General features: G+C 38.6%; 3 protein-coding genes and 1 non-coding gene across 7 annotated transcripts; 1 reads left to right on the plus strand and 3 right to left on the minus strand.

The window, feature by feature from the left end:
* Positions 1-6,652: 6,652 nt before the first annotated feature.
* LOC145776415 (U6 spliceosomal RNA) lies at positions 6,653-6,754 on the minus strand. Its single transcript, XR_014290218.1, has one exon. It is a non-coding gene; the product is annotated as a U6 spliceosomal RNA (small nuclear RNA).
* A 22,224-nt stretch (positions 6,755-28,978) lies between these two features.
* On the minus strand, positions 28,979-31,981 carry LOC145776408 (uncharacterized). The gene is made up of 5 exons (XM_082587810.1): positions 31,290-31,981; positions 30,842-31,059; positions 30,474-30,654; positions 29,961-30,113; positions 28,979-29,112 (listed from the first exon to the last, which is right to left on the minus strand). Exons 1-3 carry the CDS (start codon positions 31,457-31,459, stop codon positions 30,623-30,625), a joined length of 420 nt encoding a protein of 139 aa, XP_082443936.1. The 5' UTR covers positions 31,460-31,981; the 3' UTR covers positions 28,979-29,112; positions 29,961-30,113; positions 30,474-30,622.
* A 10,494-nt stretch (positions 31,982-42,475) lies between these two features.
* Positions 42,476-82,612, plus strand: LOC145775213 (ciliated left-right organizer metallopeptidase-like). 4 transcript variants are annotated; one of them, XM_082586459.1, is made up of 16 exons: positions 42,476-43,306; positions 55,268-55,355; positions 55,560-55,614; positions 55,804-55,953; positions 56,495-56,617; positions 59,394-59,489; positions 59,835-60,014; positions 60,531-60,602; positions 61,570-61,745; positions 62,375-62,500; positions 65,362-65,452; positions 65,696-65,855; positions 66,239-66,310; positions 66,392-66,545; positions 80,171-80,350; positions 80,868-82,612. In XM_082586459.1, exons 1-16 carry the CDS (start codon positions 42,502-42,504, stop codon positions 81,196-81,198), a joined length of 2,859 nt encoding a protein of 952 aa, XP_082442585.1. In that variant the 5' UTR covers positions 42,476-42,501; the 3' UTR covers positions 81,199-82,612. The 4 variants fall into 4 exon arrangements, with proteins under 4 accessions (XP_082442585.1, XP_082442586.1, XP_082442587.1 ...); XM_082586460.1 differs by lacking the exon at positions 80,868-82,612 and adding an exon at positions 72,722-72,926 and having other exon boundaries at positions 80,171-80,258; XM_082586461.1 differs by lacking the exons at positions 80,171-80,350; positions 80,868-82,612 and adding an exon at positions 72,502-72,707.
* Positions 82,613-83,139: 527 nt separating this feature from the next.
* On the minus strand, positions 83,140-109,650 carry LOC145775214 (potassium channel subfamily K member 10-like). Its single transcript, XM_082586464.1, has 6 exons — positions 109,265-109,650; positions 102,549-102,666; positions 88,949-89,103; positions 87,989-88,169; positions 86,421-86,543; positions 83,140-84,694 (listed from the first exon to the last, which is right to left on the minus strand). Exons 1-6 carry the CDS (start codon positions 109,463-109,465, stop codon positions 84,564-84,566), a joined length of 909 nt encoding a protein of 302 aa, XP_082442590.1. The 5' UTR covers positions 109,466-109,650; the 3' UTR covers positions 83,140-84,563.
* Between the last annotated feature and the right edge of the window lie 5,367 nt (positions 109,651-115,017).

The raw sequence follows: 115,017 nt of genomic DNA on the forward strand, positions 1-115,017 counted from the left end.
TGCGCATGGTTTTATTCCACACCCTTAATACATTATCGGTGGTGCCCTTGCCGATGACTCCGCCTTTTCCTTTTAAAGAGTTCATGAGAATCAGTTCAGAATTCTTCCCATACAATTGTTTGTTAAAACGCCTGACGGTGTGATTTTCGTACATAAATTGCTGGTAGACATCTGGGGGACTTGTTTCCAATTCTGAAACTGTTTAAAGATACTGGCGACATGTCTTTGCACAATTGTTGTGACCTGTGGCAGCAAATAGCTTCAGCATGCTTTTTGACGCAGAAATGTGTAGTAACCAATTGCTTGTTCTGTCTGCTTGAATAAACTCCAGCACAACTGAAACGTAATTAACATAGCTCAACCACAGAGCTGATGTACGTGATTCTCGTGTGAACTGCTCCTTGTTATCGGTGAAAAATGCCATCATCTTATGCCCAATGTTATCATTATTATGATCAGAAGGACTGTCTGAGTCATACAATTTCTCCAAGGCACTCTGCTCTCCGGGCGTCAACTCACTCCAAAATTCTTCCAACATCAGGGACAGAATAGCTGTTGCGCATAACAAATGACCTTCAACAGCGCGGGAAACTGTCTTCCCACTAAACATGTGCCCTACCTACAGTTACAGGAGCGTATGCTGTCTCAAGAGCTCTTCTCAAGCCACTTCCTTCCATTAAAAGAACCAATTGATCCCAGAAAACTCATAAGCTTATGAAAGCCGCCCAATCGAACAAATACGCTCATGTTCTTTGATGATTCTATGTCGTATGCATTTATATGAAGCTGTTGGTCGAAGGTTACACATGCCATTTGGACATTCAGTTTTTGGCACTGTTCATTGTTCAACCACAAATGATAGAAACGAGTGTTAAGCTGTTAAATCTGTGGCGTGTAAGTCGATCACCGGTAACATGATTACAACAGACTTTGGCTTAGATTGCGATGTTGTTTTCGCACTCATGTACCCAGCTAGAAAGCTACGTATATTACACGTTGATTTTTGGTTGATTTTAGGTAGTATGGTATCTTAGGTAGAATTCAGGTGTTATTAAGGAGTTTGTGTACACCAACAAAAATTCACTTGTTTAAAAAACATTTTTTTAGAGACATATTTTAGCTATCATTTAGTATGACTAGTGCGTAAATATGATTCTAGAAGTTTTATCAGGGATTATTTTGTGAATATAACTCTTGCAAAAATAACACGTGTTTTCCACGTATATTACACGTGTTCAAAATCCAATGATTATTTGACTAATTTTTAAGGTATATAAGGTAAAATCACACCCAGAAGAGGGCATACAAAAGAGAAAAAATGTTTACCCGAGCAGAAGGATGTTTTACCGGAATTTTTTGTATGTTGATTATATGTTGTTTCCACGTGTATTGCACGTTTCCATCTGTTGAAAAGTAACACGTGTTTTCCACGTATATTAAACGTGTTGAAGTTCTTTCGTTCATTTGGGCAATTTTTAATCTGTGTTAGGTAAAACTACCTCCCAAGGACGGTATAAACAGAAAGAATTCTCCACTCAAGTGGATTGGTGTCAACCACACTCCTCCGCATTTTTTAGGATATAAGTTAGATTATGCGTTTTTGTAGGTGTCTTTACACGTTTTTATTACGTTATGTAAAAAGGAAACTTCATGACATTTTTTAGTCGCAAATTAATGTGATCTTTTAACGATAGTTTTTAGTGTAAATTTAAGTACGTGGTCTCGCTTACTGATATCAAACAATTACTTACTAAGGTTTGGTACGGTAGCCACTTTAACAAGTCGAAATTCTGCCACTAAAAATGACTAGAATGAAACCGCCAACCAATCATAAGCTCCGGTTTAAGTGACGTAAAAATGGCGAAAAGAAGATGATAGAAAGCAAATTAAGTGATGGATTTTTTGTCAGCTGGTTGGCTTAGGGGTTAAGGTTAGGGCTAGAAAGTAGTCATTTCATTGACGCGGGTTCGATTCCCACCACTGCTATTGCTCTTTTTCTTCTCTAATTCCAAATAAAGTTCAAAACAAGCATTAACTCTCCGAATGAGTGCTAGAAGGGTCACAATTGGACGGTAGCCTCTTATAACAATATGTGTTATACAAATGTGTTAAATAAATACAAATGTGTTAAATTGTTGATTTCAGATACGGTACGCGGAAATTAGGTAGAATGTCGGTGTAAAAACACGTAAAATCCACCACCAAATATACGTGTAATACATGTGAAATAGTGTCGACACGTGAAAATTAACGTATAATACACGACCCAAGGAACGTAGAATCTACGTGTCAGATATGAGAAAATTAGGTGTAATGCGGGTGTAAAACACGTAAAATCCACCACCAAATATACGTGTAATACACGTGAAATAGTGTCGACACATATGCGTGTATTCGATGTGAAAATTAACGTATAATACACGACCCAAGGTACATAGAATCTACGTGTCAGATACGAGGAAATTAGGTGTAATGCGGGCGTAAAACACGTAAAATCCACCACCAAATATACGTGTAATACACGTGAAATAATGTCGACACATATGCGTGTATTATACGTGAAAAGTAACGTATAATACACGACCCAAGGTACGTAGAATCTACGTGTAATACACGTGAAATTTCTAGCTGGGTATCCAGATCAAGTGGGGGGTGACTTCTTGAAGATGTAGATGCGCTCCAGAGAAGATCAATAAAGCGATTGTGAAGGTCCTCCTGGAAGTAAATATGAAAAACAATACGGTTTGTGTGGCATTCTGTAATCATATCATGATTCCAATCCTATACTGACAACGGTGTACAAGTCCATGTCATGTTCCATTTTTTTTTACATACAGTATTAAACAATGTCATTTTTTCAGTGGATGTTGGACGACCAGGTGTTGAATACCGAGCAGGATTTTCAAACCTTGTTATGCATGGCACATATGGTATCTGGCTTCAGCAAACACCAGGTCGTGTGCACTAAGCAGTCGTTTCTGAACAGTTTTAGCTAGTTCATCGTCTCTACTTTGGCATAAAGCAAGTGTTACGTAATATATTCCTGACGATTTTGTCTGCACCTTTTCAAATTTATTTCGATCAGGTTGCCGTTCATCAAACATAGAACTACTGTATATCCACAGTAAAAATACTGCTTTTTAAAGTCGAACGACTGTTGATCTGACCTGGTCGATACTGTCTTGCTACTGGATTGTTCATTGCTTGAGGCTGGACGTTTCTTGGATTTCGCATGGTTTCTCAAGAAATTACGGCATGATGTATGGATGTATGTAATATGGCCAGTTTCTCTATTTTTCTCCATTGCAACCAGCGTTTCACAATCTATTTTCAAAGCATGACCAATTATAGTGTCCAAAGGGTGTGTGGTAGGCTACTATCAGTCTCGCAGAAATAAACTCCAACATGACACAGTGAATCACCAGTCCGATAGACACTTAACACAAATTGCTGTTTCTTCTTGACTTGAATCTATCTGCAATGTATCACACTAACCGTAGTAAGTAAACTATAACATAATAAAGTTATAATGAACAACGACAGCTTTACTGGTGCCCTCCCCCCGTCTTGCTCACTCTTACCTCCTGAAACAGATGTAGCCTATATTTCTATTTTCATTTATACCTTTTGCATCTATATCCTGCTTTACTGTTGATAATTCATAAGTTTCAAACCTTTCGTTCACCTATTACAGGAAAGATAAGAAAACAAATATTCTTATGTTAATTTTTTTTTCCTAATTTCAATTTTTACCCTTCCGGTACGTTTTTGGTCGTAACTTTTTTTCTTCAAGATAAAAAAGTGACAAAACCCATCATTGAAAAGCTGATAAAATTATCTTTCCAACGATACGTCTTTATAAGAATTTTTTCTAGGTTGATCCATTTTTAGACCAAATTCCACAGGACTACAAGGATTTATAGAACTCTCTGTGGACCACGTTGAGAATCACTGGCCTACAGCGTTATTCAAATGTCATATCATTTTTGGAGTAATTGATCGATCGTAAGCTTGTGGCATCTTTAAAGTTAGAGCCCAGTCAGAGGGGGAATTCTAAAGAAGGCTGTCCTATTATCTTTGCAAAGAAAATTTACTTCGAGAGGGTAATGGCGCAGTTAAACCCAATGCTTTACATCAGTGATGAGCAACCTTTTTGTGACTACGTGGACCACAAATTTCTTTTAGAAATCTTTGTGGACCATAGCCTTTTTTGTATATCAGATATATAATTGTGGCTTAAGTTTAGAAAAACAACATATTTATAAGTAATAAATTTAACCAAATATTTTTAAGTAACAATTGACCAAATATCATAAAATTTTACGTCAGTGACCACCTTGTTCTTGATGTTTGTCACACATTAAGTCTTAATTAAGTTACAAGTAAAAGTTTGATTCAATCTTAATCTTACTGTACCACGCTTATTAATATCAAGTCGGTTTCTTTTTTTACAAAAAATGTCAATAATAACAGAAAACCCAGCCTCAACTAGCCATGTTGTTGGAAAGGATATGATGAAAGATTGTATAATTTCGTAAATCTGTGGATTGGAGTTCATTATTTCAGTATAACCAAAGACACCTTCCCTTTTTATTTTGTAATAGGCTAAGCTGAACATTTTCTTTCATGTCTAACAGCTCTTCACATATTTTTGGATGAATAATTTCATTTGGTTTAAAGTTTGAAAGATCAAGAACCCATTCTGGGATATATTTTTCCAGAATGTCTTTAAACCGTCTCTGACAGTCTTCATGGAGACCTTCCAAATGGTGGTAACAAGCGTTTATACAATTTTCTGAAGAATTACTGATTTCTAAATTCTTGAATAAAGACGTGTTTTTCTTTTGAAACAGATTTTTCCAATACATCAACTTATTCATGAAGTCCTTTGTTTTCTGGATGGTTTTCACTAAGTCAGATTTCCTTCCTTGTATTGTCAGATTAAGTTGATTGATATCTTCGAAAATATCACCAAGATAGAATATTTTTGACTTGATTTCTGTAATTTCAAGCTACTCCATAATGGTCTTTGCTTTTAATGCTTTCTTTTTTGAATAAGGTTCTTTACAATCAGATTTAAGCTTCAAAAAAGCCATCACTTGTTCCCATAACACTACAAGTCTTCCTAAGTTATTGCCTTTGGAGAGCCATCTCACTTCAGTATAAAGCAGCAATGTTTTAAATTCTTCATCCTCACAAAGTTGTTGAAAAAGTCTGTCATTGATGGAATTTGCTTTTATAAACTTAATAACTGAGACAGCAGCATTAAGAGCCTCTTCCATATCGCCGCCTAAGCTTTTAGCAGCCAATTGTTGTCTGTGAATTATGCAATGCACATGAGTGATATGAGGGATTGAGAGCCCACTACTTTCATTCTGGACACAAATCCTTTTCTAATACCAGTCATGGTACAATATGGAAATAACTTTACCGAAAGTGTGTGTGTCTTGAATTATTTTATCCGTGGACCACCGAAAATTCTCTGTGGACCACCTGGACCACGTTGCTCTTCACTGCTTTACATTTCCCTTTTGCAATTGAAACTCTAAAGACGTTACGGTACTTAAATGCATCAAGTTGGAACCAACAAGAGCTTGATCGGAAGCTGAATCAATGCCAAAGTAGCCTACAACTAGCAGTTTTATATTTCTGACTGCTTTGCATTATTAGTCCAGTCAAATTAGGTTTTGACCCAGAAAAAAATAGTACAAAGCTGAAATTTTGCCACAAGCATCAGTGCATGGTCTGAAACAAAATATCAAAAATCCACCTTGGGCAAAAAAAATTATGGCAATTTCGAAAAAACAGGAAAAATTATAAAAAAAATTATCAAAAATGACCGAATGGCAACATGACATATCCATTATTTTTTTACTGCTAATTTTGTTTTATTGATTCTAGGTTTCTCTTTCAATAAGATTGTTTTGAATAAGAGTAAGTTGAGTAATATTCTATTTGAGGTTTGATCTGTTAAATGTATACTGGAACTGCCAATATTACGTCGCTACAAGCTACAGCATCATCGTCTTGTCTTAGAATCACTGCAGTTACTGCTTCACTTGTCGCAACAAGGTACATCTTTAGACCAAAGCCACTTCACCTACAGCAGGGGTCACCAAATGGCGGCCCGCGGGCCGCATGCGGCCCGCCACGCTGTATCGCTGCGGCCCGCGGAAGGTATCAGCGTACAAGTATAACCAAAAATACTTTTCTTGAAGGAGTTAAAGAGCACGAAGGCAAAAAATACTTTCCTGGAAGCATATTTTCGCTTTGCATACGATTCCACCGATCGACCAATCAGATTATAGTTCTAGGTGGGGGTTGCTTAAAGTTATTCCAATGCGATGTCCAGCCACACTGTCCCAGTGGGTGATTAAAACGTCTGTTTTCGAATTTTGAAATTGTCTGTGAGCATAGGGTTGTTTACTTTAAGTTTGCAAATGTCATGTAAACACCAGTGCGAGTTTCACCGTTATTGTGTTTCACGAGCAGTGTTCTCTTTATGCAAGTTTTTGTTGACAAAATGGGTCGGTGTGCCAACTCAATTTATAATAAATTGGCAATATATTACATATAAATTTAGAGACTTTTTCTGATTATATTATGAAAATATTTAGCTTAGTAGGCCTACTGCAAAACTTTTTTTTTTTTAAGAAATATGAAACGCTTCACGATTTTGCGTGTCATCCTTGTGCAGGAGCCATGCTAATCTGTATCGTTCCAATTATAGTATATGTACTGCTGAAGCAAGTACTGCAAAATGTTGTTAATCAACAAATTCTTGCCACGCTGATGAGCACCGCAAGTGACAGTTGTCTATAATAAAAGAAAGACGGTTTTATAGATTCTCACAAAAAGGATGAAAAACCAACTCATTGCTTTTTTGAGGGAAGACTGTTCATAAATTACGACTTTTCGGTGATTTCCACAAGCGTTTGTTTCATGGCACCTGGTGTGATGATGTCTAGTTTAGCGTTGGTGGTGCCTTCAACATTTAGTTGCAGAATGGTCACTCCTTGACCTACAACAGCTGGTGCTGTTCGCCCTGACAAGGGCGCTGTGCTTGGTCTGGGGGTGCCATTCTGATGATTGTTCTTCCGCATAACTTTATAGCGACAGTTGTAGCAAGTTTAGTTTTCCAAAGTCGGTACTTGCGGGGCGGCCAGGTGGAGGTACTTGCTTTCTTCGGCAGAGAGTGCTGCTTGTGAGTGTGGTGAAATGCAGACGGCAGCCCACATTATCAAGGATTGCCGGCTATACAGACCTCCTCATGGTATGGAAGGCCTAGTTTCCATCGATGACGACACCAGGCAGTGGTTAGCCAACGGATGCCCTGACATATAGCGACAACACGAGAGAAGAGAAGATGGTACCTGGTTTCTTTTTCCCTGTTATTGGAGCCTATTTTTCCCTGATATGTTTGCAGGTCACTATTGTTGCCTGTATTGCGATGTGTCAAACATTTCCTTGTTTACTGAAACTGTTAATTGCAAGATATCTTTTGCGAAGCGAAGTAACAACACCACTCTTGCTTGGCGATTAATATTCTGATGAAACCGCTCGCCTCGCTATAAGTGCACAAAACAAGTGGCCTCTATTTATTAGGCATTGTTAAAAAAGTCAAAAGTGTTGTAAAAGGAGCTTGGCCTAGCAGTAGCGTTGTTCGATTAATTTTGTTGCTACGGTATTCTAACATAACTATGAACAACATGTAACGCTGGATACTGGGTACAAAATGCGTTTTTTTCTAGCATAAGAGTCAACCTACCTAACATTTTATTAGTGCGGCCCGCCACAGCTCTCCTTAGTGCCAAAGTGGCCCGCATGTAAAAAAGGTTGGTGACCCCTGACCTACAGTATAAAAAATTATTGTAAAGCACACGTCTTGAAATTGTGCTTGTGCTTTTAAAGGGGTATTAAAGGAAAAACCTGACTTGGCGATTTTCCACGTTCTTTGTGTTTAACATGCTACCATAAAACGATTTTCAATAAAATTTTGCCCCATTGCGGTCTGACCACCATTGTGCGCGTGCTTTTGTCAGAGCTTTCAAAACGAGATTGGCCTGAGCAACGAAGCGTGCGACTGTAAAGAACGTCATAAAGTCTAGCAATCAACCGATCACGCAATAATTGTTACTGCGGGCGATTTGACTGTAGGCTATGTATGTATGTACATCAAAACAGCACATTTCAACATCAAAACAGCAGACAGTTTGCTCAAAACATCAGATGTGGTAACGTGGCTTTTGTTATTGCTGGACTTTATGACGTATTCTTGAGCTGTGTTTGCACGTTTTGGTCATTTTGAAAAAAATGAAAATAAATGAAACACTGGACTTTGGGCCTTGCCAGCGCCATTGCTGGCGCCATTGCTTGCCAGCGCCAAAACAAATTTTTTTGGGTAATTGTTTTTGAAATGTATTCTTGAATGTTCAGTTTACTCATTTTAATGCTTAATTCCGGTTTGAAATTTTCCTTTAGTATGCCTTTAAACCAGTTAAAACTTGTAAGTAGGCCTATACCGTAATTTATAGAGAGTGCTCAAAAAATGTTATTATATAGGCCTAACTACACTAGTTGAAATCTGTTCTTTTTTGCAGACTGTGATATGGCAGGCGCAATAAAGCAGAATGAGAAATGCATCATCTGTTTTCAAGGGTTTGAGGAAGAGGGTCAAGAATATGGAAAACGGCAGCAAATTGGAGATAAGGGTAAAAGGACCATGTTACATTTCGCTCATCTCCGCTGTGATGACAGAATGGTCGAAGAATTAGAGGCAGAAACCGGTGTTCTTGTGCATGATAAATGCCGTCGAAACTACACTGACAGGAAAAGGATTAGAAGAATGACTGCATCTGATGAAGGAGGAACTTCCAAGAAATGGAGACGATCGCATACGTCTGGTTTTGGTTGGAAGCGTGATTGTTTCTTCTGTGGAAAAAGTGCTAACTACGATCGGAAGCATCCAGATCGTAAGACTCAAGTTCATGAGGTAACAACTATTCCTTTTCGAAAGAGAATCCTTGAAGCATGTGAAAAGCGATCTGACCCATCGGCAGCATAAGTTCAATTTCGCCTACATGATTGTTTAGATTAAGTGGAGCTTCAGATACCGTATGCACTGACAGGGAAAGTGATCTCTGAAGATATTTGGCACTCCATTGCTGTGTTCGATGATTTGTCCCCCAGAAGACCATGTTGGTCTGGATTCATGCAGAGTTTGTCAGCCGGTAGTGACTTTTATAAATCTGAACCACTCTTCCTACCTCTCATTGACCTTAAGTCAACCGATGAAACGTGTATATATTCCACATTATCATTTGTCGAGGATCAAGCAAAGAAGTTGAATATAATAACACCATGTATCACGTTTGACCAACCATTGTGGGTAAAGGCAGTTGAAATTGTTCTTTCGAAAAAAATGAATATAGTTTGCCGTCTTGGAGGTTTCCACACAGTAATGAGTTTTTTGGGTAGCGTTGGCAAACTGATGTCTGGATCAGGTTTGTCTGAACTTTTGGAAACATGCTACGGCAGTAATTCAGTCATTCAAATGATGAGTGGAAGAGCAGTTGCAAGAGCTCTTCGAGGGTACATAGGCTACTTGTTGAATCTGCTTTAACCCCCGAAAATGAAAAAGGCGAAAGCGCGTGTCAATTACGCTGTTGAGAAGTCGCCTTTTCTAGATATCTGTTGTATTTCTGTTTGATTAACTTAGATACACCACACTTTAATAGATTACACACAGACCACTTTATTGTACACGTATTACAAAACGATAGTGAAATATAACAATGGTTCTATGACGAAACACTGCAATATCTCTGCTGTGAAGCAAGTCTCGTGACCAAGGATGCCAGAGCTTGGTTTTTCCACCTAGATCTGGGTTTTTTTGACCACATCTGGGTTTTAAGTTTTTTTATTTCAAATTTAGGTAAATCTAGGTTTTTAACTTTGTACAGAGCTTGCACAGTATTAAAGCACTGGGATCTTAGATAAATGGTCCACACTGCAACACAAAAATGATAAGGTACACCGGTAATGTTTTTTTGCATCAGCTACTGCAGTCAGTGAGGTACAGGATGCTGAAAAAATGATCCAACTTTATGAAAATGTGGATGACTAAAAATTGGAGTAGGCCTAGTAGCCTACAACTATTTGTGTTACTGAGCATTTATTTATTGTAAATTTGAGTTATTCTTTTCAACAGTATGTTCAAATGAAAAAGGCAAAGCAGGGTTTGTTGCTAAGAACCAAGTTACCGACGTAGTTGTAGGCCTACACCAAACTGCAAGCAGTAAGCAGGCATGATGATTCTCCTCAGCCGCAGTCTACAACTCACACAGCAAAAAGTTTAGTTCAAAAGTCAAAACTAACCTTAATGGCTAGCCTATACACTCATACATCTAGTCAGTTTTAGAAATTTTGGTTAAACACAGACTAAACCTTGCTAGCTAGACGCTTTACCATAAAGGTAATTTTGAACCAAAATCTTTGCCGTGAGCCCATATAGGCCTTACCAAGCTCTTGTTTTTGTATATAGTTATATTACACATATATTAACTGGTCATATTGACTGATTGAATCTTTATCCTCGGACTGGGAAAGCTTCTTGCAGAGCTTAATCCTGGCAGTTTCGCATACTTGTGGAGGCTTTGAATCACAGACGCAGGCCCGGTCACCGAGATCGACAGAGTGGAGTTTCCGATTGTTGAAGTGTTGTTGCCAGGGAATTATTCCATCCAATAGATGCCGCTGAATGGAGAGCAGTCCTTAACGTGCGTTGCTCAAGCGCACACCCCGAGAGTCGAACCAGCGCCGCTATTAATCTTGAAGTTTCTTCGTTCCAGAAGTCACGCGCTAACCAATTGAGCTATTGTATACCGTCAATTATATAAACATGTTACTATTTGTAGCTTTCTGAGGCTTCTGTGTAATGCTTTAAAATGGTACTGAAAGCACACGCAGGTTTTTTTAACCGCTTTACTACATATTTTCTGGACCTGGGTTTTTTTTGCCTCATCTGGGTTTTTTTTAGCACACAATCTAAGTTTATTGGAAATTTGTCGCTGGCATCCCTGCTCGTGACTGTATGACAGAAAAAGAAATCCAGTCGTTGCTTTGCAGCTGTGTAAAGTAGAGAATCTAACGATGTAGGATGGAGTGATAGTTTCAGCGTTTTAGTACCAGTACACTGGCAGTTAAGATTCAGTTGGCTAGTTATATAGAACATAGTCAGTTAAGTTTAGTATTATTACAGACTTCGAAGAATATCGGTAGTTGGCGTTACTTTAAATGTACATTTTGTACTTTACACGATTGCTGGACTACTGTCAGTATGTTGATACATTTTAGTACGGCATCGGTTCTGGTAGGTCACAGTTTGAATTGAATAAACAAGAGGCAAGCTTGGAGACTGGAGTCAACATTTTAAACTGTAAAAAAGCGTTGTTAAAAGAGGTGTAAGATTTTAACGCTTAAATCTAAAATAGCTACAACAACTGCATGGGAATATTAGGCTATAGGTTCTCGTACGTCGTAGGCTACCTACTAGTCTGTAAATATTGTCGGATTTTATAATTTAGAAATGCTAAAAGTTTCTATAATCTGTCACAGTGTAAGTTGATTTCAAGTTAATTAAGTTATCTGCCAATTTATTCCGTTCATCGCTCATTTTTAAAATCTTGTCGCGATGGTGAACACGTGCTGTGTACCGGGATGTAGCAGTGGCTACAAGTCGAGCAAAGAAGACAAGCCCGCTTTATTTAAATTCTCTGCAGATCCTGATATTCGAAGAAAATGGGTTGCAGCTATTCCACGCAAAAACTGGACTTTAAGTAAAAATCATAGAGTTTGCGATAAGCATTTTCATGCTAATGACTTTCAAACAGTTTCCTTTGATAAAAAGAAAAGACGAAAAGTAAAACGAGAAACCACCGAATTAGTTTGAAAACGGCTAAAACCTACTGTAATTCCAAAAGTGTTTCCAGGACTTCCTAAATATTTATCATCAGTTCAAACTATCAAACGATCGTCTGCGTCCACTGCAGCCGAAAGAGCCGAGAAACAAAACGCAAAACTAGAAAAAGAAAATATGGAGTTTTTAGCAGTCGATGAAATCAAAGACTTTTTTGCACTTAAGAATGAACTTCAAAAAGTAACACTGCCTTTTGGATATGTTTTCAAAACTGAAGAAAACCAAATTTCTTTTCACCTGATTGACAATGCTAAGTTGAAAGAAGCCCCAAAATTGCTTGCTTCAGTGCTTGTATTTGACAACCTGACTGTTTCGGCCTTTTCGTCATCTTCCCGCTTGCCTCAAAGTACTTATCAACACTTGTTGCAAGGCATAAGCATAAGCAAATCAAAAGCTTTTCTGGTTTGAGCAATCTATTAGACAAAGCACAACACATGGCAGACTGGCAGACAAAGACAAACACATCTGGAACAGTTTAACGACAAGACAGAAACAATCATCCATGCAACATATAATAGGAACATTTGGTCTAATTATTCATCTGAGGCCGTCGATGCCTGGTTCAGGCAAGGCAATTGAAGAAGAAGATTAGCGCACTGCAAAGCTGTGGCTGATAAGAGCACTTCCACTAGTGCTGCTTTTATTGATGTAGCTGTTTGCGCATTACAAGACTACATCAGCGTCGTGGCTGAAAGAGGTGAAAATGTAGCAAATGCTGCATTATTGTATTTCATAATTGAACAATTGCAACTGCTGTTTAAACCAAAAGAAGGTCGGCGATATTCTGCTACAATAATAACAATGGCCTTTTTGTGGCAATTGACCAGTACATCGCTATATAAAAAATTGAAAACTGTTTTTCTTTTGCCATCCTTGAGCAGTTGAGCACGCTTCGCTCATATTCCAGTGGACGTACCGTTGAGTCTGGCCAACTAGACCTTCCATACTTGAAGCAACGGATTTCTGATTTGACTGAGCACGAAAAGTTTGTCACTCTCTTAACTGATGAAGTCTACACAGCACGCAGAGTCGAATACAGCAATGGAGTTTTGTAGGAATCACTGAAGATGGAGCTCCTGCTAAAACGGTTCTTACATTTATGATTCAATCTTCATGTTGAAAATTTCGTGATGTTGTATGTCTGATTCCTGTAAACAAGCTGGACACAAAACTACTGCACTTTTGGTTTAACAAAGTGATGGCGGCCCTTAATGATTTAGTATTTGTGGTTGCAGTTTCTACAGACAATCATGTTTGCAACAGGTAGGCTATGTTTTTTCTATTAAGTTACTGGTTGCAAGACTGTGTTTCATCATTTTCAGCATTCGTGAGTTATTGTAAACTAAAATTACTTAGTAGCAATAGGCTGTATTTTGGCATTCGCATGTGGTTTGTTTTAAACAAAATAACGTTTGTAAAATTAATACTTGTTTACAGTCCTTTTCCTCGGATTTTACAAGCGCCGCTGCTTGCACGCATAGTGCAATGTTGTAGCGTTGATAAATTGTTAGCAATTTTTATCAGATCTGAATTCCAGATCTGGCGCTCTGTATGAATATGTGTTATCACAGTTGTGTTCTTGCTCTTTCGGTCTACATCTTATAAGACTCAAATCTTGTTTTATGTTAGGTTGTTCTACTTCACCTACAGCAAGTTCCACTCTGTGTATCAAGGTTTATTTATAGTATCTTTGTTTTTATTTTTAGTAGTTTGCACGAAGTTAAATAGCCTACAACATTACCATGCACAAATACGAGAGTTTTAACAACTAATCATGTAGTTATTGTGGGAAAGAGCCAAGCAGGATCTTTTGGAAGTACTTATTCTTATGTATTTTCTTTGTTGTTATAGAAAGATGATGGTTGATTTGTGTGGAGGGGAACTCAAACCATTTATCGATCATCCTACAAGATCTGGCGAAAAACTTTTTCTTCTGTTTGATTTCACGCACAACTTCAAGAACATTTTCAATAATTTTATGTCTAAATGCTACATGACGATACCAAATGCAGGTTTTGAAAGTGTACTTGGGGAGTCATGCCATGCCAGCTTCAACCACATTAAACGTCTTTACGCAATTGAAGAACACAAATGTTTAAAAGTTGCCCACACCTTGAAGAAAGTTTCGCTAAATCCCAGCATTGTGTCACGAACATCTCCGCAACATACTTTGTGTAAGTCGCTTTTAAAACAGTTTTAATTTGCAATAGAATACCTAACGTACAGCATTCAATTCCGTTTAACTATTTGTTTTCCGTGGAGAAGATGGTGCATGTGTTTCATGAAACAGTAAAACATATGCTAATTTTCTATTGATTAGCCTAACTCTTATCGGTTACAACTACAAGTCACATGTAAGAAGTACCTGTATGCGTTTGTATACGATGACACCTGCTGCTGATCGCAGAGCTAGAATTTGTGCAACTTTTACTCACTGTAAATTTTATGTTTAGTCTTGTTTTAATTTAAAAATTATTACTTTTCAGGTGTATTCAGTGAGCCAACAATCACTGCCTTGGAGTATTATGCGAAAGACAATCCAGACTTTTTGGGGACTGCTCGATTTTTAAAATTTGTACTAGAGATTTGGAAAATATTGTCCTTGAAAACGCCGAGCAAATGTGAGTTTGAAAGTGACAGTACGGTTTTAGTTTTTGCTAGTACATATATCTTACGCTTGCAAAGTTCAATCTGCTAGCAGTAGAAATGGTTGATTACCGTAGTTAAAACGTCCACCTCATGTGCCCAAAGTTCAATTCTCAGACTAAAAGCTCTGTCATGACAGAAAACGTATCTGTGTTATGATTTTACATTATGTTGTGTGTCTGTTTGTTTGACCTCTGCAGTTATTGTTTCATGTAATGACCTGCACAATGTTAAGCACCACCGCTTCCACTAAATTTAGCTTAATTTTGAAGAATTATTTCAAAATGATAAAGTTTAACTGAAAACTATTAATTTATTGCAAACTCAAAGCCTCAATCATTTGTCTCTTTGTCCTCTTTTGACTTGTCTGTTTACGTGAAAAATATCAGGAGTAGTTCATTTTTGTTAATACTTATTATAAGTTGAGTTTCAAGACTTTTCATCATCATCATCATAATCCATCGTCGGTTTGTTCCCCACTAGTGGGGGTAGCCGATTGTTTCCGCGCAGCAATTTAGCTTTTGCTGCATTTAAACAATATTTTGGAGCATAATATTATTTATATTTAGCACATTTTATATTTATATATTGTGTAAACAATATTATGTTGCTGTTTTTGTATGCAGGCTACAGAAAAAGGGATGCCGCTTGCGAGCCTCTTCAACTGACGCAAAGCGAATCGGACAGCAGATTCACTTTTCTGAACACGGCTGCCAATATTTTGATATCTTGGAAGCAATCAGGCAAAGCAGGACTAACTAAAGAAACTTTCTTAGCATGCATTCAAAGTATTCAAGCAATGGTGTCTCTGGCTGAGCATTTAATATTCCACCACGACTTTATCTACGTTCTCCCTGGAAAGTTTTGCTCCGATCCGATTGAGGGAAGATTTGGGTGGTAACGCCAAGTTAATGGTGGCAATTTTTTCATGTCCATAAATCAACTTTTTCAAGCTGAGAAAAAAATCCGTTGCTTAAGCCTAATCGAAAAAGAGTCCATTTTCAAGAAATCTAACCTTGCTCTTCAAAGTGAAAATACACCGTTACATGAGGACTATGTTGAAATTACGGAAGACAATTGGCTTTTGAAATTTTTTAAAACTGCAACCATAGACGAAATTTCCGAAACAGATTCTTCCATCACATACTACGTGAGTGGATATATTGGCAGAAGTGTATCACGGACAAGGAAATGCACCCCGTGCAAAGATATGTTAGTTCAAGAAAACACTGATCCATCCATAACTGACGAATGCTTAAAAGTAATCCAAATGAACTACTTGCGATGGCAAATCGTGGCGGATTATCGGTACCAACAGAATACTGTTTTACTCTCTGTAGCTTTGCGAACCAGCTGTATGCCGCAGTAATAGCAGATGAGCTCATTCGGAAAAAGCTGCTTGCTACCAGCAATCAGCGAGGTTCATTTGTTGCAGCTGCTGCCAAATTTGCGAAGGACTCAGAGTCTTACAATGTTTTATTTTCGCAAACATGTACTTCAGGCCATAACAATTTCGATTTAATTTTAAGAGTCTCATTTAATTGCTTTGCAAAAAATGAACTGACACGGTTGAATCGTGTGGAAATTGAACCACCAGCAAAAATGTCTCGTACTATTCGCAAACTGAACTCCAAAAGTGCTAAATAAACTAAATGAAAATTACCCCCATTTTGTGTTTCAATTCAACGCTGTTTATCTATTTGCTGTTTAAATTAATATTCTTTTATATTTATGCACTTTTGCATTTGTAGCAATGTGTTTAACTCCTATCGATGTAATAAATTGTAGGAATATTCATCTAAATTGTGAATACCGTACTTAACATTCATTTCTCTGATGTTTAAATTGCTGAATTTAATGTTGTATACTGCTTTATTAATTTTGTTTTATCTGGTGTGAGACTTAAACCAATGCCATTCAATCATGATCTTGAAAAGCAAGCGTTAAACCAGCCAGTCACTAAATGCATGTTGAGGAACATTTATTCTTCCTTAAATGCACTGCAACATAGTCTGATGTAGTAACCCTCCTATTGTCCACTTCAAAACATAGTCAGCAATCCCGTTCTAGATATCCCTGGCTTTGTCAAAGCAATTACTGTAACAGTGTTGTTTTATAGACTAAGCCAATACGACATACATGGCCCAATCCACCTACCCCACCCCAGGTATGCCAATGTAGCATAGTGTTCTGTAAGCCTATTATAGTGATTGGTGAGAGAGAAATTGATAAAGTCTAAACTAAAACCATACTGGGATATCATGAAGACGTCTGGGATATCAATGGCCAGTAGCATAGCCAAGGGGGGGGGGGGGGGGGTTGGGCCTTGGGGGTTACAACCCCACCTTGGCACGCGTGTGACGTCACGATATTGAGAATGATGCTTTCAGTCTCTTTATGCTTACATCTCAGCTTACAATCTCAGCTTATGCTTACAATCTCAGCTTATGCTTACATCTCAGCTTACAATACCAAACATCTCAGCCAGGAATTAACAACAAGAAAACATAGAGACTTAGCTTTATTTCCGAAAAATGCCGAAGAAAACATGATCTTATCCTTTTGCTATGCCACCTGACAGCACCATTTTACAGGAATATTCATACCCACATTTTTGTTGAAAATGCTCTCAGAATGCGCCAAATTCAAAGTAATTTTTCAAAATTTTTTGGGGGAGGCCCCCCAGACCCCCCACCGCTGGGTGTCGTCTTAAGCGAAAACGCCGTCGGGCTTCGCCCGCCGGTCGTCAAAACCCCCCTTTCAAAATTCTTGGCTACGCTACTCTCAATGGCCCCCCCCCCCTTGAGAAAATCCTGCGTACGCCACTGACAGTGGCTACAAATGCCAGTATCAGAATGAAAAATTTTGAAAATTTATAAGAAACTAAACAAATTCGCTTTGAACGTAAGGGTGGTCAACGATATTGTGGAACGCGAGATTAAGCTATTCACTGATTTTATTGACAGGTGTTCTGACGAGAGCCACCGGCAAGCTCTCTTACTTGTTGTGCAAAGGCACAGAGAACAGTTATCAGATTACAAAAAGCTACGTTTGCCAAACTCAATTGTTAAAGAAATGCATCAAGAATTCAGTGAATTGAGTGTTTGCATAACTCTGGTAAGCTATTGTGTTGATGAAATACTGGAATTGAAAGCAATCAGGACTGAACCATAAGGAATAGCATGCAGAAGAAACAGGGATGGATCATGTCTGAGAGTGACTAACTCAATTTGTTTGTAAATAAATCGTGTTGTTATTTCAAAAGTTTGACAATAGTTCAGGATTATTCATTCTGGCGTGAGGTATTCTTGGTCAGGTTGTGTCCATGTCCAGGGGCGCCGGAACGATTTTTGACTGGGGGGGGCAAGATTACGAAAAAAGGGCATTTTTGTTTACTAAAAGGCCAAATTTTTTTTCAAGTTTTAAGATAAGATATAGCGATAATGCTAATCTATCAGCTCACTATTTATTGAGTAATGATAGCCTACAAGTGTCCGGTATACAAAGAAAGGCATCATGCTATGTTATAATGATATAACCTACTGTCAAGCCTTAAAGCAGCCTGCGGCCATGGCCGCTAAATAGTGCTTGAATGACCGCCGGTGCTACCTCCTCAATCGGCCAAGTTTGGCCGCCGGTCACTTCTAGCCAATTATTTAATTTCACAATAGAATGATCGTGGATTAACTGTCGAAAATATGTAGTATCAAAGAGTGACGCAAAATTAGGTCAGCGCGTCATAATCGCCACTGTTGCATTGTGCGGGAATATTTGTTATTGATGAAATATATCCATCTGCGATCACCAGCGCTGTAAGTCTTGTTTGTAATTCCCGACGTTTATTTTAACAAAGTCTTAATCTGAAATGCTAATTTACATCGGCTGGCAATATTGTCGTTTTTATGTCGATTCGATGTTGTCAGACATTGAATCGTTGTTAAAAAGGAGAACTGGGTTAGTTGACATTCTAAGGGAAAAACATTTTTTGATCATATTTTGCAAAAATTGTGCTTCTTTTAGTACGGTACCGGTAATGTCCTTCACATAATGGAAATACTTATTTTATTACCTTGCCGTCATCGTCAACACATGTCGAACGTTGTTTTTCGTTGCTAAAAACAATTCTAGGGGAGTGGCGAACTTCTTTAAAATCAGCCACATTGGAGACACTCGTGCGAGTGTCGTTTACGGTTAGATGATCCCGCAGTACTGGATTGCAATCCCGATAGAGCAGTTATTGCGTGATGCAACGATTCTATTGTAGGACGTCGCCCAGACCCAGACTTCAACAACGCTAAGTGATCATTTTAGCATTGTTGCAAGTGTATGTCTATTTACTTGTGCTATCGTTATTTTTATTTTGTATTTTGGCCTCCAAGCACGCAGATTTGGCCGCTGAGAAGAAGCTTCCGGTAGGCCACGATGGTTGCCGAAAAAAAAAAACGAGTTTTAAGACCTGTACTGTGTTGCAAAATTTTGTGCTGTAAATATTATTTTCAGGCAAAAATGAAAGATTATAATTAGGCTAAAAGCGAATAGCAGAAATTGTTATATTGCAAAATGTGCAGTAACTTACACGACTTTAAAAGGGCACCATTGCCCCCCTGCCCCTCCATCTGCAGAAAATTTGAGGGCAGGGGGGCATCCGCCCCCCTGCCCCTCCGCTTCCGGCGCCCCTGTCCATGTCTGTGAAATTTCACCATAAATTTCAAGGGGTAAAATTTCACTTTGCAAAATTGTTGTCGTAGAGCGTTTTTATTCGTGTTCTGTGACCCCAAAAACCCCGTAATCGATATATTACATGATCACATTGCGCCAGTTTAGGGCTGTAGATTTTCATGACATCTCATCCGGCCGCCATTTTTTTAAAATGGCGGCAGAATCACAGTTTTGGCGGCAAAATTCTGAAACTCCACCAAAATACGTTTTAACAAAAGTGGAATCCCGTAATACATAGCCACACTAATTTCTAAAAACTTGTTGAAAAATGGTACACCCTACTGACTACATGTTGTGCATCAATTCAGACGTCGCAAAATTTTATCATTTGATGCTGTGATCGGTAGCCTAACTTTGCATTGCAAAAAGTCCAGAAAGGGTTGAATTAAATCAGGGATGTCCAAAGTCCGGCCCGCGGGCCAACTCCGCCCCACGAAACGTTTTTGTATGGCTCGCGCCTGTTGTTGTACAATGTGTTATTTTTGGCCTGCAGACACACAAAAATCATATAAATTCAACTTGCAGTTTTTAGAAAAATTATTGTGGCTGTTGGCCCGCGAACACTTATTATCAAATCTGGCTCGCGTGGGAAAAAGTTTGGACACTCCTGAATTAAATGCTTTGTTGAACTATTTTCGTTGCCTGTAGGCCCATTGTGTGTTTACAAAGCTTACTAGAAAAAGTAGTTTGCCTCAATGGCATTTTTGCTGCAAGTGTAATCCAGTGATTATTATTGATGATTTTTACATTAAACGAAGTTCTTTTCATGTTGAGGAAAGTAGGCTAATTTCAGCTTAACACGAACATGCAACGCAAGATACAAATTAGTTGTAGCCTATATTTGCTAAAAAATATTATGGGGCCCATTTTTCGTATTGTTTCGCGACCAGTGCTGACTTCTCTCTGAGGCCCTGGCTATAGACGTCGAAATAGGGTGGGCGGCGCCCACCCTGTTGTGAAACGAGGGTGGCAAAATATGTTTCGCCCACCCTGTTTTCATGACACTTATGAAGTGTTCGTTACAATTATTTCCGTTTTTGTTAAACGCTGAATTATCCAACCAACTGAAGCGCAACTTCTTGTTTTACGCTATGTCTCTCGCTAGGTATTCGACAGAACAAAGCAATTCCGCAACAACGCTGCGTTGAAAAAAATGCTGTAGCAGCATTGTTGTTGCTACGGCAACTGCCACATGCTGGCAATTCCTGGTGGGAGAAAGCCACGTTTTATCTTTTCTCCAAATGGTCTCACTTTCGTTACGTCACAATCAAACTTCAGTTCCGTGTCAGCCAATGGCGTATTCTCCATGCATGCCTTACAATTCTGATGAAATCAGAAATCTTTCAAAAACAACGAATTTATGCGTAAAAATTGAAAATGTTTATAGCAGAACAACCTCGCTCTCTTAATTTCAGTATTCGAAACAACTGTTCTTTTTCAAATTTTGTAAACTTTGCTGACCCTGGCAACTCTGCATGCTGAGACGAGCTCAGCATGCCTTGATGATACAATTTGCCTATTCGCCTCTCTTTTACAACAGCGCGGGGCAAATGGAACCAAGGCATACAGATTTGAAATTGCATGCAAAACAGAAGTCACGATCTCGAGACAGGGTTGCCAGATTGGTCTTTTAAGGCCCAATTTCAGAAATTCGGGGTTTTTAAAAAGTGCTTGGCTGGACTATTTTTGTTTGGACGCAATGCAGATAAAGATAATAAATTAAGACATTGGATTCATGGTGCGTTCCAAACCTCATTTTTTGCAAAACAGCTCAAACAATTATCAGCTAAGTAAGGCTCAGATTGCAAGAAAAGCTATAAAACCTTAAGCAAATTTTCAAAATTTTTCTGGGGGGGCATGCCCCCAGACCCCCCTACACTGGCTATGACCCTCCTTCCATTGCATGCCTACGAAAATCAACCGGGATACGTCACTGGGGTCAGCGTAAGGGAATATGACATCATAATGAACATGACAACAAAATAACTGATACAAACTAAAAACGAACTGAAACAATCGCTTTTTACAAATCTTTCCTCACAAACTTGTTGCTGGATATAAATTGGGGCACCGCGCGATGTTGTCATTTTATTATTGAAAAGTTAATCATGAAGCAAAATCAAACATCTAGAAGCCACGTCCAGCACGAATGAACTTAAAGATGACATTGATGAAGAAAGCAGTGCTTCAAGGATGGACAGTGGTGAAGTCAATATCTCAGGCAATGCACCGGTAGTTGTAGAAGACAGCATGAGCCATGGATGTCTACTATGCTCCATTTGACGTTAGCATGCTGCCGAATCAGCAGCTTCCGGCTTGGGACGGTTCCGTCAGCAGTCACCTGTCCAAACATTTTGCGGCAACTCCGAAGGCGCCACTTCAAACAGGTCACGAGCTTTTTCGGTCGCAAAGGAAAACATCAATGAAGTTTGCTTAGTTTAGCAGCGCTCATAAGATCGCAAGGCGCAAGAAAGCAAACATCAAACCTATTACGCTACGGTAACTTAAAGCTTAATTGCTGCAGCGACGCTAAACGCAGTCCTTGTGAGAAAGACTAACCATTGCGAATATAGCCTACACATTCAATGAAATCTGTTTGAAAACTCTCGCTCACCCACTTTCTCTCTTCTAAGAAAAAATCGACACCTATGATTACAGCAACATATGATTTATTGATTAGGTTTGCCAACACTTCACAGCATAGCTGTGGATAGATCATGATATTTTACGATCAACACCCTTATCCTTAAGGTCTCAAACTTCCTTCCGTGCTGTTTCGTTTAGTTAGACTTATCCATGAAGGAACATTTATGGTTGGAGAAGCGTTTTTTTAAAAGCCGCTTCACAACAACCAATGTAATTTAGAACCTTTGGGCCGTTATCAGTGTTGTACGCGTCAATGAAATAAATTGACGGCGTCAGCGCGAATTGCCTAAACACTTTACGGCGTAAAGTACTGCGTAAGCTCTTAAAGAAATTGACGGCGTCAGCGCTAATTTCTAGCGCTATTTCAGCCAGGATCTCACAAAACGGAGGTATTGCAATCAAGTTTAGGCGAACAATGGCTATAAATAAAGAGCAGGTTTTATGTTTTGAGATTGCAGGGGTTATAGGTTTTTTATGCAGGGGTTCTCGGTTTTTATTGTTGATTTATAAGGTTTATAACCCCTGATAACAGCAGAACCGCTGCTGGCGTAACAAAGCTTCGATGGCACAAAGGTAACACGATGAGTCTCAGTTAATTTCCAGTAATATTAAGAGTCTCTGTTAAAATTGAATCTTATGAGTAAATCTTATATTATATTATGAGTCAAAATTGTTTTGTGCAGAGGTATATAAAGCACTTTCAGAAAAAGGAAAAAGAAACAGTTTCGTAATTTAAAATTGGCAAATTCCAACAATGTTTACGAACTAGGTTGAACCGTTGGTTGAACTCCTGCTAGTGAGATTCCATTGCAGAGGTGAATCGCGGATATACTGAATAAGCAATAAATGGCCATTTTAACAGACTCACTTGAGAAAGCTGCGGGTGGTAGGTTATTTGAGTAAAAAATGATCCATCAAAATTATCCCAGTGCACAACAAGTGAGTTTTCTTAAGAAACGCAACTAGCCTATTTATTCTCACTTTTGGGTTCAGTGAGTTTTTAAGAAACGTAAATGTTATGTGAGAATTACGTTTTGTAGAGAGCTAAAACAATGGAAATTCATACGGGTCCCTACAATCACTCCCTGCAAATTTTAAGACCGTGGGATCGAAGATCACACGTCTTAAAATTAACAAAAAGGTGAAAGTAAAACTAAAAAATAAACACGATAATTGATGCAATAATGTGGTTTTGCAGGTCATAAAAATCGGATTGAAAAGTCCTTTTAAAAAGCATGAAGAAATGGCGTTAAATGATAAGCAAACAAAGGCACAAAATTATAGAAGCATGTTAAAAATAATCGCAAGTTTCATGGGATAAAAGTCTGGCGCAAGCAAGCCTTGACCTGCTATGTTTTTTTATGTATATATTTTTTGTTTTAAAGAGAAATCATGCGAGCATGGCGTGTGTTCGTCTTTAAGTCTCTGGCTTGATTCGGATAATGTCTTTATACTTCAGAGTTCGATATGATTAGGCTTCTCGTTTCTCGCTTCATCAGAGTGTTTTGTTGCGTTTCGAGCTTTCCGAATCGAACCAGGCTTTGTGCGTCACTGCCAGTAAATATGCTCTGTTGATTTCTCCTGAAAGTAATACAAATACAGGGTGCAGAAATAATGTGTTGTAGCTAAAACAGTATATAAAAACGACATCAAAACAATGCAAAGCGAATTAATTCACGCAAGAGCAATTAACAATAACAGCAGCCACTCACTACTGGACTTCTTATTCCGAAAAAAAGCAAACAGTCTAATCATTGGTGGCGAATTAGAGATAATTTAGAAATACCGTCTGGGATGTAGAAAAAGGTAAAGAAACATAGAAAAGGTCGCAAGATAACGTTGAAAGAATGTAGAGGTAGAGTATTGAAACGAAGAGAGAAAAAAACCACACGCATTTGACTAACGCGATCGATTGACGAGAATCAAAATATCTGACCACAACTGACGGATGGCACTTGTGCAGAAGTTGAACTTCGTTTATGAAGTTGCAAAAAGCTTCGGCAAAAAATACAGCCAGCGATTTAGCTTGAGCTGCAAAAAAACCTGCTATAGTTGCAGTGTATCGCGATGCGATTGTAAAATGTATTTGAGGACCTAAACAATGTTGTTTTACAAATGAGAATAGACTGTGCTATTTCTCAGGCTATGTCAAAACATGCCCTTCAACATGCCAGGTTGACCTCGATAAAAGTAAAAAATAGCTATGTGGGGACCACATTTAGGTACCATTAGCCACATGCTTTGAAAGGGTACGTGGGGGCCAAGTTTGGGCTCCATTAGCCACGTTGCTCAGACAAGATTGCGTGGGGGCTTGATTGCTCCATTAGCCACGCTGCTCAGACAAGATTGCGTGGGGGCTTGATTGCTCCATTAGCCACGCTGCTCAGACAATAAACAAAAAGTTCAAGCGTAGTAGCTTGTAAAAATCAGTGCTATCAAAAAAGGCGTTATTACGTCAGAAATTTTGTCTCACGTCAACAAAATGCGCCAGCGCAAATTTGTATATATTTAGAAAAAATAGAGATTTATTTATACTGTAGTAAGAACTATGCCGAAATTTTGTAGAACAGGGAATAAAGATACATGAGAGAAAATAGGGGAAGTGAACGATAGGCTATGACATGTGTTAGTCTAAATAACGCTTTGGTCGCTTGATTAAACGACCGCGCCGATTGAAGTATTGATGCGAAGGTGCTTCGTCAATTTCCTCATTGAGGTTGAAGTTTGCGTCGACCTGACAAAATGGCAGTTCAGAGCTGGGCGTTGTGGTTGATGACGTAACAGGCTCGTGATTAGAGGCTGACGCAACCTCCTCTTCAAGTGTTGGTAGCCTAGCTGGCTTGAGGCGGTCTATTGACACCGTATCTGGTTTTCCTTTGATATCAAGCGTAAGGTTTTATTTATATTAAATGTTTATAACCCCTGTTGACAGCAGAACCGCTGCTGGCGTAACAAAGCTTCGATGGCGTAGAGATAACACAATGAGTCTCAAGTTCTTTTATTCGTGAGTTCGAGTTCTCTGTTAATTTTCAGTAATATTATGAGTCTCTGTCTGAGTCTTATACTATGAGTCTCAGTTAATTTCCAGTAATATTAAGAGTCTCTGTTAAAATTGAATCTTATGAGTAAATCTTATATTATATTATGAGTCAAAATTGTTTTGTGCAGAGGTATATAAAGCACTTTCAGAAAAAGGAAAAAGAAACAGTTTCGTAATTTAAAATTGGCAAATTCCAACAATGTTTACGAACTAGGTTGAACCGTTGGTTGAACTCCTGCTAGTGAGATTCCATTGCAGAGGTGAATCGCGGATATACTGAATAAGCAATAAATGGCCATTTTAACAGACTCACTTGAGAAAGCTGCGGGTGGTAGGTTATTTGAGTAAAAAATGATCCATCAAAATTATCCCAGTGCACAACAAGTGAGTTTTCTTAAGAAACGCAACTAGCCTATTTATTCTCACTTTTGGGTTCAGTGAGTTTTTAAGAAACGTAAATGTTATGTGAGAATTACGTTTTGTAGAGAGCTAAAACAATGGAAATTCATACGGGTCCCTACAAGATTGTAGGCTATTGTAATTAGCTGCTTAGCTTATTAGTTATTTACTTGTAGCCTATAAACACAAGCATTTCAAAACGTTTGTCTGACAGTCTGCTGCGTTTGGGACGCATAATGTCCTTTCCAAGTGAAAACATACGTTCCACAGTAGCGCTGAATGGTATTGGTGTGTTGTATTTCAAGAACAAGTCTTGAAAACGTTTACTGGGAAAGGTATCACTGTTCCAAGCGTGCTGTGATGGTTTAGCATATAGGCTATAAATCTTTTAACGAGGTCCACTGCACCAACATTGCTGTTTTCAAGGGTATAGAGCTCTTGAAATAATGTATCTTCAACCTCCGCGATGACATTCATTGATTTTCCTCTTTCTCTCTTTGATCCCTCGTTCTCGATACTGCTCACGATATGAGTGATCACCATTTCGCGAACTTCTTCCGCGTGTATATTCCAGGTAGCCATTCCAACCAACGCGAAAACGGGTAATTCGGATGAGTCGCGATAGCCAGAATACACCGTGAAACTCAGATTGTGAAACGAGATATTTCATGAAAACAAAAAATGACGCATAGCGCTTCACGCTTAAAATCGGCGAAATAGTTGACGGCGCTATCACTTCCATCAACTAAAAAATAAATTGACGGCGCTAGCCTCATTGTCAACAAAAAGTTGACGCTGTCAACGTAGGCCTACAACACTGGCCGTTATCAATGGTGGCTTTGTAAATAACGGCCTTCTGCAAGCATTGCCCATTCAAAAGACAACCTGGTTTCACCCTGCAATTGCAACCAGGCTGAGATGGTTCATTTGCAGCCTGCAATATTGATAATTTTTGTATGAATATGATGCTTGAACATTCGGAGAACGGTAACCTAGGCCTACAACGGTACCCGGTCATTTGGTCGACAGACATTTGGTCGAGAGTTATTTGGTCGACAGGACGTTAGGTCGACAGAACGATTCATTTTAGAACAAAGCCGAAGTCGCTGATCGGAGTTTCCGTTTTTCCGCAAACATTTTAAAATTTTCGGTAATGATCCTAAGAGTTTGTTGAAGTACTGATCGCAGTTTCAGCAAACAGTTTAAAAGGGTTAGAGTTTAGGGTTAGGAAAAGATCGAGAAGAAAAAATTACAAATAGCCGAAGTCGCTGATCGGAGTTTCGGCAAACAAACAAACTGAAAAAATCGAGAGAAAAAATAGAACAAAGTCGAAGTCGCTGGTTGCAATTTCCGTTTATCCGCAGTTTCTGCAAACATTTTAAAATTTCTGGTAATGATCCTCAGTTTCCGCAAACATTTAAAAAGGGGTTGGGGCCCCGGGTTGGGGTTAGGAAACAATCGAGAAAAAAAATTTAAAAAACGCCGAAGGCGCTGATCGGAGTTTTCGCAAACAGTGGCCGAGTGGTTAGCACGTTGGGCTCGCAGTCGAGAGCCTGCATGTTCGACTCCAGCCACCCGCACTTGCTGTTGTTTCTCTGGGCAAGAAACTTTACGATAATTGTCTCTACCCAGTGATCGATTTCGAGTAATGGGTAGTACCAAATTTAAGTCATAACTTAAGTAGAGTAGACAACCGGAAACAGACATTGCAGTCGGCTGCAGCGTGGGTCAGGTGTACGTCGGAAGGCGTACACCGATGCATAGCGCTCAAGTCCGCTTTCCCGCAATGCAGGATAAAGATAATAAAACAAATAAAAAAAAAATAAAAAAAAATAAAAACAACTGAAAAGATCAAGAGAAAAAATAGAACCGTTTTTCCGCAGTAGCCGCAAACATTTTAAAAGGGTTAGGGTTGATCGGAGTTTCCGCAAACATTTTCAAATTTCCGGTAATGATCCTAAGAGTTCTTGTTTGTTTGCGGAAACTGCGATCAGCGACTTCGGCTTTTTTGATTTTTTCTCTCGATCGTTTCTTAACCCCAACCCCTTTTAAAATGTTTGCGGAAACTGCTAACTACTAATATATAGCCTACAACATAATTTTTCATTCAGGCACGTTTTAAACCTTTCAAGGTTTTGCCACCTTTTCCCGTTCGTTAACGTGCTGGTAGGTTTATATCGATTTTGTGTGCTCCAATTGAATCGGTCGCCTTGGTCAATGACGTCATGAAAAAGTGTGACGTCATGCAAAAATGCAACTACTTTTGCGAAGGGTGCAAAAACACGAAATAGAAGTGAAAGCGGAATGGCTATCGATTTTTCAATAGCTTTCTCATTTCTTCTTAGATTTTAACAATTTTACCATCGTTGGAAAGCACGATGCTTCATCTACCCGAATGAATTAATTGCCAGTCTAAAATACCAAACCAACACAAATTAAAAGACGAATGGATGAATTGTCAGTCCAAAGTATCCAAAGTAGGCATTGTATGTCAGTCCAAAGTAGCCAAAGTAGGCATTGTATTTATGTAGTGCTAACTTAAACTTTACTATTTTTTCTCCAATTCAATCCCCGAATTCAATTTTTACATTAAAATACCAAACCAATACAAATTAAAAGAGTATACCTTGCTTTATTTACCTAAAAACTTTCACGTTTATATGTTATCTACAAGACGAGCAATCGTTGTTCAAACGTAACCGCACGACGAAAACAATGCAAACACAAAGCCATCAATTTCGAGTGTTCATTATAAGCCGCCCCCGTTTGCTCTGATCGGTGAATAGTGCCTCCACCAAATGTGCTGGAGCTTTTTCATTTCTGCTCGGATTCTAACAATTTTACTATCGTTGGATGGCATGATGCCTCATCTACCCGAATGGATTAATTTCCAGTCTAAACTATGCATTATATTTATGTAGCGCTAACTTAAACTTTACTATTTTGTACCAATTCTCAGCAATTCAATTTTTAAAATAAAAATACCAAATCAACACAAATTGAAAGAGTATGTCTTGATTTATTTACTTAAAGGGGCAGTAAACCCCAAACCATACTTTTCGATTTTTTTGTTTGTAAGTGCTCTAGACATGTATAATAAGTAGTTGTCGTTGAAATTTTCCCTTAATTTCATTGCGTTTCCTTTGTAGGGCCGTTTTAGTTAGCCCTTAGTTTCAGAGCGACGCGTGCTCACTGAACCGTGCGATAATCACGTGTGACGTCATAAGAGTACTAGCCGATCTTATGTTCGCGCAAGATGCATTGTAAGCAAGTGTTCGTAGTGTCGTTTCCAACAAATACAATGAACTACATGTATTTATGTCGATTGTAAGCGGCTTAGTAGTTGATAAAATGAACACTGAAAGTAACTACCTTTCGACAAGTACCATATTAGTTTGTAAAGAACTAGATTCTAGTATAGCTTACTGTACTGTCTGTACAAGTACATGTACAAAATTCACTCTCTCTGTGCACACGGAAAAGCTTTTTTCAAAGCAGATTTTGAATTCTGACTTTTTATTTCAAATCAGGATATTTAAATCCAACATATTCGCCGCTATCTTGATTTGAAAATTTCGACCTAATTGCAGAAACGACGCATGACGGCAGAGGCACACGGATTGAACGTCCAAGGTAACCCCAGATCCAGCGAACAAACTGTCTATAGGCAATGTGCCTATAACGTCTGTAAAAACAACTTTTGGTTACATTTACTCTTGTTACGGTAACTCCTTCAAATTCAAAACAACTTTTTAAACAAACAAACTTTTAAAACAACTTTTGTCTGTCTATGGTTTTTAAAAAGTACCTCTCTACCAAAGCTATACTTTTTAAATGGCCGCGAGTGTTGTAGCCTATGTGCCGATTTGGTGGGAGACGGCCATGGCCGTAAATTTTTCTTGACTTGGCAATGGGAAGCATGTACATTGTACACTGTACAGCCAAATACAACTTGTATTGTTTCAGTGAATTTGTTTCAGTGAAATTGTTTTCAGTGAAATAGCTTAGCATCAATAAATCATCATTACATTGTTGCTTTCTGGGAGAAGTTGGCCTGTTTACGAGCAGTTTTGAGAAAAGTACACATAATAGCAAATCAGTCGCTTTTTTACATTGGTTCAACGTCTGCAGACGTTGAATCAATGTAAAAAGCGACTGATTTGTTATCTGGGTATGTTCACACTGAAACGACCATTTATTAGGTTTAAATGAAGTAAGAGAGTAAAGAGACGAAGTACATCTGCAAAACACAAGCCAACAATATAAAACGAACCAATTAAATTAGTCTCACACGATCAGAACTTAAAGTAACAAAAGTCCCTTTTACTGAACACAGCAAGAAAAGCTCTTATGAAAATGGGCTTGCAGAGAAAACAATCAATGGAAAGCGCGCCGAGCAGAGAAACTATAACGTACAAACATACGTAAAATAAACGTAAATTTGTTATAAGACACACTGGCTTTTCAATGAGTCATGTAAAAGAAGCTGGATTTGCTAGCTAAAGTATAAAATGTACTGGCTGAAGTCCATACCTGAACAAGTTGCAAATCCACTATTTTATTCAATCTTGTGTCCATGATCGTGTATGTGCCGTGCTTCCCACAATGTCCAGGAGAATCTACCCTTCCATCTCCTGCTAACATGAGGTCAATACCATCACCTTCCAATTGTTGAAGTACAATGTTCTGCTCAATGACATATTAAAAATTCTTATCAATGACACTATTTTAAAGAAAAGATTGAGCACTTCCGTTTACAGTATGTGTGTGTTTCCATACATCAGGAAGCATTCATAAAATATCTATAACAGATATATCATTGTTTACAAACTTCTATTTGAATAAGTTTATACTGATGAAGCCACACTTGTGTGGCGAAAGCTCTGTATTTAAATAAACCGATTCTTCTGATTTGGTGTGATATTGTTTACTTTATTTAAAATGTTTTGTCACACCGTGCATCCCAGTGGATCATCACTTAAATTATAGGAAAATTTGATGAAAAGTTTAGGAACGAAGTTTTGTTTTGGAATTTTACAAACTTACCCCGGCTTTTCACTACGTTCATTGGTAGACACCTCCGAAAATGTATTTATTGAGAAATTTGGATAGTGCATTTCATTATCTTCAAAAGATATGTCTTGCAAAGCCATTCCTGCTTTTTTAGAAGTGGAAGTAAGGTAATCTGGTGGAATTCATTTTCTTTCTTGCAAGTTGCAGGTCACATCTACAGATTGTGTTAATACCAGGGCATTAGCCTGAGTTGCTGCACTGCTGCAATAAACATTTTTATTCCAAATCAAGCAAAGCAACTTTTACAGTATTATTTGGCATCACTTCTCTTTCCAAAGCTATTAAAATGTACACTACTGTTATTTCATAACATGTTATATTATAGAGTCAAAGTTTCTTACCTTTCGCCGCACTCATTGGCTTCAAGGCAGCTTGGCATCCTTTTGATGAACAAGCACGAAAATCTAATACGTCATATTGTGTTACAGCATCACAAGTAACCATTTCTGTTTGGCATGACTTCGGCTTTTTTTTAAAAATTTCTCTCGATCTTTTCAGTGTACGAATTGGGGGTAGGAATTGTTCAGGGTACGAATTTGGGTGCATTTCTAGCCAGTAACTGAAAAAGAAAACAACAATGTATATATGAAGGAACATTTTTTGTTAATGAACTTGGTGAATTATACATGGGACGTTCTAAAAATGCATGTAGCTGGGAATCACTATACCAGCAGGCAGCATACATATTGTAAACTTATGGAAAACAATTTCTCAAGGATGCTACTTCGCTACTTATGTGCGGTACTTTATAACAAACTTGTAGTAATATAATTGTTAGCTTAAAATTACCTCAAGAACTTGCCGCTTCCTAGCAGCCGGTCGCATGGATAAAGTGGAATTTTGTTGTGGAGTTGTCTCTCTACTGGACTTTGAATCCAACGGTTGCAAAGTTGTTGAAATGTTTTTGTTTGGAAAAATTGAAGGGCATGCATTAAAGTTTCAATTGAGACGTGTGGCATGACCCATGTCAAATTGAAAAAGATTTTAAAAATCTGTTTCCTTGAAATGGAGTCGCCATATTGTGCTGGACTCTGTTGATCCTGGCCACACTCTTGTGGTGTTTACAGACTTGTTCCATTTCTTTTTTATGGTACGATTTTATGGAGAATGGAACAAAGAAATTTTATCAGTAGCCTAGAACTGTCAGATAAACAGTTATATACGGTACAACACACCGATTTGGCATGATGAGTACCAAATTGTAACAGGTTTAGCTTAGTTTACTCACACAGCACTGGGGAAGAATGCATATTGAGACACCAGTATAGGCCTACATGTCTAGCCAATACACAATCACAAATTGAAATACATGAGTAAATACTAAGACTGGTAGGTAGGCCCATCGTGCATACAGCACAGGATGCAGCACTGACTAATCATGAAGTAAAAAATAAATGCAAATCTCTGCAACCTTTGACTGTCTGAACCTCTTGCTGTTAAATACCATCAAAACTATGCAAACACTGCAAGGTCTAGCCCAAAATGTTTAGGTTAAACGTCTAATAAAAAGTTTAGTGTAGTCAGTAAAATGATGTAAGCTAGCACCAAGGCTACAATAAACTAAATCTGAACTTCAATTGTAACTTGGAATAATCTTATCGACTGCTGCAAACGCATGCCACACCTCAAACAAGTAAAATATTTGTCCAGCAGTACTCTTATGACGACATTATGACTTATGAGAAAAAATTTTATTTCGACAACAGTTCGTGCAGTGTGTGTTCGAATTACAAAACCAAAACTTTGTTTTAAGATTGCGTGAGAACAAATGAGTATTTTTTCATAAAAACAAGTGCAACGTGTTTTTGAATATCCCCTTTATGTATTTCAACTCTCAATTTGCATTTGAAAATGGGGTTGTCTGCCCCTTTAACAACTTTTACGTTTATGTGTTATCTACAAAACGAACAATCGTTGTTCAAACGCAACCGCTCGACGAAGCTTTTTTCCAATGCATTCTTCAAGGCGATTCGATCATTGTTCATTATTATGAGCGCCTCCCGTTTGCTCTGATCGGTGAAAAGTGCCTCCACCAAATATGCTGGAGCTTTCTCATTTCTGCTCGGATTCTAACAATTTTACTATCGTTGGAAAGCATGATGCTTCATCTACCCGAATGGATTAATTGCCAGTCTAAAGTAGGCCTTATATTTATGTAGCGCTAACTTAAACTTTAGTATTTTGTATCAAATCCACAGACCAATAGAGTACGCGGACGAGAAAGCTTTTTCTATCGTAAGAGAGAAGTGACATTAGTAGTCTCGTTCCATCGCTCGTCTTTATCTAGCGCGCAATCGCAAGAAAAGCAAGTCTTTCGCAAGGTTCTTTACGTAGCGTTAGCTATGTTTTTGCTTTGGAATGAATATTGATTGGTTTTTGTCATTAGTTGACCTGTTTGATTTAGACAGGCTTAAGGCTTGGAAAGCGAGTTTTAAATAAGTCTTCAAAAGACCTTCGTTTTAAATCGCTAAACAAGTACAGTAGGATAGGCTACGGTATTTTGCAACGTAAAAAGTTTAGATAACATTGTGAAATAAAGACAGGCAAGACACAACAATACAGCAGGGTTGAGCATTATTGCAATATATTTTACATATTTACAAATAGTTTTAACAATCAAACTGTAAAATATATTGTTATAATATAGTGATAATGCTCAACCCTGTTGTATTGTTGTGTCTTGCCTGTCTTTGGTAGGCTACAAGAACGCAAACTCTCTCCCGAAACTGTATTGTGCCATAACGTGAACAAAAGACATTCAATTCAGTTGGTTTTGCTATAGAAGCATGGCAGCTAGCATGGTCTTCGGATAGGTTTTCTGTGTCTTAATGTTTTACCTGGAGTAGCCTGGTCAGGCAGTATTTATTGTATAAAGAGTTTCAGTTATTTTTAAGGTTGACTTGTTTCAGGGGGTGCAGCAGGTGCATTCTGGTGATTTTTTTGGCTAATACGATGGTAACAATGTGATTTGAAGTAGCCCGCCTGTCTACTGAACGGAAAGTTTGACTGTGGGCCTGGCCTATAGCTAGGGTAGGCATGCCCGAGTTATATGCCAGGAAAAATGTCACATGTTGAAGTAAAGAATTACTTTGAAACATTTTTTTTAAATATGCAGAGATTCTTATTAACCACTGCGCTTCGGCGTTTTCGCTAACCTACGCAGCGGCGTTTTTTTTGCGAAAATCTTTGCCGGCTTTTGGGCTGTACCAAGGTCTTGACTCTTGTAAACCGATATAAAACTACTTCAAATGGCAGATATTGTTCTTCAAGTAAATCAGCCTCTTTTACATAGATTCAACGTATTCAGGCCTTCAATCAACGTAAAATGACTTGTTTAAAACCAGTTGTGAACAAACAAGCTTTCTTCAATTTTGAGACTCCTCAAAAGCATGTGAACTCATGTGAAACGATTTCCGCTAGGTAATCTAGCCGGCGTGGAGTAATCAGCATTTTTTACATGGATTCAACGTGTCCAGGCCTTGAATCAATGTGAAAAGGCTCATTGAATGTGAATAGCCAGTTTGAACAGACTTTTCTCGAAACTGCTTGTAAGCAGACCTGCTTTTCGCTGAGAAAACAGAATCATAAGGATGATTTATTGAAGCCAAACTATTTCTGAAATAGATAACAGAAGCTTCAGGGAATTAACCAAATCATACAAGCTGTATACGACCAATAACGCTGTTCCAACGTTAAGCAACAAAATGTTGCGTCGTGCTTACCGTACTGAAAACGCGCCGCGTCGATCAGCGCTTGCGGGGGCAAAGTGGTTGATATAAGCATTGAAATGAAAGAGAAATAAATTGCCAGCGATAATGCTACGATACACATAGAAGCATACAAACTGGTATGGTAACCTAGTGGCAAGGGCGGACTGGAACTTCAAATTGGTCCTGCACTTAAAAGAAAAACCGGACCAAATAATTTTATCGGCCAACATTGCGAAAGCAACGGCCCACAATTGTGATTAAGCGGCACATTTTGGCCAATAAGCACCCATTTCAGTATTTTACTAATTGGATGTCATTTTACTCATTGGTGGCATCCAGTTTAGATTAGGTGCTCCGACACAACTGATAGGATTAAGTTTTTCTATGTGACTTTCAGGGTCTGAAAGACACATATGAACAATTTTACATATAATAATTAGTAGTATGTACATTTTATTTCTTTCAGGCTAATACTTTACTGCAAGTAAAATTTCATATTCTACTTTGAAAACAATACCTCCCTTCTGAGACTATGGGGTTCAAATGCAAAGATGCAGCATTACGAGAAAGTTGGGTTAAAGCTATTCCTCGTAAGGATTGGATTGTGTCAGATACACATAAAGTGTGTGCAAAACATTTTCACGAAGAGGATTTTATACAGGTTTCTTCAGATATTCGCAAGAATAGACGTCTTGCCAGAGACACGCAAGAGTTAAAGCGCTTACGCTACGCATAAAATCCACTGCTGTTCCAAAAGTATTTCCAGAATTGCCAGGATACCTTTCGAAACAATCTTCTTCAGCCCGTGCTACTTTTGCTAGTACTGCGTCAGCAAGGCGATATGTGGAAAATGAAAGAATCCAGCAGCAAAATCAGCGCTTGCTTCAGCAAGACGTTTTTGATAACTTTGCATCACTTACAGCCAAACTGAAAGATGCGCATCTTCATCTACCTTCTGGATTTGTAACTGTTTTTAAAGAAACCACAGTTGTCTTTCATTATGTAAAATATGCTGAGGATTTTGCAAGTGCCCCCCAGCTGCTTGGATCTGTTATAGTGACTGAGAGCTTGAAAGTTACTGCATTTGTTTCTTTGGCTGTATAGTGCCACCACATTTGTATAAGCATTTGCTGCAGTCTCAATCATTGAAAACTATCTCTGAATTGGCGAATATTCTAGCTTTCTGCAAATCTATTATGGATGAACAAGATTCTAAAAATACCAGCAATCGTATAAATTTTGTCAGCATTGCTGTATCTGCATTACAAAACTATCTATCAGCGGAGACACTGCCTGACTGCGGAGATGATGGCCATTCAGATGCATCACTAATTCTGTTTATATGTGAACAGCTTAACCTGCTTCTAGTTGCAAAACAAGGACGCCGTTACTCCAGCAACTTAATAACTGTGTCTTACTTGTGGCAGCTGACGAGCACTTCTTTGTACAAGATATTAAAGAAGTTTTTTATTTTGCCTTCTATAAGACGACTTCAACAGCTCTCTGTTTCAAACACTGTGAATGGTGGACAAATTGATGTGCAATACATAAAGCAGCGCACTGCTTCCCTACGGAACGAAGAGCGAATTGTCACTTTGATGATAGATGAGGTTTATACAGCGCAAAGAATAGAGTACAGTAATGGAGCCTTTGTTGGACTTACGGAAGATGGGACCCTGCAAAGACGGTTCTCACATTTATGGTGCAGTCAACATGTGGAAAATATAAGGATGTCATCTGCTTGATACCTGTCAACAAATTGGACACTCAGTTGCAGCGCTTCTGGTTCAACAAGATAATGGTGTTGGTGGCACTGCATGACATTTTGGTCGTGATAGCTGTATCTGTTGACAATCATGTTTGTAATAGGTATGTAAATTAATTAGGCCTACTGTATATATATAATAGTTAATTATATGATAGGTACATTAACTTTGTTGGTTGAACTACAATGCATGTGAAGTAGACTAGACCAGTGGACAACATTAAAATATTATCAAATATCCTCTATGGTATGAACTTTTGAACGGGTAATTCCATCTTTGATTTAGATTTTTTTTTTTAATTTGACATTAAATATGTGCCATAATTGTTTGATTTTTTGAACAAGGAAAAAAAATTAAGATTTCTATTGTATGGTTTTTGCGGATGCTAAATTGTTGCGGCAGTTTTATCTTTTCTACAACTTCCTCAATTGTTATGTACCGTATAGTAGCCTATAGTACCATTGTACCAATATAACCGTAATAGTTGTGCTTTGCTGCTATTCTATATTATTTGTTTGAACAATCTGTCATGGGTTGTATTAGACTGTCACAATTTACTAGTGCTGTTGATAAAGTACCGTTACTAAATGGAAAATGGTAGGAGGGTGCACATTTTAAAGATACATGTAATGTAACATCTAACCATCAATGGTTGGATGCATCCGTCGTCACATGGTGTATACCTTGACTGGTAAGAAACAGTGGTTGTGGAGCACTAATTGCAATTCATTTGTTTTAGGAAGATGTTGATGGACTTGTGTGGAGGCAAACTTTCACACAGTATTGTCCACCGGACGAACGCCTCTTTCTACTTTTTGATTTTACCCACAATTTCAAAAACATATTCAACAATTTTGTCAACAAAAATCGCATGCATATTCCTACTGCTGGTCATGAGAACATTCTTGGAGAAATCTGCACACCACTGTTTGATCACGTAAAAAGATTGTATTCTATAGAAGAGCACAAAACATTAAAGATTGCTCACACACTGAAAAAAGCATCTTTAAATCCAAGCAATCTTGCAAAGATGCGCCTGCCACACTGTCAAGTAACCGTAAAATTCGCAAATTGACTGGAAAAGGTTCTGTTAGAAAAGAATCTTTGTAATGCCTTTTGTTGTTTTCTGTTTTATTTTTGTATGTTGGAAGAATTTTTGGCTGTAGCGCCTGTTTTGAAAGTTATAAGCTTTCGATTTCTTGCAGTAAGTTGTCTACTGCTGGTCTACTTATGCTGTTTATTGACAAAAGGTTCAACCTCTGATGTTTCTACATACTTTGCTTTTGTCGTGTCTTACCCTTACCCGGTATTTTTTGAACATTTTTTTGTCTAAATGTTCCCCGATAAACTTCAAAAAAAAGTCAGAAGATATCAGCTTCTTGCATGAACCGTTTTTACGTGGTAAAACATTTATCGCAAAAGGAGGGCCAGTATGCGCGCCGGGTGGGTATGTATTAACCTCCGACGAACCTTTTATGTTTTACCAATTTACAACGTCCAGGTTGCTATTATTATGCGTTTAATATACTTTTGTGTTGCTTTGTGAAGCACCTTAGAACTACCATAAATGCTGTGTTTTCCACTGTGTAGATCTGGTTGCAATACTGCATGACATCATTGACTTAGGATCTATGCTATGATATCCATTTGTTTAGTCACAGTTATTGTCCTGTGCTGGCATGATTTACCTATACCAGTATCAAGTTATTCATGCCTTGTGTTTTTGGTGTATAAAACGTCTTAGTTTTTTGTTTACCATATTGTCACTTGTCAGGTTTGATAGTTTATCAAGCATGAATCTTGCTTTGTTGGGTTTAATGTTGTTAAAAAACTGATCTTTTTAAGATCTTCTTACGTAGATTTAACGTTTAGTGACATTGAATTGATGGGGAAATATGACGATTAGCTGTTAGGTTTGTATAGCGTACACTTCTGAAACATAGATCAAGCTTTACTGCAAGCTATACATGGATTTCATTGCACATATGAAATTTTACGTTGAAATTACGAAAATAAACGTTTAATTAACGTTGATATAAGTCTAATTTGTATTCACCTGGTGACCATTATGCTCAAAACCAGGTGTAGAAGAAAGAATTGCTTTGGTTTTACTCAAATACTATTTTGACTAAGTAGGACTACTAATGACAGGGCAAAAAAAGCTTTCGCGTCCGCGTACTCTATTTGTCTGTGATCAAATCTCAGCAATTCATTTTTTACATTAAAAATACCAAATCAATACAAATTAAAAGAGTATCTCTTGCTTTATTCACTTAACAACTTTCAGGTTTATATGTTATCTACAAGACGAGCAATTGTTGTTCAAACGTAACCGCTCGACGAAGCTTTTTTCCAATGCATTCTTCAACGCGATTCGATCATTGTCCATAAGCTGCCCCCGTTTGCTCTGATCGGTGAATAGTGCCTCCACCAAATATACTGTAGCTTTCTCATTTCTGCTCGGATTTGAACAATTTTACTATCGTTGGATGGCATGATGCTTCATCTACCCGAATGGATTAATTGCCAGTCTAAACTATGCATTATATTTATGCAGCGCTGACTTAAACTTTACTATATTGTGACAATTCTCAGCAATTCAATTTTTAAAATAAAAATACCAAACCGATACAAATTAAAAGAGTATGTCTTGGTTTATTCATCTGTTAACTTTCACATCTATATCTAATCCACAAAACGAGCAATTGTTGTCCAAACGTAACCGCTCGACGAAGCTTTTTACCAAAACAATGCAAACACAAAGCGATCAATTTCGAGTGTTCATTATTAGCCGCCCCCCATTTGCTGTGATCAGTGAATAGTGCCTCCACCAAATGTGCTGGAGCTTTCTTATTTTTGCTCGAATTTGAACAATTTTACTATCGTTGGATGGCATGATGCTTCATCTACCCGAATGGATTACTTTCCAGTCTAAAGTATGCATTATATTTATGTAGCGATGACTTAAACTTTACTATTTTGTAACAATTCTCAGCAATTCACGTTTTAAAATAAAAATACCAAACCAATACAAATTAAAAGAGCATGTCTTGGTTTATTCATCTGTTAACTTTCACATTTATATCTAATCCACAAAACGAGCAATTGTTGTTCAAACGTAACCGCTCGACGAAGCTTTTTACCAATCAAGATTAAATTTTTACTTCTTTGTTAGTATCCGAGCAGAAATGAGAAAGCTACAGCACATTTGGTGGAGGCAGCGGCGTAGCCAGAAAATTATTTTGAGGGGGGGGGGCAAATATTTGATGAATTGAAGAAAACGACAAAGTGTTTGATTTAAGCCATCGCCACCTGATGTGCAGTGGCGTATCCTGGTGGGGGTTTAGAGCGTGCCGAAGGCACGCGTATTCTGAGGGTTCCGGGGGCATGCCCCCCCGAAAATTTTTTGCAAAATTCCACTCAAATAATGGATTATAGCGCTTTCTGGAAACACTTTTAGGAAACACTGGACACACTGGAAACACTTTTACACTGGAAACACTTTTAACACTTTTACACTGGAAACACTTTTAGGAAACACTGAACCTTCTGGAAACACTGGACACACTTTTATTTGTATGAAATTTATTAGCAGATCCAGCTATTAACTTATTAAAGGTAGCTCCATGGCCACCTAAAGATGCGGCCTGATTTGTCACATTTTGCAGAAATTTCCAGGTTTTTCTAACTTTAGGCGAACGTTTAAATAAATTTTTCTAAAATTTAAATTTTTACGCTTTCTTTATTCTTTTCCCCAGATGACATAATAGGTTTTAACATCCTCAAATGTTGAAAAACAAAGAAAATTTGATTTCGAAGATTTTAGTCAGACTGTTAATTTTCAATAACAGTCTGATTTTGTGTTTTTCAACTTACTTTTTCTCATTTGCTACTGCTTCCCCAAGGCAACAAAAAAGTTTTATGTTATTAGGAAACCGCAAAAAGTAAAAACATCTCAAAAAATGTCAGTAAAGCACTGGCAGTAGCTGTAATCAAAATCTGCAAAATGTGACAAATCAGGCCGCATCTCCAGGTGGCCATGGTAGCTCTTACACACGAACGGGCAAAACCTGCGGCTAAATTAGAGAACACCAAAAAATCAGCTAAACAAAAACTCAATAACTACACAAAAACGTAACAGAGTAAGCCATTCTGAAATTGCTTCCACAAATTAGTTAAAAGAAACGTAAATTGCGTAAATTTTGCCCGATTTACGATTTGCAAAATTTATTGGTGTCTTTCTGTGTGTCTAAAACAAGTCCTTGGGGGTGTTAATAACCAGATGACTTGGAAAACGTTATAAATTTCTACAAATTTTATTATATTTTCAACAAAGGACTCAACTTCGGAATCCAAACTTTGAAAAATTTGGGGGGGGCCATGGCCCCTTTTGCCTCCCCTGGCTACGCCTATGGGTGGAGGCACTATTCACCGATCACAGCAAACGGGGGGACGGCTCATAATGAACAATGATCGAATCGCCTTGAAGAATGCATTGGAAAAAAGCTTCTTCGAGCGGTTGCGTTTGATCAACGATTGTTCGTCTTGTAGACCTGAAAGTTGTTAAGTAAATAAAGCAAGACATAGGCTACTCTTTCAATTTGTGTTGATTTAGTATTTTTATTTTAAAAATTGAATTGCTGAGAATTGGTACAAAATAGTAAAGTTTAAGTTAGCGCTACATAAATATAATGCCTACTTTAGCATCATTCGTCGTGCGGTTGCGTTTGAACAACGATTGCTCGTCTTGTAGATAACATATAAACGTGAAAGTTTTTAGGTAAATAAAGCAAGGTATACTCTTTTAATTTGTATTGGTTTGGTATTTTTAATGTAAAAATTGAATTGGAGAAAAAATAGTAAAGTTTAAGTTAGCACTACATAAATACAATGCCTACTTTGGCTACTTTGAACTGACATACAATGCCTACTTTGGATACTTTGGACTGACAATTCATCCATTTGTCTTTTAATTTGTGTTGGTTTGGTATTTTGGACTGGCAATTAATTCATTCGGGTAGACAAAGCATCGTGCTTTCCAACGATGGTAAAATTGTTAAAATCTAAGAAGAAATGAGAAAGCTATTGAAAAATCGATAGCCATTCCGCTTTCACTTCTATTTCGTATTTTTGCACCCTTCCCAAAAGTAGTTGCGTTTTTTGCATGACGTCACACTTTTTCATGACGTCATTGAACAAGGCGACCGATTCTATAGGGTAACGCCTAGAACATCACACAACTTAGGCGAAAGAGCCAAGTCCATTGAGTCCTGTCTTTGTCATGAATTACCAAGGGGGGTGGGGGGGGACTTATATACCAGTCCCAGGTATACAAGTTCTCTCATTTTCGCAAACCATCATTTTTTCCCGATTAGTTTTCTTTTTTCAATTTCTCTTTCGCCTGAGTTGTGTGATGTTCTAAGTTTTTCCATTCTATAGGAGCACCAATTTTTGTAGTTACCTGTTTGTACTGTAGTATCTTTTTCGTCCCGGACGCGTTAATAACGAAAATTAATTGATTGATTGATTTTTTCAAGGTAGCCAACGAACTGAGGGTACGAACTAGGTTGTGTCCTCTATTCCTCACCACATTTACAAGAAAAAGTCATTTCCCATTGTTTGATTCAGTGGAAAAACTAGACTTATTGCATGGGCTAATCAATCTTCCAGCTATTTTAGGCAAATTTATTTATAAATTATTAGTTTTCTGTGTCTTTTTTAATTGTGCTAGCAAGATATAACTGTTTGTTTCATTCAATCATGATAGCAAAATTTCTCACTTCTTTGACATCTTTTTGAGCTAAGTGAGAGGAACTATGCTTAATTGTTGTGTCAAACACACAATAGGCCTAGCCTATCAATTATATGATGTTGCATAGTGTAGTGAAGTTTGCTGAGCGAAAAACCACATGGCTGTTTTTTCTTCAGTAAGATTATGTGTTGCTAAGACACAGTCACATGTTTTTGGTTGGAGCTGACTCAATGTCTCAACGACCCTAACCCTGACCTGAGCTTTATCACTGTATGGCTACTTAGCTAATAGACTAGTCCACAGAGAAAGGTTTCTGTAGCATTTGTGCTCTTGCAGAGTGAACACAAGGTTTTGTGGAAGCAGGAACATAGTGAAGCACTGTCTAGGTTTGTACTGTAGATAGTAAAACACTTTCCCTCATCAAGATCTCTAGTGAGATTGATTGGATGAAATAGGTGACTTTTCAGAAATTGTGTGAAACTGTAGATTGTATGCTGTAGTTTGAAATTATATGTTTGTGTGAAACTGTATTGTGTGAAATGTACATATTGTGTGAAACTGTAGATCGTAGAAGTTCATGTGTTTAGTTACATCTAGCACATACTAACACATAATTTAAAAATCCGTTTCTTTTTCAGAAACCTTCAAAATGGATGATTAATAGTGTCACATTCATTAATGCTTATTTGATTACCTGTCGTCATGCGAAGATCATTGCATCGAAAGTTAATTTACAACATCAGTCATTGTTCTTTTTTTCTCTTGCCAATCAAATGATGAAAATATGCCTACAAATTGCATCATTATGTACAAAGCTCTGGCACTTGATACTACCATTTTATTATTTTGTTGTTTTTTCACTCATTTTGAATGCCACTATGTTACTGCCATTTACTGCAATTAATCACCGCATTGAAGCACGGTGTATTCATGACAAAGTAAGTTTTGCAATCAAAGGTCCAAGCCCTCAGTCATACAATGGGTGGATTGTAGTAAAAGAAGGAAGTCAACCAACCAATAAAGAAGTTGATCCACCTGTCACCAGTGATCCCAACCCTGTTTTATATATTCCTGATAATTACTATGATTATGGTGACCTCACCAAGGTGTCACAAGCTTCTTCCTCAGCTCATGATGTTTTTGAAGGGACTCGTGACTTGAGTTCTGACAGAATTCTACAAATTAGTAAGTTTTCTACATCATCATCTAAAAGAGTTTCATCAGCTACAGAATTATTGGAAACCAAAGAAGATCAGAAAATGTCTGAAGGCAAACTGCATACTGACACTGAATATCGCAATAGACGAGGAGCAACTGCTAAAAGTAATCCAGAAGAGTTTGATGAAATTGATTATCAGCAAGACAACTTATTGCATCCCCTTGAAAACCATGCTATTGTTGTTGAAGAATCCTATAATGAGACTTTTTCTTGGAGAAGCAATGTGACTTATAAACCAATTCGCTTGACACTATGGTACGACTTTGCAGAGATAATATTCAGGAATGACTCAGTTGAATTTGAAAGGTTAAAAGAAGGCTTAGATAGAGCTGTAGAAAAAGTAAAACAATTATTCTCAGGTAAGCACTTTTGCAAATCATACCAATTGGTAATTATTTTGTTTGAAATCATAGGCATTGCATGACCTGGATGAACACTCACATCCCAAAGTAAAATATTGAGAAAATGCATAAAATATATATACAGAAAACAATAAATAATATTGATGCTAAAAAAGTGCTCAATACCAAGCAAAAAAGCCAAGCAGAGCAAATTACTGCAAATATATATAGTTATTACTATCTAAAACTTCTACAGCCTGTTAAACAAATAAAATATATTCTATATATTTGAATAAGGACCTTCTGATGATTTCCCTTTTGGGGTTTAAAGAGCCACTAAAGGTTTTAGAAAGTAATGGAAATTATAATAGAAAGTAAAGAAAGTAATTTATTTAATGTAACCCATAAGACAGCACAACTTTTCCTGGGCTGACAACATTGCCCAATTTGTGATTTAATGTGTGATCACAATAGGATCTTCATGTTTTATTGGATTGTCTAATGTGTAATGGATAATACTGCTAAATATTATCCATTAGACTAATCCAATAAATCACGAAGACCATATTGTGGTCAGACTTTAACTCACAAATTTTGGGCAAAGTTGTGCTGTTTACGCCATAAAAATAGAAAGTCTATCGTTTCCTGTCTAATTAAGGTTGTAATTAAAACTGTTCTAATCGAATGCAATGTTTAACAATTTATTGAATGTATTTTAGGCTACTACCATCGAAGATTCATTTTAAAACCATAGGTTTATGTAAGTGGCTTTTAACCTGTCGATTCGGACTCGCATTCTTACAAATAGGACTAAAATGTTGCAGGTTATTACATTTTGTTGACTGTCATAAAAAGTTCAGTAGAATGTGGCTACTGTATAGTGATTTCTGCTATATAGTGGCATTTTTTGCAAAGTCCTGGTTTTTAAACTGCAGGTAAAATTCAGCTATGGTGTCATCAACTGTAGCGTCCTTCGGCTGTTGCCTAAGGCGAGTTCTAGTGCACTGACAAAACTGGACAAGTGTGTGGTCGATTTGTAAACTTTATAGCCTAATGTGTTTAATTGGTGTATGCTGTTATCTTAATAAAATTCTGTATGATATGTCTTATGGTTTGGGATGTGGCAATCATATGCGATGGTGGTTAAGAACTTCAGAAATAACTTATTCAAATAGAATAAGTTCTTTCTGACGATCCTATTAAGGTGAAACCCGCTGTTAAGGTTTTTAGTGAACTAGTATCTTACTAATTTTGATATACATTATAAATTATAGTTGATTAGATAGTCTCTGTGGCTAGCATGAAAGCTGCACTGTTATACCAAATCGCAATTGCTCACTGTTCTAGTGAATTCTCAGCCTTGTGCTGACAGCCAGTGAAGAACGCTTCTTTCTATACAAAGATACAGTAGGCTATAGCTTACGGTACACGACAACTGGGCGAGACAAACTGGGCGATACCCACTTGGGCGAGACCAGGTGGGCGACGAGTCAAGTGGGCGACGAGCCAAGTGGGCGACGGCCAAAGTGGGCGACGGTAGCTAAAGTTTAGCCGTTCGGAACGGTGGTGACATATATAATTTATCTCGGAATGGCCCGTTTGATGAGTCCGATTCGGTGAGTTCGATATCTTAACGGGGGATTTTTTCATTTTTTTTTTTAAAACATCGGGTACCGTAACCTAATTATCATTGCCGTTTTAGGGTTAGGGGTTTGGGGTTAGGGTTAGAGGATAGAAACTCACCGAATCGGACTCACCGAATAGTAGCAGACCCAATTTATCTAGTTGCTTTGCGGCGTCACGGTTTATCGTGAAGCTTAAGAAAAACCCTTCAGAAAATAGATAAACGATTGGCCAAGGAGTGGTTGAAGTCATCGAAGCTTGTCAGTCGTTGTAAAGTCATATTTTCTGTTTTAGATCATAAAATATTACTTTTAATATTTACTTTAAAATACAATGATTGATTTGTGGAAGGGAGGCAATGAAAGTTCTCAAGCTGAGTTTCACGAAACATTGGAAGCAACATTTTCATTATTTTTTGTATATAGTCTAGCAATAGTGTTAGCGCTTGCTGTTTGATGTTAATTTGCATTGTGACATCATCTTGACACATTATTTTGCAACACACAATCCAGTCTCTGAATATTATAAACGCTTGCCGTGGGTCACTAGATCAGCCAGTGCTTAGACCTTAACTACTACTATAAGTAGCTGGTTTGGTAGATACATGCATTAGACATTTGAATTTTTGTAGTGATTTTTAAGCGAAACAGAAGTTTTTTGTTAGTTGTTCGAGTGTGTTATTATTCAAAATACATGTAAAAACTTACATACGAATTATTAACTACGGAGAATAGCATAAATTTGATGCTCTAAAAATAAAGTCATATTTTTCAATTTTTAGGTCACAAACAAAATGGTCCTAGTAATGACTGTCAGTCACAACTCACAACATACGCGCCGACTTCCGGGGGGCGGCGCCCCTCGTAAATTTATGGTTGAGGGGCAACAAAAATGGTTATTACAAGTGGTGTTTCAAAGATAAAACACTCCGCGAAAGAGATTGAGATAATTTAAACGAACTGAAAGAATGCCGAAAGCAAAAAACAGCCTACATTGCTCTTGTCCGCAAAACCTCAGCTGATCGCATGGCTTTCTCATTCGGTATGGAAATTTCAAAGTAGATGGTAGAGTAACTTACGCTGCTGGAATGGTCACGTAACTATTCACGGCAATATTAAGCAAACCAGCTAAATTAGACGCGCTATTTTCAACGAGGTCTTCCCGCTGTGAGACAATTATGATTCAAAAGAACGCATTGTTTTCTTCGCAATGTGTGAGAATTAAATCGAAGACCGATAAAAGAAAAGGTGTTTAATGGTCTTGGTCGCAGATATTGCCTGCATTAACGACGTCTCTTACCGCTTTTATCACCTAGCTAACCTGACATCATTGTTTTATGCGACCGCTAAGGTTTGACATCGACTTTAACGATCATGGAATGTTACGTAATAATAAGAACGATTATATCCTACACGCAAAAATTAATAAAGTGATCTCTTAAAACAGCTCTTTCCGCTGTTTTGTCTCGTGAGCTTTGCATATTGCTCAACAAATGCATAAAGTTTAGAATTGACAAGAAATCATTAAATTTGAAAATTAAGTTTGAATCACTGCAAATAAACGTATTCAAAACTTTTACTTTGGCCGACGCGATTTCACTCCGTAATCTACGTCGGCATTCGGCAATGATTTTAAGTGCGTTCATTTTGAAAACTGCAGAGCTGGAGACAACAGCTTGTCCCGTGTTAGTTGAACTTGTCTTTTTGAGGTGAAAATCACTTGCGAACATCTCGACCTTTACTCGAGTATAGCCTACTGTATTCAATAAAAGACTATAAAGACTTTCGATAAAAAACAGAAGAGAAAACACTTCGCCCTTGTTAACACTTTGAAAGTAAGTAGCCTAATTAGTAAAACGAGCGAAACGAAACTGACAGCGGGTTTTCACTCTGCCTGAGATCATGGTTTTTTTGCGTTTTATTTCGATAACACTGTCTTGATCGTTGCTATTCACTCGCACGAAAAGGAAATGAATCGGCTTGTTTTCCAACTGTTCCAATTATGAGCTAACAATATCAAAATTTTTCGACTAGGCGTGGCCTACTGCATGCGTAAAACTAATCCTTTTAAGCAGCGGTTCTAATAAATTCGGTTTGCGACCTAGGTGTTAATATAAAAAAGACACTAAGCTTAATCAAAGACTGTTTTAATTGAGTAAAATAGCGTTACAGTTATGACGTCATCACCTTTCTCGCCCCCCAAGGTTTTTTGAAAAGTCGGCGCCTATGAGTCACAATGTGTTCTGTAAACTGCTGATGCGGCTACTCAGCAGAGCATTCGGATTTTAATATATCAGTTGACTTTAAGTGCCCAAGTTAAAATTATGACTTATGCCTCTTGAGAAGTCCCACATAGTCTGTGGTCGATCCTGTCCATTCAAGTTTTATTGGCACGGTACTTTCACATACAACATTGTAAATGTAAATTCAGAGCAAGTCTCTATGAGACATTGGATATTTTCCGCGCACATACGATTTATAGCATCTAGAACACTAATTGTGCGCTGTTTTTTTTTTTCGGTCATATGTCCGAAAAAAATATATAGTCAATTCGGCCGGGTGTTGCAAGGTTGAGTTTCGCTGATGAACGTTGAAGAAACGTTTGTATGTTCCAACTTTTCTCAGATAAAACACGACAACGTTTCTCAGCGAAACTTAATGTTGTAGCTAGTCAGGAAGTGCAAATTTTGGTTTGTATCAGCTACTTGAAAGGAAATATTTTCATCAGAAAAAATGACCGAAATAAATAAAAAATGACCGAATTTTTACAAGTCATTTCGGACAAATGACCGAAAAGTCTCAGCGAAAAAAAACAAACAGATGGCGCGTGCTATGTTGGTGGCTGTAGCGTTTTCATCAGCATTAATGTCGAGTTTTGCCGGTGTTGTTGTTACGATGGTTGTTCAAGAGTTTTTCCCGTGCCTTCCATATCCGTAAAATTTGTGCCTGTGCCACATCAAATTTTGCTGCAACAACTCTCTGCGGCGTTTTCCTCTTTAACTCTTTGATTACAATTACTCTTTTAGCTAAAGCCAGATCTTTTCGTTTTACAGATTTGCTTGACATGTTGACTTAACAAAGCAGATCACCAAATGATTTTTCAAAAGTTTTATTAGATTTATCATTGCAATATTTTACATAGATTCAACGTCTTCGTTTGCAGTAGGCCTACAACGTTTAGCACGTAAGATTATGGTCTGGGATTACAGACACTTGTCTTTGTTTTGGTCGCATGCGTCTGTCCCACCTTTACTTCATTTCTCCTATTGCGGACAATCATTCGATTGGTGACCTATATATATGTAGGTCACGACATTCATTCTGGAGAAGCGTGCTCACAAATTGAAATGACCTGAAGAATACTTGGTATAAAACATACAAGGCAAGCCGTAGTTGTTATCACAATCGAAAGCGTCTTTCGAACGATACTCAGCTACCGGTACTCTAACAAACAAGTCAGAAAAATACTTCGCTTCGAAATATGGTGACCTACCGCAAGTGTTTATAATATTCAGACTGGATTGTGTGTTGCAAAATAATGTGTCAAGATGATGTTACAATGCAAATTAACATCAAACAGCAAGCGCTATTACTAGACTCTCTTCCACAAATTATACAATTCAATCTTTGTATTTTAAAGTAAAAATAAAAAGTCATATTTTATGATCTAAAACAGAAAGTATGACTTTATAACTTCTTAAATTGACCCCGTAGCAACGTCGTTGTTTCACTGTTATCGGTTTGACAACTTTTTGCACCACAAAAAAAATATGACTTTAAAGACTTTTACTTACATCATCATCATCGGTATTGCGACTGACAAGTTTCGATTACGGTTAGGGAGTATTTTCGTCAATAACACACTCGAACAACTAACAAAAAACTTCTGTTTCGCTTGAAAATCACTACAAAAATTCAAATATCTAATGCATGTACCTACCAAACCAGCTACTTACAGTAGTAGTTAAGATCTAAGCACTGGCTGATCTAGTGACCCACGGCAAGCGTTTATAATATTCAGAGACTGGATTGTGTGTTGCAAAATAATGTGTCAAGATGATGTCACAATGCAAATTAACATCAAACAGCAAGCGCTAACACTAGACTACAAAAAGAATGAAAATGTTGCTTCCAATGCTTCGTGAAACTCAGCCTGAGAACTCATTGTATTTTAAAGTAAAAATTAAAAGTCATATTTTACGATCTAAAACAGAAAACATGACTTTATAACGACTGACAAGCTTCGATGACTTCAACCACTCCTTGGCCATTCGTTTATCTCTTTTCTGAAGGGTTTCTCTTAAGCTTCACGATAACCCGTGACGCCGCAAATTGCAAAATAATGTGTCAAGATGATGTCACAATTTAAATTAACATCAAACAGCAAGCGCTATTACTAGACTACAAAAATAATGAAAATGTTGCTTCCAATGCTTCGTGAAACTCAGCGTGAGAACTTTCATTGCCTCCATTCCACAAATCAATCATTGTATTTTAAAGTAAATATTAAAAGTCATATTTTACGATCTAAAACAGAAAACATGACTTTATAACGACTGACAAGCTTCGATGACTTCAACCACTCTTTGGCCATTCGTTTGTCTTTTTTCTGAGGGGTTTTTCTTAAGCTTCACGATAAACCGTGACGCCACAAAGCAACTAGATAAATTATATATGTCACCACCGTTCCGAACCGCTAAACTTTCGCTACCGTCGCCCACTTGGTCCGTCGCCTACTTGGCTCGTCGCCCACTTGACTCGTTGCCCACTTGGTCCGTCGCCCACTTGGTCTCGCCCAAGTGGGTATCGCCCAGTTGTCGTGTACCGATAGCCTATGCCCTATGGAATGGCATTTGATACAGTGTAATATAGCTTATCAATGTGACGAATGCTCAACAGGTTGATTATTTAAACACTATGTCCAGAGTTGTCGCTCATGTTCGGGTTAAGAAGTCATTTCACTTGGCTATGAAGGGCATTGTTGATGTTTTGTTTTTGGTGGGATATCGAAAGTAAACATTTATAGAATTAATTAGTGAATTGAAGTAATTAGTGAATTGAAGTATCTTGCATCCGGCTCGCTCGGATCATTCTACAGGAGGCCGGCATGACTGGTCCCAGATTTGGGCGTATGTCAGCTTGACTGACCCCCATTTTTGTTGTTAGAATTTAAATACTTCCCGGAATGCTTTTAATGTATTTTCTTTGAACATTGTATGATCCGATTACCTTCATAATTCACATAAAAATTGTCATTATTACTGCTCGTAGACTAATTTCGCAGACTAATTCGTTTCTTGGCAACCATATAACAATTTTGTTACTTTCTAAAAAGTGAACTGCTGCAAATTTTACTGTACCGTACTATGTTGTTTATGAAGTTGTACTGAAAAGGGTTTAATACCCGAAATCGCGATCTGCAACAAGATAATTTCAAGCTGGACCAGAAAAACTTTGAAAACAATTAATGCTGTAGTTGATCTAACATGGAAGTTTAGCAAATAAATTCTTGTTTCTCTTTGAATTGACTTGTACTCTACAAAGTGGACGTTAATGTGTTAAGGCATTGTACCTATTTTTTTCTTAAACATTTATAGACTTGTCAATTGTTGCTTCTGTGAGAGCACATTTATGTCATTATGTTCATTCTTATTTAATGGTATGTCAGTACCAAGCGTTAAGATGTTTTGAACTTGTTTCATCTGTGAGAGCTGTTCTACATTCTATCAAATACAGTCTACTTCGCTTAAGGCTTTTAAAAGCGAACCACATTCAGACCAAGCCAAACTGGTATGGTTAAGCGGGGAGAACAAATTTCACTATTTTTGTTATATCGTCTTCATTTTGCTGCCATTCCTCCGTCTGGTGCAGATTAAACTATTAATTCGTATTGCTCTGTGCTGTGTTGCTGAATCCACACATGGTAAAATAAACTAAAAAATAGACGAACAGAGTCAACAATCAAACCAAAACGCTTCAAAGAAGCGGTAATCATTGAAAATATGTATCCAGGTCTCCAAGATCAACTGTTTTTTGCCGTTATCAGCCGTTTTTCGGACCGTCTGCCACAAACATCCGAATGCTTGTGGAAGTCTTGTTCAAATCCTTGTTCCGTAATTTAATACCTTTGGAGCATTGCAACGCACTAAATTTCAAATTAAGTTTGATGAAATAAATGTCATTTCTAGCTAAAAATTTGTTATTGACTTCAATTTGTGCAAACTTTTTTTCACAAACTTGAGTCAACTGTTAGGTTGGCCTTGTTTGAACCCCTTATTAACTTGGATTAGGCTTCCTTTTAGAAGCAGTTGGGCTCAAAATATAAAAAAATTATCCTGCAACTTTGCCACTAATAGCTTTGCGAGAACATAGCACGATGGCCATTCGCCAACATCCACTCTTGAGTATAATCTCACAAAACACCTACAATACAAAAAGCAAAAATAAAACGTTAGCCATAAAACCTATTTTTGGTGGAAAGTGGTTGTTTGAGCGGGCTAGTGGTCCAGTAAAGTTAGAAAAATTCTACAGACAAATCGACATATTTTCACTTGTGCTCAACGAAAGACGGTCCGATTAATCGAGGTTGACTGTGTATAGCTTGCTTGAAGTTGTTGCAGGAAGCAATACTGGCTGTAGCCGCAATTAATCGGCCACTGGTTTGTTCATTGACGTTTGATGAAGCAGGTTGGTATGAATGAGGCAGCTAGATTGGAATAAAGGAGGATTACATCAAGTTGAATTACTATAATTTTCTGTCTCTTTGTACTTGAAAGTCAATAGCCAATTTGAACACTTCACTGTTAAACTGATTGAGCCGAGTCTTCTCTTTTGAGACGTTGACTGAACAATTCTGTACGTTGTAAAAACGTAGTGTTTTTCAACAACTCGCTAAACGTTTTGTTTTGAGAAGTCAGCGCTGCCATTGTTCTCAGAGACCTCAGGTGTTTTATTTGATGTAAGTTCAACGTAAAGGTACATTTTTAGTTTGCGGTTAGCAATGTTGCAAAGTTGGCACACTCCACAAATGAGTTGTTGAGTTACTTCACGGTGCTTGCTGTGGTTACTGCTACCAACACAGCATCATTATCCACACCTTTTGATGACTAATGTTTTGAAAACAATATTGTTGACCTAACACTTAACTTAGTAAAGCAATCTGTTGTACTTGATTCAACGCGTTCAGACCTTACATCAATAAAAAAACACTCTTGTGAAAGTTTTCCAAAAAAACTTCTTCTAAACTTTTTAGAAAATAAACTACTAAGGACTGACGTAATCGTGTTCATGATGATTCTATATTATTTTAGTTGAAATTGTGGTTTGTGTGAATGGTAAGTGACGAAAGTTTTGTATTTTCGATGACTGTGCTTTGTGGCGTTCATTGTTCAGTTTGTGATCACGGGTTTATGACATTGTAAAGTTCAATGTTCTGATGATAACTCACAAAAAGGAGAGAATAAAACAATTGTAATTGTAAAAACAATTGTATTATATTATACATCACGAGAAATCAAATCAAATTGACAAATATATTCTGACATTTCAAAAATTTCGAAATACTATCACAGATGCTTCCACAATTCCTGCAGCCGACTGCGACAGCGATCACAACCTATTGGTTGCCAAGTTTAGACTCAGACTACAAAAAGTTAAGAAACTTAAAAAGAAACAAAAAATTGATTGGAACTTCTGCAAGGATATTAGCCTAAGAAATGAATATCAACAAAAATTCGAAAATGAAATGATCAGCTCAAAAATCAACAACAAAAACGCAACATCAACAGAGGAAGACTTCAACGTGATTAAACATTCTCTAATCAAAGCAGCTGAAGTTTTTCCTACGGTTGAAGCTTCAAAGCATAAGAACTGGATGAAACCCGAAATTTTAGATATGATCAAAGAGAGAAGAAAATATAAGAACAAGAATGACTTAGAATATAAACGCTTAAACAACAAAATAAAGAAGGCTTGCAACGAATCAAAAGAAGACTTTCTCAATAACCAATGTGCTACTATTGAAAAAATCTACAATTTCACACCAGGTGAAGCACACCAAAAGATTAAAGCAATAACAAGAAAATTCCAATCAGTACACAAATCTGGGTGTTTAAAGTCTAAATCAGGTGAAATACTTTTGGAAGAAGATAAGATCCTTAACAGATGGAAAGAATACATTGAAGAGTTATATGGGGACCCAGAAAGAACAACAAAACCGTTTAAATTCTCTGAGCCACTTTCAGGACCAACCATCTTAAAAAGTGAAATAACATTTGTTTTAAGTAAAACAAAAACAAACAAAGCATTAGGCCCAGATGAAATAAGCACCGAAATGATAAAAGCACTAGATGACATTGGCATTGACGTACTCCACGCACTCTTCAACAAAATATATGACACCGGTGAAATTCCAACTGATATGACAAAATCTAGTTTCATTACAATTCCGAAGAAACCAGGCACAAGAGAATGCGAAGAACATCGCACAATTAGTCTGATATCCCATATAATTAAACTACTGCTGAGAGTCATCATGAACAGAGTTAGAAACAAATTACACCCAGAAATAAACGAATGCCAATATGGGTTTATGCCTGATAAAGGAACAAGGAATGCGGTCTTCTTTCTGAAAAACCTCTCTCAAAGATCAATCGAAATGCAAAAAGACCTGTACTTGTGCTTCATCGACTATAAAAAAGCTTTTGATAGAGTTCAACACAATGAAATGTTATGCATGCTCGATAGAATTGGAATAGACGACAAAGATCTAAGAATCATTCAAAATTTATATTACGAACAATCAGCTGCTATCAGGATAAATGATGACTGCAGTGACTACACGCCCATTCAGAAAGGAGTAAGACAAGGTTGTGTGCTATCACCTGACCTTTTCTTATTATACAGCGAAATAATTTTAAGACATATTGAAGATGAAAGAGGTATTAGTATTGGAGGAAACAACATTAACCACATACGATATGCTGACGACACCGTTTTGATAGCCGACTCGGACGTAAAACTGCAAAACATATTAGATATTGTGTGTACGAAAAGCAAGATATTTGGCATGGAATTAAATAAAAAGAAAACAGAAACAATGGTCATAACAAAGAAAAAAGCAACCGAAACTCCTATTTGTAATTTATCAGTTAATGGAACAATTCTTAAACAGGTCCAAAAATTCAAATACCTCGGTACTATGGTGAATTGGGATGCAAGAGACGAAACAGAGCTCAACATAAGAACAGCCCAAGCGAAAGCAAGCTTCCAACAAATGAAACCAATTCTTTGCAATAAAAATATCTCTTTCAAAACAAGATCTAGAGTTTTAAAATGCTATATTTATCCTGTTTTTCATTACAACTCTGAAACCTGGAATATTTCAACAAAAATGGCAGAAAAGATTAATGCTTTTGAAATGTGGTGTTTCCGTAGAATGCAACGCATTTCATGGCTGGCAAAGAAAACAAATAAAGAAATTCTACACCAAGTGAACCAAACCAGAACTCTGTTAAAAAGTATGAAAACCAGACAATATAAATTTCTCGGCCATGTAGTAAGAAAGCAAAAACTGGAGCATCTCTCTTTAACTGGTAAAATTTTTGGAAAGCGGGCACCTGGCAGACAAAGACAAACACATCTGGAACAATTTAACGACAAGACAGAAACAATCATCCATGCAACATATAATAGGAACATTTGGTCTAATTATTCATCTGAGGCCGTCGATGCCTGGTTCAGGCAAGGCAATTGAAGAAGAAGATTATATTATAATTGCATCCTAGTGTCTGGTGACACGATTACACTATTGTATGAACTGGGAAAAAAACGAGTTTTGTTTAAGATAAAAATGCACCTCACATTGCATCGCAAAAGAACGATGTTATGAATGTGAGGAAGATATGTTCTACTAAGAGGTAAACTACGTGCAGTTTTTGAAAGTCAATAGCATAGATACAAGAATAAATTTCTGATTATGTTTACGTATAAAACTGTTCGATGGTTATGTTCGGTTGTAAAATAATCTTTTTAACTGATGCTAAATTGCTAATGCATATATATCGTACCACTAGCTGTGGCAAGAATGAGCAAGATGCCATGCCTAGTGTCGGCGATCCGCCAAACTTGTCCACTTGAACTTGTTTGTCGCATTACGAACATTGTGGTGGGGGGGGGGGGGGTGTCACCGGTTTTAGAAATAATAGGCTTACAAGAAACAAATATATACATCCGTTGTGTTTTAGTTTCATTACTATGATGCAGTTCATTAATGGTAATATTTTGATTGTATTAACATCTGCAGTCTTACATTGCTTGCTTATATTTTCATTTTCAACCTGCATTTATACTGCTGCAGTTGTTCCTGTCCATGGCAACTTGTTCCTACAAAGACTCGGCGCCTGCAGTGGAATTTGGCCGGATTCGAATATTCCTAACTCTAGAAAGTGGGTGAAACGTGTTTTCAAAACTTTGTACGTTTGACTTATCACAAGCGCTGTTGATGCGTCTGCTTGCTGCACTTCTCCAACTTATTGTGCTTCGAGTCCTTTTAATCAGAATTTTTCCAACTACAATTTATGATGTTTTATTGAGTTTCCTCTGGGACTTAGATCTTAATTCTTTCAACGATTCATGTTGCATTCTTACAGGTGCGGGCGCATTCACCATGACTATGCAGGAGAGAAATGTCTCGATGATTTCACGGTAAGATAGTGGAGCAAAGCTTTTGGACTGGTATTTGTTTGTGGAGCAAAGTTTCAATATATACTTGTTTAGCCAACATGATCAAAGTGGCTCTGTTTGTTGATGAAACTAACGAGCCGTCTTTATGATGTTATTGTTGTCGCCTCTTTCCTCTTCACCAATATACTCACCCGTTGAATGTTTGGTTAGATTCCTGACGATCATTTGAGTGGCTTTGAAACTTACGAGCGCAACAACACGGAACCTAGCGTGGTGCACTTCCGCAATGGCACAGGGCTGCCAGATACTGACACTGTGATATACGTCCGCTCAATGGCGAGTCAACAATGCGCTGATGGGGTGAGTCCGAGTGGCGGTTGCCAGGTTGACTTGTGACATGTTTATTTCACAAATCAGTGATTCATTAACCAAAGCATTTTACTGTCGGCGTACTGTACTTCTTTATTGTTAGCTATTAGATCGTAAACGTATATATAATTCTTCTGTTTGGGCTGCCACGCATTTGTTATTGCCTTGTATACACCAACATTTGACTGGAGTCTACACGAGCGGCTTGCAACTCAGGCTACACTAATGACTTGAGTGTAGGGTAAACGCATTGAGTTTATGAAAAAGTACCAAAGTTAAGAACTCAAGTTGACACATTGAAAATTACTTTTGCAAAATCTTGGCTTACGGTTGCTCTTAAAATTGTATGTTGGAGACCTCTGGTCAATACTTTTCGATATAAATTGTCCCACTCAAAATATTGTAGACCCTGCTACCAAACCCTAAAAACCATTTTACTGATGACAGAGCTGAAGCATATCTTTCTATTCATAGACGCCCGGAAACTTTGATGTCAGTATTTTGCTGCTATGTATTAAATATCTTTGTCCAGAGCATCATCGCTTATGCAACCTCCTGTCAACTGGATCAGTTCAACCGACCGATTGCCGGCTATGCAAACTTCTGTCCCGACCATCTGTCGTCTCACTCTTATGATCCTGAAAAGTTTTATCTGGTGAGTATCCTGTAAATGGGATGTTTGAAGGCGGACGCCGGTTAGGGTGGATAGAAGTACTAGCCAATATATATTTTCAATGTTTGTTGGCTTCCATTTTGAGTTCCTGGTTCTTAAAACTCAAAATTCCGGTGGTCAAAGGTGGAATGTTTCCTCATTTCCCACATAATTTAACGGGGTCAGACACAAACACCGTGTTCCTATTCCAAGTTGTTACTGAGTTATGACCAAGTTTCAATATTTTTGAATTCAGCTCCTTTGGTCAACTTTGGGCGTCCCGTTGCCGGGTCTGCTACTATTCGGTGAGTCCGATTCGGTGAGTTTCTAACCTCTAACGCTAACCCCAAACCCCTAACCCTAAAACGGCAATGATAGTTAGGCTACGGTACCCGATAATTTAAAAAAAAAATTGAAAAAAATCCCCCGTTAAGGAATCAGACTCACCGAATCGGACTCACCGAAACGGGCCATTCCGCCCGTTGCCACCCCTAAAAAGCAATTCAGTTTTAAAATAGCCAAAATGTGTCAAGTTCTAGACAATAGATTTTGCGTATTACGTAAATGCATTATGTAATAACTGGCTGATTCCATCTTCAGTGTCCAGACTTTTTTAAATGTTTGTCCTTTTTCATTTTTTTGAAATTTAATTTTACACTTAAGTTGCAAGCGAAGTTGAAACGGTGAGTTTCACAAAAACTGGAAAGAACAGGCACTTTTATATTCTGGTAAAGGTTTAGAGAGCAATACAGAGAACAAGAAGCAATATTTAAAAAAAAAAGGATTACAAAAACTTCTTTGTTCATCGTTTTGCATCAAGTCGAAGTCGCTTTTTTTAACCACTCCAACTCCACAGCTCTTTTAAATCACTTTATTTGAGTCCGCAAATATTTACTTTGGGGTAAAAAAGTCCGCGGCCTGAAAACGTTAAGAACCGCTGCTAAAGCAGCTCGTGCCTCCATTGAAAGGCAGAAAAAAAAGATTTTTCTTCAGAAAATTTAGTCAAAATGTCACAATTCAGATCATATTTTGAGGCATTCGTGCTTGGACATTAGAGTTTCGTACAAGTTCTATGACGTCTGCTGTTGTCAGTCCCACCTAGGGGTGTTCAATTTCGATTCGATCAAGGTGATATTCGAAATTCGTTTTTCGTATCGGACATATTCGAAATTATAGCCGCCCTTTCGGCTGAACGCGGTTGAAAGTAACGCGAGTGGCGCGAAATCTGTCTTGTCGCATTTTGCAAGCGAAAAAAGACTTCGACGCATGCGCATCGTCGATCACGTGACTATCACACGCTCTCGCGGGTCCAACGGCCAGTCCTGCACCAGGGATGCCAGGTTGGCATTTTTAATGCCAAATTTCACAAATTTCTCTCAAGAATGAAGATAGCTAGGTTGTGCAATAGCAGAAAGTGTAGGCTGAGCTTTATCGCAGTTTTATCCATTTTTTACCGAATCCATAGGCGCCTAAGAGCCGTGGGGGCAGGGCCGTAGCCAGACCGCAGAGCAAGGGGTAGCCAGATTGCAGAGCAAGGGGGGGGGCACTTTTTTTAGGGAGGGCCGAAAAAATTTAAATGGGCAAAATCATTATAGTAGCTGTTGCCCGAGAATGTTGAGATTTTGCCAAGGGGGGGGGCGAGACCCCCCCGGCTGGCTACGGGCCTGCGCATATTTCTGTGTGGGGGCAACTTTTTATGCTGTATTGATAAATAAGACAATAGATAAACTAGCGATCGGCAGCAGGAAAACACTTTTTGAATGCAAACCGCAACAGCTTCGCGATATATAGTAATCAACTAATCACTAGAACGAGTTGCGATGCTACAATCCAACACCAGACAACAAAATCTGTCATTTTTACATTGATTTAATGTCTGCAGACGTTGAATCAATGTAAAAACGACTGATTTTGCTTCCTGGGACATAGCAAAAATCTACCATTTTGTGTCGATTCAATGTCATCAGATGTTGAATGCACCCAAAAACAACATAATTTGCTTACGTAGACGGAGCGTGCGTTTAGCTTTATGCGCTTGCAAACATACTCGATGTCGCTTTCTAGTCGAAACCTCTGCACTCTGCAGTGAAATGTCGCGGCAGTGAATCGCTCGCTGTGAAAATGAACTTGAAGTGTTTGGGATCCCAGCGACCTCGGCTTCAGCGGAGCGATCGTTTTCAAAAGCTGGCCTGACCGTCACGAATCAGAGATCTTGACTGACGGGTGACGATGTCGATCAGCTTGTGTTCATAAACACCAACAATCCAACATGGGCCTGGAGCTGTAGACGTTATTTTGTGTTCTTTTTTCGCAAATTTTTATGGCTTTTTTTCGCGTTTTCTAGCGAATTTTTATGTCGTTTCTTTCAATAAAATCACATTTTGCAGTTTGGTGAATAGTTGTGATATTCGAAATCGAAATTCGGAAATCGAAAATAAATTGAATTTCGAATATTCAAATAATCGAAATTGAACACCCCTAGACTCCCACCACTGACTTCGTGCATTGTGTCGGCAAAATTGTTGTTTGCTTGTATCATTTGCAAAACAAATGAAACCATATGCGATTTCGATCGGGACATTCCATTAAAATGTCGCTTGGTTTATCTCCGGCGGAGGATTGCAGCCGTTGCATGTCTACGTAGTAATTCTACTAAGGCCTCCCTGTCTTTCATTGTTTGATATTAACATTTAAGCGCTTTAGCTCTGGAATTGTTTACATAATTTCACTTTTCCGGTGTCAAGCGAACTACTTTTCAACCTGGATCATTTATTTTCAGACTGTTTTGCACGAATTCTTTCATGTACTTGGATTTTCTCAAAAGCTTTTTAAGAAATTTCAAACTTGCACTCCAAGGTCCAGTCTTCCAGCCCAGGTTGGTCGGCTCGTGCTTGTTTCAATGTTGTTTCACTTTACAGCTTTCAAGGCGGTGTCCAAGTTAAACTTTGTCTATGAGGTCTTTGTGAGTGTAACTGATGTTCGTGTCTTGTTTAATGTTCAGTCGTATTTTTAAATGATTAGAGTGTTTTGTTTTTCCACCTGGTAAAGTGGAAACTCAATAAATCGCTTAAGTTCAGTTAGAATTCATTAATACGTCGCCCAGTAATCTCTATCATCGACCCAGTACGCGAATTAACTGTGGTCTGGTGTTGGTGCCACGTTGTGCAACGTGATAACCTGGCACTGCAATTGGGTGTTCATTTCATTCACTCCCCTGCAGGCGGGGGGAAACCTACCTGGGGGGTTCATCGAAGGATCGTTGGTGTGCGAGGATCGGAAAGATGTCGTTGATTTCGTGGACCAATGGTACCGCATCTTGACTCCTTCAGTTTCCAGGGAGGCAGGGAAGCATTTCAATTGCAGCAATATAGGTGGACCACTGGAGGGCAGTGTTGATCAGGTGGGTCTGTGTGTTGTGATAGTACCAGCCAATAGTTTCTTGTTATTCCTACAACTAAACTGTTTATTGCGAGTCTCACGACATTGTGGCGACTTTTCTTGCCAAGATATTTTTGCTCCTATAACTTTTGCCAACCTCATCGATGTTGATGGTGCATTTGGTGCATGCATCGCCTTTATTAACTTGTTTTGTGATGATTGTGAAACTTTATTTGATTCTATTTCGCTTCGTGCCAAAAACGTCAAATTCCACCATGTCAGGCATCAACTCACTCATCTGAAGTGATATCCGTCTTCAAGAATATGAATAACAAACCAGCAAATTTTTCAACTAAATTTTCTTTTGTTTCATTTGAATCGTCCAAACAAAGTTTGATGCTATGAGTTGGTGGCCAAGTACGATAGAGTTTGAATGAAGTGTCGTTTACCTCGCCTCTTCTTTCGTGGCTGTAGTTTCTGACTACAATAACCAGCTAGTGGTGGCGCACACTCTGTTGCAATGTTGTTCCTCTCACAGCGGCCGCATGAGACATCGCACTGGGAATCGAGGTTCATCCAGCCATCGTTGATGACATCAACAATCGGCCTGGTAAGCATCGGTTGTCGTCTAGTTGGTGACGCTAATTGTGCTCTCGTATGACTTCGACAAATCATGTCATTGCAGCCTAGATATATGTTTCAGTAAATTTCTGTAGCAGTGTTGCGAATAAACAGTGTTGTAAATAAATAAACAAGCTTGTCTTTATCGTGGAAATGTATCATGTACTGTATAATTTAACATAACATACACGTCATATATGGTTAGCAAGCATGCTCGTTGCTGGTGGTTGTGTTGCTATGAACGGTTGTTCTCCCTCTATCGGACGCGTATTTGTAATCTGTTGGTCGCTGCCACAGATGGGGTGTTTTGACCGGCAGACGCTTCATAAGACAAATTATGAACCAGCTAATTGCAGCATTGTGTCCCTTCTAGCACTCAGCCAGAGAGTTAATTCTTACTTTAAACTTTGTTTGATAATTCTTCTTTTATTGTCGCACTTGAGTCCAAGCATTGACTGCCTCTTGCACGAAGAGTTTCCAAGATTCTCTGTTGTTTGCGGTATGTATTAGGTGTATATTGGTTTTGGCAGCTTGATACTTACAAAAAAAAGGTAATGGCAGGGGTGGGAATCGAACTCACGCAATCGAAATTACTATTCCCTAGCCCTAACCTTTCTACGCCACTCTGGGGACAGGTTTGAAACGACGAAAACGCTAGAAAGTGAATTAAATCAACGTTTTTGCCGTTTAAACCTGTCACCAGCATGGCGTAGAAGGTGAGGCCTAGGGGATAGTAGTTTCAATGGCGTGAGTTCGATTCTCACCCCTGCCATTGCTCTTTTTTCTTCTGTAATTACCAAATAAAGTTTAATGCAAGAATCAATTCTCTGGCTGAAAGCTGGAATGGTCACAATGCTGCAGTCAGCTGGTTTATATGGAAAATTGTCGTATCTTGTGTCTGCCGGTCAAAACACGTATCTTGATTGGGAAAATATTCAACACCTTTCTTTTCCCAGCCCCACCTTACTGTCCTGGACCCGATCACATTGGCAGTGTTCAACGATACGGGGTGGTACAAAGTCAACACCTCACTGGCCTCCGAACTACTGTGGGGGCGCAATGCGGGATGCGGGTTCGCCAGCAAGGAATATTGTCAGGCCGGGAACGATTCATTCTTCTGCACTGGGTCTAGGTACGTTCGTGGTCTCCGATTGTTAGTGTCTGTATGATGTCATAAAGGGTATGTTGAGGTGTTCTGTTGTTTGACGATAACTCGCTACGGCTGCAACTACGTCGGTGAGCTCTATCTTCAGTGTTCTGAGACTCCTTGAAAACCGCTCATTGTGTATACTATTGTGTCAACGTCAACCTACGAGGCCACCAAGGATCGAACTGGAGCCTTGCAATCTCCCCGGCCGCTTCCTTCCCCCCCGGCCGCTTCCTTCATCGCACAGGCGGAAATAGAATAAAAAAAAATCGGTGTCCGACGTTTTTTTTGTAAACAGTTGTTCGTAAAACAATTGTTCGTAAACAATTGTTCGTAAAACAATTGTTCGTAAAATTAATTCTTCGTAAAACAATTCTTCATAAAGCATTTCTTCGTGCATGCAATTGAGAATTGGTGTATACCAAGAAATGATTGACGAAGAATTGTTTTAGGGATTTAATTTTACGAACAACTGCTTACGAACAATTGTTTTACGAACAACTGTTTACGAACAATTGTTTACGAACAATTTGCCTATAACCAAAAAAATCAAATTGATCGTTGGTTTGTGTGTGTTGCTACGCAACCAGAGTAAACACGTGGTTGCAACGCAGGTTGGCGTCAGGCTGCCACTATCTACATTTGGACAAGGGAGTTTGCAAAACCAACGAATTTTTGGATTCCTGTCGAGTTTACAAAGTGGAGAAAGGCGACGAATGTTGGGACCCTCGGAATGCGAGGTACGCTGCTGTGTATAGAAGAAGTACAAAGCATTAATGGAAGCCCAAACATACGACGAGTAGACGGCACCGAAGTAATGCTTGAATGTGATCCCAGCCCAGCATTTGTCAAAGGGATTCTTCAGTGAGGATGAATGTGAAGTTAATTTCAGTTGCTCTTTATAATTGCCGTGTCTGTAAGATTATCTTCGAAGTCACGCTTAAAACTAGAGATGTACCGATACCAATATTTTGGCCGATACCGATATCACTTTTTTAGGCCGATACCGATACTGATATTTTGGCCGATACTTTGGTGTTACAAAAAGAAGCAATTTTGGTATTTGCAAGGAAATATATCAAATGCTAAGTGTTACCTTATTTGCATAAAACTATTAAAGAAAGCTTTGAATTGGCATAATTTATTAAAGATTCAAGAATCCAATCTCAACCGCATTGTTGTGTCATAATAGTAGGTTTTAGTAATGAAAGGCCACCGTAATTGAGGATTGGGGTATAAGAAAATAAATCAATAGCTTTTTTTCCTTGGTCTGAACCTTAAAACATTTGACCAGGCTAACACACACAATAGTATTTCAATAAGATAAATTTATGTTATGGAACCGGTTTTCTTCCATTAGGAATCGTCAGCATAACTGAGTCGAAATAAAAATTAGCCTACATCAATAGATGTCAGCACAACTGAGTCGAAATAAGAATTAGCCTACAATATCAATAGATGTCAGCATAAATGGACCAAAAACAAACGAAAAATTACAAATTAATTAAATAATTAAAACTGTTCATGACCTCCAATCCTTCATATTCATTTCTTTATTTCTGCCTTTTCTTCTCTTCATAGTTTAAGCAAAACGCAACTATCGAATATTGTAATTTCAATTTGACTTAGCTTGAGCAAGTATAATGGCAAACACTTGAAAATTCAAATAAAATTTACTAAGCAGAGGATTATAGAAATACTATGTCGGTGTGATTTATAAATGTCGGTGTGATTATAAATTGAATGTCGGTGTATTATAAATTGAATGTCGGTGTGAATATGTGTCGGTGTGATTATAAATTGAAATTACAATATTCGATAGTTGCGTTTTGCTTAAACTATGAAGAGAAGAAAAGGCAGAAATAAAGAAATGAATATGAAGGATTGGAGGTCATGAACAGTTTTAATTATTTAATTAATTTGTAATTTTTCGTTTGTTTTTGGTCCATTTATGCTGACATCTATTGATATTGTAGGCTAATTCTTATTTCGACTCAGTTGTGCTGACATCTATTGATGTAGGCTAATTTTTATTTCGACTCAGTTATGCTGACGATTCCTAATGGAAGAAAACCGGTTCCATAACATAAATTTATCTTATTGAAATACTATTGTGTGTGTTAGCCTGGTCAAATGTTTTAAGGTTCAGACCAAGGAAAAAAAGCTATTGATTTATTTTCTTAGTGATATTGCTTTCTGTATTAGGTAGATCGCCCATTTGAGGAAGTGTCATAGTACCAGATCACCTTTTTCAGTTGGTTTTTCCCATTTTTGATTGGGGTATAAGGGAAGAAACATTACATCATAATTGAGGTTTCTGAAAATTTAATAAAGTGTTTGCGCAAACTCTCCAAATAGGCTATCATAATTGATAATAAGATGTAAAATGTAAACCAAGTGATTTGTGTAGTCGAACAAAAACTATTCGACAAGTAATGTGCAACCTAAGGGCGCTTGTCGTTTGGTTGAAAGAAAGCAATGGGACCACGAATCCTCACCAAACTATTCAAAATGGTCCTGTTGCGCCCAAGATGACAACCTCATTGCGAAGAAAGGAGTGCCCCCCTCGGCCACCAGCACAAGGCTGAGCAGTGAGCACTCACCAGCACAGCGAGCTGCCGCGACCCGCTAACCACACCGGTGCAGCTTCCACACTAGTCATTTCAATTCTTGTCGATGTCAATTCTTACTACAAAACGGCTGCCGAGAAACATATAGTTGATTGGATGGTCTAAATGGCTAGCGTGGAAGCTACACCGTTATGGCCAGTGAATTGCAACAGCCCGCCGCACCAGTGAGCGCCTAGCCCCTGTGCCGACAGCAAAGAAGGACACTTTCCCCCCCCAATGAGGCCGCCATCCCAGGCGCAACAAGACCACTTATTGATTAGTTGAGTGAGGATTCGCAGTCCCACCGCCCCCACCCCAAGCCCTCCCAATCCGCCACGACATTGTTCAAGCCTGATGAGTACACCACAACGAAAGGCGGAAACCAAATCACAAACTGACAGAACCAGCCCACCAAAAGTAACCAAGCCACACGGGTCCTTCAAACGTCCAGCAACGCAAAAACGATGCAAAACTACACATTCCCGCCACCTGGGTAGTCTTGGCCTGGTTTTATCTTCTGCTGAGAGTAAAAAGGAAACACAAATGATAAATATTGGAGAAATTGAGTCGCCTTCACAACTTAAGAAACGAACAACGCAAAACTGCTGAAACAAAACGTTTTGTTTGAGTGAAAGAATCACTGTAAGCAAACAATGCCAAAAGGTGTGCCCATGAAGTCATGGGAGTGTGAGGTATCAAAAATTTGAACAGGTTGTTATTTTTCTACCTCAATGTGACGCTAGTTACTACTTTAAAAAATCTATATCTTTGCTTCTGCAGAAAATCCGCAGCAAACACCTTTTTTACATGTTTAGTATCGGCCAAATTTTGCCGATACCGATACTCAAAAAATGGCCGATATCACCGATACCGATATATCGGTACATCTCTACTTAAAACTGACGCAATACTTCATGAAATGCGCCCATGAAGGTTCTCCAGGCGACTTTCTCCATGAATGCTCCAGGCGACTTATGTATCTTGCTTTGCAGAAACGATGACCAACTGTGGAAGGGCGAGACTTTCAACATAAACAGTCGGTGCTTTATATCAAACCTGTCCAGTCGGTTTGCCGGCCACGAGGTGAGCGATCTCTGGTCTCCGCGGCACTGTCTTTCAAAGTCGGTGGCGCTATGAGCAACTGATTCAATAGTTTGTTTTCATGTCACCTTGTTCTATGAAGACAACAGTTTGTTTCAATAAGATGACTCTTTATTTCGATTTTCTGTGACGTTTGCAAACAAGAACTTGATGATTCAAGCGCGAATGCTGAACAATCGTTGTTTGTTGGTGACCTGCGCGGCCTTCACCGTGCACTGCATGCAGGAACCTCAAGCAAGAAGACGACGAAGTGCTGACGAGACTAACACTGAAGCGAGATGCTACGAACACAGATGTAATGATTCTAAAACGTTGGAAATACGTGTGCGTGGATCCGACTGGGTGCAGTGTCTTACCACACACACAAAAGTACCTGGCTACAGAGGTAAGTTGAAATCACTAACTTATAATAACTGACTTACGGAAGCAATTTCACTGATGTTAGGAGTGGCAACTCGCACCTATGCCACGCAATGACATTATTGATGTGTTTCACAACGGACATGAAACAGTGAAAGCATATAGTAGTCAGTACCCAGCACGGTAAACAAACCACTCTTTTGTTTTGTGGTATTGATACTAGCAAGTTTTGGTGTCCGCCAGCGGACGACTCGTGCTATTTATCACCTTTCGAACACAACCGAGTAATACTCAAGTTGGGGATTGAACCCGCAACCCCCTGTTCATCGGTCAGACGCCTCTACCACTCAGCCAGTCAACAATGTGATTGCTTCCATATCCTGACTAATGAGCTCACTGTGCTTGCAGGTCACGTGGTCTGTCCCAACCCAACATCAATGTGCGACGCGCAGGCTTCCAAACGGGCCATGTCACTCACAGGTGAGATCCGACACTCAGAACACAGTGTTGCAATAGTATAGAATCGGCCTTCCACCAACTGTTGACATGGCATCTCTGCAGGTTCTTTTGTGTGTGTAAAAGTTCGTCTGATATTTCCCGGTCTCTATCGGTACGCGGTCAGTGGAAAAGCGAGCAATGAGACGAGGAATGCGAGATACGATGATTTCATGGACAAACTGGTGACCGCCGTCAATAACCTGGTCAGCGGAAACGGGTGAGTTCTCTCCTTTGTGCAACGAATGACGATATTTCACCATTGGGGCAAAATATCATAGGCTATGGCAGTACTTTCTTTACCTCCTCAATACAAGATATGACGTAATTTGGTGCTCGGACAGGTGTAGTGATCACACTGCTTTTTTAATGAAGAATTCCCCACTAGAGGAGAATTTTGCAATTTTCAGGGGGGAGCTTAGTTTTAGAATTGTAAACCTTTTTTAACCTAGTATGTTGGCCTAGACTAGAGCGTTAAAGAGGAAATTATTGTTAGATTAACTCCCGGTAATTTAAGCAACTGTGCACTGACATGGATGCAAACCATCACGTAGGCCTACTTCTTTTTCATGCAAATACTCGATGGTTTTCAACAGTTCAATGGTTTTCAACGTAACCAAGCGAGTGTTTGAGATCAGAGACAAGCTTAAATTATTTTTTGACCTTTAAATAAAATTGGAGTTTGTTTCATTTCTGAATGATGACAGATGGATCATTCAATCACACAATCCATTGGCTGCTGCGCCTGGATGTAACAACGTGATTTGCGGCGGCCTCAAACGCAAGATGAAGACGATTAGCTTCCTTGCTTATTTGGTTGCTATGTTTGGTCCATTGATCAAACTAAATCTGAAAATGCAAGGGAAAAACACCGATAGCCTATATCGTATATATTCAATCTCCATCTCCGTTTAAAGCAGATTGCGCATTAACATGGGTAATGTGTATCTGTGAGCCATTGACATATTCATACCATGTGATTTTATCCATGTAGTTAAGCAGATAACTTTAGATTTCTCGTAAAATACTTCATTTGGTGACACAAACATGAAAATTGGCACATATGTACCTTAGACCATGTAGATTACAAAAGTTTAGTTAACCAAACGAAAATTCAAAGCGGTGGCCCGTGACGTCAAAATTCAAAATGGCCGCCATTCCGGTCCTGGACTGACGTAGGAAAGTTGTTTTATGAGAGCAATTTAGGTGTTTTTCATCTCTTACTATCTTGAAAATGTTTTTTGTGACATTTTTAGCTAGTGTTTATGATTTCAGATTGTACCTCTCCTTAAAAATCTTCACAAAAACGGGGAAAAAAACGTTTTTTAGTGTTTTTAGCGAAAAAAGGGTGGTCATATGTTAATTAAAAAATGATAGCCTCAGCAAAATCCCTCGTTACTGTTCACCCTCAAATTCAGTGCATTTAAAAAGAGACAGAAGTAGGGGTCCAACTCGAAAGTCACCAGAGTAAATTTTTCGAGCAAACAGAGATGGTATTTGTAGTAAAATCTGATTGTTGGTTTGTCAATTATTACAAATAATTATGTTTCGCGGGCGTCAGAAATGAAGTTTTGTGCGTAACTATTGGTTAGCTACCAAGAGTAACGCACAAAATTTCCTTTCTGACGCTGCCGAAACGACAATGTTAACCTTGACTAATAGCAACGCACAATCACGTATATATATATTGACATATTTTATTTACTGAATAAGATTATCATAACAAAGGCTTTATAAAACATAGCTAAACATAAACATAAGTTAAGCACTTAAACTCTTTACAACCCTCACAACACAGCTGAACTAAAAAGTAGACATTGAGAAACGTGAACAAGAGCTTCACGAATCAAGCCAGAAGCCAACACGTCGACTGTGCACAGAGCACGCAAGATCAATTAAACACAACCAATCAGAAGAGAGAATCAACAGTTTTACAACATTTATCAGACTCCCGCGAAACGTAATTTTTTCTCTTTGCTAGACGATGAGATAAACAGACATGATTCCATGATGGCCAGCCTAGGGAAAACTGCAGTATCCACCAACTGGGAGAAATGCCGTCTCTGTCAAGAAGTGAAGCGTGAAAAATTAAGTAAGCCAAGAAATGTTGCCAGGAGAGGAGAAAGCGGTTATTCCATGCTTGCTAGAAATATCCCAAAACTTAATGAACTGAAGCAGCTTCCTTTTCCAATGAATATCAAGAGACTTGATGATGGTTCTGGTATAGAAAATACGCTGAAGAATCACTCTGCGAAATACCACGTGACTAAGTGTTACTGTTGATTCAGCAATGACAAAGTTGATAGAGCGGAGAAATCAATTAACACCAACAAACGCAAAAGCCAGTAAGTACTGTACATACACTTCAGTCAAATTTAAAGTCAATGCCTGTATTGCTCTGTATTAAGAATATTATTTACGAATTATAGTATTAGTTTCTGCTATTAAATATATACCGTACGGTACGGAAACTATTATATTTGAATAATTGATTGATGGTACAAAATGTGAATAAAGCTTAAAGAAGGTACGGAATCATGACTGTTTCTCATAGAGTAGCCTAGAAAAAGGCTTTTCATCAGCAACCAGTCATGCAAGGAATTATTAATCAACATTGCTGGTTGGTACCGATATATTTGGTATGGGCCGTTTATAGATCAAGTCCAGCAAACTATGTCGTATCTTAATCCGTCTCAAACACCAGTCATTACAGCTGACCAAACTCTTTTTGCACTATCTAAACAAGTGCAATGGTATTAGCCTGATGAATACGGCAACTTGGTCATCATCATGGGTGGTCTTCACATTGAAATGGCTGCATTAAAACTATTAGGTACATTTCTGAAAGGTAGTGGCAGGACAACTGCTCTTGAAGAAGCCAAGGTAGCATCATCAGGTACAGCAGAATATTTCATTTCTGCATCCAATGTAGCAAAGACTAGACGTATCCACCAGGTCACAGCGTGTAGTTTGTATGCATTGATTCATTCTGCGAAAGAAGTGGAGACACCAGGCTGGATTTACAATGAGGTGGAATTCAAAGAATGGTGCGCCAGGAAAGCGGATGATTTTCAAATGTTCAACTACTGGTACTCTGCATTCAATCTGGAAGTCGCATTGCTGGGTTTTGTGGGCACTCTTCGGGAAAGAAATTTTCCAGGATACAAGGAGGCTCTGGCAATACTCCTTCCAAAATTCTTTAGTGGTGACAGAACTCACTACTCAAGGTGGCTGACCAATGACCATACACCTACTTGACATGTTGTCATTGAAAGATAAATTTCCTGATGTTTATGAGCAGTTCATGAAAGGGAAGTTTGTGATTCAGAAGACCAACAGAAAATATTCTGCGATTGCCATTGACCAAGCCCATGAACAGAATAATGCTATTATGAAAGGAGATGAAAGGATAATTGGAATCACAGAACACGAATCAGCCTTCTCTCGATTGTCATATCCGACAATCTAGCAGCCACTTATACTCAACATCAATGTTACTTCTGTGGGAGTAAGCGTTCTCATAACCGCAAGAACTGTGTAGCGCGTTCATCAGTTTGTTTTAAGTGCAACAAGAAAGAACATTGGGCAATAGTCTGTCGAAAGAACGGGAACAGCTCTGGCCATCAAGCAAATAACACGGCGGCAGCATCGATTGATATTCAATGTCCAGCGACCAGTACCAGTACGCCCTCTCAAGGTAATGTCTGTTCAGCAAAAACTGTGAACAATGACTTGAAACAGTCAACAATTTTTATAAACATTGCTGGTCATGAACTGTCCGCTCTAATTGACACCGGAAGTTCTAAGAGTTTTATCAACGAACGATCAGTTAAAGACTTAAACCTCAAAGTTTTTCCGGCAAGGCTCGAAGTGACGATGGCTCAAATGTCAGCCAAAAGTCGAGTTCTCGGTAAATGTGTAGTAAACCTAAACATGCTTGATCGCACGTATAACAATGTTGAACTTTATATTCTAAAGAACTTATGCTCTGATATAATTCTTGGTTTAGATTTTCAAAGCAAGCATAAGCGTTTAGTTTTCGAATTGGTTGGTCCTGAAAATGACCTCATCATTTCACATAATATGTCTGGGACATGTGCCGTAGCCGCCGCCCAAGTAGAGTGTCCATCATTATTTTCAAGTGTGAAAGATAATTGCAAACCCGTAGCGACTAAATCTCGGAGGTACAGTCACAATGACTTAAAATTTATCGATTCAGAAGTTAACAATTGGCTTGCTGAAGGAATCGTTCAGCCGAGTAATTCGCCATGGCGTGCTCAAGTAGTCGTAGTAACAAATCCTGAGTCTGGACGTAAAAGACTTTGCGTCGATTACTCGCAAACAATTAATCTATTTACTGAACTCGACGCTTATCCCATCCCCCGCATCGAGGATATCGTGAACAGTCTTGCACAGTACAATAGTTTTGCGACTTATGATCTTAAATCAGCATACCACCAGATTCCTTTGCTTGACCAAGATAAACCTTATACTGCCTTTCAAGCTGGTGGAAGATTATTTGAATTTAATCGCATGCCATTTGGTGTTAAAAATGGTGGCCCAGTATTCCAACGCATAATGGACGACGTTGTTGCTTCGGACAAACTCGAAAACACGTACGTGTACTTTGACAACGTCATCATTGGCGGTCGTAATTCTGAAGAACTAGAGAAGACCGCTGCAAAATTTCTACAATCCATGAAACGACGTAATATGACGCTCAATAATAACAAAACCGTCTATGGTGTGGAGAACATTAACATCCTGGGTTACTGCGTAGGAAATAGACAAAGTAAGCCCGATCCTGAGCGTTTAAAAGCTCTTTGGGATTTACCACCACCCACTTCTAAAAAATCGCTGCAGAGAACAATTGGGTTGTTTGCCTATTACGCTAAGTGGGTTCCGGGCTTCTCTGACAAAATACAAAGGCTAAAGGGAGTTGATGCCTTTCCTTTAAGCACGTTACAAATAAACGACTTTCAATTCCTCAAAGAAGTTATTGCTAACGCATCCCTTCAAGCAATTGGTGAGAACTCACCGTTTACTGTAGAATGTGACGCATCAGATGTAGCAATATCGGCTACTCTAAATCAAAGTGGGCTACCGGTAGCATTTATGTCTCGGTCATTACAAGGGAGCGAGTTACACTACCCTGCCATGGAAAAGGAGGCTACGAGTATTATTGAAGCCGTAAGAAAATGGTCCCATTTTCTGATTCGAAGGCATTTTACATTAATTACAGACCAAAAATCACTAGCTTTCATGTTTGACAGCAAGAAGCGGACCAAAGTCAAAAACAATAAAGTGCTATGTTGGCGCCTCGAACTGGCATCCTTTTCTTATACTATTCGTTACCGTCCCGGCAAAGACAATACAGCACCCGACGCTTTATCGAGAGCATTTTGCGCAACGGTACCTGCTCGAAACATTAAATGTTTGATGGATATTCATAAAGAATTGTGTTGCCCGGGTTTAACTCGCTTGTTGCATTATGTGGGTTCGAAAAATTTGCCTTACTCGACAACTGATGTTAAAAGAATATGTGAATCATGCAATGTATGCGCTGAAGTTAAGCCACGTTTCTTTAAACCCGTCCAGAGTAATTTAATCAAAGCGACTCAGCCCATGGAGAGGCTAAACTTAGATTTTAAGGGCCCCTTACCATCATGTTCTCGTAATATATATTATTATATATTGTGTGTCATTGATGAGTATTCACGATTTCCGTTTTGTTTTCCCTGTGTTGATACGTCGTCTGGCACAGTAATCAAGTGCCTTTCTCAACTGTTTGCAATGTTCGGTACTTGTAGTTTTATTCACACTGATCGAGCCCAAAGTTTCATGTCTAGGGATGTTAAACAATTCTTGTTGGAAAGGGGTGTAGCTGTGAGCCACTCAACACCCTATCACCCGCAAGGCAATTCGCAAGTTGAACGTTACAACGGAGTAATATGGAAGGCGGTACAATGTAACTTCAAGTCATTCGGCCTGCCTGTAAGCAAATGGGAAAATGTCCTTCCGAACGCCTTACACGCATTGAGATCGCTACTGTGTACATCAACAAACTCTACCCCGCATGAGCGATTCTTCAACTTCTCTAGACGGTCGTCACACGGAAAGTCCCTTCCTGATTGGTTAAGCACTCCTGGCCCAATCTTACTGAGAAAATTTAACAGGTCTAGCAAACACGACGATCAAGTCACGAAAGTGTTCTTAACCGAAGCCAACCCATTATACGCTCGGATCAAATACAGCGACGGCCGAGAGTCTAACGTGTCTCTAAGAGACTTAGCCCCACATCCTGCTAATAATACCTCTTACGGGGATATTGTGGATTCTCCTCAATCATCGGACAGAGGAAAAGTCATTCACACGGAGTGATACGTTGCCTTGCAGTGGCGCTTCACCGGGAAATAATTTCGATCAAGTCGAAGAAGTTGTTCGCGACCAAGCGATCGACTGCGATCCAGCAATCAATCCGCAATCAACAACGACTGGTGACCTAACCCGATCAAGCCTTCCCAATGAAAATCCAAGAAGATCGTCTAGGTCCACCAAAGGGGTTCCTCCCGTTAGATATGGGGATCCCATTACCTTTTAGGTGGGTAAATGTTATAATATATTGTTTTACGTTATTTCTACGTACTTTGTTTCTGTACTGCTCTTTGTTCTAATGATTACTTCGTTGGCGTGTTTTGTCCTTCTGGCTGTTCTCTATTTTGTGTTGCTTGTTGTTGTGAGCTACCTGCCTTCATTCTTGGTATGTTTTGAGTTGGGGTGGCCGCATTTTAAGTTGGTTAAAACCTTATGAATAAAATCATCTTTAGTTTCATGACAGCAACGATGGACGGTAGCTGGCCCTGAAGTCTGTAGAATTATACAGGAATATTAATGTGTTTCTAAAAGTCGAGAGAAAGTATCCCTAAATCATCATGAAGCAAAACCATCAGCACAGAAAGCATTTCTCAAAGACGTCATTTCTCTCACCCGAATCATTGAAGAGATGGGCAATAGGGTGGAGTGAATTTCACTTAATGTTTTGGATTTTGATTTAAGGTGTTGTAATGTTGTCTTTGGGCCTAAAAAACAACCCCGAACATAATTTTGGTTCTCCTACCCCTAAATTGACCCTCCTACCTGAGGTCAAAGGTCACGCAAGGTCAAAATTGCTCTATCTCCACTTCTACTGGTGCTAGAAGTCTGTTTAATGGCTTAAAAGATTCAGAAGACCCATATTTCTATCTGTTCTAAGAGAACTTTTTCTTCTATTGCTAGTAGAATTTGATTAAACAGCAAAAATATAGTTTTGTGGTATTTTTGCTTATACAACATTATAGTTAACGAACTTCAACAGCCAAAATAGTAAATTTCAGCAATTGGTTGGATTGTTGTTTGAGAATCACAAAGCACTGGAAAATACCGACCTGCAGAACAATTTGTGAATTATAGACTTAGATGGAACCGCAATTATGACAGGTAAACACCATTGCAGCATTGCCACATTAGAAGAGTTGGTGCAAAGACCTTCGCAATAGGTCATCTGTGTCCTGCATACCAACGAACTACCTCTCAGGCATGTCTTTAAGCACTAATTGGATGGAGTCTCTTTAAACTCCGACTCGTTTTCAGGCCCAATTGGCAAAGAGCTAAATGGTTTAATGTCTGATTGGCATGGGGTTGTTTAAGCCATTATCTTCTATTGAATTTCCTCAAACGCCAAAAGAAGTTATGGAAAGTTTGAATTCCGATCAATTTTATGCATACCAAATTTGTTTCGCTGTCATATCTGGAAAACTTGAGAATGACTTAGCACAGTTTGAAGTAGGTGGCTTGTCACATGCAAGATGGTTGACACTTGCATGTCGTCTTTTGAGATACTACACTTCCCAAACAAAGCCGAGCCAAAATTTTAGAATTCTGGTAGAATTTGTTTAAAAGTCTACTTCCTAAATTGGTTTGATGTCAATAGCCTAACTCTAAATAAATAAAGTAGCTGTCAACTATTTTCGCATGCTCAAACGAATCAACCAATTTCCTTAGAAGCAAGCAAGAGACATTGCATCAAAAACTTTGATACGTAATGGCTTCTCAGCTCACCCCAAAAACATTCTTCTTTCGAAGATGGCTGACGCCTGACGATGATGATACAATTCGATCGCAAGTTGTCAATATTGTGCTATCGCTACGCAGAAGCAAAGATGTTGAAATGACCCCAGATGGTGAAAGGGCAAAGGCAAATTCTTTTGCAGAGAGGACAGTAACTGTTCGAAAATTCATCATACCGGAGATCAATATCAACGCTGAGTTCTACCACAACATGGTAAATTTTGATGAAATTCATGTCACAGAACCTACTGCAACCAAAGTCATGAATGATGATGCAATACAAAATTTCAAAACAAACAAGCTTGAACTTGATCACCCATGCCACAATCAAGCTGTAGAGCGTCATGTGAAGCTTGTAACAGAAGCTTCCATGCATGTGGCTAGGTTCGAAAGATGCCTGGGATGGTGTGATCCGCAAAAAGATCAAATCCCGGAAGTTGATGTCCTCTTTCAACACCAAAAAGCAATTTTACTGCTGAATACGATTGCATAATAACCACTTGTTTTTTCGTTATAGTTACCAGGGGCATAGCCGGAACCTAAATATGAGGGAGGTAAAATGTTTTGTGGCATTTTTTGAGTGTTTAAAAGTGCAACTGGATTTTCATTTCCAAGCAATGGGATTTTCATTAAGTGCTGCTTGACTTGAAGACCTGTCGATGGTCCCTTCGCAGCCTTCCCGTTGTTGCTGGTTAGTTCATGCTCAATTTAAATTTTGATTGTGTAATAATTATTATTGTACGTAGTGTGACTTGACAAAAATGTATCTCTCTCTCAATAATTTTCATGCCTTTCAACCATTGAAATGACATCTTAAATGCATCAAAACATTAATTTCATACTTAGTTCAAACTTCAGTTCCTCATCAATGCTGCAGATAACAATATTTCGATGTTCAATACACTTATTCTCAAACAACAATCCAACCAATTGCTGAAATTTACTATTTTGGCTGTTCAAGTTCGTTAACTATAATGTTGTATAAGCAAAAATACCACAAAAACTATATTTTTGCTGTTTAGTCAAATTCTACTAGCAATAGAAGAAAAAGTTCTCTTAGAACAGATAGAAATATGGGTCTTCTGAATCTTTTAAGCCATTAAACAGATTTCTAGCACCAGTAGAAGTGGAGATAGAGCAATTTTGACCTTGCGTGACCTTTGACCTCAGGTAGGAGGGCCAATTTAGGGGTAGGAGAACCAAAATTATGTTCGGGGTTGTTTTTTAGGCCCAAAGACAACATTACAACACCTTAAATCAAAATCCAAAACATTAAGTGAAATTCACTCCACCCTAATGGGCAATCCCTATCTTGAGGAGTCAATTTCAGATCTGCTTACTCTTAATAGGAAAAATGTCATGGAGCAAAAGGTAACAGATATGCTAAAAGACTATGATACAAAAGGTAAAAATCAGTTGGAAAACTTCATATCAGAATTAGACAAATTCTACTCACCAATTGCTCGGAACAAATTCACACTGTTTACTCAAAAAAGACAACACGAAAAGGGAATCAGAGCACATTGAAGGGTGACTGCAGGCTTTTTTCAAAGCTCTTTATTTCATGCCAGATCCGACAAATTGATATGCCTGAATTTTTTAGCCATGAAAACCAACGATTCCCAGCAGCTTTAAGTTCAGGAGGTGATCTTTACCAAACACAGAAAGCAGATTTAATGGGTTGCCTAGAGAATGTGGTACCTGCACAACCTGCTTTACTGGACGATGTAGAACAGGGCTTCCCGATTCGTTTATCACCCCACACCCCATGAGATTGATGAAGCCAATCTCGCACCCCCTGTTTTGAAGCGGAGTGGTTCTGAGAAAAAAATTCAAAAGACGTACAAAAACAACGCAGAAAAACAGCTTACGGCCTTTATATGGCTAACGAATAGGAAAAAGTGCAGCCTTCAACAACGCAATCACACAAAATGCAAAACAAATAAATAAAGAAATAACACAAACTGAGAACATAATGGCGTTAATCAAGATCTTTGACTTTTCTCCTGACTCTTCTTTGCAATTATCTGTTCGAAATGTGGAACCTTGTGGGACAATGCAATGCGCAGATCATTTTCGGGGTCCAGGGCGTTGCGGTATTTATTCTTCATGTAAAGTAGAGATGAAAATTCCGATTCACGCAGCCAAGTGGTAGCAAATGGAACCAAAACTTGCAATGCTTTCTTAATCAGAATTGGATGCCCAGTTTGAACGCTGCACCAGAAAGTTTTGAGTGAACTGGACCCATAAACCAGCTTTGTCGATTGGCATACTTGCATATCTATCAGATGTTCCTTATCTTCATACTTATCTTCCATCTTCTATAAATTGAAGGCAAAGGGGTTGATGATCCAAGTTTCCGGTTCTTCCAGATCTCCTGGGGAGAAATATCCGTCAAATGACTCTCTCAGGCTTTCCAAGTGCTGACTGATCTCTGCCTTGACATAGGCTATTAACGCATTATCCCGCCACCAATCACGTGACGTTCGAACCACAGCCTTTCTGTTATCAGCAACTTGTCGGGTGGTATTTTCTTGTTGTGCATTGTGCTGTATGGGCCAACATAGAATGATCTGAGAGATAATCACCACCTCCCTCGTTAAAGAAAATCCATCTCTATATACGGTATGGCTCTTCTTCATCTGTGAATTCTCGCACCCCTAGCTACAGCTACTCGCACCCCCAGGGGGTGCGAGCACCCCCAATCGGGAAGCCCTGATGTAGAATGATGGTGATAGATGGAGCATGTTTAGTACACTCTACTACACCAAAACATCGTACGTTTAGTGAATATGCCCAGAAGGACTTCGTGGAGAAAATTAAGCCATATGCCAGAAAGCACAAACGAACGGATGTTGTGTTTGACACTTACAAGGACGGAAGCATCAAATCTCATACTCGTATAAAGAGGGGTAATGGTAGCAGGCGGAGAGTTACTCGAGATGGGAGAGTCCCAAAGAACTGGCCAAACTTTTTACAAAATACAGACTATAAAAAAGAACTTTATCCATTCTTAGCTGATTCCATCCAAGAATTCATGCCACCGGATGATATCGTTTACGCTTCCAAGAATGATAAAGCTGTTACTAATAATGACAATCCCGCTTTACTCAATTTGAGCTCAAACCAAGAAGAAGCCGATACCAAAATGTTTGTTCATCTTCATCATGGTCTCAAGTATGAAACTATACAAAAAGCAGCCATCCTGGCTAATGACATTGATGTGGTCGTTATTGGAATTGGCTTGTTTGAAAACTTGAACAAGGATGGACTTCACGAACTTTGGATATCTTTCGGGAGAGGAAACAAAAGAAGATGGATTCCTATTCATCAGATATTTTCTGTCCTGGGTCCACAGAAATGCAAAGGGCTGTTGTTCTTTCATGCCTTTAGTGGCTGTGACTCTTGTTCGGGCATGAAAGGAAAGGGGAAGAAGTCGTTCTTTGCAACGTGATCAGTGTATCCAGATGTGACGCCAACATTTCAGAAGCTCTGTCAGTGTCCAGAGGAAATAAATGCAGAAGATTTTGCGATCCTTCAAAAATTCACGGTATATCTTTATGATAAAAGTAGCGCTGATGATAAGGTAGACACCGCAAGAATGACTTTGTTTACACTTAAAAATAAACAATATAATAATATTCCACCAACAGAAGATGCGCTGAAATTGCATGCACTTCGGGCAGCATATCGGGCCGGACACATTTGGGGACGAGCTCTTGAAAGGAGTCCAAAATTGCCATCTCCAAGTAACTGGGGGTGGAAATCTGGAGATGGGGGAACATGGGACATTATGTGGACAAGAAAAGACCCCGTAGCCGAAGCATGTAAAGAACTAAGACGATGCAATTGTAAAAAAGAATGCAAAAGCTGTAAATGTAAAAATGCAAATTTACCATGCACTTCACTATGTTCCTGTCCTTGTGACCATGAATAGATATTATTTACATGTGAATCATTGTCATGAACATGATTTACGTACTCAGTAGTAATAACTGATAACAGAAATGTTGACTGTACATGAATTGTCTTTTTAAGAAAGTATTTTAAGTCTGTTTGGGTGGAAGTATCAAAGTTTAGACTTTAGACTATTCTGCACACCTGACTGTCAAATTTGTGAAACCCTTTCTCTGTCCATAGTACGTTACACACTTGTTTTTGTTGAATACCATCTTAAATCATTCATACTGTCTTAAAAATAACATTTTCAAGGTAGTAAGAAATGAGACACACCTACATTGCTTTCATAAAGCAACTTTCCTGCGTCAGTCCAGGACCTGCATGGCGGCCATTTTAAATTTTGACGTCACGGGCCGCCATTTTGAATTTTCGTTTGGTTAATTAAACTTTTGAAATCTACATGGTCCAAAGTACACGTGTGCCAATTTTCATGCTTGTGTCACGAAATGAAGTATTTTCAGGGTTATCTATCTCACTAATGCTGACTCAAGGCAGGTTGGGAAGAGAGTGTGATTGATTTATGTTACTGTCATTAGGAGATTGTGTTAAGGTACAAGAAGGCTCTGCTCTCCTGGTTGCGGGGGGACTACGTTTTGTCTGGCCTCTACCTTTCGACCAGCCTGGCTTGGGTGGCCCTTCCAGGAGCAGATGCCAGTGTCACTCAGCATTTAAAGATGCTTTGGAAGCTTTCACCAGCAAGCTTGATAATTGAAAGAGAAAAGTTACAATGAACAATTGAACATGTTACCATGTTTAAAGAGTTATCATCGGTGCTGGTGGTTGACGGCAAAGAACAAGCTCTTCCAGAGTAGGAAAAAGAATTGATTTTGCAACATTTCACAGCATTAAAACTGGATTTCATTTGATATTTTTTTGAAAGTTATGACGATGAGCTTGATTTAAATATGAAATTCATCCATATTGTTGATGGAAAAACTTCCCGCTAAATTACAGGATGATTTTTAAAACTCAAAACGGATTCTTGCACTAGAAAATTATTCAGAGAAATCACTGGATTTTGGCCATTAATGTGTAATTCCTATCCCAAAGTGGCAGAGAAATTTATTCGAAGTATCCTCCCGTTTGCTTTCACTTGTCTGTGCGAATCAGGTTTTTCAACTCTTGCAAATGAAAACAAAACAGAGAAACACATTAGACGTGGAGAATGATACTCGTCGTGCTCTTTCCAATACTCTTCCACCACTCATGAGTTGTCGAAACATAAAAATTACAAGCTTCACAAAGACTGTTAAATGCATTAACTCTTATAAATGCAGGTCTATTCTTTGAATAAAGTACTTTTCAGCAACGTTCTTCATTAATTAAATTATTTTAGTATGAAAAGGAACATTACAGGCTAAAAAGCTTATTACCAGTGAAAGTTCAGCTTATCTTCCAAGGCTTAGATTAAAATATCAATGTAAACGAGTTTTTAACAAACTAAATTTATAGGGGGTGAATTTAGATTTGAATATTGACTGAAAGGGTGTACCGGATAAAAAAGGTTGGGAACCACTGACCTAAATGGATCATCAGAAGGTTCTTATTCAAATAGAATCTATTTATATTTTATTTGAAGAATTTATGTTCTATTTAAATAAGAACCTTCTGATGATCCATTTAGGTGAAATAGGCTGTCAAGGGTTTAGATAGTAATAACTATATTTGATTGTATTAATACTGTATGTATATTGTATACTAATTAACATTACCAACCAATTGGCTGGTATGACCAATGGCTACTTTGTTGAGGTGGCAATGGCAACATATTGTTCCCAGGACCTCTGTTCAAGGGAAGCCTGAGGAGCATCAGGACGCGGTGGATTTCGACATGAAAAGCGAGAGGTTGACGACGCGATCGTGCACGGAGGCGGTGCGTAGACTCAAAGTGATGATCTACAACAAGATATTGTCTGTGCGCGTGGACGGGAAGGAGTTCATGGCAACCCGGTTCTCATAGTGAGTGACCTTATGCAATTCGGAAACTAGTACTTCGTTCTGTCAGGCGGGCCACCGCATTGTTAGCTGGATGCTAAAATGGACGTCGGTCTATTACTTATCACCTGATTATGTCTTGGAGACGGTCATGTCTGATGGTGGTCGCGAAGATCGCCTTCTCGTTCTGTTGATCTAAATTTTTAACCACCGAGCATAATCATGGATGCAAAAACAATCCACTATCAATCCTACCTACCCATCACCACTTCTATGACTAGCGGCCGCATATCAACATGGTGACATAACGGCACGAACTTTCTTGTTCTGCTTCGGTGTTGTCACGGCTTACGTCATTTTGATTCCATTCCAACTTCCGAGAATTTATGATCGCATGGATTTCCAGCCAATTGTGATTTGACTCGAGTAAAAATGTAAATTAGCAAATCGACCTCTAGTCAAAATTCAAGCTCGCACATTGGCATGGCCTGTGTATGTCCGTCGCTATGGTTTGAAGCTATCAGTTACTTTTGTATTTCAGCACATATAGCTTGCAACCATGCCAGCCAGAAAAGGTCTTAAATTCAACGTCGGTCAATGAAAGCCCATCCAAAGTTGATCACTTTGAAGAAGACCATCGTCCACCACCCAGCGGCCGTTCACAGTCAGGGATCATAGCCGCTTCAGTAATCGGAGCGCTGTGTTGCACAGCATTTATGACAGTTGGCGCCATATTGTATTTCAAAAGCATCGTTCCCAACGCCATCGGTCCTTCTGCTGGTCAAAACCCTGAGGCCTCGTACCAGCACACTTCTCAAAGCTCCCCCACATCAGAGAGTGGCAGCGTGGGACAGATTACTTTCTCCGTGTGAACGCATTCACCGGCACTCCGCCTAATGCCTTCACGTTGTCATAGCGAATTTCGTTCGATCGACCTCTCATCAATCAAGAAACAGCGAGTTTACCGATGAAATGTGCCTGTAACTCAAACACTGCCAGTTTGACTGGACCTATCAGCCCTAAACGATTCACTAACTGTTCATGTTCGTTTTGAATCTGCATTTGAATCTTGTGCCACATTCCTCGCAGCCCTATCACTGCCGAGTTTTCCACTAAAATCATTCTTCTGCTACTGCGCCCATCAAATCATGAAGTCTTATTTGTTCTAACTTCAACATACAGTAGAATTCGCCTATAACGGCTTCGTTTATAATGTCAATTCGCCTATTACGTCACATTTCGCTCGGTCCCGGCAGAATTCCTATCTTTTACGTGCATTGTAGTTCGGCTATAACAGCATCGCCTATAACGTCAATTCGCATGTAACAGCACCCTTTATTGGTCCCCAGACGTCTTTTGTTCGCTTATAACGTGACTTTAAGCCATCACTTTCACCACGAACGGTCAGTCTTTTAATCCAGTTAGCGCTGCTGCTTGCAAAATGTCTTCCCTTTATTTTGCTACGTCGTTCGCAGCAGGGACTTTAACTTTTTCCCGCGTGAAAAACTATCACGTGTAAAAAGCAGCAGGCTCTACAGCTGACGATCCCGTAGAAGCCGTTTTAACCCCAGTAGAAGCCTTGAAGTCAATCAGACAACTAGACCGATACATCCGAAGTCACGACGATAGCGAGCAAATCCTACATTATTTAGAAAAAGCTGAACGCTATGTGGTAGAGGAATCCGTGTAAAAACCTAAACAGCTGAAGATCAATGCCTTTTTTGCTAATAAACGATGAACTTCTCTACTACTGTATGTAACGAGCTGTAGCCTATTGCTCAAATTTCCTGTATCTTTCGCTGTAGGTTAGTTTTTTAAACAAGTTCTTTGTTTACTGTATTTTCTGCGTGACTTTTGTCAGTTTGGTGGTACACAGTAAACCTGACTGGATTATACACCTCTTTCTTTAATGAAAAGACAGTTTAGGAATCGTTTGCGGTAGTTTGTCTATAACGTCAATTCGGCTATAACGTCAGTTTTTGCAATCCCCTAGAGGTGCCGTTATAGGCGAATTCTACTGTATACCGTATGTGTCATCGGTGTCGCCTTTGTCAGTCATGAACTTTGCACTGTTAGTGACCCCCCAATATGCACCTACCCCAAAGATATCATGCCTAAGGTTGGGACTCCCCCAAATGTCAACGCATTTTTTTAACTAACTCCCCCCGTGTCAACACTCAACGTCAACATGTCCGCTAGGGTGTTCTTTTTATATATTTGCTAAAGCTTTAACATCGTTATGTCGCAAGTCTAACATTATTTTAACGTTTACAGAGTTGATAGCACTCCATCGTCATTGTCGCATTCTATGCTCGTGCATTGTCACTACAAGTGCCTTGTATTTGAAAACTATCGATATGAAATAAACGCCAGACAGCGAGATGATGAATATGCAATGGAACGTCACAGCTTGCGGCGCTGTTCGAATTATTTACTTTCTAAATGTCATTGAAGGGTGAAGTCCCGAGCAGTGACATCCACACTTCCTCAGCCAACGATCAAAACAACATGTTAGTAAACCATCCTGCAATTTCACTGTTTATGAAACAACCCAACTATCCTGCTGTGTGTTGTGGACAACCGCTGCTCGGGGGGACATGAACAAAACATACGAAAAGAACGCAAACGTACATAAAGCAGCTTCCGTGTCACTTCACATGAAGCTCCACAAGTTGCCAGGGAATCTCACAAAGAAAATATCGCGATGAGGCAAGAAACACAATGCGTAGTAACACTGGCTAGGCAGCACGAGTGGGAAAATGTGTATATAGCGTAAAGGCACAATATTACAACACTATTAAGTTGGCTGAAGTTAAAAAAGACGGTATAGAACGCAATCACTGCAATGGTAGAGTTAATTCAAAACTAAACATTAGAGACGAAATCAACATACAATACTTACAGTTTGGTGATACATCGCAAATAAGTACAATCTTTTGAAATTTTTGACTTTGAAACACAAGACACAACTTGAACGGCGATTTGACTTGACCAGTATGGATTGGTTTATGTGTCACAACCATGATCTTCCACGACCCTGACAAACATACGATCGTACCATGGCCGGTGTGGTCATATTCTGGGGAAACTGTCAGCCATGATTTCTTGTGAATAAACAATTTATCCGGCGAATCCTTGGGTTGGTGTCATCTTGTGTATTGTTTCGACGCTGGGCCAGCCAGATGCTTTTGCCCGGTTTCAATTAAGACTAAAGTAGCCTACAACAAAATTAGACATTGTTTTGTTGAATTCAACTTAAATACTTCTGATAACAAACAACCAAGTGGAGAACGGCAATGTGCGCTAGCCGGCCAAGGCAGGGAATGAGATCTTATGGTGCAAATGAAACAAGATGGTTTCAAATACAGCGGCGTTTTAAATTTGTTCAGCTCACAGCCCACTTTGCTGATAGGCTTGACGGGCAATTTGAGATATTGCAGGAAGTGGCAAGAAAAGTATCACGGCGTAGTGTGATTCAAAAGTATAACTCTGTTTGAAGGAGGAGAGTTTAGTTGAGTCCAGGAAAACTGCAATAGCTCGAAAAGCTTCGTCGTGCACGTCTGGGAAGCGATGTCTTTAACATTCCCGCTTCACTGGTAAGGTTCGATTCATTGTAAGAGCGTTTTGTTTGACAAACTATGTAACATTTTAATTCTAAAAACGTTTGTATTCTACAATGCAAAATGATTGTCAAATAATTATACCCATTATTAAATTGGCTTTAAGGTCTATTTGGATGTCGTTCATTCGCGAGCAGGTATCACTGTCTTCTTTAAACGAAAATGCGCTGATTTCAATAGGCTACAATCAATTTGAAAGCAAGAGACCATTTTGTTCTTACGTCCATTTAACAATCAGCCCAAGGGTGAAAACAAAATTCAAATTGTTTGTTATGCAGCTCTACATCTTCCTTGGCAAGGAAGCGAACCTTTACCTACCAAGGTTGAAAACATCACCCCGTTCATGGATTCGATTTGGAAGACAACGGTCGTAAGATGTTCATAATTGGAAGCGAGTGATATGATGTGAAGACATGATCATTGATCAATCAAGTTAAACCAGTTACCGCCGTCAGATAACCTTGTTTAAACAAACATTGCCGCGTTTCTTTTTGAATAAGTTACTCCAAGATACAGGAAATACGTCACCATCAACACGGGGGATGGTTTGGAGACATATTGTCAAGATAAGGTGCTATTTTAATTTTGAATAGAGTGAGTCAGCATGCCCGCCAGGTTCACGTTCCCTTTACTTCCGTCAGTTCAGCAGTTTCATTCTTGTGAAGATTGTCTTTTGTTGCATCTGGTAGGTCGTCGGCTATCGGCGTCTCCCTGCTCGACCCCTGGTTCCCATCCGATATACTCTTTCCTGCAGGAAAAAGCATGAGGTTAGCCGAAGTGAAATGCCTGGTATACCGCGTAGAATCACAATGGAGACAAATCCGATCAACTATGTAGTCTATGAGCCAAGGTTTCAGACGACCCACCACACTGTAGGACAGTGTTCGTCAAACTATGTGCGGTTAGAGATTTTCAAGTGTGGTGTCAAGGTATTTAAGTGAAATTTGGTTGCGCACTGTCCATCCGACAACTGATAATATTGTGTTAGTCGTGGCGCTGTGGCAAGGTTAACCAATCAGGCTACAACTGTCTTCAAGCGACTAAAGCCATCAGAAAGCATAATAACAGCTGCAATAACCATTAAACGAAACGTTGAAGTTGTAGAAAACCAAACTATCAAAGGAAATCTTTGATTCGCGTGGAAACTTTAACAAAAACACACTTTTCCTGAAATCGTGTTCACATTGTCTGGGCCACAGCTGTTGCTGCAAAACTGGCTGGCAACTTCAGATGGGTGATTAATCCATTTGGTGATTAATCGATAACCTTTCTACCGAAGATCTGCATTATGATTTCAGCAACGGCATGCGGACGTGCCTGCCTTAGAAACGATACAATCTCGTTTCTATATAAAGTACAATGGAGCTTTTTTAAAAACTGCCCTTCAAAACAACGACAAATATTAGAAATAAGACGGTATGGTAACTTTGGTTATAATTCGAGAGACGAGGCAAATTAGCTTCCTAGCTGCACAATTTCAATAAATTTTTTCATGCGCTTGTCTGCGTTTTTTTCATGCATTTTTTCATGATCATGTCTCTTGAACGTACAACATACAAGTAGAACTCGGTTAATCCGGATCTTCGCCTAATCCGGATGAAACTGGAAGTACAAATGAGTCAGGTTTGATAGAACCGTCATCGGTTAATCTGGATCTTCGCCTAATCCGGATGGAATCGCCGGTCAAATCGAATCCGGATTAACTGAGTTCTACATAAAAACTTCTCAAATATTGTGTGACCTCATTAATTTTCTTTCACACTCTGGCTAGCTACTAGGTTTGCTTGCAACTAAACGCGCATTACTCCACACTCACCTCACGAAATGTCTACCTGTTCATCACAGCATTTCACTACTAACTAGCGAAATTCATCTGTATTTTGTACATGGCTATTGGACAATTATAAATAATGTTCGGGAGGTAAGGTGGAGTAATCCAGTACGCAAAGTAACAGATTCGTTCCAACAAAAGCCTCATGAAGCAGCAACTAGTTATCGTTCAAAACTCTCAGTCTGTAATCTGTATGTTTAAATACTCTAAAGGATCTGATGGCAGCGCTAACACATGTCTAGAAACTTTTTCAACCAGTAAGTCGGACAATGATGAAACATGACGTCATATTAGCAGCTGAACAAGAGAAATATTTTTAAGACTCTACGTACACCTTTAAAACTTTTAGCAAGGTATTCAACTTTTAAGTGATTACATATTTCATAAAAAAGTAGTGAAGTCGCAAGAATAAATTCAAAGCAGTGTGGATAAACTGTCAGCTTTGAGAAGGAAGTGGTGGTAAAGCAAGCAACTTAAAACTGTTTCAGCCTCGGTGGCCAGGACTGTGTTCGTAGTTCCATGCCGGCTCTACAAACTGACACGATTAAGCTTTTAAAGTTGCTTCCTCGTTACTTAAGATATATATTCCCACAATCTATCAGTTTGGTCCACACAACATTATCGGCAGGGCGATATATCTTACCATGATGTTTGATTCTATCGGAAATAATGCTGAGAAACACAGCCATGAATGCTAAACCAATGAGGATCCAGAAATAGACCATCACCTTGTAAACACCAACATATTGAATGTTAGGGTTGCTCCCTGTAACAACAAAGTGATGTTTAAACAATGCGGGAGTGACTATATTCGTTGTAACATCCTGCCACTGCTCCATGGATGGCCACAAGCCAGGTATGAACGTGTGACCACGTGAGTCATGGAGCATCCCTACAACTCGAATACCTGAACGCGGGTGGATTAGTGTTGTAGCACTATGCTGTGAAGTTACACATGCAAATCATCACAGAACATTCATTGTTTGACAAGAATACGCTTCCGTGCACCGTTTGAATCACTTTCGACATAAGGAATTATTGTTAACAAATGCGCATCTCGATTCAGCACGTGACAAACTATTTGCATGCTGCAAATGCGAATTGTCTCGGCGCCTTAATTAAAATAATTTAGTTTTTGAGTATTACGAAACATGGCGGATAGTTGGCATAAAATATTGCAAATAAACAAGCGCATGGGATCTCGTGCGTCATGTCGCACATTCACTCAGCATCATGAATGACACGCACGATGCGCTAACACGCAGGGGATATACTTTTTCTAATAAGCATTATAGGTATCATTACCCTGTGCACAATATAACTGTCGTCGCATGTGTTATCAAGATTAAAACAGAGTAACTGCTGCACAATAGTTTGAATAACTAACGCTTGCGATAACAGATTTGATTGGGCTGTAGCCAAGCAGTAACTGACAACAGGCCAAGCAGTTCTTGTTTTTTCGGAAACGCATAACAGGTTATTGTTTACCATAAGTCAAATCTTATGCCGATAGCCGAGTAGTACAAATCACATTTACCCATCTATACCACTGACTATCAACCGTGGCCCATCGGAAGTTCGGACTGCATGCGGCCCGCAACCCCTCCTTAGTCCTTATGCGGCCATGATCAATGCAGCAAAAATATTATTTGTGCTAGAAAAACTGCCCAAAAATGGAGAGACTACATGGTTGCCAGGGTCTGCTACTATTCGGTGAGTCCGATTCGGTGAGTTCCTAACCTCTAACCCCTAACCCTAAAACGGCAATGATATAATTAGGCTACGGTACCCGATAATTAAAAAAATAAATTGAAAAAATCGCCGAATAGGGATCGGACTTACCGAAACGGGCCATTCCGTGGTTGCCACATAACTTACGTGCTAGCAAAGAAATGCTAAGGTTTCTCCACACTACGGATACAGAGCAATTTGTTGTGACTTGTGTTTATCAAAGGAGTAATGTCAGACTGTAACATTTGCGAGGAATTTCTCACTTTGCGTTCCATTCACGCACAACAAAAGGGATAAGCTATATATGTTTCGTGAGTGGCGAAAAGATATTGCAGTTCATAGTCTTCACAAGGATACGATAGGATAAAATTAATAGGAAATTCTCAAAAAGCCTTCTTTGTTCAGGAATCTTTAACACAATATTAATCTCCAGCAAATGATATAAAAATGCATTGGAACGGAACAAGTTTGTCAACTCACCAGCAACAAAATCGCCAAACCCGATGGTGGTCAAAGTTATGATGGAATAATACAAACCAATTCCAAAAGACCATTCCTCTACATACATGAAAATTACAGATGGTATGCAACATACGAAGATGAAACCAATGGTTCCAACAGTGACAAAGATTATTGCATTTTCAGTTCGAGCGGAGGAAACCTAAAAAATAGAAAGGATCATGCCGCTGTGTTTCTAAAACGTGCGGCGCATATTTTCAGTCTACACTTGATGGTATGACATAACTCCACTGAAAAGGTGTAACTAGCAACCTCACCAAACAGAAGAATCCTTTAAAATTTCAAAATCTTTGTCAAAGCATGTACAATGTTTTGATTCAATGCATTATTTTAATCTTTGTCAAAACTTAGGCAGTGTCACCAAACGCCAGACTTTTACTTGAAAGTGAACCAGTATCACAACTACGGAAGGCTATGCTATTGTTAAGCTGAGACAACCAAGACAAAAATGCTCAACGCAAAATACATTCCAATGATTCCAGGCCTTTAAGCCTTTGGTGGCCATGGGCGCCAAGAAATGATTACATGGCCTCCGAAACTGCCGCGACGGTAGACTAAGTCTCTACACGCTGACAAGAAATATTGCTGGTAAAATTTTTGCAAAAAGTCTGAGCGTTGACCTATAAAATCTCGAAGACTTGCTGTAGCCTACAGCCCTACACCTACTTGAGAAACAGTGCATTCAAGCAGGCTGCAAGCACAAACACGTTTCAGGGTCTTGTTTACGTTGATCTTACCCAAGTGAATCCAAAAACACGATATTAATTAACTGATTTTTAAAAACACAAATTTTTAACGGATTTTTCATTTTGGCTGCCGGGCGCGAGAATTTGGCCGCCGGAAAGAGGCTCTAGTATAGGCCAGGCTTGGTCGCCGGAAAAATAAAGGAGCTTAGAGTTAGAGGCCTGCATTTCAACCTACCCGTCTCTGAATATACACAGCCAACTGTCCGGCAAAATGTCCAATTTTTTCTCCCAAAGCAGAATAAAGGATGGCAAACAACGGAATCCCGATTAAGGCATAAAACACAGCAAGTGCCCGACTAGAATTAGCAGTGGGATAGACGTTGCCATAACCTGCAAATGAATCAAACACATCTTAGTAATGTTTGAAATAATCAGACACATAATTTACTTAACTTAGAAACTAGAATGATCCAAATCACAGATTGCAGTGACGGTCCTTTGCTATTTTTGAAAGTAGTGTAGTTTTTAGATGTATGATTAGTTGTGGCAGCGCAGTAATTCAATGGATAGGCATTGGCGACAATCACATGCAATAAACAGGCCTAATAATAATCCAATAACATGAGAAGTCCTCACAAAAGAAAAGTGTTTAACATTAACTCATCATCATTTTGTCCCTTCCTCGTATGGAGGGTTGGATACAATGCGCCATTGTTCTCGACCATGAGCTGTGCGTACTGCACATTCATAAGTTAATTTTGTCCATTTTGTGATGTTTGTAGTCCAAATCATTCTTGATCTGCCTTTACTTCTTTTACCGTTTATCTTCCCTTTTATTAATGATCTTTGTAATGAATTTTGCCTTATTGTGTGTCCGAAATACTTCAATTTTCTTCTTTTGACTGTTTGTAAGAGCATTTTGCTTGAATTGAATTTGGAGAGCACTTCATCGTTAGTGATCTTTTGTTTCCATGAAATTTTTAACATTTGCCTGTATGTCCAGAGCTCGAAGGCATCGATCCGTTCCTCCATTTTTTGTGACATTGTCCAAACTAGAGTGAAATTTTTGTGAAATTGTCCAAACAACATTAACTAGAGTAATGCAATTGGGGAAGTAAAATATCTCAGTGCCAAAATGAGCTTTGTATTCAGTGGTAGGGATGCACAATACGGAATACCTGGCTATTCTAGAATACTTAATTTCGAATCTAAAATTTCGAATCTATTCTGAAATTACGCGGCAATTTTTTCTAAATAATATCGAACAAAAAGCAAAAATATTTGTACAATATTTTGAATTGTATTAGTATCACATGTCAAACAGAGCACAACATGTGATAAATCAAGCATCATACGATCAGGGCCGGATTTAGCCTAAGCGCTGCCCTAGGCAGATACGAAAAGTGCCGCCCCCCAAAAAAAATGTTCGTAGGTGCGCTATGATTTATAATTTCAATTCCTTACAAAAAAGTTAGTTGCACTGTTTATTTGAATATATCAATGAATATCATTGTATAATGAACTAATTGTTTAAAATCGCTTCCGGCGGGCTTTTTCTCTTGCAAACAAATCAATACGGCAATTTCTTCAAAGTACAAAGTCTGTAGAAACAAGTAAAGATGAGTTAATCCTCAAAAATGTGAGATCATTCATGCGATCATTCATTGTTTACATACTTTAAGCATCAAGGCAAGTAAACAAAATAGCCTGCAACTTTTCCAGCAACCTAACATTGACTAAAAACATTTTTTCTAGGCTCCTTTAAATTTACTAACAGTAAAACAAACCGAACAAAGATTAATAAAAATTGCACAGACAAACCCTAGTCCTCCATACTAAGCGAGACACATAAATAAAATAAAAGAAGCAGCACATAGGCTATTGTTGAAAACCAATCAAGCGTGAAGTACTCTAGGGGCGATAACTTGCCATACATGACTTGCCGCACTGTTTATAAATGTGTCTTAAGAATGTGATAACATATTTATTAATTCCTATATATCTGTTGTGAATTATTATGTTTACGTACAGCATTATCAATGTGATATATTCGTATATTTTGCCGCCCCCAATAATTTGCCGCCCTAGGCAACTGCCTACTGCTAAATCCGGCCCTGCATACGATGCATCATCAAGCATCATCATACGGTCACACGGAAACGCACTGCGTGTCTGCAGTTCTGATAACTGCGCAGTGCGCAAACCCTATGAAGGAAGAAAAAAGTTGCTTGGAACAAACAGTCCATGAAGAAAAAAGTCAGCGCGCAAGACGGAAAATATCCACTTTACATTTGTTTAACGTCGCACACTGTTCATTTAACAGATTTATTTTCGAATCGTGATATCCGAAAAGAAACTGCAAATGCGATTCGAATACATTGAGATTCGAATCTCTAAGAATCGATATTCTGTATTGTGCATCCCTATTCAGTGGTTCCCAAACTTTTTGGATGACAAACCCTTTAGAATTTTTTAATACTTTGCGGCCCCTTTAAAACCAATAAGAGAACAAATCACAGTATATGCTGGTTAATTTGCAAAGGTATGCAGGTCAGAAATGTGAGTGCTAAAGTGACAATTACAACTAGCACCCTATTGTTGTCGCTGCTGTTGCACAAGGTAATGAGGTCAACTCAACCGCTCAACCATGCACCAATGGGGAATGGCTTCTTCCTCCTCCTGTGAATGTGGTGCCGAGGAACAGACCGCAGACCACATCATCAATGACTGTACCATCTTCAAGCCACCTAACAGAGTGGAAGGTCTGCGCGTCATGGATGATGAAACTAAAGACTGGCTGCTCTCTAGCAGCCTTCCAGTGTAGTCCGGGAACATTGTGAATCTGGGGTGGTAAAAGGATAGACCCTCGGCCCCAGAAGCTCAGGCGACGATGAGGTAATAATAATAATGCTTGTTTTTATATAATATAGCGCTGTATCCATTGCAGCCTCATCAGTCATAACCTTTGTTAAAAAAGCACTTAAGCCAGTTCATTTTTCTAGTTGAAATGGCCTAACCAGGCTGTAGCCTAGGTGTTCCATAATTTCCCAACTTCATGATTACAACTTAGCTCACCTAAATTCATACGTGGAATGGTATTACCAACTTCCATGCAAAATTTTAGCATCTTTCAGCCTCATCTTCCACTCCCCCATGTCAATATACTAAAACTACCTTGAAGGGACCCCAAACGAAGGGCAAAAATGGAGTTTGTAAGCATTAAAAACCTTCTTACATGTCAATTTAACCACTTTTATGCATATGTATTTATTCTAAAACACTAATATACGTAGTAGGCTACTGAATACCCCTTTAAAACAAAATTCCACCCAAAAAATTGGATGTTTTTTCTAAAATTTGCTTAAATTTTGCTGTTTTTTTTTTAACAAAAATTCGCCAAAAAATTATGAAAATGGCACGCAAATCAAAAATTCAATTCCCTTCAATTTATTTTTCTTTGTCGGAAAACAACAGCAATGATAAAGTTACAAATAGTGAAAGGGAACAAAACCAACAAAAGGAAAAGGTGGCAAAACTACAAAAGTTTAAAACGTGCATGCGATGCAAATTTAAAGGTTACGTACACGAAAGTAAATTAAGCACGGCCACCAAACCTAACCTAAAAATGTTGTACATGTAAGTAAAATTAACAACAAGAATGCATGCACAGTCAGTTGATGGAGAAAAAAATGTTTAAATCTTGCAGATTAATCATGCTTTTGATACGTTCATTTGCATTCTCAACATTTTTGATTTGTCCTTGCTCTACAACGTTCTTTATTCGTCCAATAGATCTTTCGCAACTTCGATTACTGTTCATAGTGACATTCCAGAACACTTTGTCTGGGGCATTCTCTGACAAGCATGGTGCTGTGGCAGCATCAGCTGTTACGAAACTAGGGAGTTTGTACCTTTTTGACCATAACATCTTCTTTCTATGCTCCCAATCATAACATGTTCTTATCTCCGTAATCAATGCGGTGTAATCGAATTTCTGTCAGAATATGTACATAATGAGACATTTTCAGGCCTAAGCCAGGATGAACCATGAGAAATATAAATTTTCTGTAGCTGTTTCAGCCATGAAGCAATGAATGCAGCCATGAAGCAGCTACATTTATATAAAGCTGAACATTTATATAAATTCTTCATGGTTTATCCTGGCTTGGGCCTGAAAATGTCTCATTATGTGCATATTCTGACAGAAATTCACGCACCATCTAAAGCTGCAGTACGGACCCCAGTTTGGGAAGCGCTGATCTAGATGAGAATAAAAAAAAAACAACTAAAACAATGCCATTAACTGAAGACTTCAACATCATTTGTACCTAAACTATAATGTTGCAAACAGATAAAAAATACAAACATACTTTGGTAGCATGGAGATAGGTTGACAATTAAATTAAACAATTGTTTTTAACATTATATTGTTACAAAAGTTTTCTACATCATCATCATAATCCATCGTCGGTTTGTTCCCCACTAGTGGGGGTGGCCGATTGTTTCCGCGCAGCAATTGTCTTAATCCCTTTTCTCCATTTCACCCTGTCCCTTGCATCTTCCTCCTTCAGTCCGACTTTTTTAAACTCATCCTTCACTTGTTGTTTCCACGTTCTTCTTGGACGACCGCGTTTCCTCTTCCCATCCACCTTTAGATCTAGTGCCTTTCTAAGAAAACTTCCTTCCTCCCTCCTTATCACATGTCCATACCATCTTACTCCATTTGCCCTTGCCAGTTGGTCTATGGTCTCTCTCATCTCTAGCATATCCAACAATTCTTCAGTCTTTTTTTCCCTTCTCGTTTTCACCCCACACATTGCTCTCACCATTGACCTTTCCGTTCTTCTCAGGATTGCCAGTTCACTCTCTCTCAATACCCATGTCTCGCTACCATATAGCATTGCAGGCCGCACACAGCTCCGATATACTTTTCCTTTCATCCTTAGTGAAAATTTTCTGCCATACAACATTTCCCCACATTCCCTGAACTTTGCCCAGCCCAATCTTGCCCTTGTTGTCACCGCTGCTTCACATCCACCACTTCCATTTATCCGATCACCCAGATAACAGAAGTCTGTCACTGTTTCGATGCCATGGCAGAACTCATCATCATGGCCTTCCACTTCATTCCTTCCTTTACTGCATTTCCCACAAACAAAACACTTCGCCAGTCTTGTTGCGGCTCTCTTGACATTAGCACATCTTGCATGTACCCACTTTCCACATTCCTTGCATTGCATTGGATTTCTCATCACTCTCTTGCCACATATTCCACAGGGATCTACTTTGCTCTCAACAACTGTTCCTTCTGCTCCACTCACCATCACTTTTGTTTTTTCAAGATTCACCTTCATACCCTTCGTTTCAAATGCTTCTTTCCATTTCTCAAACTTTCTCTCCATACCCTCCATACTATTACTTGTCAAGACCAGGTCGTCTGCATACAAAATTTCACTCAATAAGCCCTCCCTCACTCCTTCAGTTACAACGTCAACCACAATAGCAAATATCAGAGGTGACAAAACTGATCCCTGGTGTACACCAACCTTCACAGAAAACTCGTTTGAATAATTTGATCCAACTCTCACTTTTGTTCTTGCATCCTCATACATAGACATCACAGCTCTCACTAATACCTCCGGTATACCTCTTTTCCTCATTGCCCATTCCATCACTTTCCTTGGTACTCTGTCAAATGCCTTTTCTAAGTCGACGAAACACATATATAGTTTTCTCTGCTTCTCTCGGTATTCCTCCTGCATTCTTCTCAATATAAACAGAGCATCCACTAGGGTGCATCAGCTGCCCCATATTTTTGAAAAATACTAACATCGCATTTCTTCTATTGCCTAAACTGTTAGACTGGGTGAGAAAATCAGTGTGTGAAAATGGTATAAAGTTTCGTGAACATTTAGGTATGCCACGTGGCCCTAATGTTATTGAGCGGTAACTCTTGTCCAATTTAACCTCTTTTAACTCAAAAAGTCACGTTCTAGTTCACAACTCTGAATTTAGCACCACTATAGTATGCGTGTACGGAACAATATTTTATACTAATTGATATTTAGAATATCATAATGATTGGGTTCCGTCCTGTATAGCAGGGTAGGATGCAAAATCATGCAATGCACAAACATTTACGGTCTTGGGTAGCTAAATTAGGCTCCGAATAATCTGGTGTTCCAGTAACCTTCGAAAACCTTCACACACCCTCGGCTCCGTTTGTGCAGAATAAGGATGATCACCAAGATGGGCGATTTCACTTGTGATTTGGTGTATTTTAAGTAGGCCAATTGCGACTTCGACTCGAGTGATGATTTTGATATGCCAAAGTTTAAGAAAAAATATGATCTTGGCCATCCAACGTGCCTTTAAAGCACCCGGCCTCATGAAATTGACTGGTTGATTTGGATCAAGGTAGCCCAAGCACAAATGAATAAATTCTTTATACATAGTTATCACGTATAAACTTCTCCTGCGCTCTGCATAACCTGAGAACATCTTCTTTCAGCTGTAATACTAATACTTTCGCTTCTTCATCAAAATTAGATATGTCCAATGTAGCTAGTTTTTCAGCCGAGCAATGTGGAATCATTCCCCAGTTTTTGCGTAGTCTTACAAACAACATCACATTAAGAGCTTTTGATGTCTCTATTTTTAGCTCATTGAAAACATGAGTGATCACCACTTCACCTATGTGGTGCCTGCATCCAGACCATAAAATCGGTCGATCCAACTGCTGCTGCACCCTAATACATGCCGCCGATATATGTCCAGTGTTACTTGAAGTGGTATCAAACACTAAATTTACAACGCACTTCGAACAGTTCCATTGTTTAATCAAATCAGCTGAAATTTTTGCAATTATTTCACCCATTTTACGGTCTGTTCCAGGTTCATATCTATTAACTAGGGATGCTCAGAATTTTCATTTCCTTTGTAGTGCCAGCTGCTATAACTACTCGCTCCTCTTTCTCATTTATATAGGCCTAAGTTAGTTTGCATTGCAGCTTCGAATCCTAATGGAGGGATAACAGTTTTGGTGGATTCCATTTTTCATTCACAGAACTTGCTATTTTTTTTCCCACCTTTCGTCTGGTGCGATCCGCTGAAGAATATGATGTCACTATCTTCGATGTGTCACCTCCAACTTCTTCTGTAAAAGCTTCAAATGCAACCTGCTGAGCTGGGATCATTTTCGTGCGTGTCGCAAGAGATACTAGCTTTTGGAACTGTAAAATATAGTGAGGTATAAATGCCTGTGTACCTGCTACCTTTGTGGCTTGGCCAACCTTTGCTTGATCGGACGAGGTACATGTATTTTCACTATCGTCTAAGACTGCTGTGCTGGTGTTTGCACTCATATTAGAAAGTGCTTTTCATGATGTCGAGTCTCTCTCAGCCTCCTTGCGTGCTTGGCAGAGCTGATCCAAATAAGCTTGTTTCTTATCACACGACCCAAAAATCACTGTTAGTTAAAAATTCACCTGATATCACAATAAAAGCAATTTTAAGCAACAGAAAATGCTGAAAGGATGTTGAAACTGGTATCTACCATACCTGAACCTATCCTATTTTGCAGTTTTGCACTATATAATATAACAACGAAAATCAGCGATATTACCTTAGTACAGTTTATCTGAGCACCTAGCAATTTAATTGCACACAGTTACTGGATCAGGGTTGCCAGATTTAAATTTGATGTTCTGCCAAACAGTGTCCAAAAATCTTCCAAAATCATCTTTAATCTGCCAAACCAATTATGCTTAGTTTACCCCTAAGATAAACTGAAATGAAACCTACTAAAATGAACTAATATACTTTCCATTTTTAGATTTCATAGTTACTTTGTTAAAAGCAAATGATTACAACTGAAACATAACCACCATTTACTTCACAAACAACAAGATAGAACCACAATTTTGTCACAAATTCAATGGAATTCAACTAATCTTAGGAGTTTTATGAATCTGCCAAACTTAAGAATTCTGCCAACTCAAAATTTCGCTGCCAAACAGCTTAAAATTCTGCTAAATTTCTAAAATTTTGCAATAAAATCTGCTAAGTGGCAACCCTGTACGGCCTGTACTGGATCAATCTTTATGTTCTGTGTGGCATACCTAAACGTTGGAAGAATTAAATAATATTTTACCACACATTCTAATTCATATAGCCTAACAATTTAAACAATAGAAGAAATAAAAATTGCATGGTCGGGGCTCCTGATGCACCCTAGCATCCACTGTACCTTTTCTTGGCATAAATCCAAACTGCATATCATTTAATTTCACCAATGTTCTTAACCTCTTTTCTAGTATTCGCTCCACAATTTTCATTCCATGCTCTAGTAGTTTTACACCTCTATATGCACTGCAACTTCTCACATCCCCTTTTCTCTTGAACAGTGGAACAACAATACTATGCTTCCACTCCTCCGGCATTCCCTCTCCATCTAATACCCTTTGGCTAAGTTGTAGCATTACTTCAATTCCCAACTCTCCACTTGCTTTTATCATCTCTACGCTCACTTCTGATGGACCGGCTGCTTTATGCAGTTTCATTTGTCCCATTGCCTCCACCACTTCATCACGAGTAACCTTTCCCACTGGACCCTCCACCAGATCAACCTCTGTCATATGATCCCATACATTCTCCTTATTCATAACATTTTCCATATGTTCCTTCCACACTTCTCCTCTGCTTTCCGGGCTGAAATGCAACTTCCCATCTCCACTCCTTATACATCTTATTCTCCTTATACATATTCCTTGCAATTGATATATATACAGTAGAACTCGCCTATAACGGCTTCGTTTATAACAGTGGTTCCCAACCTTTTTGACCTTGCGGCACCCTATCAAAGAGATAAATAGTTTGCAGCACCCTGGTAAAACTGGATCAATTTTATGAGGTTTCTGTATTTTAAATAACTGTATGAAATAACACAGAATGAGTTGTACAGTAGACCTATAGCGCACGTAAATAAATGTATTTATTCAAAAGTCAGTGTGAAATTTGGGCTTGACTTCTTGCGCAAAGTCCCTTAATATCTGGGGGTACATTCGATAAAGCAGTCGTTCTCGTTTTTTAGTTTTTATGTTCGTAAATAAGGAAAATCCACTCTCACATAGGTATAACGTGGAAAACTGCAGCGAAAGCACAATAGCTTTCTTTCCAACGCAAGGATATTCATTTTGAATTTTTATCCAGAACTCGTATTGAGGCATCTGCTTGTGCATATGCTTTAAATTTCTATCGTTACGAATGTCAATTAATTTCAGATTCAAAACAATATGAGAGTCTCGTAAAATGGATTTCTCGATTTCTTCGCAAAATAAAATCATGAAACCTGGCAATAATGATGCGTTTCAAACGTTTTTATGGAAAGAATAGCAACCAGTCAAAATCTCTTTCACGCTGTTTTTCCTGGGCAAGGAAACAAAGGCTTACCGCGGATTAAATATCAACTTACCGCCAGCGACTTCCCCACTAAGCGACTCTCCAGAAAGGAGCCGGGAATAACTGCAAGACGCGAAACTTAATACGCACTGAAACTCGGTTAGAAATAAAGAAATTCCACACAACGGGTTAAAGTTAACACAAAGAATGGGCCGCAGTATTGCAATATCTCAATTATCTCGCGGCACCCTTGAGCATTGCAATTGGCACCCCAGGGTGCCGCGGCACCCCGGTTGGGAACCACTGGTTTATAACGTCAATTCGCCTATTACGCCACATTTCGCTCGGTCCCGGCAGAATTTCTATCTTTTACATACATTGTAGTTCGGCTATAACAGCATCGTTTATAACGTCAATTTGCATGTAACAGCACCCTTTATTGGTCCCCAGACGTCATTTGTTCGTTTATAACGTCACTTTAAGCCATCACCTTCACCACGAACGGTCAGTCTTTTAATCCAGTTAGCGCTGCTGCTTGCAAAATGTCTTCCCTTTATTTTGCTACGTTGTTCCCAGCAGGGACTTTAACTTTTTCCCGCGTGAAAAACTATCACGTGTAAAAAGCAGCTCTACAGCTGACCTTTAAACAACTCAAAGCAACAGTTGTACGTGCAGTATTGTATAAACTATACCGATTACCGATACTTCCGAACATAGGCGCCGGGTTTTGAAAATTGCCGGGGGGGCAAACTTTCTAGCCGACTGATTGCTTACATTCAAAATGCTGATGTTTGTTTGTCAGCATTGATGTTTTTTTTGCGTCTATCTGCCATTGTATATCGCCAAGCTTTATAATGTAGGCTCAGGCCTCGAAATTCACGGCGGACATGCCCGCCGTCATAGCATGTGATGTCCTCGGGAAGTACCATCTAGATCGGTCATATTTGTCCGCCGAGAAATAACACAGGAACTAGCGATACAAATCGTCATTGCTTAGCACGAACAATTGTTGCAATAAGATTTTCCAGCGCATTCTAGCACGCATCTAGAAAATGTGAATACTGTATCCCTTAGCTTCCATTCAAGGAGGAAAACTTTCGATTTTTACGTTGCTTCAACGATTGATGACATTGAATCAGCGTAACAAAGGTGAATTCTTCGCTAAGAATCGATAGGAGTACAGGTACTTCTACACTAATCACGCGCAATTTAGTTCAAGTTTTACGTCACAATCTCTGGCTTTGATCTCCGAGTAATAACGATACGGCAAGGTTGGTTACTAAATTAGATTATACGAGTAGGCTATTACAGCAAGATGCAACAAAATTTGTTAAGTTTTGGTATTACAGTAAGAAAGAAAAGACCTAAAGAAAATTCACTTTCGCTCACACGACACGCAAAAATAAACTTAAAGAAAAAAGCCTGTGAAACTTTGCACAGCAGAAAATAGTAGCGTTGGTGTAGAAATTTTCCGACTCCTGCCCAGAGTATTGTGACGCAATAAGCCACACGACCTCGTTCGGGGGAAGTTAATCAGTTATGTGACGTATTGACCAGCCACACGGCGCTTTGACTCTTCAAGCGCAAGTCGTTGGTCTGATGAAAGCCTTTCAGAGTGACTTTACTGATTTTTTAAAAAGCCTTCTAAAACTGTAGTTATAGTTCTGAAATGGTGATAAACTATTATCAAGATAAAGTGATTAAGCATGACGATCGACGGCTAAAACTAGTGTGTCCGCCGTGAGACTTGATTTGTCCGCCGAGATAGCTGCTCAGACCGGACACGTTTGTCCGCCGTCAACAAAAACGAATTTTGAGGCCTGTAGGCTACTTCGAATTCTATGCTAGTCACTTTGAACTTTAGCTCTTAATACGCGTAGATACTAAACTGAGCAAACTGCACCTCGTTATTGACACTCCCAAGAAAAAACAAAGCAGAAGAAATCAAGAAAAACGTTTTTCAATCATTGTTACTATGCTTCAACGGCACCATGCTGGCGTTTATCAGCTATCGTACTTCTGTTTCTTTTGTTATCTTAGGAGCAGCGCTCTTGTTGCAAGAAGTAGATCTTTTAATTGAGATCGATCCGCAATGAAGGTCAAACTTGAATTACAAACTAACGCAAATTTGAACTTACAATCATTTGCTTTAGGATTTTTTTAAAAATAATTTGCGGGGGAGGCAGCCACCCCGAGCTAAATTCACGGGGGGGCGCCGCCCCTCCGGAGTCGGCGCCTATGCTTCCGAAGTCACGACGATAGCGAGCAAAACCTACATTATTTAGCAAAAGCTGAACGCTATGTGGTACTGGTAGAGGAATCCGTGTCAAAACTGAAACAGCTGAAGATCAATGCCTTTTTTGCTAATAAACAATGTACTTCTCTACTACAGTAGGCCTACTGTATGTAACGAGCTGTATTGCGCAAATTTCCTGTACCTTTTGCTGCAGGTTTTTTTTTAAACAATTTCTTTGTTTTCTGTATTTTCTGCGTGACTTTTGTCAGTTTGGTGGTACACAGTAAACCTGACTGGATTATACACCTCTTTCTTTAATTAAAAGACAGTTTTGAGGAATAGTTTGCGGTAGTTCGTCTATAACGTCAATTCGGCTATAACGTCAGTTTTTGCAATCCCCTAGAGGTGCCGTTATAGGCGAATTCTACTGTATATAGCTTTTAGCTATTTTAAGAATAAGTTCTATTTTCTGTGTCATTATTATGCCAGTTTGTTCCATGTGATTGCTTCCTGTCTATTATATAATAAAATATATGGCGCCATTAAAATCAATCATCCAATAAAATTCGGCATCTCTAAATACCCACTGTCAGGCATTGTCAGGGTTGCCAGTTGCCAATCGGACCAGTTTTGCACAGTACGGTTTGGGTAATGATTGGAGTTTAAAGTTAACATTATGGTCAGACATAAAGTTAACCACACTTTAAAATTACTGCCAATTCCTGATAATGCCCGGCAATGATACTTTTTAAGGGTTGCCAGATTCACAAGTTTTGCCAGACAAACTGGGCTAGTTTTGCTTTCCAGTTTCGAATCAACTTCAAAAAAATAAAATAAACCCTATTTTGAGAATTTGAGATTTGAGTACGGTAATTTTTCGTTCGTCATGAGAAGATGTGACCGTGTTTGCCGAGCGACGCATTACATACCATTACCATTTTTTTAAAAGAAGCATTGTACAGTATGTAGCTAACTTGTTGAGAGCAAAAATGTAATGCGTCGTTCGGCAAACACGGTCACAATCCACTTTTGAACAGACAATTGTATGCTTGCGGTTCGTCTTTCTTGCTCTCTGTATATTAAAATTAGTTTTTTCGCACCTTGCCTTTCTACCATATCATGTGATCTGTTCAACACCTTTTGATGCAGTTACCTTTGATTCTCGTGGAGCCTATATCGTTGAGTTTGAGCTAGTCAGAAGTACTGTGCAGTTTTTGTCTTTTTCTATTTATAGATTTAGTTAACCATTGTATTTTTTTTCAGATGTAGTTAATTTGTATGTATATTATTCCTGAAGAGAATATCTTGTGATGTCGAAAATGTTTGATACTTAATTTGTTGCGTAGTTTTATGTTTATGTAAATGTAATAAACTTGAAGATGTTAAACTTGATCACGTTGCTCGGCTTCGTATGCCTATAGTTCAACAAGACAAACTCTCTACCGAAGCTCTATCAAATTAAAAATTGACTAAAAAATGCACTTCGGGTCAAAATTTAGTTAAAAAATAATAATAAAAATAAAAAAAGAACGCTTCCAGGTAGTATCGAACTCATTGCCTCTGGAATGGCAACCGGAGAAATATCATACGCGCCACGGATCGAGTTCAATAAAGATGTCGAATTTAGAACTTATATAGGCGCTTCTCGTCTTTGCTTTGAAAGAGAAAAAGAAAAAAAGTGCCTATATAGTGACGTCATGACCGGTTAAATAGTGTTTCAGATTCAAAGACCGGCGCCGGTCAAATAGCCACTGCCTAAAATATAAGGTGCTGTCAAAATCAACCATTCAATAAAACACACTTCACTTTAAATAGTTAATGCAACAGAACAGTCATGCCACAAAGTCAGCTTTTATGTAGGGCTGGATTCAAGTAATTACTTATTTGAAAACCTTTACTTGTTACTTAGGCTAATTAACTAATTCTCAATTACTTGAAATTTTGAAGTAGGCCTACTGCCTACTGTAATACAAAAAAAACTGGAAATTAAAAGCAAATATTGATGACCTGCCGCTTGCACAATGCAAATTGTATCACATGTCTTTTGTCACTTTTCTGTAGTTCTTGCCTCTCGGGAGGGCACAAGAAAATTAAGCCAGTAATTGAGCACACCTTGGAGAACTTGACATGAATTTGAAGGGTAGGCTATTGCAAACAATGCAAATAATTAAACTGTTTTAGTGTTTACCCCTTTGCTTACCTATTGTTGTAACAATAGTTCCTGTAAAAAATACCGCGCTTTCATAATCCCAATTTTGAGAGCAAGTCACGTTCCTTCCTTCAAACTGAATACCGTGACTCCGAAATTGTGCAACTACCTGAGTTAAAGTTTACTATTTAATTAACATCCATTCTAGCATTATAAACTAAACAATAAATACTACTAATAGTACAAAAAGAGCAATGCCAAGCAAAAGCCAAGCAGAGCAAATTATATCAAAATATATCATAGTTATTACTTTCTAAAACTTCTAGCTCTACAGCCTATTTCACCCTAAAAAGAGGATCATCAGAAGGTCCTTATTCAAATAGAATTGGGTATTTTATTTCTATTTGAATAAGGACCTTTTGATGATCCCATTTATAGGTGAAACAGGCTATAGAGGATATAGAAAGTACCGGTAATAACTAAATTTGATGTAAGTGCTAAACATAATGTTTTCAATCTTAAACATATTCGGGTAGAGAGGTAACTTTTTTAAACCATAAACAAACATACATAACTTAGCAGCACTATAAGTATATTATACTTTTAACATTATAAAAACAAAAAACAATAAGAGAACCTTTTCGGCTAGTCATACAGCCCTTTTCAAACCTATGAGAAAAATATTTTTAAAAGAAATACTAAAGAATGATATACCAGGCTACCACAGCAAAAATATAGCCAAATCTAAACATTTGAGAAACTTGCTCAACTAGCTCACACAAACTGATAACTGAAAAATTACGCAGCACAACGGGGTCAAGTATTTGAGAGGTAAAATTGATTAATTGTTCAGAAAAGGACTCAAGCAGATTACACAAGATGGACAGAAGCACAACATGAGATAGTGAGTAAACAAAGCAAAAATATGAGAAGCACTTTACGACATCCAAGCACTACTCTTTAGTTAAAAAGCTGCATTTTATCTAAACATAATCTATTTGCAAGCTTACAGCATAAAACTGTTTAGTATTTCTCTTAAAGGCATACTAAAGGAAAATTTCAAACCGGAATTAAGCATTAAAATGAGTAAACTGAACATTCAAGAATACATTTCAAAAACAATTACCGAAAAAATTTTGTTTTTAATGGCGCTGGCAAGGCCCAAAGTCCAGAGTTTCATTTATTTTCATTTTTTTCAAAATGACTAAAACGTGCAAACACTGCTCGAGAATACGTCATAAAGGCCAGCAATAACAAAAGCCACGTTACCAATCTGATGTTTTGAGCAAACTGTCTGCTGTTTTGATGTTAAAATGTGCTGTTTTGATGTAAATACATACATAGCCTACAGTCAAATCGCCCGCAGTAACAATTATTGCGTGATCGGTTGATTGCTAGCCTTTATGACGTAGACTGCACAGTCGCACGCTTCGTTGCTCAGGCTCAAACTCATTTTGAAAGCTCTGACAAAAGCACGCCCACAATGGTGGTCAGACCGCAATGGGGCAAAATTTTATTGAAAATCGTTTTATGGTAGCATGTTAAACACAAAGAACGTGGAAAATCGCCAAGTCAGGTTTTTCCTTTAGTACCCCTTTAATAATATTTTTATTATAGGCTTAAAAAGGGCTGTATGACTAGCCGAAAACGTTAGCTTATTGTGTTTTTTTTTTATAATGTTAAATGTGGTGTTGTTGCTGAATTAGGTCTGTTTAAGTGTTTAAGCATATTCAATATTCATCTGCAGACTTCCATTTCACATCGTCCTGATAACAATGTTTCACAAAGTCCAAGTGACAATGTTTCACATACTCCAGGTGACATTGCTTCACCGTTTATCTGTAGGCAATAACTCAAAAATTTTACACTATGCCATAAAATCATTTTTTAAGTATATATAGCCTATAAAAAGGAATGTTCTTTTAAGAATAAATCAAAAAGTGATTAATATGTATCACATTGTATCAGAAGTTGAACAATCAGTGGAACTTAATGCTGTGATACCAAAATAAACTATTATTGCAGGAACATTATGTTGTAAACACTCTCCATTAGAACAGCAGAAACTTGACTAGGTTTTGAAATTTTCAATGTGTTTGTTATAAGAACCATACAAACATAAGCAACCCATCAGCAGATATATGCTGCATGCAAACTCATGAATAATATGTTTTAGAAGGCATCAATGTTGTGTGAAGCAACTACCAGGTAGCACAGGTCTAATAAGCTTCACAGTTTCATCACAATTTTGAATACCGGTACGATAAATACAACATGTCATAATATGTCAAATGTTTTAAAGCATATAACTTGTCTTACTGTTAAGAAAGTCTGAAAGAGAGAACAGAAATATTAGGAGTTTTAATATTCTTCTAAAACAGTGGTTCTTAAAATTTTTGAGAGCCTCCCTTTTACAATTCTAACAAAATTCGCGCCTCAGCCGCCTCACCTTGTTTCAAAATCAAAAAAAATTACGCAGAACAGCAATTCATTTCCAGGTAAGTTGCATTAATGCAAAGGATGTAACAGTTTTTTGGATACTAAATGTTTAATTCGATGATTAGTAGCAGAAAATGCACATCTCAGATTGACTTCACAGTCAAATTTGTGTCTAGATTTTCTCTTTATGTTCATGGGAGTAAAAAAAACATTTCCGCACAAGTGCATAAAATTGGAAGGAGTTTGCGTATAGCCACAGCACCAACACGCTTGTAAGTGTCTGTAGCCTACATATTTCACCCAGAACTCAGTTAGTGGCATTGCTTCAAAGTCCTTCCTTTCAGTAGAATTTCATTTTAGTTCCAAGAATTCATCTTGTAAATTGTCAGTAGGGTTTCTTCTCCCGAGCTATCAGGTGAGCATTTCCAAAGACGCTCCTACAACTTCAGCTGACGACGATTGGAGAAAGTACTCGCTACTTGCAATCTTCATTTTTTTAAAAGAGTCTTTCTTGCATTGGAAAAAAGCTGAATGTTTATTTTGATGGTTAAGGTGTTTTTTTATTCAAGATGACGCTGCGAACAAGTTGGTCTCAAAGCGTCATTGCTCAGATTTTAAAAACATATGATGCATTGTGCTACAACTTGGTCATTTACTTATTAACTATATGGCATCTATAAAGTGAAAATTCAGATAACCTTTGTCATACTTTCTCTTTTTTCAACTCATTTTATTTGAATAGAATTGATTAATTAAAACTAAACCTAATCAAATCAATGCTAAAATTAAAAAAAGTTTACCCATGGTACTGTTGTAAAGTTGGGGATACTGCTGCACTTCTAGCCGCTGTCACTTGCCAGTCAGTCGTTGCCATTATTATTACAATTAGAGCTAGAGGCTACTGTGTCAGAAAACCGTTGTGTTACGAGAGTTAAGGTGTCGCAGAAATATTTAGCAACGTCTAAAACATCACAACGAATGCGAGATGTGACAACAACACGCTCTACAAACACTGGTAGCCTACTGCTGTAACATAAAGTTTCATCTTCAACAATCGACTGTCCAGTGTAGTTGTGAAGACATGTTTAGTCATAATTCATGCAGAGTTTTTCAATTTTTTGCGCCCCCCTTGTGAGCCTCACACGCCCCTCAGTTTAAGAACCACTGTTCTAGAAAGTGTTTGGGCAATGTTGTGGGCAAATTGAGAGCCTTTATGGAAACAAGGAAGCCACTGTGATCATGCAAGAAAGCTACTTCTTCTATTGAGTCTTCTAAAGTTCATTGATACACCACAGATTGACACATTCTTCCACAACGGAGTTATACACTGACAGGTCCCACCTACTGCACCGGGTGGCAAGCCGAGGGCAAACAAGAAGGTGGTCCGCTGTTTGGGGCTTGGTGCCACAGATACATGCAACTGGGCCCATGTCGTAGCCCCACTCCACCATTGCAGACTTAGTGCGTCCAACACCGCTTCAGAGTCGATTTAATGTTTTCCACTTTGCCCAAGGAGCGTCTGCTTCTGGGGGGAGGGACTCTGATGGTGGGACCTTCATTTCAGTTAATGATGGGTCATTTCCGAATTGTTGTTTCCATTGCTTGTCTTGTTTCTTCTTTTGTTGAGGTTAGTGGCTGAACATGTGTTAGGAAGCTTTTTCTTGATTTCAACCGCGTTTGTGCAGCAGTTTTTTCACATATATAGAGGATGTTTTTCATCACATATTTGTTTTAGCCTTTCAGCTTGACTGTTAATGTCTCTTCTTATGTGTGGTGGTGCAATACCAGCAAGCAGATAAATTTTGTTGGTATTTGTGGGCTTCAGACACCCAGTAATAAGACGACAAGAATGATTGAGTACCGAGTTAAGCTTCGATGAGTGACAGGACCTGTTCCAAACAGGGTTGGCCAAGGAGGTTTCCCCCACTTTAGTTTTACCCGGGTAAAACCCTGGGGGAAACTGGGAAAAACCTTTTGGGGGAAACTGGGAAAAACTGGGGGAAACTGGGTAAAACTTGAGTTGTTGAAATTTCCAAATGTGAATGACTAATAATGATTACTCCTCATAGTTAATGTTTATTACCATCATATTTTGAATGAACCTATAAGATTTCCTGTGCTCATCCTACAAAAAAAGAAAAATACTGTGATTTACTAATATCTAATAATAGATAGATCCAATCATTAGTTTACATAGATGAACATACGTATGATACCAGTATGTTACAGTATCAAGTTAGATGCTCACCTGTGCCTAACATGCAGTCAGCGAACAAAATTGTAAACATTGAACAACAAAAGCCAAAGAAAGAAAGATTAAGAGCCGGTATAATCTCAGTCATTGATAACATGTCGACAGTCTTCATTGTCGACATTGAACAGCTCTTCATCTGGGGTTTCAGATTCTTTCCATCCGAAGTGTCTATAAACATGCACTAATTTGGCAACCCTCTCATTGCCCAGTCTATTTCTTTGCTTTGTGTGGATTAAAGCCATGCTACTGAACAAGCGTTCTATTCCAGCACTGGATGGTGGGCATGATGATATTGCAATCATCAATGAACAAAACTTCTTTACTGGCTCATTGTTTGCAACTTTTCTTATGTATTGCCAATATTTAAGCACTTGGTGACAATTTTTTCATTGATTTGATAAGAGATGTTTGGAAAAATAGATGTATCCTTAGTTTCATATCCTGCCAGTAGGAGAATAAATCTTTTTCAAAAACAAAGTTGCGCGCAGTTTCTTGCTCATCTGCAGATAAAGTCATATATTTTTGAAACTGATCAACATTGTCTCCTTCATTTTTCTCCATTTTTCTTCTCACTTTTCTCCTTCCCTGAGAGTAGCACACTAGACATCGTTTTTGAGGCCTTTCTTTGTTTCTGTGCGAGGAAGCGTTTTAGAAAAGTGCTTACCACTGAGGGACTCGGACTGGGAAGGCTATGTGGACGACCTCTACTGCTTTCTGGCGAAGTGCTGGAAGATATCAGTTGGTTCGCAAGCTGCAATTTAAACTGAAGCAATTGGTCACAACAGCACAACACTGACTGGCGTGGTCTTTGAGCTGGGGGTAGACCATCTGAATTCAATAAGAAATTACTATTGGTAGTTTGGTACTGCCAGCAGACAGTGGGTCAGTACCGTACGCATTGAGAAAGTGTCAAAAGAAAAACCTGAAATATCACTCTGTGATGATCCGAAGCTTTATCTATTTTATCTAAGTATTGATGCAATTCAATTGGAAAATGTCATGAGATAACAGCTAAACAGCTGGCTAGTCATTATATTGCATAAGAAACTCCGCAAACAACACATTTAGAAGTTTTAAGGGTTTCCCCCAGTTTTACCCGGTTTCCCCCAGTTTTACCCGGGGGAAACTGGGAAAAACCTCCCAGAGGTTTTACCCAACCAAACCTGGTTCCAAACAAGGCATGCATATTCTGCTGTGGAGTAGCACAAAGCCAATGCGGTCATTCTGAGGGTTTGTGGATAAGTGCCTCACCAGAGTTGGTAAGCTTCCTCAGGATGTTGTTTCTGGTGTTAACCTTAGCCTTTGTGTTTTCAATGTGCTTTTTGTAGCTGAGAGTACGGTCCAGTGTCACTCCAATGTAGATGGGGTTAGGACAATGCTCCAGCTCTGCTCCCGACCAGGAGATATTGAGGGTCCTTTTATCTTCTCTGTTTTTTAGGTGGAAAGAACGTACTTGTGTCTTAGTAAGCTACTGTTGTTGGTTTAGGCTAACAAATTGATTATAGTTCACCACAAACCCTAATTATTAAAATCATACCTGGTACATGCATGTTTACAATACTGGTACCAGTGATAATGAAAGTACAGTGACAACAAGCATCCACAGTTGATAGCATTTGGTTTTATTTTCATTATGATTTTTCAGCCTACACAAGAACATATACATACCGTACCTTGAATGAAATAGTAGCCTACCGGTATCTTTTAGCATCACAAAAGAATGGTTGTGATGAGGTTATTATAACACTCAATTCCATAATTATGCACAAAAGTTGATACTAAAATTTTGTCTTTAAAGATTGTGACACTGTGTAACATTACAAAGTATCCTAATTCAAAGAAATTATTTGTCATTTCATTGTTTTTGGCAATGCATTGCACAATTACCGTACAAGTAACACAGTTATGGAAAGCAGATCGGATCAGATTCACAACGAACATTAAGCAGTAGTAAAACTTTGCTGGGTCCCAAATACAAAGAATTAACAGTTGCTAACAAACGTTGTGAGAGTGAAGGCTAGATATACTTAGAGATATCACTACTTAAAATTTATCAAACAACAAGTCCACTTACTTCAAACAGGCTAACAATTTCTTCATATGTAAGACTGCCATTAGTCGCAGTAAAATTTTGACGAACTTCTTCAATGAACTTGATAGCATGGGCACACCGTTCCAATTCTAATGGCCTTTCAATAGCATTAAATGCAAGAGCGCCAAGCAACAGATAAGTAAAGTATGTTAAAATCATGGCACATACTCGTTTCCACTCCATTCTACTTTCTGGTTCCCAAGAATTAATTGAAAAACTGAAGGGTTAAACTGGCTGTGCATGAGGCTAAACCTTCGCTCAGCAGTGTGAACATTGATGTTTCCACCTAAATTAATTTTTAAAGTTTGAACTTTCTCAAACTAAACTGGTCAGGCTCATAGATTGCAAAACTTGAATCTAAGGCTTGAGACAACAAGACATCAACTGAACTGAAGACCTGAGTCCGAATGATAGCAGCAATCAACAAAGAATTAGAGTCTAGAGATCATTGATCTCTGAATTCTGAAATTACCCACCAAAATAAACCACCAACCAATCAAAAGCTACGTTTTCGTGACGTCACTGAGTGAATGAAATGACTGCATGAGTGCACTTGTTTTACAGCTGTGTAAGGGTGGGTTTAGAGTTTAGACTACGTGCGTTTTCCATACGTTTTTGTTGCGTTGCGACTTTCGTGCGTTTTGTCTCAAACAGCTCGCGTTTACACTACTACTTTGTCATGCGTGCGTACTGTAGTAGGCCATTACGTCATTTTAAAATTATAGGGTATTCCCCTACATCGATGTCAATCAGCTGATCTGGTTGACATCACTTCAGTTATGTCAATGCGATCATTGCAATACATTTTGAGTCCTTCCTCTGCACAAATGACTTTCACAGAAAAAAAACAAGCTTATAACACAAGTAGCCTAATGAAACTCTAGCCTACACTATCAGCACTCTATGATACCGTATCAAAGTAAGCTAGAACATAGGATAGAGGGTCGTATTGATTGATTGATTTATTTCGTTGTAGGTAATTATAGTAGAATAAATACAGCAATTAAAAAGGATATCCCAGCAACGGGAATCTGCAAAGAGACCATGGGTCTTCGAGTCAAGCAGATACCCCAGATTCTAAAATAGAAGATCTAGAATTGCGATAACAGTTAGTTACGTAATCTAAATGATCACTACGAATAAGCGACATAGGCTAGGATAGTGAACACAATGCATAATTCAATAACAAAAATTGAGACAAGGTGTTAGATGATAGTCTTGCGCAGAGAAATATATTTAGTAGCCAAAGTGCAGCCTATCGGTAACACGAAAGGTAGTACAAAATTAGTCGTGCTAATATTTGGCGATGAGTGAATATTTGTGTTGCTTTTTAAAAGAATAAAATGACAATTTACGCATGCTCGTTGGTAAGGAGGAGTTCCAGACTTTCACTACGGCATATTTAATGCTGCGCTGGAGTCGGGATGAGGCGTAACGTGGGACAAAATAACAATCATTGGTAGAGTGTCTAGTAAGACGTGCATTATACATGAGTTTGGTTTTTTCAAAGTAGTGTGCGAAGGGCAGAGGCAATGCATCCGTATCAAATTTAAACATGAACTTAGCAATTTCGTGTTTGTACAAATCTTTAAGCTTGAATATGTTAAGTTGCTTATAGAAAGGTGTGACATGATCAGATCACCTGCCACCTGCTACTATTCTGACAGCCTTATTTTGTAGCCTAAGCTTGTTCATTTGTGTCTTGCAGCATGAACCCCAAAATCGTTATCCCAAATACCATACGAGAATGTAGGCTACCAGTGCGTAGTGTAGCCTAATTGTAATAATGTTTTGTTTGGAAGAATGTATTTGAGTTTAGACAATATTCCTACAGATTTGGAAAGTTTCTTGTGGAGCATATTAATATGAGGTTCAAATTTAGACCATTGTCAAACATAATGCCAAGGTAGCCTATTTGGCATACCGTACTTAACTTGTTCGATCTGAGCACAATTATAAAGTACATTGATATCTTCTGGGTAGCTGCATTTTTTAGGACGAACCACAATGACATTTGATTTGGAAGAATTGATAACTAATTTAGTGGCATTAATCCAGTTCTTGATGTTAAGTAATTCAGACGATATTTTCTTTTCTAAGTAGGATGGATTAGGAGCGTTAATTACCAGGCAGGAATTGTCTGCGAAAAGTCTTGGAACAGAAGACGTGCAGTTTGGTAAATAGTTTAGGGGGAGAGTGGGGCTAGTCGGAAAGATTTTTTTTTAAAGTAAAATTTAAAACAATTGGTGCATAACCTGACAACTTGAAGCGGCTTAAATTATCACCTATGGTGTCCTCTATCATACAACCAAAAATAAGTGTTGAGTCAATTAAGCTTTTAATAAAAATTTAAAATAAACAAACATACAATTGATTTTTCAACTAACCCCATGCCTGGGGTTAGTTGAAAAACGTCAGTTTGATGCCCACCAATGAACTGGATACATTTTTTTCAATCAATAAACATTTACATGGGGTTGTAAGCAAATATGTTAACTTGCTTTAAAATCAAAATGCAATGAATTCTACATCAAATCATCGTAAAAACATTTTTTAATAAACGCATTGTTAAAACTTGTGATGCCGCATATATAGCACTTTCCAAGTTATTCAAATTAAAATTTTACAATGTATGTCTGCTTAAAACAAGTACATTGGAGCTTATACTACTTATTATCGTACCACGACGATATAGCCTACTCGTATCATACTACATAGTCATACCGTTATCAAAACGTTTTCCAACTAACCCCACCCACTATTTTCCAACTAGCCCCATTAGCATATGACAAACTATTTTCTTAAAATATTGAAGCATGGTGCGTTGGACTAAAATTTGTTTATTTCTTAGTGTTTTAGAACACCTACAGCTGGCACACACCAAAAAACTTCTTCCTATCTTTAACGATATCGACGCATGAGATGTTTTTCAATACGCCAAAAATTTTACTTCGAAAGTAAGAAAATACAAAATTGTCAGCCAAACAAACATACCTTGACTCAACAAATCGAAACTAACATGGATTGTGTGTTTTTATAAACTACTTCACATGTTGGCAGTAAATATTTCAAAAAGTTATCGAGAGTTAAAAAAATGACCACTTTTCAACTAACCCCGCCTTCCAACTAACCCCACTCTCCCCCTACGTACAATAAAAACAGTAATGAACCCAACGTTGAACCCTGAGGTACACCATGTGTTATGCTTCGCTGTTCAGATTCCTGTTCATCGCGACATACTGCTTTCTGTCATTTAAGTAGGAGGAGTATAATTCCTTTGCTGTAGCCTACCTCGGATTCCATAGTGGTTGAGTTTGTAAAGTAGAATGGGATGGTATAGGCTACCGTGTCAAAGGCTTTTTTGAGATCCAAGAGAACCAAACCTGTGTACAGGTTGCTTTTTACGTGTTCATAGGTGGCACTAATAATATCAATAGCGGCATATGAAGTAGATGAGCCAGACCGAAATCCAAATTGCGTAGGAGCAAGGACAGAATGTTTATCTAGAAAGGAAGAGACCGTTTTATGCACGAACTTTTCCAAAAAATTTTCGAAAGACGATAAAAGGGAAATAGGTCTATAATTATTTACCTCAAGTTTGTCTCCAGATTTGAAGACAGGTACAACTTTAGCAAGTTTAAATGTTTCTGGGAAAACACCGAACTGAAAGGAATAGTTAATAAGAATTGAGAAGGGCAGGGCAATAATCACGGAGGCGATCTGCCGATCTGTATGAAGTATGCTGAAATGTCATCGTAGCCAGTTGCTTTGTTGGGTTTTAGAGCTCGGATTTCTTTGAGTACCTCATCGCCAGTCGTTGGTTCAAGAAAAATAGAAGAAGGAACGTGGTTTGCAAGGTAGGATGTAAAGTTGTTATCGTTGGCAAGCGGAACGCTGTCAAAGATCACTTTTCCAATATTGCAGAAGAATTTATTGAATTGGTTCGCCATTTCGATGGGTTTGTTTGATGACACTCCATCAATATTAATAGAATTGATTGTTTGCTTTGATTTTTGTTTATTTGGCAGCAGTGAGTTATAATGACTTCCCAAACTTTGCGTGGAGAAGATTTGTTCTGTTCAATTTCCGATTGTAGCCTATATAATTTTGCTTGGAAATGTATTTCAATTTGGTGAGCTTATTTGCATATTTTTTGTACTCTATAAGCCTGTCTGTTTGATTCCCTTTCAGGTAGTGCGATTTCTACATTTTTTGCTTATTTTTAATTGAAGTAAACAACCCACTGGTAATCCACGGCTTCCTTTTTAACTTTCACATTTTCCTTGACATTTTTTTCAGTGGAGCGTATTTGTCAATTGTAGCAAATGGAAAAGCCAAACAAAATTTACTTAACAATATGGACTGCAGAGTGGCATCCAGACTTTTAAAGCAATGCCAGAAACATTTAATTGTACCGAGTGGGTTCTTGTGTTAAAATAAACTTTGTTGCCTGTGGACCAACACCAAGACTGTAGCCTAACATTGTAATTTTTTGACAGGCTATGCTTTTAGATTATTTTTTTAATACCTTTGAATTCTAAACTCATGTTTAACAAATATTTCGAAAACTAAACTTTCTATTTCTGGACTATATTTTTTTTGAGTAGATTAACCTTGCATTCCAACCATTTTGCTCCTGACCTTGGTATCTTTGTTCAACAACCTTCCTTGTTTTATAACCTTTGTAAAATAACTTTGAATTCTTTGTTCGCTTTTTAATACATTGGTAAAAATAAATAAAATAAAATATGCAGGGCGTATGAGATCTCACAGATCGATTGATTGAATCTTTATCCTCGAACTAGGAAAGCTTCTTGAAGAGCTTAATCCTGGCAGTTTCGCATAGGCTAGCCTACGTGTAGAGACTTTGAATCACAGACGCAGGCACGGTCATCGAGATTGATAGAGTGAAGTTTCCGATTGTTGAAGTCTTGTTGCCAGGGAATTATTCCATCCATTAGATGCGGCTGAATGGAGAGCAGTCCTTAACGTGCGTTGCTCAAGCGCACATCCCGAGAGTCGAACCAGCGCCGCTTGATCTTCTATCACTTGTGACAGACTAAATTCTCTGATAATATGATGAATATGGTTGAATAGCTGTAGCCTATATTTTCTGCTTTCATAATATATTTATAGGATAATACAAAAACAAACTGAATGCAATTCAATTTTATTTGTTACCACTATAAACCAAAAAACAAATAGCAAACAGTGTTGGCACGAAAGTTTTTGTGTTGGCCCTAACTGACTGAGCTGTTGACCATGAATTGACTTTCGAACTAATCATCCGTAGCCTAAACGGCTTTAGCGTATTTAAGGAATAGCTTGTCGTAACAAATCAATGGGCTATTACTAAAGGAAGCACTAATCATTATATGGTGTAACCCAGTGCTGTATTCGAGGGTATACGGCGGTACATGCAGTACACTCTCTGCTTTTTCAAGTCACTATAGTAGACCTATACCCTCTGGTTTTCCAAAGAGAGTGCCTATGCTATCCTTACCGATTCTTAACAACTGCTGTAGAATTATTCTAAAATGATGCCAATTAACGCGAATCAATTTATTCAGAGCATTGTTAGCAGAATGCAAATGAGACTTTGCGCTAATGCCGACACTGACAATAGTCAGCTAATAGTTGATATTGCTAACTTGCAAGCTGAAAAAATGATAGAAGAAAATTTGCGTCATGGAGAAGCAGAGGTGAGAAGAATTTGTAGACGCTTTGAAATTGAT

The sequence above is a fragment of the Aplidium turbinatum genome, chromosome 8 (assembly GCF_918807975.1).
Source record: "Aplidium turbinatum chromosome 8, kaAplTurb1.1, whole genome shotgun sequence".
Taxonomy (NCBI): domain Eukaryota; kingdom Metazoa; phylum Chordata; class Ascidiacea; order Aplousobranchia; family Polyclinidae; genus Aplidium; species Aplidium turbinatum.

Coding starts and splice junctions, on each gene's coding strand:
- LOC145775214 (XM_082586464.1), bottom strand. CDS start 109,465: ATGGAGTGGAAACGAGTATGTGCCATGATTTTAACATACTTTACTTAT. Junction 88,170..88,948: donor CTGTGTATATTCAGAGACGG/GTAGGTTGAAAT, acceptor TCTATTTTTTAG/GTTTCCTCCGCTCGAACTGA. Junction 86,544..87,988: donor GTTTGGCGATTTTGTTGCTG/GTGAGTTGACAA, acceptor TTGTTGTTACAG/GGAGCAACCCTAACATTCAA.
- LOC145775213 (XM_082586459.1), top strand. CDS start 42,502: ATGATGAAAATATGCCTACAAATTGCATCATTATGTACAAAGCTCTGG. Junction 59,490..59,834: donor GGTCCAGTCTTCCAGCCCAG/GTTGGTCGGCTC, acceptor ACTCCCCTGCAG/GCGGGGGGAAACCTACCTGG. Junction 66,311..66,391: donor ACGGGCCATGTCACTCACAG/GTGAGATCCGAC, acceptor GCATCTCTGCAG/GTTCTTTTGTGTGTGTAAAA.
- LOC145776408 (XM_082587810.1), bottom strand. CDS start 31,459: ATGCCACACGTCTCAATTGAAACTTTAATGCATGCCCTTCAATTTTTC. Junction 31,060..31,289: donor GGAAGCGGCAAGTTCTTGAG/GTAATTTTAAGC, acceptor TTTCTTTTTCAG/TTACTGGCTAGAAATGCACC. Junction 30,655..30,841: donor GCCAATGAGTGCGGCGAAAG/GTAAGAAACTTT, acceptor CACAATCTGTAG/ATGTGACCTGCAACTTGCAA.